General features: G+C 47.4%; 2 protein-coding genes across 3 annotated transcripts; one reads left to right on the top strand and one right to left on the bottom strand.

Annotated features, from left to right (window-relative positions):
• Positions 1-1,544: 1,544 nt before the first annotated feature.
• On the top strand, positions 1,545-86,257 carry ELP3 (elongator acetyltransferase complex subunit 3). Its single transcript, XM_035563682.2, has 15 exons — positions 1,545-1,633; positions 2,631-2,730; positions 4,225-4,363; positions 5,614-5,684; positions 7,924-7,987; positions 9,899-9,967; positions 11,213-11,367; positions 30,204-30,365; positions 33,678-33,804; positions 50,260-50,453; positions 55,552-55,642; positions 59,201-59,266; positions 64,429-64,656; positions 67,004-67,085; positions 85,733-86,257. The coding sequence occupies exons 1-15, from the start codon at positions 1,615-1,617 to the stop codon at positions 85,807-85,809; spliced, it is 1,644 nt and encodes a 547-aa protein (XP_035419575.1). The 5' UTR covers positions 1,545-1,614; the 3' UTR covers positions 85,810-86,257.
• An 8,169-nt stretch (positions 86,258-94,426) lies between these two features.
• On the bottom strand, positions 94,427-103,518 carry LOC118256557 (serine/threonine-protein kinase PDIK1L-like). Of its 2 annotated transcripts, XR_004781263.2 has the most exons (6): positions 103,456-103,518; positions 101,230-101,841; positions 99,940-100,156; positions 98,045-98,295; positions 95,836-95,959; positions 94,742-94,765 (listed from the first exon to the last, which is right to left on the bottom strand). XR_004781263.2 is itself a non-coding variant. In XM_050709730.1 (5 exons), the coding sequence occupies exons 2-4, from the start codon at positions 101,773-101,775 to the stop codon at positions 98,060-98,062; spliced, it is 999 nt and encodes a 332-aa protein (XP_050565687.1). In that variant the 5' UTR covers positions 101,776-101,841; positions 103,456-103,518; the 3' UTR covers positions 94,427-95,959; positions 98,045-98,059. The 2 variants fall into 2 exon arrangements, 1 of the variants encoding a protein (XP_050565687.1); XM_050709730.1 differs by having other exon boundaries at positions 94,427-95,959.
• Positions 103,519-111,710: the final 8,192 nt, after the last annotated feature.

Raw genomic sequence — 111,710 nt, 5'->3', positions numbered from 1 at the left:
CCTGTTCCCTCCTCTCTGCAAAACGTTTTTCTCGCCCAGGCAGCCTCTCCTCTCTGCTCAGCAGCAGGTTCCCCTAACTCACAAAGGGATCCTCCAGAACCTGCTGGCTGAGCAGGAGGCATGGGCAAGGAGACACAGGAGCTGGCAGGCACCAGCGAGGCTCTGGCTAACTGCAAGAACAACAAAAAAAGCAGATAGATAAAGGTTAAGATACCAGGGGGTTAAACTAAAAAAAAGGGAGACTTAGATTAGACGTTAGGAAGACATTCTTTATTGTGAGGTTGGTGAGGCACTGAACAGGCAGCCCCGAGGAGCTGTGGGTGCCCCATCCCTGGCAGTGCCCAAGGCCACGTTGGATGGGATTTCGGCAGCCTGGGCTGGTGGGAGGTGTCCCTGCCTATGGCAGGGGGCTGGAACTATTTGGTCTTTAAGGTCCCTGCCGACCCAAACCATTCTAGGATTCACTGATAGTTCCTCATGCAAGACATAATTCAGCCATGGAAGTCCCTGCCTCAAGAAGTGGCAGATGTTGAAGCTCACATGGGCTCCAGAAGTGACTGGAGGTTCATGGAAGGATCTCGTACGAAATCAGAGCCAGGGGCTGTACCAGCTGGAAGAGGTGCAGGGCTGCCCCACCTTGTCAGCCACAAGCCTGAAGACAGCGGTGCTTGGGAGAGAGCTCCCAGCGGCTCGGAGTTCACTCTGGCACCAGCTCTGGAGGTAACCAAGTGCTGGCCATGTGGGGAGCTCTCCTTGGACTCCATTGGGGGAAATCAACAGGACCTCAAAGGGACAGAAGCATGTGTTTGGGGCCACGAGGCAACACATTCCCCGCTTAATCACAGAATCACAGAATCATTAGGGTTGGAAAAGCCCTCCAAGATCACCTGGTCCAACCACCCCCCTACCACCAATGTCACCCACTAACCCATGTCCCCAAGCACCACGTTCAACCTCTCCTTGAACACCCTCAGGGACGGTGACGCCACCACCTCCCTGGGCAACCCGTCCCAGTGCCTGACTGCTCTTTCTGAGCAGAAATGTCTCCTCATTTCCAACCTGAACCTCCCCTGGCACAACCTGAGGCCATTCCCTCTGTTATCTGTGATCTCGAATGTCTTTTCCAACCCTAAAGATTCCCTAATTCTGCTGCTCCCCTCGTGTTCCACAGGCCTCCTGCCTCCCCCCTGCCCGATCCGCGCCGCCCCTCCTGCTCACAGAGAGACTTGGGGCTTTTCGTCAGACTTGAACATTTTATTTGTTATTGGGATTTCGCTTTTAAATACTTTGCTACCACCTAGCGCCAGAGGGGAGAAGGGCCGGGGGTAGTCAGGGCCTGGCTGCGCTGGGGCAAGCGGGTGTGGTGCGGCTGCCGGGGGCACTGAAATGTCACCAAAACCACTAAAATATCGATAAAAAACAGCAAAGATCAATAAAACTGAGTGAAATGTGACAAAATAAAATAAACTGTGACTAAAAGGCAGGAAAATTTCCATCGAAAAGCAAACGCTTTACGGCAGCGCTGCCGGCCGGGCGACGCTTTCGCGACGGGGCGGCCTCGCTTGGTGGCAGCGGCCGGCGGCTGGGGCCGTGAGGGAGCGGCGGGGCGGCGGCATGGGGCGGCGGCGGGCAGGTACCGGCCGGTGGTGTTGTTGTCGGTGTCGGTGTCGGTGTCGGTATCGGTATCGGTATCGGTATCGGTATCGGTATCGGTATCGGTAACGGTGAGATCGGGCCGCCCGGGGAGCTGCGGGTCGCCCTGGCAGCGCCCAAGGCCAGGCTGGATGGGGCTGGGGGCAGCCTGGGCTCGGGGCAGGGGTCGTGCCCATGGCAGGGGGCTGGGATTTGATGAGATTTAAGGCTTCTTCTAACCCGAAACCGCACCACAATTCTGTGAGCACCTCTCCGGTGCTGTGCCTGGGCTTGGTGAGCTGGCACAGGCTACAGCTGGGTGGGCAAGAGTGTGCTCAGCCAGATCCCCACTGGTGGGTTTTCTGCCCTGTTTGGTGCCTGGTATTTTACTGCAGCAACACTTTCTGGTGTAAAGTGAACTGCACAACCTAAAATAAGCGTGTTTGGGGTCAGATCGCTTAATAGCAATGCTTCTCTTCTCCCAAAGCCGTTGGGGAATAAATATAACGAAAATATCCAGCGTGTACAGCACTAACCCTCGCTGCAGCCCTTAGGGGGGAAGCTTCAAGGAGCTGACTGCTGCGGCAACCCCCTACGTGTGTCTGATGAGGTTATGGGGTTATCTCCTCATCTGGCTGCTCCACCGGCCTCCAGTGGATGCGTCTTGTTCCTTGCCACATGTGCTGGCAGCATCAGATTAGCCTGCTGATGGCGTTTAGCTTCCACTGACTTCTTGTTTGTGGCTGTTGTGCACATCACTTTGATGGAAGACTGTGGAGTTTGCCCTAAAAGCCAAAAAAACACGATGATAGGAGGCAGCGGCTGTTACTTGCTGCCAGTCAGGAGTGATGTGCAGTGGCAAAATGTCCTTTGGAGGGAACAATGCCCTGAAATTGTGGGAAATACTGAAAATGAGGGACAGAGTAGACGCACCTGGATTGTCACAGGCAACAAGAAAGCAGTGGGTATACACGTGGTTTGTTTTGTTCCCCTTTCAGGAGATCTCAGCCATGCAGAACTGATGATGATGACGATAGCTGACATCATAAAACAACTAATTGAGGCTCACGAGCAGGGAAAAGACGTGAATCTGAATAAGTAAGTCACTGGTGGATGACACTGAGGAGCTGCTCCACCAGTGTTGAACATGTCCTGTAGAGTTGGTCATGCTTGGCCTTTAGTATATGTTTTATTTTCATAACCTACTGTCATTTCTCTTGCCATTACCTGATAATGACCATCATAGAATCATCATAGAATGGCTTGGGGTTGGAAGGGACCTCAAAGCCCACCCAGTTCCAACCTCCTGCCATGGGCAGGGACACCTCCCGCTAGATCAGGTTGCCCAAAGCCCCATCCAACCTGGTCTTGAACACCTCCAGGGATGGTGTGAGAAATATCTTTGATTCTCACAATGGGGCATCCACAACCTCTCTGGGCAACCTGTGCCAGTGCCTCACCACCCTCTGAGTGAAGAATTTCCTCCTAATCTCTAATCTAAATTTCTCCTCTTTTAGTTTAAAACCATTCTGCCATGTCCTGTTGTTACCTGATGGAGTAGAGTCCCTTTCCATCTTTTTTATAAGCCCACTTTGAGTACTGAAAGGTTACAATGAGGTCCCCCTGGAGCCTTCTCTTCCCCAGGCTGAACAGCCCCAGCTCTCTCAGCCTTCTCCATAAGAGAGGTGCTCCAGCCCCTTGATCATCTTTGTGGCCTCCTCTGGACCTGCTCTAACAGCGCACTGCTGTCCACCAGAACCCACCGAGTTTCTCTCTGTCCAGGGAGATGACATCGGTCGGTCTGCCCTTGTCGACTGATGCAGTCACTAAAGATGCCAAGATCTGCTAATTGTGGTGATTTGAATTTACCCCTTACTACTTCATTGGCAGCATACAGACTACAAAGTGGTGAAAAGCTCAGGGAAATTTGTCATCGTCTTTTTGTGTTTCCACCTGCGTGGAATTCATCCTGATAGTCCCAAAGCCAATTCTATCAGGGAAAAGAGAGGTTAATTTATAGATAAAGTTTACATCGAACGTTTTTAGCAGCATGCTATGAATGAAGTTGCTGTTTACAGAAACTTTTTTCTTCTTTACCTTTGTGGAATAATAAAAACTGAACTTGTCCCAGCGTATCTCATTTACACGTATAATTGTAAACATTTAGCTGGTGCTGGAAATAATTTATATAAGTGTCTTAGAAATGAACTGAGCTTGAGCCTGCGTATGTAGGAGATTAATCGGATGGAAGTCTTAGGAAAAGACTTAAATCACTGGAAATGGGTGAGACAGCCTCTGGGCACCTCTGACAATGTTTTGGCAAAACCACATTTAGGAGTAAAACATACAGAGACTCAAAACATTGGCAGTTGTTGCTTGTTGACTTTATTTGGAGTTTATTTTCTGTATCTTAAATACCCAGAGCAGCTGTTGCAAGGAATTACTGTATTCAATAAGTTACCTGCAAAGGCAAATGGGGTGAACCCACCTAGATCCCCAACGAGCTGAACCGAAGCGGTGTGATGGAGCTGCTGTGGGAATGGGTACAAAAGTCCGGATGGGGTCATTAATTGGAGGTATTTCTGCTTTCAGGCTGAAAACCAAGACTTCAGCCAAGTATGGGCTCTCGGCGCAGCCACGTCTGGTCGACATCATCGCTGCCGTTCCGCCGCAGTACCGCAAGGTGCTGGTGCCAAAGCTGAAGGCCAAGCCCATAAGGACTGCTAGCGGGGTAAGCACGTCGTCGTTCTCTCCATCCACCACCGTCCTCCCCTGCTCTCATTGATAAATTATTGTGGATTTAATTATTTTCAAAGAGGAGGACATTCATTGTCCAGAAACTTCAATGAGGATGTGCTGCCTGCACTGCCAGGTTCCACGTTGTCTTCTCTGATGTGCCTGCAGGGCTGTTATTTGCAGAGCATTTGGGAGAAGAGAAAGAGGTGTGGAGGTTTTGTCTCAGGGTAGCATATCTAGTTTTTGAATTGCTGTAGAAACACTGCAGCTTAATCTGCAGGCCCTCTTGGTGAACAAAGGTGAAATGTTAGGATTTCACATGTTCCGTGGAAAGGTATTTCAAGCTGAAAAGAATAATACAGGTATAGGTGACATTCAGCTGTGTGTTTTCAAGCTTCTCTACTATATAGATAGCATGCTTAAACCAAAAAAAGCCACCACCCAACCACCAGAAACCAAGATCCCAGAAGTGTTCAGTTTTCATAACTATAAAAAAAAATCGTAATTTTGTTACTTTCCTTTTTTCTGGCTTTAGAATATTTCATTAAACTCTTACTCCAACCGGAATTTCTGAAAACTGGAAATGTGCTTTCCAAGGTGCGAGCCCCGAAGCAGTAAACACTAGAAAATCTTAAGTGTGTGTCTCTTTTCTTCCCCTTGCTCCTGTAAAAGGGGAAGGTAGCATGTTGTGTAGTGCCTACATTTGATGTGTGAAGAGCTGCGTGAGACCAGCCTGGAAAAAAGACTCAGCTAAGGTGGAGGGAGGAAGCTATTTTTATTGTGCTTCTTTTATGTCTTTTTGTTTCTCTTCATCTCCCCCTTTTCATCTTCCAGATGGTGTTCAGGGTGCTTACAGGCACATTCTCACCCTTGCACTGTCTTAGATGTGTGCTAGATGGTCCTGGTGAATACCTGTGTGCCAGTCAGGTGCCAGTCAGCGTGTCTTTTTGGCAGGGTGGTTAATCAGATTCGATATGACACCTGGGTCTTTAAAGCTCACTGCCAGTTTATTCTGAATTGCGAAAATACTCAATAATAGGATTCCTGCTTCTCGATACATTTGTTATCTTCGTTTTCTCAAGAGTTAATGCACAGATATTTGAGGTGGCAGACTAAGCAGAAAGCATCTTTAAATAGTGTCCTGCAGATGCGCATTTTTACATAGCCATCCAAGATGCATTTTATTTTTGTAACTTCAGAAGCAATTACTGTAATTTCTCTCTGCTGTAATTCTGCTTATTTCAGATTGCTGTCGTGGCTGTGATGTGTAAACCACACAGGTGTCCACACATTAACTTTACGGGCAACATATGTGTGTAAGTATGACTCGGGTGACCTAAAAGAGGGCTCTTTTCCAGTATTATTTGTATAATTTTGTATAAATTGCAGGAGCACTGTGTTAGGGACAGACTACTTTTCTGCACAAGTGCTAAGTTGCAGGTTGCCGATACCTGCACATTACATTACAAATTCTACTTGTTTGCAGTTTTTCTTTCAGCAGAAAACCTTCTTCTTTGACAGGTGAAACTTTACTTACCTCAATAATTAGAAACTTTTGTGAATGTAGTAATTAGGAGAATATATTAACGATCAGATACAAGTCGTATTACTGAGATGGTGTGTGCATGTGTTGTGTTTGTGAGAGTAGACTGGGTACATAAGACAGGAGAAGACAATTACAGAAAGGAAGCAGGGCTCAATCTAAAAAGTTTGAAAACTACTGAACTGAAACCCACCTGAGGAGGTGCAGGTGTTGTCTACGAAAGACTTGCTTGGTGTTGGCTCTGCCTGGCTCTGGAACGAAATGAGAGCACAGATGGAAAGCCTCTAGCTGCCAAGAGCTTGCGGTATTAAGGGAATAGCTTCTGAGTTTTTATTTTAATTGGGAAAGCCAAGCTCAGTTTACCTTGAAGTATATTGCTTCGGTTTGCTTTAAGAGTCTGTGCTCCTGAAATCGCATGCTTTTTGTTTTCCCTGAGCGTATCAGCTCATTTATTTAAAAACATTGCTCCTCTTCTCCACCTTGTCACTTCTGAAACGTCAGCGTGTTTCACTACCAGCTGTCCAGCAGAGCGAGCTGGCTCCGTGCTTGTTTTTGGATGAGCAGCTATTGTGTTTGAGATGTTCCAGGTAATTATGTATGTGAAATCTCTTCAATTGGATCGCACAACTTTCGCCAGCCAGTTAATTCGGCCATGGTAATTTGGTAATTAATTTTATAATGGTGACAGATGACTTGGGTTGAGCTTGCAGGGCAGGCGACGAGGAAGCCAATCAATTATGCGGGGAACAAAATGTGTCCTCTGATTTGAGAGAGATGGCATTATCTTAGTCTCTGTGCATTGAAGATCTGCACCGTAACAGTGCGCTGACTGCTCCTTTACCATGTTCAGTGCACGCAGCTCGAGCTGACGGGGCTGCCAACCTCCCCGTGTCAGGTCACGTTTGAACACGCAATGACAGTAGGTTGGCCATTAACCCTCAGAAGAAAGCTGAGGATACTTCGGAATAAATTTGTATTCCGTTAGATCGCTGTCTGCCACATACCAGTCCTCTCCTTGCTACCCGTTGTGCTGGGATAGCTGCAGGTCTGTCCTGCTGTGTCAAAGAATGAGCTCCAAACCAGCCTCTAGGTGCAGGAATTGTCGTTTAACACCAACCTACAGTTAACCAAAGTAAATGGACTGTGTTCTTCTCAAGTAGCCCTAGAATGCTGCTTAAAATGTATTTATTAGCTAGCACGTTCCTAAGTTCAACAGACAAACGTAGATAAGCTTTCTCACCATCGAGATAGTTAAATTCAATAAATACATGGAAAATAAATGCAGATTGTGTGACTGGATGATGTCCATATTTTGTCTTTCCTTGCCAAACAAAAAATATTTTGCATCAGAGACAATTTTTTGGATGGAACTTTTTGAAAAGCGTTGAAAATGTTTATGACTGTAAAATTACTCTTTCTAAAATCTAATTACCAGCATGTAACAATCAGCCCAAAACCGTAGGGCAGCTCCCTACAATAATGCCACGTTCCAGAACTCTGTTCACAGTTTGTTTTGCTTCTGTTTAGTCTTGTCAAGTTGTCTCATGTAGTAAGTTGACAGATCTGAGTTGTTTTTTTGACTTCTTTCTCATTAAAATTAAGCGGTCTGTTTTGCAGTGCTCTGTATACCTAGCCTTTGTACATGCATAGCCTCGCTTCCTCGCAGTGTTAATGGATATCAGAAAACTCTGACCAGTTGTGAGCCAGCTTTAGTCCGGGTAGCATTAAGGTACCACAGTGGTTGAGCCAGTAAGTGCTTCCTTTTGTGGATTTCTCTTTTTGTGCATTTGTATTTGTGGATTTGAGAGCTCTTCAATGCCAGGAGAGCTGCCGATGTGCTGCTGTGGTCAGGTTGGGTGGAATTTGTGTTCCCCTGCCTCTCTGATGAGGGATGGGGTAGTCAGAGCAGTGTGTGCTCAACCTGCACCCTCTTCTATATCCATACCTCGGGCAGATTAATTGTTGCAGTTGCATGAGTTTGATGCCTGTTTTCTGTCTTTTGATATTTGCAGGTACTGCCCAGGTGGGCCTGATTCTGACTTTGAATATTCAACGCAGTCTTACACTGGATATGAGGTATTAATTACTTCTGTCTGCCATAATGCATTGCCTACGCCCTGTAGGATTGGATTCGTCTGCTCTTTGATTCTACAAATTCACCCGTGCTGCAAGAATAAGAAACAAAAGCAGACTTGGCAAACTCTGAGCTCCAAAGCAGCTCAACTACAAGAACGGAAATTCTGCCGAATTTTTGTAGCAGTTGTTTCTTTTTCCTCACCTTGCAGCTGTTCATAGTGTTACACGTGTAATACGCTGTGGAGCAGCCTGTGATTCTGAGCAGGACGAGTGCAGCTCCTGTGCTGTGGCTGCATGACCTGCTGGTGTGGGAACAGCTGTTAATTTGAATTTCCAGCTGTGGAAAGTGATGAGTGAGTAAGAGCAGTTGAAGGTGGCATTGCTGATTCCCAGGGGACGCTGCTGCATGCGCTTTGTTTAAATGAATACTGGCTATGGTTCCTGCAGGAGTTATCAATCTGCGTCAAAATTTTCCTAACTAAACAGTCCAGCAGAAGCATAGATGTCTACTTGTACTCAGGAAGGGCTTCAGGGAAGGGTACAAAGAAGACAGAGCTGTACCCCTCCTCGAGCTGCCCACTGGAAGGATGAGAGGCAACAAGCACGCCTTGGAACATGGAAAATTGTCGCTTACTGTAAGAAAAGAATGTTAAACATGAGGGTCATCAAACACTTCAGTAGGGTTCCAGAGAGGTTTTGGCATCTCAGTCCTTAAAAAGACTCAGATATTGACTGGACAGTGACCTGAGCATCCTGCTCAAACTGGACCTGCTTTAGTCCCGTCCAACCTACAGGAAAAAAGCCCCTTATTTAGTTGTTAGTGCCTCCGATATTACATCCGTGCCCTTAGAATATCCTGGTCTGAGAGTATGTCTCTGCATCTGCAGTGATATCTCACTAAATGTATAGAGCAGAAATAGCTCTCTCTTGTCTGCTGACAGCATAACACAGCAGAAGATCTCACTGTGACTAAGTTATTGTCACTGGTTTTCACAAAAAACTCAGGGCCGTTGCACCGATGTAAAGTAGCAAAATAACGTACAATACATTCTAAGTAAAACATTCAAATTAATCTATCTGGTAAATGGTGAGGTGGCAGCCTTTTCACATGGATTTTGTCTGCGGTGATCCGTTTTTGGTGTCTTGAAATTTGTTTCTGAAACGATAGTGCAAAGCAAGAAAATCCTGTGTATACGTAACTGCCCTGTAATTCATGTTGTTTGGGATATGTTTTATTCATTTGTTTAGTACGAACAGCACGTGGGAGTTGTGCATGATTAAAAGAGTCCTTATCCTTCAGAGCTGTTCATACGACATGAGGAAATACCAAACAAATCCAGGATACACAAGATACTTCAAAATCTTCTCTCTGAGTATTATTAATAGGCTTACATCAGCCAGTAATATAAGAAGTAATTTGGGGTTTTCAAATGAAGGATTACGTTAACTTAAAGAATATTTGAAGTTTAAACTGAGCTCTAGAGGACACTCCTTGGGTAACGTGTGCAACTAAAGAGAAACTAAAATGAAGAGGACAGAAAAAAAATGGTACTTTGAAAAACATTTCACTAGTGATTTTTGCAGTGTTTTTTTCTGAGTCTTCAGAGATTCTTTGCATCCTGTCGTAATGCACTTGAAAAATTGTGTTCTTTTTCTCATATTGCCATCTCAATGGGCTAAAAATGTTGTGGGTTTTTTTGGTTTTTTGTTTTTTTGTTTACAAAATTAAGGAGCCAAATTAAATTTACAATGAGATGGGCTCTCTAGTTGTGAGTTTGAAGACTTCAGGGTTGAGTTCTTATAGAAATGAAGCATCCATTTCAATGCTAAAAGTTGACTTTTGTTCTTTTTGCCTGTCTTTAATTGCGTTAACTTTTTTTTTTTTTTTTTAAATCCCTTTGTGTTTTTTAGCCAACATCCATGAGGGCCATTCGGGCTAGGTATGACCCCTATCTCCAGACAAGACACAGAGTGGAACAGGTACAGTGAGAGGGAATTTGTGATGCAAATACCAATAATGCTTTGAATTGCCTGAACTGGTGAGTGGAAGGGGTTGTGATGAACGGCACCGAGTCCAGCTGGAGGCCAGTCACTCACGGCATGCCCCAGCTTTCACTTCTGGGGATTCTATTAGCAGGAGCATTGCCAGCAGGACGAGGTAGGGGATCCTTCTCTCACCTCAGCCCTGCTGAAGCCACGCGTGCAGAGCCGTGTCCACTTCTGGGCTCCCCAGGAAAAGGCCAGGAGGTTCTGTCTGAACATCAGGAAACGCTCTTCGTGTGAGGGTGACTGAGCACTGACACAGGTTGCCCAGAGAGGCTGGGGAGTCTCCGTCCTTGGAGATACTCGCTGCCTGCCTGGACACAGTGACAAACAAATTGCTTCAGTTGACGCTGCTCTGAGCACAGAGGTTGGACTACGTGACCTCCACAGGTCCCTTCCACCCTCAGTTTTTCCATGATTCTGTAATTCTAAGTTAGCCTGACTTGATCCCCATGGAGGAATTATTTTTAAACCTTTTAATTGTCTAACTGTCATTTCCACTGAATAAATAACAAGTTTTGCAACTCTTAGGAGATGTTATCTTTTCTGAAGGGTACTTAGTTACTGATAGGAGGCCCTATTACAACAAAATTGTAGAGATTTTTGGCAACTGCTAGTTCTTGATAATTGCTTACATTTAGAATTTATTACTGGAATAGTGTCTTTCCTACCAAAATGATTTTTTTTGGTCTTCGCTGGAAAATTAAAAGATGTGATTTCATTCTTACTCCTATTCTGCTTTTACCGGTTTCCTGTCTATCTCCAAACCCAGCGGAAAATTCTCCGTGGATTCAGCGTAGCCCTTTTCTCCCACAAGCTTTTAAGGATGGTTCTGCATGGATTGAAACAGAAGTGAAGAAACTTTTCTTACTGGCCATATCTATGTTAGCTTCAAATTGGAACCTGCGTAACTGCGTTGGCAAGCTGCTGTGCTCAAAGTACTCTGCTTTGTCACGAAAAAATGCACTGGGCGCTGTGTCTGTACTGTGTTCTTGCAGTAGAGAAGTAATCCCTGGGTTTTGGAGGGGGATTATAAGAAATCTGTACAAAAGTATTAATAGTTTGTCATTTATAGAGGATGGGACAACTGAGGAAGGAAACTATTATGGTGTAGGAGTGCCAGGGCTTTCAGGAAGGTCTTTCAGCTCAGTCACTGGTAACTTTTCACTGGCGCTTTTACAGCTGAAGCAGCTGGGCCACAGCGTGGATAAAGTGGAGTTCATCGTGATGGGCGGAACCTTCATGGCCCTGCCTGAAGACTACCGAGATTACTTCATCCGAAACCTTCACGATGCCTTATCGGGTCACACTTCCAATAACGTAGCAGAGGCTGTCAGGTAAGTGCTTTGATTTTCTTTAACGTAATCACTTCAAAATATTCACCAGCTGCTGTTAAGAACAGCAAACGCCGAATATTCTTGTCTCATTTTTTTGAAAGGCAGTGTTTATCCAGTTAAACAGTTTTAGGCACAGAATATTTCTAGCTCAACCTCCGGCATTACCGTGCATACTGCATAGCGCCGTGGTTTTAGGAAATGCTAAGCTTTTCCTAATTTTTTTGGCGTTCGTCTGGACTTCTACCTTTTATGCTTCGTCACCTTGACTTGGAGTTGTGACGAATCCCATTGCCGTGGGATTTATTTCCTTTAGCCGGGAAGGGGAACTGATCCTGGTTTGGAGGAAGGCCAGACGTCAGCTCCCGTAAGGGATGACTCACCCCGAGAGCGTCAGTGCTCAGGAGCTCTGAGCCCCTTGCGGTCTCCAACGCAGTTACCCTTGCAGTATTTCTGGGTGACAGGGAGATGTTCTTCTTCTCCTTGTACAGTTGGTGAGCTGAAAATCAGAGACTCTTGTAGTTACACGTGCTTTGGTTCATTAAAACCGCAACTTTCCAGGTACATTTTGTAGGGGGAAGCTGAGAAGAAAACCTGGACAGATTTGGTATCTTGGAGCTGTTAAAACTAGGTGACCATCCCTCTAACAATTTTAGTTGTCACCTTGTTGTCATAGCTCAGTGCAGTGAATTTTCCTCGATGCCACTGTCGCCCACTAAAGAAAGCAGTTTTAAAGCTGGTTAGGACCAGCCCTTGTCTAGCTTCATGTCTACCATCATATTTTAAAGCTGTAATTTCATTTGGTTTTCCTCTGGAGGGCAGCAAACGCTTCTACTCTCTTTTTTCTTTTTTTTTTTCCCTTGTCATTCGAAGACCAGACAAAAAGTGCAGTGCTGCTCTTTGAGCAACAGTCAAGGCAATAAAAGAGCCAACAAGTCGCAAAAAAAAAATTGCTTTTCTTTTGCTCTAGCACGCCGGTTGTGAGCACTTAAGGACACCCAGCTCGTTCTGGAAGAAGGGTGGAGTTTGCAGGTGTCTGCTCAATTTGGTGCTGCGCTCGTACGGGCGTCAGGTGGTTCAGGACGTGGTTGTTCAGCGTCTTCTGCTGCAGGTGCCTAGCTAATTTTACTGGAGACAAAATTGCTTTTCGAGTAGTCTGTCCCTGGCTCTGCAGATTACCGAGGAAACTAGTTACGACACAGACTGTGTCACCAGGTAATTTTAAAAGCATGCGAAAACTAAGTGACTGAAGTCAGTGTGCTGCCCTGCAAGCACACAAACGGAGCAGTGTGAGAAAACCCGCGCTGACAATGTGTTTTTTTCCAGCAGATAAATAAAGCGATATGTATTTTTAACATAAAATTCATGTTAAATGCTTAGTAAATGGAAGTATGTGGGAGTTATTCATGTTGCATTTTCTAAATATTCCAGAGGCAAGAAAATTGTGTTCGAGATGAATCAGACCTTTTACTTTTTATGCTGCTTGCATAGAGCTGTTGTACTGTGTCACTGCAGTGCTGTTTTGAGATGGTCAATGACACTCGGAAGAAATAAATTCAACTTTGCATGCTTCTCTTTGTACTTGAGGATTCAGCCTTTCTCCCTCGCTACTTCCGTTGACAGAAGCCATGCTACGTGGGGAATATTGACAGTATTTTATTTGTTTTATATTGTACTGTTATTTGTTTTACATCGTACTGCATTTGGCTGTAACCTGTGATCTGGTCTCTCTCCCCCCTTATTTTTAGTGGAACCGTGGCAGCTTTGAGAATTTTCCTTCTCATGAAAATAATTAGTTATCTTTAGATTTTGTACAGCGATCCCCTTCTTCTGGAAAAGGACCTTCAGCCAGAATACTTTTTTTTGAAGCCTTTCTATGCATGTCCCTTGATTAAACCAGTGCAGCATCTATCTGTAAAGGCTTCAGTCCACCTAACTGTGAACCCAGCATTTTCCCCTTAGTCCAGCCATTTCTTTTCTTTGTCCTAAACTTGAGGTCCAGTTCCATGTCAAATGTTGTCTTTCCAGTGGTATTGGTAAGCTGACCTTTACTGTCTAAATTACGCAGCATCAAAGGGCTCCTCCTCTTGACATAATCTGGAATTTTTCTTCATCTTGACCATCTCAACCACTGTAGCTTCTGATCCCAGTTCATCAGGTAAGAGGGATGTGACCCTGTGCAGGTTCCACCAGTACACTACGACTGTGGCCTGCCTTGGAGATATTTACTGTTCCTCACAAAGCCAGCACTGCAAGTCTGCCCGAAGGAGTACGTCCTCAAACTCTGTTGGCTCTTGGACTCCTGCTGATGATCTGAGTTGCTGTCTGGCTTGCTTAGAGGTTTAAAATCTGGCCACGTGGTAGATCACACAGCTGCAAAGCCAGCAGTGCCTGTATGAGGGAAGTGACATAGGACTGGAGCAGTCTGTCTCGGCGAGGTGGGACACTGCTTCCGCCAGCACCTGCAGAATAAATAAACCTGAAACCAGGTCTTTATGGTCAGTGGAGAGAGCAGGATCTTCATGGGGTGGCTGAGAGCATCTAAGCTAGACTGCTGCTTTAAGCTGTTTCTAGGTAAACTGGGGCAGCTAACTTGGAAGGTGTGAAGATCTCCTTTCATACCTGTACTTACAAAGCACTAAGGAGATCCTTTATGAATGAATGGACTTGAAGTGGGTTCAGATTTTTTTTTTAATGGATGCCTGAATAAAGCATGAGTTTCGAAGTGACCCTATTTATGCACGAGAACCGGTCAAGCAAAAATGCGATTTAAAAAAGATAAACAGAGCAACTGCTAGGCTTTCGTGGCAGCTCTGCTGCGAGTGGAGGAAGGAAACAACTTCCCCCAGAAAGTGTTGCTGCTGTTTAATATTTCTGCAGTACCTTCCTATTGAGGTAATAAACACTTCTTAGACTATTCAGACAGAAGTCTTTGCTGGAGGCGCTTTGGTGTGCTTGAGAAAGAAGTTGGCTGATGAATGAGCAAAGAATAGCAGAGCCGGAGGGGATTTTTGTTTTGCAGAGTGTGTGTGACAAGACCAAGAAGTTCTAATGTTTATGTGCCAAGAACACCACTTAGGAGATTTCAGTGCGTTTCTGGATGTCTATCAACACGAGGTTGTGGACTTGGTGATAAGCTTTCCTTCTTTACGAGGGGAGTTGTAGTTACTGCTGAAGAAATGCTATAAAATAGATATTTTTTGTCACTACAGAAATGCATCTTCCTCCCGGGAGTTGTTCCCATCAAGGCAAAGCGTTGACTTGACCACTAATTGCGGCTGCCTTTGCTCTTTTGTGAGGACAAGGAAAGCATGAACCGAGAAGGTGTGAAATGCACATGCAAATCAAAGTGACTTCTCCCCATCGTTTTGCTCCTCTCACCTGACCCGTGAGTCATTGGAGGTGCTGGGCATATTTAACTGCAACAGTGACTCACCACGTAACCCGAGGGCTGAGCACCTCTTCTCCGAGCCAGGAGCTGACTTTTAATTAGTGATTGAGGCCCCACGAGAACTCGCCTGTGTTCAGAAAGGCAAGTGTCAGAGAGGTCTCCCGGGTCGACGCACCCGGGAGCTCCTTGGACTGCACCTTCAGGCCTGCCTTCTCTCAGAATATTTAAAAATGCACAGGAAGTATTTGTAAAATTTTATCACATTGTGTTTATTCTGATGATCGATCATGTCATCGTGTTCTTGACGACAAGGGAAGAAGAGAAAAAAATCGCTGGAGTCTCATGTTCTGCAATTTGAGCATCTCCTCTACCTGGTATTTCTGTAGCAGTGTTTGGGTGTACAGCAGACACGATAACTATTTCCCTGCTAGGTCTGTAATTCAAGGCTCATTTTCCATGTGCATCAGCCTCTGACATGCAGAACTTACAAAACTGTTGGCCGTACTGGATTCCTTGCGGAGAAATTCTCTGGTTCTGTGAAGTGGCAGCTCCTACTGTTGGCCAACACCGTGGGGGCACCTTTCAGCCCAGCCTTGTCGTGGGTTGCTTTGGCCAAGCGTCCTTTTGTGTTTTCCCTCTCAGCTGGGCTGGTGAGCAGGCAGCAGTGCTTGCCTCTGCCACAAATGTTTTCGTTACGAACGAGGAAATTTCCTGTAGGTATCCCAAAAGCCACCTTGACCTTTTGGCGAGCTGTGAGCAGATGGATCCAGCTACTTGAGGGCCTTCTCTGGAAGAGAGGGCACAGGTTTTAAATAACCGCTGTTTGGGGCTGGCTTATTGTGTGCCTAGTTTAAGACCCATTAGCCCATCTGGGGAAAAAAAAAAGAAAACAAGCTCTGGAGGTTTGAGCAGCGCTTGGTTTGATGTGTGGAGCTCCTGATGCATTTTAAAACCCAGCTGGAAGTCACTTGAATGCACCAGATCTGGGCAACCCATGAAGAATGTGTTTTGTTTGGTTATCAGATGATGTGTTTTCTGGAAAGCTCCGTATACTCTTTTCTCAAACCCCCACATTAGGGCTCTTGTATCAGTAATTCTTCTAATAGGAGCTGCAATTTCTCTACAGGAAACAGCGATCGTGCAGGCTGACTGCCGCTGAGCAACTCCTCACTTTGCTTTTCAGTAGTGAAGAGTAAACCTGTCTGTAAAAGGCCACTGTGTCAAAGTCAAAGTCTGTTCAAATTTCCCACTCTTAGGACTCGAGGAGCCTTGGAAGGTGCGGGTTTCTGCAGGTACGTCTTGTCTTACTGCTGCAGCTTACCAGTTCACAGACGTGGTGAAGTGACACAGGGTGACACCCGAGCACGGTGCTCCTGTGCTGCTGCAGCTCACCTCGGGCCAGCGAGATGCAAACACCACTTGTGGGAAATTCTGCTTTACCGGGAATCTTAGGAGAAGAGATTTCAGCACACGTCCTTCCCCTTGGGGTTAGTGCAGGCGACGAAGGTGCTCTCCTGCCGTCCAGGTGGCTCGGCTGACATGCGGTGCTTGCTGCACTAATGTATCTTAATTGCGCTTTCCCAGTACGAATTGTGACTCCGGCAGAAGATGACTGAGGGCTTTGACTCACTGGCTCCAGTGATTCATGCAGGAGCGATTTGGGGAGGTTGCTGTTCTCCTCCATCTACCTTGACCCTCTGCTTGAGGTTAGCGCTTCCAAAACAGGCAGCTAAACACACTTGTCCACCCTTCGGCCGCCCGCGTTCACCCCGTGGCAAATGAATATAATCTGGAGCAGACAGAGAGTCGAGAGGATCTGCTGCTACTTTGGCTGCGGGAGCCCAGCCTGGTAAATTGCCCCGCGACAAATTGCCAAAAATTTGATAGTCGCATCTCACCTCTCGCCTCGCCGTAATGAGAGGGTACCGTGACAGGTAAGCTCTCGCAGCCCGCGCGCAAAGCGCTGTAATTGCCAGCCTAAGCTCCTCTTCGAAGGGGGCTGTGGGCACTTATCCTGATCCGCAGCCCTCCCCCGAGCAGGCAGCAGCTTCTGGCGGAGAGGGAAGCGAATAGCAGGAGGCGGCAGCACTGCAAATTACTGTGGCTTGTATCCATCAGAGCTTGTCTGTCAAATCCCTCGGGGCATCTGACTGGGCAGTGATTTTTCTGTGCCAGGCAGGAGATAACTGGCTGTTGTTTTAGTGCCAGATCGTTTGCGACAGAGATTCTGCCTAAATTTCCTTTTATTCCCCGAGATTTGGAGGCTGGTTCCTAATGTTCTAGAGGGGCGGGCAGATTTTCTTTGTTCCCAGCTTTCAACAGGGCTCTGCAATGGTGCAGAAGCAGCATTTGCCATTAAAACCAATTTTTTTTGCAGCATTTACCCCTAAATGCCTTCAGTATGGATACCATCTTCCCTGCTGGCAGAATTTAAGGAAAATTACCCCAAAGTCAGCTGGCCTTTGTCGGTACCCTGTTACTTTTGCGTTGCTTATTTTCTACCGCAAGACCCAACTTTTAGCTGCTGAGGTGTGCTATTTGGAAGATGCCAAAGTGAAAGTCGTTTCATCAGATTGTATCCTAATCTCGTTAGGAGTAGCTGTTTATCTTTTTCCTCCCCTAGCTACGGAAAGTGATTGCCTGTCCTGTTATCTGTCCTGTTCAGTATTTCCGCAGCGGTTTCATTTGGATGTAAAATATTCAGGTTTGTGACCGAGCGCTGGCTGGGGAAGGTGGATTGAGGAATCCGTACCCACATGTTTCTGCCCACGTGCACCAGGACATCTGGCGTTAGGTGCCTTCGGGTTTTCTAAGGTAGATATCGGTACCAAAAATATTTTTGGCACAGGTGAGGTGGTAGTGTTCATTCATAGCAGGCGTTCAGGCTACACCTAATGGAAACCCGTTTGTAAATGCTGTTGATCTGCATTTTTCCTGCCTGGGTGGAAAGGACGACGGCCCTAGCGGTCGTGACATTGTCAGAGCTAAATAATGAATTTCGGTGCTTTTTTTTTTTTTTGTACATTTTCAGCAAATTACTGCTGAACACCTGCCAAAGGGAATACTTTTCTCATTTTTGCTGCTTCACTGCTGTGCGTGTGTAATTTGGCAGGCATAACAAGTTCTCCGGTGACCTGCGCTAAAATGTTAATGCTAGGATGGGATCTGAGTGGTCGGATGGGATTGGGGACTGGAGACGGAGCTTGATCCACGGCTTGGTCACCTGTGTGAGCAGGAACTTGGTCTGTTTATTACACAGTTCTAGTTCAAGTCACGCTGGTGATCCGAAGGTAATGTCACAAAGAGAAGGTGCATCGTGCGCTAAATAAGCTTTCTGGCTTCATTTCCTAGGGCCTCCCTAGCAGAGGCAGTATCACACCTTCCCGGGCATTACAGAAGCATTGCCTTGGTTGCTGTCGCGTTCCAGTTTTCCAGGTGCGACGAAGATCAGACTTGCTTCGGAGCTCCGTAAGGGAGCGAGATGGTGAGCATCTCTTGGGTCTAGCTTGGGCTTCTGCAGCCTGGAGCTGAACTCAAAAGCAATCCCAAACCGCTGCTCCCATGCCCTGGAGAGGTAACGTGCAGCCTGCACTACCTTTTCTCCTTCTTTTCAGCAGAGATTGCTTTCCAGCCCGAATTAAAATGTGCTGGTAAAATAGTGAGCTGCAGTTTATAGTTCCCTCAGCTGTGCTGTACTTGCCTCATTGATATTGTAAGCTGAGACCCACTGCCTTTCGACAGCGCTAAATTCCCTTAAAAGAAAAGCCATTTTCCAGTAAAACGGCGGTGCAGTATGCATGCAGACAAGTGGCAGGTTTAATTTTCATCCTCTTACGGAAAGATGTCAAGGAGTGGTTTTCCTGGGGCGGTTTTGTGAAGGCAGCACTGAGCAGAGCACAGGCTGTTTGCTTTTGAAATACGCCTTCCTGGGATGTGTTGCAGCTGATGTGCTGTGGGACTCTGAGCCTCCTCGTGGCCCAGCGCTTTGCAAAGGCAAGTACTGAAAAGCGAGGAGCCGGCAGAGCTGGGGGAACTGTAAACTGCAGCTCACTATTTTACCAGCACATTTTAATTCTGGGCCTTGGATTATGGGGTCGCCTGCAAGACCTTCGCCTGGTTTGCCTTCCAGGACGGGCTGTGCGCTGCTTGGGGTTGTTGGGTTTGTAAAGTTGGTGGGAAGCACCCCTGTGGCTTCAGTATCAACTGGCTTGAGCCAGGTTTTGAGGCAGAGTAGCTTTTTGCAAGACGCTTTTGAGGCAAAATAGCTTTTTACTTGTTCCAGTGGTGGTTCCTGCTCCCTTTTCCTCTCCAGGTCTTCTCTTTTTTTCCCCACCTCCTCCTGTCCCAAGCCACCTAAGACGAGCGGTCACCCTTCTTCACCTTTCCTTGCGCGTTCCTTTCCCTTGTTTTATCCTCTGTCTCCTCTCCGCCGTGTTTATCTCAGTGCAAGCCAGGAGTGCCCTTTGCAGGGAGGAGGAGCCGTGGGAGGAATCCAGCAGCTCAAAGCTGAATTACTTCTCCAAAGCATGGAGCTCGATCGCTCCTTAGAAGACCAGTAGCTGTGGGCACCTTGCGCTGCGTTGGAGCCACGACGGTGACAAATGGAGCCCGGGAGATGGCACCGAGAGGTCTCGTAGTCCGTCGCAGCAAGCGCCTTCCCAGACATGTCCTTTTACATGCTCAGAGGAAACAAATGTGTGTACGGGTTGGGTAGCACTCCTTTGAGAGATCATATTGGTGCTTTATGTACGAGGGAGTTAGTTTGGCAAGATAAAGCAGAGCTTTTCGCTGGCAGTTTTGGCTGATGACTGCTTTTTATTAGCTCTGCTTATCATTTTGTTGGTACGATCTCGTTGCTTCCTCAAAGTAGCAATCAAGCTGTTTTCCTTCCTCCAGCTAAATGTTTTCAGAGGGGCGTCAGGTGGGGGCGAGATGAATTTCCTTTAATAGGTTAGATGCAGGAACTACAAAGCAAGGTCTTCGCTGGACACCATCTTTATGCAACAAGAGCTTTTAGGGCATTTAGCTGTCAGACGTCTACGCAGCACCAGAAGCGGTTATTTTCCTCAATAACAGCGAGGAAGTGGTTGTTACTAAGAATATGCAACTTTCCCTAGGCCACAGTGAGTCAATATCAGAACTGAAATTGGAACTAGATTTTTTTTTAATACATATAAGTCTCACCTAGTGCAGCCTTTCTCATCAACTGCGGCGAGAAAAGCTTCAGCTCCGGCTTAGATTTAATAAAAGAGCCTGTCACGTCATTTCTTTCTTAATTTTAGACCTAAGCATTTTTCTCCCCAGTCCCTTTTTAGCCCGTGTCTGTAACCGTGTATTGACTATTCCATGGTAAACTGCCTATATAATTATGACTTGACTGTTGGTCGTATCGATTTGGTCACAGGCATTTAAATTGTTGTTCTTTCAAGTTTCCCTCAACTAAATTGCACCGCAAGGATGTGAGGAGTCAAGGGCAAATCTTGGGCACCTCCTCGTGCAGGTTTTGCTCGTTGGGCTGCATGCGGTGGGCAGACGAGGTGCTGGCTCTTCGGTGTCACTGCTCCGACGTCATCTGTTGCTCCTTGTGTCGACTTCAGTACGCTCGGATAGAAAGGGAAAGGGACGTGGAGTAAAACCTGTCCTGTGCGAGTAGCTGGGATCGATTGCCTGGCAGAGGTGGAATTGAACTAAAGGTCAAATAAAATTGTGCTGGACTCCGCGTAAGGGACAGTTAAAATTGGAGTAAAATCCACTTCTTTTTTGATTACGTATTGCTTGGTGGAGGGATACCAGAAAGGCAAAACTGACCAAAATGGGGTATTAACCAAATGGAGCCTACAGCTGGGCCTTCTGCCTAAATCCTGTGTGGGGCAAGGCCACCGTGCTGCACAGAACTGGTGCTCAGAGCCAAGAGTGGGACTGTATTTAGGGTTTGTCCCTCAGTACTGGGCAGAATCTCCCAAATTACTACAAAGGAATGCATTTGGGTCTTTCTAAAACTTCATAGACTAAAGTGTCTCCGGTTTTCTCTCCTTGTGCTGAGCTTATTTTTTTTCCCAAGCTTTTCTTGTGCACTACAAAGTGGTTTTGAAACCAGCACGGGGCTTGGTGACCCTCACGTGTGGGCATTTTTCTCACTTCGGAAGATAACTGCGTGATTTTGGTAGCATGGGAAAGTATATTATTACTTGTAAACTATTTTCTTTTTTTCAAATAGGAGGGGAGCTGCTGTTTGGCACAGGAAATCTTACCCTGTGGCGAGCCCAGATCTTCATAATGCCTTCAACCTTCTGATACCTGAATCTCTTCTTTTGTAGCTCATTTTGCAGTTCTGTCTTAAGTCTTTCAGGATTCATGGATTCTTTTCTCTGGTTGCCATTTCCAAATGCTATTAATGGTAATCAAAGGAGGCGTAAACGCCGTGCTAGCATCCTGGAAGCAAGGACAGGGGTTTTGGAATAGCTGGTTGAGTGCATGGGTAGCCCACCTGTGGTTTGACCCACGTATGGCTCATTGAACTGTCTGTCTTGGCTGCTGAAATCCAAGCTGGAATGATCAGCATGGCTTGTAGGACTAGTCGCATCTTCTATATATACAGTGTATGTGGTTTTTTACTGGCATTCATATATTACTCTGAAATTCAAAGTGTCTGGCTCATAGTGAAGGGAATTACGTACACTCCTCATTTGATAGATTGGGTATGGGCTTAAGAAGTGGACATTTTACAAGCAAATTACATATTTTCTTCTTGCCAACATCTTGGGAAAAGTTGTGTTTTGCTCTCAGTAAATACCCTGATGTGCTGGACCTCAGTGTCTTTATTAGGATAACGTTTTTTGTTGTCTTTAGCTGCTAAAACAGCAAACCACCTCCTTCTTATGTAGAATGAGAAAGAGGTTCTTGTTTTCTTGGTACAAGTTTTCATCCTAGGGCAGATGGGCTCTTTTCTTCTGGGCCAACGAAACTTCTAGGCTATAGTGGGTGCCTTTGAAGCGTCTGACAAATAGGTGAAACTACCTGGATTTCCAAAAGTGAGCTCTTTCACCAAAGCATCCTAAAAAATTACGGGATAAGACTGAAAGTCTTGCATGCATTAAGGACTGGAGGAAGTTGGGAGAGGGAACAGGTCATCAATTTTCACAACAGAGGGAAGTCATTAGCGGTGCCTCAGAGGAGGCTGTGTTGGAATGTGGTAGGGGGATGCTTAAATAATCTGAAAAGGGTTGCTGACACCATTTATTGTGGTGCTGGATTATGTGGAGCAGTAGCAATGAGCTGCCAGCAGAGAACTGCAGAAGACCTTCACCATGCTGAGTGGGTGGGTGGTGAGGGGCCAGGGGAAAATCAATGCAGAGGAAGAGCAATGTGTGTAAAAATAAGAGTTCTCCTTATTTTCCTACAGGACAGTGAGCTCCAAGTTGGCTGATGGCACCCAGGAAGAAGGCTTTAAAGTTGTAGTAGGTAACGGTGAGAAACCCAGCCTTGATGCTCGGTTTTAGTTACAAGACCAGCTCAGTGTGAGGGATCGTAATGAAGGGAACAGGGAGTGAAATGGGAAATATTGTTATGCTGCTGCATAATTCGGCAATGTCTTCACGGCTTGAACTGTGTTCAGTTCGTTTTAAAAATTAGGGAGGGAGGGAGGAGAATGACACTGTAGAACTGGGGAAAACATCGTAGAGTGGTATCGTAGAGGCTCTATAAAATCCTGAGAGGCATGGAGAAGACCAGGACCAGGTTTGAGAAGGGCGAAGAGCTAGCATAAGGGAGGATGAGATAAGCACTCTCCTTCCCATTTAAGGCTTATTTCAGTGTTTTTTTTCCCCCTAAACCTTTAGCTTTGACAGAGGTAAAGCAGAAGTTGCAGCTTTGCTCCGGGTAGAACCGTGCATCTGCGATTTTTCTTGTTTGAAACATTTCGCTTTAGCATATGCTTATTCGTCCTGGTATTTTCGGTTACAGCTTGCTAATAACTTGTTGCAGGGAAAAAAAAACAAACATTATCTATATTGCTGCTGCCTCCAACTTGATGGATGGGAGCTGGCTTACAAAATCAACCGCCAATGTTAGAAGGTCCTGCTGGGGTTCCTGTTCCTTGTCCCTTTTTTACCTCCTGAGCTAAGAAAAACCTTCCAGGCCCTGCTCGTGTGCCCTCTGAGGGCACGTGGTGGCTTTGGAAATAATTGTGTGTGTATGAAGCCAGCATTGCAAGAGCAGGGCAGCTCTCGTGAGCTGCAGGGAGCCTCCGGCCACCCTCCAGCCTCCCTGCCCAAATGGAGGTCCTTCTCTCCAGCCTCCCTGCCCGGAGCTCCTTCACGCGCTGGTGCTCTGTGAAAGCTGTGAATGGTACAAAAATAAACCACGTAACCCGCCTGCCCTTCCCTCCAGAGCCAGTATCGTTCCCTCCCCTTCGTTAGAGCCGGGCAGTTAATTACTCGGTGCAAACAGCCCTGTTCGGGGTGGGTCTGCAGTGCCTTAACGTAGCTGGGCTGCCTCTGCTCGTGCTGAGCTTTTTCTTCCGAGGGTTTTCTGATGTCAGATCCATTCATTGTGGCTGCAGCTTGGTAAACAAATTAAGAAAGAGAGCAAACCAGTAAGTTCTGGGTTTTTTTCTTCAGAACAGATGCTATTTTAAACACAGACCCTATCCTGGATTTCACACGGGTTACCCAGCAGGAGGGAGCGTGTTTACGTGTGACTTAACTGTTAGTGGCATTTCGGGGGAAAAGAAAGATTTGTTCTCACTTATCTTTTAGCAGGTATAAATACTGTTACTTTATCAAAATCGGGAAGTTATATTTTACCCAATAAATTACTGTATTTTAGGTAAATGTAAGATTTCAGTACCTGAGAGCTGAACCTTGGGGACCTGACGCTGTTAAGAAACCAAAGCAGTCTGTCATACTCGCGGTAGCGATGATAAAGAAAACTCTGAAATGTTGTAATAAAAAGGGAGCTGCAGAAAGCCAAATAACTGGCATTTGAGCTTTCAGAAATACCTGCTCTGGGCAATCATCAAAAATGCAACTTTTGAACCCCGTCTGGTGAGTAAGATGCCACCTGTCCTGTTTACTAGCAGGAAATTGTAGCTGTTGAATTAATTATTGCTAGCTGCGTCTCAGAGAGCGGCGTGGTAATAAAGCGCAGCTAGTAGGGATCGGGAAAAAGGAGGCCATTTATGTAACAGGTGAGGATGTGGTGCAGAAGGTGCTGGTGTGCTTTATTGTCAGCAGGTTCTTCTTCAGAAAGCCGGGGTGTGACTTTTGGCATGATTCCGTATGCGTAGACATCATCGTCTGCCTTGCACACCTGTGGTTTTGGGTTCCTTTTGGGCGATGCTCCTTAAATTCAAGGGCACAAGAAGTGCTTTTTTGGGAAGAAGTCACACTTATTTGAGATGCTGGACATTCGCAGCCACTGTTGCACAACTTCACGGTCATCATTGCTCCAAGCTAAACTTGGAGGCCAGCAGCCTTCTGCTGAGGGCTCCTTTGGTCCCTGATTAAAATTCTTTATTTCCCACCCAGCCCTCCAACACTTTCCTCTTCCCGCAAGGCTCTGAACACCTCTCCTAAGGCAGGATTTCATATTTAATTCTCCTTGGAGCAGGCTGAGGGTAGATGAGCAGCAGTGCTCATCGTTTTCCCTTTCTAGCTGAGCTGGGACTGCCGACTGGGACGTGTAAGAGCTCAGAGCGCCATATTGTGTGGAAATCGCTGCTGCTGGGTAATGCATGAGCAACAATGCTGATCAAGTAATGCGAGCAACATCATTATTTACTCCACCTTAAGAAGGTTTTATCTGGCTTTTGAAGTCACATTGGAATGTCCTGGAGGCACCTTTTGGGGGACTGTTGGGCTGGGTGAGTTGCTCTACATCCCTCCCTTCCTTCCCTGTAACCACGTTCACCTAAAAACTTCTTGCTCTCGGTGATTGTTTCTCTTTGGTGCTGCCCTTCAACTGTTTCAGCTGCTTTTTGTGTCTTTTTCTGCTCTTTTGCCTTTCTGTTTACCTCCTCTTTAGGTAGTCTCCTACTTAGAAATCTGTAAAGCAGATAAATGGTTTAAAGGCATGCGATGACCATGCTGTGTACACAGTGTTAACTCGCTTGATTCTTACAGTTTTTCTTTTCTGAGCTTCCTGGGACAAGGCAAGTCTTCTTGTATTGTCTGGCATCCTGCTGCCGATCCCAGCCAGGGAGTTTGGATGCTGCTGTAGGATGGCTTGTAAGTAATTGATTCTTTGATGTTCGGGTCTCTGAGCTGATGAGACTTTTGTCTCTAGACCAGAGTTGAAATGAGAGAGAGCAGAGGCTTTGTTAAAGGAAGTTTTCTTATGTGCCATCTGTTTTTTCTCTAACTGAGAAGGTACCTGCAAGCCTATGTGAAACTGCTGTGTCTGGTGGAGAGCGAGGTGCTTTTTTGATCTAAAATCCCTGCTTATTTAAGAGGCAGATTCTGATTTGAAGGTCTGTTTTATGTACTGGCTTTCTCTGCAAATTCACTCAATTATTCTCTAATGATTAAAATTAATAGTCTTTCTTGTGCCTCATCTTGATTCAGACAGTTCTGTAATCATGCAGAAAACTGACTTTATACTAGCTATGTCTGTGCTAATTGTAAGGTTTGTTTGGATCTCATTTGCTTCATTTGTATGGCTTAGCATCTCTTTCATTTGTATAATTCATCTCTGTGGTTAGTCTGTTATTAAATTTGCCCCACTGTCATCTTGTGCTTTATACTTATCTTGATTTCTGATTGTTCTTAGAACGTGACAGATTTTGGATTCTTATTTGGGATTCCTCAGCACTGCTGTACTACAGATAAAAAGCAAGAAGTTTGTAGGTGTACCTGTCTGTAGGGAAGGAAGGGAGGGATGTAGAACCACTCACCCAACCCAACAGTCCCCCAAAAGGTGCCTCCAGGACATTCCAACGGGACTTCAAAAGCCAAAGAAATTCTTGAAGGTGGAGCACTAAGACTGTTCCATGGAAGGAGGTGAAATACCATAAGGTGTTTGTTGCTGCTTGAGAAGATAAAATCCATTTCCACCCTCAGATTCTGGAAGAAATCCAGATCACAAACATTTAACACCAGAATGAACCTGCAAACCTGCTTGACTTGTGCATACAAGACCACCGTGGGTGCAATTTTCAGCTCGTTGGGCTCATCTCATTTTTCAGGACTTTCTGTGTTTTACTTCTTTTGGTCTTCAGTTAATAATAGTTTTGTTTGCCTTAGTCATCAGCAAGGTCATCTTAACCTCTTGTGACCAAATATCCTGCAGTCACTCTTTTCAGAGCTATAGCTATCTGCTTTCAGCCTGTCTGCCTGCTTGGATCGCGTCTGTTCCCTCTTAATGTGTGCCTTGGCTAGCGTGCCATTCCTGCAGGATATGTGGCTAGATGTCTGTTATTTTTAAAGATTAAGGAAAGTCAAATCCATCATTTCCATTATCACGATAAGTTACTGGATCCTGTTAGCGAGCTTACGAGGTTTTGGAAAAGTTGAGCGTAACATGCTTAAACTTCTCCAAGAGATTTGGCTTGAGTGAGATATTTTGACGTTAAAATAGAGACTAGAACAACATGTCACTCATTACATTGATTTTCAAAACAGACATTGCAGAAAATTATTGTCATTGACCTGAATGGTTTCTAATAGGATTCTGTTGTTTTTGCCTCTGGGCCTCGTGTTTAATATTTGTGTTAAAATAGTAATTTCTGAGGGTTGGCAGATGCTATCAGTATTGGAGATGGGCAAAGAAGGGATTCATCTGTATTCCATAGTATGTTGTATACGAGCAAGTTGGGTACTTTGTTAAGGGAAAAAAATAAAGCTGTTTTTCTAGGAATGGGGCAGGATTCTATTCCGAGAAGCAGCGAAATATCTAGAAAAGATTGAGGAGTTAAGTCACATTATCATGAGCTTTCTGTATGATTCAGCAGCCAAATTACCCTTGACTGTATAAATAGTGGAAAATTGGATAGGAATAGGCAAATCATATTCCATCTGGATTTAGTACTGGTGTGTCTGCAAAGTTCTGTGGCTGTTTTTGATATCAAAAGCAACAAGAAGAATGCTTAAAAACTGGAGATAGTGCTGAGAAAAGGCCAAAAAAAAAAGCGTATGTTTTAATCCTTGAATTTAATGGTACACAAAACTTCTTCAATGTAGTCTGACACCCTGCTACCTGCAATATGGTGGAGCACAGTTAATTTGGGGGATTTCTGTATGGTGGTATGGGATACCCAGGAGGGATACAAGCAGGCAAGGAGGGCACGAGGAAAGCTTAGCTGGAGCTGAAACTCCAAGGGACTGCAGAGCAACAAGAAGGACTTCACTTCCATAGGTACCTTGTCGGCAAAGGAAGACCAGTGTGGGTCTGCTGCTGGATGAGGCAGGCAGCTCCATCAGGAAAGACCCAGGAAGAGGTAGGCAATAAGCAAAGTCAGTCTTGAAATAGCTAATCTACTGCAAATTGTTACAGAAATCATTGCTTAATAATAAAAACTAAAAAAATGTGACTTGAGATCCACAAATCAGGATTAGATTTCAAAGATATACTTTTTTTAAAAAAAAAAAGCTTTCTCCACTCAAAAAAAATAAGTAAAGTATTAGTCAAGTATATATCAGTTTGTCATTTCTTTTTCTCTGTTGGCTGGTAAACATTTGTCTCAGATCCTGACAGTGTTTTGAAATAAGAAATACTGCCATTCTGGTTTAAAAAAGAAAATCAGTCTCTGTCTCAATGTAAATCCAACACTTACTAGATAACCTCCTAAATAGTATTTTCTGCCTTTTTAAGGCCCCCGAGCTCTCTTTTATAGCTCACTGTTGGCCCTTTCTATGAAAGCCTGGCTGGCAACGGAGGTGTTGGCCATGCATAGGGAAGTGGTGCGCTTAAACGTTAAATACTGGCAGATCTATTTTTCTAAAAATGAAAAAAATATCTTAGTTGTGTAATGCAGCTGTATGCTGCATAATAATAATTGCTACAGTTTTTATGGGTACTGATTGATTACTCCTTCTATCCAACACCAGGTTACATAAATCTAGTAAAGATTTTAATCAATGTCCTCTTCTGGTGCTCTCTGTTTGGCTTCTTAATTCGTAATCTTGCTATTTGTGCCTTCCCTTAGTTTTAGGATTACATTTCAAGTGGAATAGAGCCACTCTTTTTGCAAATGGAAAAAATGATGAACATCCAAACGAGTGTTTCAAGTTCAAAAGTCACAAAAAGGGAGCAGAAAAGTCAAGTTTATTCTCCTCTACTCAGGAAATGATAAAAAATATGTTGCCAGAAGTGCCTTTGGTGGATGGCTGACGATCGCATGCTTCTTTCTCTTTTCCAGTTAGTTGAAGGAAGTTTGTAGTCTTAATTAAACGGGGACCACTTGATTCAAGCTTTTATGTTAATAAAGCAAAGTGTTAGGCTGTGCTCTACCTGTCCACTGCATAAAATAATAAATAAAACATAAAATAAATAATAAAACATAGTTAAGACACATGTCTCTTTCCAGCATTGAATTGCACAAGAGAATTTTGCCAGCCCTCGCACCATACTGAAACCCTGTCGGTGCCCTCAGTAGGTGTTATCATTTTGGGGTCTGCTGGTGTTCGTTAGATTCAGCATTTTATAACTCAGCTATAAATTTGCTCCAGGGGGGGAAATATAATTACTTTTGTCTCCCCTCTGTATTTCCAGCCATGATTGCAGGTGCTTAATACAAGCACGTCCCCTCTGGCACGATGGCTGAGTAATCCGGTGACTTATTTTTTTTTTCCCTTAGCTAAAATTTCTCTCTTTAATTCTTGCAAAACACGGCGTCTTTAAAAGTGAGCATATTTTTAGGCTGATGTTAATGAATCGCACATTGGCAGTGTTTTTCTTGGCACGATAAACAATTGTTCTGTTAGTCTGTCAGATCAGTGAGCCACAAACTCTGAAATGTTTTATGCTTTTTTTTTTAAAAAGATGCTTATTTTGACAGCCATTATTGTCTATCCCCCCCCAATATCTTAGGCTGTATCAGTTTGAATGGAAGTTTTGCCCGTGAGTCTGAATCTACCTGTTTTTTTGCCTTTTTTTTTTCCTCTTTTTGGTCAAATTGGGCCTCCGCCACGCTAAAAGTTAGACTCTCTGGAGCTTTATTTTGACTCAGAAGTCTCCAGCCATCCAGGGCCAGAAATCAGGTGATGAATCCTTATAAACTACCTAATAAAGGACTGAAGTTAGTCATCCTGGTGGCTTTTGGTGTGCAGTGCTTTCAGGTATCAGCGTAACATCTCTCCCTTACTCAAGGTGTCCTCTTTTCAGCAACATTTAATATGAATATCGAGATCTTCATCATTGGGGAGCATTAAAGAGACCGATGCTCTTCTCGGAGGGCAGCCGTTAATCCTGCCCACATCACACTTTGGGAACTATCCAGATTACCTCCGCAGTTTCAAATGGCTTCAGAAGAGGAAGTTTCATTCTTCTTGCTGTAAATCTTCTGCCCTGTGCTGCAGTCCTCTTACACAACCACCATATTCTGCAGGAAAGGTGACTACTGGGTGGGGGGGTATGTGAAATGGTTCTTAAATGGAAATGAATATCATCTCAGCTGGTGGTGTAGGAGTTCGTCTTGATTTATGGTTTCCTGTTGCGAACTTTGGTTCAAGGCAGCTTTGGATTCCTTTTTCTTTTGTTTTACTCCCTCGTAGGTCAATAACTTACCATTTGTTGTCAGTAGAGGATTTTTACACTGGCTGGAACAATTAGTCTCTGGTAGACATCCAGTGATAAATGGGGGAGAGGAGGGAAAAAGGCTACCAGTGAGTTCTGTTTCAGTGTTAGACTCAATGAAGCTGAGAGCCTGCGACTGGCTCAGAAAGGCGATGATTTGTGTAGTTTTTCATGGCTTGTATGTTTTCAGATCATGGCTGGCTCTTGTCCTAATCCCTGCGGTCTATCTGTGTGCTGTAGGAATTGAACAAAAATGTCCCGACTATACCAAAATCTCCCTAACATGAGATCCTCTGTGGTTGTAAGTGGGAACGAGTGCTCAGACCATCCTTGCTCCATCCCCAAAACCAAACCCAATTCTCATCTCCTACTCGGACTTCCCCTTTTGCTCAGGCGATGCTGAGTACCGAAGGCTCACTCTGTTCTGCAAGCATCCACCGAGCTGGTGTTGTTTAAAAACACCCTGCAAGGCTGTACCAAGGTCAGCTCTTTTGTGCACAGCAAACCCCAGCCCTTTACTACCATGTGTATTCATGTGTTGTTTCAGGCGCGTGTTGGAGTAAGGTCGGCAGCCCCCTGGCAGCTGGGATCATCGTTTTTTTAACCTGGACTTTAATTCTGATGGAAACTGCAAAGAACTCACCTGGAAGACATTGGAAACTTCTCTGGTCACCTGCGACAGCTTCACAGTTTTAATAGAGGATGGTTTTTGTTGCAGGTACTCGGAACGAAGCCTGACAAAATGCATCGGGATAACAATAGAGACCCGGCCCGATTACTGCCTGAAGCGGCATCTAAGTGACATGTTGTCCTACGGCTGCACGAGGCTGGAGATCGGAGTGCAGAGCGTGTATGAGGACGTGGCCAGGGACACCAACAGGTGAGAAGAAACTTGCAATGCTCGTGGTATGCTTTTTGAAATGCTCCGGAACAGCAGCCCTGTTTGAACACCCATTTAAGATCAAATATTGAAACATTTGGCTCGTTTCCTTGCTTGTGTGGCCGTATGTCTGTTAAGAAAAAGTAATAAACTGCAGTGGCTTCATGGAATTTGTTGTGGCGTTGTGTAGACCATGTTATAACAAAATGGAGTTATTTGTGATATTTTATTTTAAACACAAGATCTTTTCCTGCATTGTACATTTCTCTTTTTGTTGTTGTTGTTGCTTCATAAATAAATGCAGTATTGTGAAGGAGAAAATGTGCCCGGAGAGAACTTGTAATTCTCATCCTGCATAATTCACAATCTTTAGTCTCGGGCAGATACAATGCAGTGTAATCTATGGGAGGCTCTTTGCCAGCAAACAGCCTGCTCTCTGCACCAGACACCTTATTCTGCTGAGCATGGGAGAGGAGAAATGACGATGGCAAGTACAGGGGGTGAGACACAGTGAGAAACGGCACCTGTTGATGGATTAACCCCAGTCATTCTGTGGTTACAACACGTCTAGGGATGGCAAAATAGGTTCAGAAGAAGCCTGTGATTTATTCCTTGTCATCTTCGACCTGTGGCCAAAAGCACAGCTGTCCTACGTAGGAGAGTGTGCAATACATTGTTCATCCCATCCCTTACAGGCAAGAAAGCTAATCTTTTTCTTTCATTGTACTTCCCTTTTTTTTTTTCTGATAATTCTGATGATATTTTGAAAGAAGTGATTCTTCTCTTGATCATTTTTTCACATCTGACATTTGTACAACTTGCCTTCGTTGTATATTCCAGTCACCGACCAAAGACATTTAATAACCATAATCATAGATAACGACAGAAGCAGTATGGCTCAATAAGCAAAGCACATTTTTGTTAATACCTACCTTAAAGGCAGTAGTGCAAAACTGAAAATGTTGGACATTTTCTTTTAGAGGCTTAAAGTAAGAATCCCAAATGAGTTTCTTCCTGCGGGTTGAGCCGTAGTTTTGCTTGTGCATGGAAGTTCAGGACGTCACTACTATGAAACAGTCAGGCTACTGCACTGGAAAAGCCATTTACTGAGTAGTCCAAGAGCAGACAGCTCGCATTTATAGGTGGTATTTTCCTCCTCTAGATGTCAGAGCTTTCCAAAGGAAAAGATCCATCCTGAGCTAGATCTTACTTTTCGACTAGTTGTATTCACTACTGGTTACTTCTGACACATTGTAAATTTAACAAATCATTTCTTTTCAGCTTTTAAGATCTTTTTTTTTTTTTCACAAGTTCCTTTTAAAAGGTGCCCTATCCTGAAGTGGAACTGTAAAGCTCCACTTAGCGATCGCTGCAGTCATCTTTGGGTTTCCTGCGGTTTGTGTGTTAGATCAGAGCTGGTGCCATAAATCATTCAGAGCCGCATGTCACTTCTGGCTTGTGAATTTGCTAATGAACCCTTGATTTCCTGCTGATGAATCAGAAGAAGAATGAAGTAGTATATTACTGACTATTTCACTCAGAACTAATCCTGTATGGAATTATATTTTTAAATGTTTTTGACATTCTCAAAGCTGCTTGCAGAATTCCTAAAAGGCTTTGCTGCAGGCTCTCACAGCAGAGCCAACACAGGCTGTTGGTTCATATGCCCCACTCCAACATTTCTGAACAATGAATTGGAATACAGTTTTAGAGAAGAGTGATTCAAGTTTTCTTTTTCTTCTGAAATGACCTCATTTTGCTTCTGTTCTCCTACTTTGTGGGGGATGTGTTTTGCTTTAAACTTTTAATATTTTGCTTGTAGCAAAATGTCAGATTACAACCAATTAGGCTAACTGTTTGGAAATTACTTTCTATTATGTTCCATAAGTCATTAGTGAGGTTTCTGAGTGCTTTGGGTGGCTGTGAGGCAGAAAAATATTCAAGAACAGATCTAGGCATCAAATAATCAAGTTATTGATGCAGCTCAGATTCCACTTCTAATAAGAAAATAATTTTTATTTATGAAGCAAGTCTCCCATTTACTCCCCTCAGGCTACTCAAGGTCTTGAGTAATACTGTCCTTGAACAGTCTTGGAAAAACACCATAATACTTCTGAAAAAAAATCATTAATAAAACTGGAGTTGTAAAAATACAGGTAGGGGTTTAACAGAGGAAGGATCTACCCAGTGGAGAGAAAGGAAAAGGTCCTTAAAACAAGGGAAGTGGCTGTTTGCTTTGGTTAACATCAGGTCTCGGCAGAAGGCAGGCGTTTGTGGAGATGCCCAGATGGCATCAATTTTTCATCCAGAAGACTCTCGAGGAGAGGAAGAGCCGCCTGCTGAGCTGATCTGTTGGCAAGGAATTCCAAGAGGCAGGGTGAGCTGGTGGGCGAGCGCCATGGGAAGACGACGGCGGCGGATGCTGACGGGGCAGAAATGGCTGCAAGTGTCAGCCAGCGCCGGGAGAGCCCTCGCAGCTGGGCGACAGCAACAGCAAGGACGTTGTGGGAAGGCTGATCCCGTGTGATGGGCACCTCCCCGGAGCTGCTCACAGTCAGAGAGGTCGCTGTTGCGGAGGCAGAAGAAGGCTCCTGAAGCGTGGAGGATGGAGAGGTTTGCTAGAGGCTGATGAGTGAGGTGTGATTCAGCCTTTGCCCCTGCAGCCCTGCAGGCTCCCACTCTCTCCGAGCTCCTGCAGTGCAAGCCTGAGTTGGTGTGGTTTAATGGCAGGGAAGAACATGAAATCCTTCCCGAGTCCCACTTTGGTCTATGTCTTGGAGGTGTGACACCTCTCAGAACCTGTGAAGAGTTCCTTTTGCTCTAAAGGGAGTACCTGAGGGTTTGGCAAGCCTCTTGCGAGGACGATTTTCTAACTAGCTGGTTCTGCGTAGCCCCCATCCTTCTCCTTTTCTGTTGCTTTTGTTTCTGATTATAGCTTATTCTGATTATACAGAGTCTTCAGTGCAGTGTGTCCTAGCTTGTGCTGTGACATCTCCTTGTGTCATCGCTTTACACGGTATTTCAGCAGCTTTGGAAGTTTCTCAGGCTGGGGTTTGGAAAGCTATACTCTTGGGGTGGTTCACCTGCTGCAGAAACAGCAAACCCGACTGCTTTTAGCCACTAGCTTAGTTTACCTTAATAGCAGCCACGTTCCAAGACTTGGATGGTGATAAACTGATAATAAAACTCATCCCTGCTCATTTCCTGGAAAATAATCTGAATTAAATATATCAAAACATGTCTTTTTCTGTATGACCTGGGTTGCCTCTCTTGGGTGTCTGGGGCTCTAAATCTCTCCTTTTCTCTTCCCAGAGGTCACACCGTGAAGGCTGTGTGCGAGTCGTTTCACTTAGCCAAGGATGCTGGCTTCAAAGTGGTGGCACACATGATGCCCGACTTACCAAACATGGGGCTTGAAAGGGACACGGACCAGTTTGTTGTGAGTATGGCTTAGGATCACCAGGAGTTTCTGGTTCGTTCCAGCTGTTCCATCTCATTCTGCCTCTCTGTCTTAGCTCAGCTATTAGTTAGGAACTGGGCCGGAATTATTTCTTAAGGACAAACAATTTAAAATTCATTTTTGAAGGTGGAGGGTAAGAAAGATTTGTTGAACTACTTCATCCAGAAAATTATATCCTTGCCTCGTGAAAGACTGAGTCACTCAGGTCTCAGTGGAATATAGCTCTTCCAATGCTAACTAGGGCTCTTACTTTTTTCCAAGATGGTTTTCTTTCCTTGGCTTTACAATAGTGCATGTTTCAAAGTTAAAAGCATACTATCTTGAAGGTAATTAATTGCAAAGTAGAGTGCATAGGTGTATGATATAGCATCTCTGTTCTTGGCTCAGCGCTGCTCAATAGCGTTATCAATGATGTGGAAGAAAATATAAAATTATTTCTAGAGAAATTGAAATGAGAAATAAAGAGCAAATGGTAAACATCGTAGGGAATTAACCACTTTACCTGATAATGTGGTAGATTTTTTTTCATGGTCTCATTATTTTAAAGTCCAAGTGGGTTGTCTTTTTAAAATAGTTCAGAAATTGCAGTCACGATGTAGGAATCACAGGTATATTTCTCTGCAAGGTTAGACTGGCTGCTTTCTGGCACTAAAAAACTATCAGTGCAACAGAATGTATTGATTAGAAGTTCAGGCAGGAAACAATGTTTTTTCCTGATGTGCTGCAGACAGACACTTTCAGGAAGAAGCAATCCAGAATGCGGCTGTACCGCACATGGAGGAGGTTCTGAAACCTGTGGTAGGTGCTTTTTGTAAGCGATTTTGTGCAGATTCCTCGAGCACATCATAAACATAGATGGCACTTAGTGAATACTGTGTTCATGTGACAACGTGAGAAGTCTGGGGCAAAGCAATTAGGCGATGCACAGAAAAGGAAGGATGAAGTCAGTGACAGCTGAAAGTGAATTCAACTCAAAATTCATGCCCCAGACTCTGTTGCTCCTGGATTATTTTCTTATAATGCTAGAGGAGATAGAGGGTAGGAGTGGACATCAAATTAGCTGTGTTTTCCTGTAATTACTTGTGCTGCGGGGTATGGCAAAACCCGGCTCAATGCCTAGTGAAGTAGCAGCTGTAGTTCTGGGTTCTTTATGGGCCTGTCATTACTTGGAGTAGTATTGGGCTGGGGAGGATTTATGACGGAAGAACAGCAATACCGACTAAAAGATTTAAAGAGCTATCCTTGGATGAGACCCAGCAAAGGGGACACAGTAATCTCAAGTATTTGCAAGATGTAAAACTGAAGAGAGAGGAATTATTTAAGGCAGAATTTCAAGCTTCTATAGAAAGGATTATTTTATTTACTTATTATTATTCTGTGCTGCTTATCCATGACAAATGGCTAAGGCTTTCCCACAGTAGGATCTGGAGTTGCTCCTCTTTTAGTGCACGAGCACTCTGGAAGTACTCTTCCAGCACTGCTTAACTTCAAGTGATGCTCAACTGCCTGCGATATGTGCAGGCTGCAGGGCTCCCCTGCTTGTCAGGGGAAGGGGAGTGCCCTGCTGGATTTTCTCCATTTATTACTGACAATTGTTGCAGAAATAGAAGATGCAAAAGGCAAAGTCCTCAGAAAGAGGGGACAAGAATGTGGTGAAGAGGCTGGAATTGCAAGGGGGAGTTAAAAAAAAGCTGGGAAAATAGAGGTTAGCATAGAAAAGCAAGAGGAGAAAGCAGAGTAGAGAAGGTCAGCTTGTCTAGAATATCTTTGCAGGACAAGTCTCAGCTTTAGGAGCTGGGAGGACATCAGAGTTGATGGTATGCCAGCTCTGGAACATGGCAGGAAGGAATTTGCACGTTGTTGATTAAGAAATCATTGGTCTTAGAAAAAGAAGGGGTAAGACCAGATCAGAAGTTTGGTGTGAGGGATTGGAATCAGCCAAAAAGCTGGCTGGAGGGCAAGAGAAATGCAAAGCCGTGGAAAAAGAAAACCAGGTGGTAGCTTAGGAGGGGGATTTAAGAATGCAGAGAGGGCGATGGGGTGGCCAGCTCAAGCGACACCTCGTTAATGAGTTCAGAAATTTGAAGCGGGACTCGCAGATCAAATTAAGATTGGATGCCAGCGAGTGTAGAGATGAGGAGCTGGAGGATGAGTAATCAGCGTGGAGGATGAAGCCCTCAAGAAGCAGTGTGAATGCTGCAGAGTGAGGAGGAGAAATAGGACACGGAGAGGCAGGCTGCTGGCGAAGAGGTGCTCGGGCACAGCAACGTGGAGAGGAATTATACCGGTGTTGGTTTAAAGAGAGGAAAGTCTGAGAAGGGAGAGGAGAAGGAACCAAAATGCACGTGTTAGAGAGGTGCACAGGGTCTGCACTCTGAGACCAGCCAGTGCACGAAGAAACGTGCGTGAAAGAGGCAGCTGCGAGGCTGATGGGCAGCTAAGTGATCGCTGTGCCTTTCAGGAGACGGAGCTGCAGGGAATGAGAGTGGAGAGGTTGTGGATCACTGTGACACGTTTCAAGATGGAATGGTAAACAAGAGGCATCCTTTCCATTTCCCTTCCTCCTCAGCCCTTCTCATCCTATCTTAAACGCTTTATAATTTATTTTTAAAAGATGCTTTGTCTTAAATAAGAGAGAGGAGAGGGTGAAAACAGCCGTTTGTTTTGTTTTGTTTTTCCACAGCCCTGCACTGGCAAACGTGATTGAAGTGTACAGCAGATAGCAACTCCTCCTTTCCTGGGGATTCACCTAGAGAGTACACTCTCTGTTTCCTACTCAAAATTTTCTATCATAGTTTTGAGTTGTTGGAAACAACTTACGTGTTGTGCTGTGTAAATGTTAGTCCATGCTGGTAAATATTTAGACACTTCTATTGCATAAAACTAATGTGAGAACAAAGAGAGGAACCAAGAGGAGAGCATCTGTTGTGTTCTCGCAACAGCACCAAGCTGTTCGCGAGGAGGGGTGCTCTTTTACACAGTTTGTGGTTCTTTATTCTCTTAAATCACACAAATATGTATCTTGCTATGAGCTACCTCTGACTTTTTGGGGACAGACACCTGCGCCTCATCAGGGAGCCTTATAGATTTTTGCTTCTCTGGTAGTTCTAAATAAGCTTAGAGAAAAAAAATTGCTGCGATTCTAACTTCCTTTCTAGTCGTGCACTTTTCAGACCAGGGAAGGGTAGGACAAAAAGGAACCCAAATGACTTTAGAAGGAGGTCTAAACACTGCCTCCATTACCAGTTGATAGATTAAATGTGGAGGTTTCTCCTGGGAAGATAATAACTTGCTGATTGTGCTGACTGCATACTAAAAATACTGGGTGCTTCTTCAAATTGAACAGGTAATTATGGTTTCAAGAGTAACATTGCTTCTGTCCCTCATGACCTATTGATTTTGAAGTGTTACCTGCTGCTTCCATCCAGCAGCCACGATGCCCATCGGTTCCTCTTTTGCAAGCATATCTGTGTTTTCAAAGTTTGATGTGAGTATAGCAAATGTACTCCTGGAAAGTGTTTTAATGATTATTCAAAACTGTAATTTATTGATAGGAGTAAGTATATTAGATACATCTTTTATTATATGTACATATTGTCTCTTTGACAGTGAGGGGCAGGTGGCTGCCTTTCTGTCTGTCTTCAGTATAAAGATTACTGCAGCTCCTTTTTTTAACCAGAGTGGATGTACTGGTTCTATGTACCAGTTATGTTGTGCTTCTCCACCCTTCCTTCCCCCAGCATGCCCTTTTTTTCCCATTACTACAGATACTTTTTATAGCCTCGGAGGATTTCCTTTCTCCTTCAGGTCTTTTCACCCCATTCCAAGTACGGGAACACGCTGCAGGAGGGAGCATCCTCGGCTCCCTCCCACCGCCCGTGTCCTCGTGTCAGGTAGTGTGCACGCATGCACACACATGCACTCTGCTGCTTCTAGCTAGCAAACGCAAGCAGAGCCGATAAGACCGCTTTGCAGTGCCTCACGTAGCAGGTGGTCGGAGAAAATAATTAGAATAATAGCTAGAATAAATCAAGGGCTCAGCGGGAATAATGGAATTGTTACCAGAGCAGACACCTCATTCTGTGGAACGCGATAAACACTCAGCTTTGCTGTTGTAGCACGAGAGGGATGAGGTGACTCTAGGGGTAAATGGTTGGGAGGATTCATGAATCACACTTGCCAACGGGGCTACCAAGCAGAACTTTGGATTTAAGCAAAAACTTTAGGAGGCTGAAGAATTCCCAGGATGCTGTTGCTAATTCCTCATTCTGTTTCTGCAGAGTCACTGAGTAGCAATAGTATCATCAACAAGCTGGATCTCTTCTGGTATAAATACTGCTAAGCTAGTAACATTTATTAACGGAGAAGGCATGGCTGTTTGCTCTGTTTTTTAGTGGTCTTTTCCTGTGCATGGTTTACTGTTGTGGTTCATTTTGGTCCTTCAGAAGGGATGTCTGTAAGCCCATCTCAAATGACTTCAAAGACCCTATGTAGATGAAATAAATAGGGGGAACAGAAAAAAGGAAAAGGAACAAGAAGGAGGGCCAGAAGATGAGAAGTTTCAAGTGTGGGAAGGGTCAGAGGAAGTGTCATAGCAAGTCATTGGCAGAACCTTCCTTTACCTTGAGATGATCAGTAGGGAGGTTTTCTGGCCTCATCATTTCCAACTGAAGTCTCATATAAATAAAAAGCTGATGGGAAAAGCATAGGCAGGACCATTTACTAGTCTGTATTGGAGACAAGTATCAGACTAAAGAGATTTGGTTCGATTCATTAGAGCCATTCTTACGGTTTTTAAATAAAATGCCATCGCTGAATTATTTTAGTCTGGTAGAAAATTCCTTTTCTTACACTCATGTGTCAGGCTGTATTTTTTTTTCTCCTGAAGGAATGGCTAAATAAGCGTTTCTCAGAAATAGACTAGTTTTAGTGAAATGCCTGATGCATCCAAGCTTAAGTTAAGCAGAGGGCTACAGCTTTTTTTTGGTGTGTGAACATCAGAGAGAAATATAGTGGTCAAGTAAGGCAACGGGTAATATGACTGTTTCTCTCTGTAATGTATTTGGTGTTGTAAAACTTTAAATACTGTTGTATCACCTTTAGCTGTAAATAAGGAGATAGTTTTCCGGAGGGCTCTCATTTTTATTAAGGAGTTGAAAATCATAATGAAGGTAATTTATTACAGCGCTATCAGGAGCTTTTAATAAATGTAATAAAAGATGCTTAAACTGCTGATCTCCACTGATTTTTGTACTCTTTTGGGAAGACAATTATCTCTGTTTTTAAATATATCTCTGAAATGTTTAGTGGGGTAAATGATTTTCCTTTCAGTTCCTACTAAACGTCTCATTGAAACACTGTTTTTGGCAGGTAGCCAGCATTACCTCTGAAAATTTCTTCTGTTTTTTTTTTTTTTTCCTTCACGGGCACATTTATAGAAACAGATTAGGCAGTGTTTAATGATCAGTCCTTCTGAAACAGTTACTCGAGCTTCTCTTGGAGACTTCCTAAACGTTAGAGCTAAAAAGCTCTTCAGTTCGCAAACAATTATAGTTTCATGAACTGTGGCCAACGCCATGGTAATTTTTTATGTTAATGGGAATCGTGGTAGTAAGGAACGGGCTATTTTTAGAAACTATTTTCACAGATAATTGCACTCATATTTCTGGGGATAAAATGTGTAGATAAAGGCCCGGCTTGTGCCCACTGCTGCAGATGGTCAAATTGCGTGCACAAAGCTTCTCTCCCTTTCCAGTGTCTGTATGGAACCAACTTTTATTTGCTCACTGGGTGTGTTTGCAGCAGCTCTGGGTAGGTTTCCTATAAAGCACATCAGATTTCTCTCTTTGGATATGTGCAATGTGAGAACAAAGTAAAAGTTAGTGCTGCAACCCTCCGTGTGATGATGTGTGGGAAGAGAAGAGCTGAATCAGTTGAACAGTACAGGTAAAACTGGTCCCTTCTCCTCTGCATCACTGGGAATCCATGCGTGACATGGGTAAGGTGTCACAACTTAAACCGGAAAATGCAGAGGGTGAGGATTTCAGTGGTGGTGTGATCGCAGCTACCTTGCATCGTGCTGCCCAGACACGGTACGCGTTGCTGTACCTTTTAGTATCAACATGATGAATTGCAAGGCTGCGTGGAAAAACTGCGTTTTGGATTGCTTGGATTGCTTCCTTTGTCTTTGTGAATTAGTATTTTGTCAGCACATAAAATTTCCTCCGGCATGGCAGCCATAAAAGTTATGCTAATAACCATCGCTATCTTTAAAATAGCTTCCCATTCAGAAAAAGCTTCTGATAAGTGTAAAGGTACAGTTGAGACCCTTTTTCTACCCAAACTAAAAGATCGTTTTGGAACTTAACAATCCCCAGACAACTGTGGGTTGCGTAGGCTCATACGGTTGCTCTATCTATTCAGGTGGTGGTTTTCAAGCCAGCATTCTGAAGTTGTTTTCTGGGCTTCTTTCACTAAGGCCCCTTGCTGCTGAAGTCAATAATGAGCATATGTCTGGGAACATAAAGCCAAATGGAAAAGCAGTACAGGAATAAAAGGATGCGTCTTGGATAGAGTGCAAATTTGCTAGGCATTTAGGCAAACAAAGCATCATTTAGTAAAATATGTATTTTAGCACAGCTCAGCAGCAGCAACTGTATGCTTACTATGAGGGTGGTAAACCGTGATGTCCAAATTAAATCCTCACGGACTTGATTTTTTCTTTTCTTTAAAGCATAATGGAAAAGCGTAATGGTTTTGCTGTGAACATAATAACTGAGAGAAGCTTTTGCAGGGCTGAGTCGGGTGGGAGGGAGCGTGTGGTTGTGTTGATGCTTGTTATGGAGAGGAGAGGTCTGATGAAAGAGGGTTAGATTATCAAAAAAGATTGTAGAGTTGCTGGTCTCAATGATTTTTAGGGTAGAAGACATTCTTTAAAGTGATCTGTGTCGCAAAACTTGTGTTTTAACTTAAAACAATGAAAAATGCTGTATTTCCCATACTTAGCCCTAGGGGAAAGCTGACCCTCCCAGCAACGTAAAGGCCAGAGTCCTGTGCTCGGTAAAAGTGAAGGTGAAACTTCACAGCAAATTTATTGAGGTATTCTCATGGGTTTCTCCAGAACTGCGTAATAAATGGAGAGTCACTTGGAGCACCTGCAAGACGGAGCAGATGGGGCTGCTCGGTGCAGTGAGCACAGTCTGGAGAGACTTGTCTGGTGTTCGCGTAGATACTGTGTTCAGGAGTCAAAACCACGCTCCAAGGTCATGCTGCTGATGCCCAAGGCATCTCCCAAATGTGAAATGTCTCTTTCCTTATTGAGTTGTATTGTAGTGGTGCCCGGGACTGTCATACGCTAGGATCTCCTTGCAGAAAGTGACTATCCGACAGTGTTAGACAGGAGGCAACATGTAGATCCGAACAGTCCAGGGATACATAAAGACCAGGGAAGGTATGGGATGGCAGGCAGGCACGTTCCCTCTTCGGCCAGCAGCAGCAATTTCCTAGAATTAGGGTATTTATGAAACTGAAGTGCGTAGCATTGGTAAATAACTCACTGAAGACAACATCTCATCTGTGGACTAAATGCTCCTGTAAATTAGGTCACCTCCACTACGATTGTTGTGTTGCACCCCGAGAGTGGTCTGGTTATGTTTAATGCTTTCTTTCTGAAGCTGAATAGTGTGAGGATTAGCTTGTGTTAGACACCTGTGGAAAAGTTCCCTTTGGCACATGGACTTCATGGTTTGGATGCTGTCAGGGAAGGGTGGAGGAATAACAGCTTTTGCACCTTGAAGGGTGAATTACAAGATCTTTCATGGTGTTTTCTCTGGACATTAACAGGCCAATCCACTTTTCTTATTTGGCATTCAAAGGCTATGTATGAGGCATTCTGGAAGAACCTGATATGAGCATGTAGATTATTCTGTTAAGTGGCAACCAATAAATACGTTCTCGTTAACTTGAGCTGTTGTAATAGTTCAGTATGAGACATCAGGGTCCTTTGTGATGTGCTCCTGATAAACTTCTTTAGTATTGTGAGCCTGTACCTTCAGGAATTTAAAGACTAGAGAAATGAACATGAAACAAACTTTTCTGTTCCACCTACTATATGCTACTGTGCTACAACGTGCCCTGATGTGCTGTTTTTCTTCACATTAATATATACTGCTGTTGAAGAAATTTGCAGGCAGATGGGCTAAAAAACGGTGTTAATAATAGTCACAGAACTGACCCTTTTGTGGCCGAAATGTTGGGTTTTATGGCACTGTTTTCTTGGCTTAGTAGTTTCCAAAATCATATTTTATGTACTCTGGTGAAATTTGACAGCTTCAATATGTCAGGAACTGAAAAGATTTTTATTACATAGCTGTCAATAGCCAGGAAAATTACAACGTTCACCTGGAAAATGGCCTTTGCCCCCTTGATTGCAGAATGCTTTACAGCTACTTTCTGGAGGGCTGGAAGTTGGGATCACCTGCTTTAGAAACTTTTTGTCCCATGGTCACATCTGTAGGAGATCTGTCATGATTTTGTCATGAGTGTAGACGTAAAGCAGAAATGAGTTGCTCTCTCTTTGCTTTAAGCCTGCCTTTGAATGAATTTTATAGAGATTCATGATACCATATATATTGTAGCATACACATTTCAGAGGAGCCTAATTAAAAATGTTGCCACCTTGTAGTGTGTTTGCATCAGACATCACTGACGCAACAACAGGATTTACTAATTGCAGCGTAGAGTCGCTTCCCCCAAAAAACTCTTTGTGCTCTTTGAGGGTAGATAACGCTCCTCTTCCTCACAGGCCTCAGAAATAATGTTATATTTGGCATGAGTGATTTCAGCATACCATCTTCATATAAATGCAAGGCACCTTTGGAAATTCCCAAGGGTCTATTACAGAAATATTTCAATTGCATTTTAATTATAGGTATTTAAAATAAATGCCAGTTAAAGATACCTTGAAGAGTGGGTGTGCACAGTCAGCAGAGCAAGCTCCAGCTTGCCAAAGGTGAAATACTAGAGAGCTTGCTTTTCCCTTTCATAGCGGGCTCATCTGCCCTATTCCCACTGAATGTTTTGCATTGTGTTTGTGCTCATTTTGCATGGAAGGCACGTACAGAATTAGGGAATGGTTGAGGCCGGAGGCACGTGTGGGTCCTCTCATCCCACCCCTGCTCCAACAGGACCACCCAGAGCAGGGTGACCAGCACCAGGTCCAGGTGGCTTTGGGAGATCACAGGATCCCAGGATGGCCCAGGTTGGAAGGGAGCTCTGGAGATAGTCTGGTCCAACCCCTCTGCTTAGCAGGGTCACCCCGAGCACTTTGCACAGGATGGCATCCAGGCGGATTTTTTGATGTCTCCAGAGAAGGAGACTCCACAACCTCTCTGGGCAGCCTGTCCCAGTGCTCTGTCACCTCACAGCACACAAGTGCCCCCTCATATGCAGATGGAACCTCCTAGGCTTCATTTTTTTTTGCCTGTTGCCTGTTGTCCTGTAGCTGGGCACAATGAGAAGAGTCTGGTTCCATCCTCTTGACAGCCTCCCCTCAGATATTTAGACCCATTGATGAGGTCTCCCTTTGGTCTTCTCTTCTCCAGGCTAACCAGGCCCAGCTCTCTCAGCCTGTCCTCGTGCTACAGCTGCTCCAGGCCCCTCATCATCTTCGTAGCCCTCCTTTGGACTCACTCCAGTAGCTCCATGTCCCTCTGGTACTGGGGAGCCCACAGCTGGACACAATACTCGAGGTGTAGCCTTGCCAGGGCTGAGTAGAGGGGCAGGATCACCTCCCTTGACCTGCTGGCAACGCTCTTCCAAATGCACCCCGGGATACTGTTGGTTTTCTTGGCCACAAGGGCACATTGCTGGCTCATGTTCACCTTGGTGTCCAAACAAACCCTGGGGGGCATCAGGCCTGGCACTGCAGCCGGTCGAGGGAAAGGATTGTCCCACTCTGCTCTGCCTGCTGCTGCCTCACCTCGAGCACTGGGAGCGGTTTTGGGTGGTACAATATCAGAAGGACTTAAAACTACTAGAGGGTGTCCAAAGGAGGGCTACAAAGATGGTGAAGGGTCTGGAGGTGAAGGTGTGTGTGAGGAGCAGCTGAGGCGCCTTGGTTTGTTCAGCCCAGAGCAGAGCAGGCTGAGGGGAGGCCTCATGGCGGCCTGCAGCTCCCTCACGAGGGGAGCGGAGGGGCAGGCGCTGAGCTCTGCTCTCTGGGGACAGCGACAGGACCCGAGGGAACGGCATGGAGCTGGGACAGGGGAGGGTCAGGCTGGGTGTGAGGGAAAGGTTCTGCACCCAGAGGTGGTCGGGCACTGGGACAGGCTGCCCAGGGCAGTGGTCACAGCACTGAGCAGCCGGAGTTCAAGAAGTGTCTGGACGATGCTCTCAGACATAGGGTCTGGTTTTTGGGGGGTGTTGTGTGGAGCCAAGTGATCCTCTGGTGGAAGGTGTCCCTGCCCTTGGCAGGAGGATGGAACTAGATGATCTCTAAGGCCATTTGAAACCCAAACCATTCTATGATATGATCCTTTTGGGTCCTTTTCAACTCAGGATATTCTGTGATCCTATGATCACAGCGTATAACACACATGCATTCGTAAAATGCATTACAGTAATCATGATTTTTTTCACCATTCTGTCACTGTGTGGTAAACTGTATCCAAAAATGTCTAATTTATCAGAATTCTGTCTACAGAAAGGTGGTGTCGAGAGTAGCTGCAAAGTAGCATCTTATTATTTCCTGGTAACTTCTTAACAGGACGACAAAGGTCACACAATTGACAGATATTGATGTTAAGTGACTTTAAAATGACTATGTCTTGGTTCGCTGTTGGCACTGCATTTCCCTGCTTCCCAGGTGACATCTGGTAGCTGACAATGTATGTAATCGCAGGCTGTACCAAAGTGCAGTAAAAAGGCATTACAGTCTCTACTTCTCGGTCAGTAGGCCATTGTAAGTATCAGTGAATGCAGATCCTATCATTACATTTTAATTAGACCAGCATTTACAAGAAAGAGGGGGAAAATGCAAATTTCAAGTTAAAATGGAGCCACATTTTTGAGCCACAAGCTTCTATTAATGCATATAATTAAACTACTAAGTGATTGTTCACTCCCTGTAGAGTTGGAAGTGTCACTCAACGCAGTAGCTTTCAAGTGTTACCACTGTTAATAGTTATAAATAATACAGCTGATGGAGATAAGGAATGCTGTGATATGGAGAGTTAAGATACCATTCATTTTAATGCAGTCGGACGTGAATTTAATCATCTGTCTAATGCAGGGACTACAATAAAGGAACCAATTCAAGTTTATGGAATCAGGTTGAGAGGCACCTCATTTCTAGTGGACAGTCATTAAAAGCTAGGTTTTGGTGACCTTTATTTTTAACAAAACCTGACATTTTTGTAAAACGCATAACATAAATTGCTTCGCTTATCCTATAACTGATATCTCCTACAACAGTCGAACATCTTGAGAGCAGGAAGATTAAAGATGGCAACTGAATCTCTGTTTGGTAAGAAGATGAAATGGAATCCAATAAAAACAGTCTCTTTTTGGAGCGAGGGGAAGAACTACAGCTTTTGGGTCTCTTCAAAACATTTCTGTTTTTTTTTTTGTGCTTAGAGTGGTCAGTAAAATCAGATGAAAATGGAAAGATGAAATTTTTAATATTGGCTGATGTGTGCTATGGCCAAACTTGAAAATGGGACCAAACCACTGTGTAGTCTCATTATGATTCCAAATGATTGTGACCTTTCTGTTGCGACTGAACAGATAGATGGTTGACTGACAGATTTATAATTCAAAAAGGTTGTTGCAAACACATAAGAAAGTGAAATATTTGAGCTCAGGACTTCACCTCCAGATTCCATCTCATATTCTGAGCTTTTTTTTGGTTCACATTAGTGTTATGTTGACTTTTGATTTTTAACTAATGTCTATTTTGTTGGACAACAATTACAGTGTCATGCAATTTATAAGACTCAAAGCAATTGATGGGAGTTGAACAAAAGGATTCCATCATGCACTTTGATACGTCTGCCTTGATGGAAAAATCATCGGCTTCTTGGCATCTAAATGACTAACTTTACACCCGTCGGACCCTGATTATTCATAGTGGCAGTGAGTTTGTGAGGTGGTGGATGAATGGATCCTGCAGACGCCATTAGCTTTAATAACAGGGAACTGCTACAACAAAGGCATATGCTAGTAAAATCAATTACTATTCTCATAAAACATTTGAGCAGCTAACTTGTATAACCTTGTAGCCTGAATGTGTGCTGATGGGATCTTATTAAGATTCATTGTTTGTAGTTCGTAGAGCAGCTGTTCCTACAAGTAAAGTATGTTTAATGGAGCTCAGGTGAAGCAAAAAAAATTGTGAATTCCAGGTTTTTCTGGTTACTCAATATACTATTTGCTGTGAAAGAGTACTCAACTTTTCTCTCCTACCACATAAATTGGCCAAGGTTATGACACACATTATTTTAGGGTATAAAAATGCTCATGTTTATGAACCTCCAGATCATTAAAAGCTTTGACTGACCTGAATTTATATATATGTATTTATTATTATTAAACCACCATGACAATCCTTTACATCCTGTCCATCATCTACGTACACAAATTTAAAATTTTACTCCAGCATCCATCTTTATTATACAAGAAGTGTTAAGTGCTACTTGGATTACAGTCTTTAGCTAGAGGGGAGAGAACTGGAAGTTCAAAGAAAATTGGTTTAGTAGCTTTGAAGTTGTGTGTGTTTCCATTTAGAATATTCATGTGTGTGAGAGTACTACGCCGCGTCCTCAAGTGATTCAAAAAGACTGGAAATGTGTAGGGATCCTTTCTCTCCAGGTCGTCGTTAGCCTCTTGCATCACGGGGCATTAGCAGAAGTGGATTTAAGTCTTGATCGAGTGCCTGCCTAGACCTGATGGAAAGCCTCCTATTGACTCCAGAGGTGCTTTGGATGGTGGTCTCTGAACAGATGCTGCACAAGGGATTAAATTTGTTTTGGCAGTAAGCTGTTCTGAGCATTTTTATCAGTTGAAGACACCTTTTAAGGTGTCTAATTAAAAAAAGGAAAGGCTACAGTTACTACTAAAGCTTCGAATGTGTTGGCATTTTATAGCTCCTTTTGTTTCATGAGAGACTCAATCAAAACTGTTTACAAATGGGAAAAGGTTAAGCCTTTAAACATTGGGATTTACGGAAACTCTTTAAAGTTTACCACTGAAAAAAGGGGTTCTGGAAGAAAGGAGATGCTGCTTTGTTGTATTTTTGAAATTATTTCAAAAAATAATTATTATTAATTAAACTTGAGGAATATTTTAAGAAATTATTTAAGAAATAAATATGAAACTTTGCTTTTTTAATGCCAGTGCTACTGAAATATGACGTAGCACTATCAGCTGGCTTTATATATTGACAGAAAATACGCAGTATGGAGGAAGTGGCAAAATTCATGATGGGATTAGAAACCTTAACTTTTGACCTTGCCTTTGACTGCTGGATGTTTTTAACCTTAGCACTGTGTTGATGCGTTCGCCTTTAATCTGCAATGTAAATCAGGGAGTGTTTTAAATATTCTGCCTGATGAATCATAGATGCTTTTGCATTCAGCTCAGTATTGTTGCGAATATTAATACATTGCCTATCTGGAAGCTTTTTTCCTTGCTGGAGTGGCTTATTTACCTTTCTGTATCTCATTGTGGAAGCGTCATTGCTTTCTTACCATAATGTCTTTCTCTTCTTCAGCTCTACTTGGCCATATAACTCCTCTCGTTAGAGCAGTCACTTCTTACAAGATTGTCTCATTCCTTTTTTCACAGTTGCTTTCTTTTACATTAGAGCTCCTCTAACCACCCACAGAAGGGGGGAGGCTGTCCTTTTGGGTTGGTCCAGGACAATGCTTTTCCAACTTATTTTTCTGACCCCTAACATGCCGTATGATTTTGGATAACACCTGCTTCAGCTGGCTGCTTTGAAAATGAGCCTGGTGAATTTTATTTTTTTTCCCTCTTTGTGTCTTGAGGGTCGGATGCACACTGGGGCTGGCACAAAAGAAGTGAGGAGAGTGGTTGGCCAAGGGCACACACGTCTGCCTTCCCTCTCAGCCACCAGGATGGTATTTATGATACTTATGATTTAGGATATTTATGATTTATGGTGTTTATGGTTTATGATATTTATGATTTACCTGCAAAGTCAAACTGAACCCTTGGGGCAAGGGGGAGGACGAACCCTTCTGAGGGGTGCTCTGAGCAGACACAACACCTGGGGGCAGATCCTGCTTCCACCACTTCACCTCTGCTGCTCGGTAGGCTGCTCCGTAACCCAGTCCAATGCCGAAACAAAAGTATTCTCCCCAAAATGCGTTCTCCCACATCGGTGAGTCATCCTGGCCAGGGGTCTGTGGGAACTGGAGCTGGCAGGAGGCGTGGGCAGGGCAGGGAGCCATCGCGTCCGCTGCCTGGGGAGCGCGAGCCAGCCCCGAGTGCCTCCAAGTATTCATTTACGTCCTCGCCTCGGAGATGATGGTGATGGTGATGATTTCACGGAGCTGGCAAAATGAGTGTTTTTCCTCTCCCGGTGGTGATACGAGGCTCATGATGAACAGGGGAGTTGTACAGAGTGCACAAACAGCTGGGAAAAGGAGAAGACCAACCTTTTTTGCCTCTTTTGTACCCACACGCACTCCAGCGTGAGCGCCGTGATGCTAGGGTCCAGTCATCGCTTTCTGTCTGTGTTTGGCTTGTTCCTCTACAAACCACTCACTTCACAAGTAGCACAGCTTAGTGAGACACACACAAGGTACCTTGTTCCCTCTGGGGTGCTTTGTGGCCTTGTGTCTTGGGCACTCTTTGAGGAGAAATGCAGGATTTGACAGATTTTTAGTTTTGCAGCAGCAGTGCGGACCTGATCCACGGTGTGTATCTTGTTTTGTGTCTCAGGCTGCTTCCTCTCCGCTCTCTCTGTTCAGATGCATACAATGGCTCAGGAGGCCGCTCTGCCTGAAAAAGGTTTTTTGACCACTTTCTTTTTTACAGATGTATTCACCCTGATGTGTTTTGCTCTGGAGCCGCCCAGCAGGAGCAGCGGTGTGGGCGTGCAGGACAGAGGCTGCTGGAGCTGGCCGGGGCTTCGGCAGGGCGCCTGCTTGAGATGGCCCAGGCTGATGTGGTCCTGCTGCTCCTCTCACCACGCTCCCTTCCTCCCATCCTTGTGCTGGATCTCGCACGCATTCGAGCCCGTGCAGATCCATTTTGGTGCGCTCAAGCCAGCAGCAAACCATTTGCCGTTTCTTTAAGCAGTTAAAGGATGGGTTTGTGCAGCAACAAAGCCGCTCGGCGCTGCCGGCGCGGGGAGGTCCTGCTCCCATCAGGCTGCTAATGGCACTTTATTCCGGCGTCAGGGCTTGCAGGAGCGCTCCAGGAGCTGGTTTAACACACAGCAGCGGCAGGAAACCTAGCGAAGCCGCAGAGTGGGGCCGGGCCACGTGAATGCATCGAAGCACTAAAGCAAAGTGCTGGGGAGCACCAAAGCTGGCACAGCAACTGGTGGGACCGCAATAGCCGGCCGTTAACTCAGCTTAATAAACTTGAGGTTTTTTTATTACAAGAACACTATGCTGGAGAGGGATCAAGCTGTAGATTTCAAGTGTTCAGTGGTCTAATCCGATATTATATTTAGCCTGGAGATGCAGTTAGAAGGACTGTACCATCACTTAAGTCACTTTAATGGCTGTTCGGTTCAGGGTGCCTTACATGTTGTTTTTTTAATATATTATTATTGTTATTAGTAAATTATTTTAATTGTCATTACTGAAATTTAATCTGAAAAAAAACCACCGTGATGGATGTGTAGTGCGAGCTAGCGTTGTTCAGTTTGCAGCTCTCCACTGGGATTTATTCGCAGAAGTTAGCAGGAGATCCAGCATGTCCTCCCGCTCTCCAGGATTGTTCAGAACCTCATTGTGGAATAAATCTGTTTTTCTTCATTGCTATTCAAATGATGTGTCCCAGACACATTGATTAATCTCTAAATGTGGTCTGCTGAGATTGAAGATAAGTACGCTCATTTCTATTGTTCTAATTCTGAGCAGAGTCTGTTACAATAAATGGAGCAGTATCTATTGAATTCATGCTGAAAGGTAGCAGCTACGCACGGATTTGATTGGTAGCATTGTCATGTGGATTTTTTTTCTTTATCGGCTTTCTCTTTAAGTCTGTAATATACTTTTATTTCTAAAAACGCCATGAACTGATAAATACTGAAAATTCGGTGTAAGCCAGTCATTCCTAAGCCACACTTACAATTGTGTTTTACAGAACCTGTCTTGAAATTAGTTTTGTTAGGGCATTGAAACCTCAGGAGATCTAGTTTGTTTCTCTCTGACTCACATTTTTGTTCCACTTTTGCAGGAGTTTTTTGAGAATCCTGCTTTTCGCCCGGACGGCATGAAGCTCTATCCAACGCTAGTGATCCGTGGCACTGGTCTGTACGAGCTGTGGAAGACTGGAAGATACAAGAGCTACCCCCCTAGCACTCTTGTGGATCTGGTGGCCAGAATCTTGGCTCTCGTCCCACCGTGGACACGTGTGTACCGTGTTCAGAGGTAATTTTCTGTGGTGGGCTTTGGGTATTGATTTATTGCACTTGGAGGGATTCTTGCTTTAATTACAGCAAGATCTGACTCAGCCTGTTACTATTTTTCAGTCGCAATCATTAATGCACTAAAGATTTTTAAACTGCCTCCTATCTATTCATAATGGGAGAGGCCAAGTAGAACGAGAAACCATTTGAATTGAACTGCCTCTCTAATACACCCAGAAACTTTGGGATTTCTGGAGGCCCCATTTTCACTGCCAGCATAGGATGTGGCACACGCAGTACTCTAATGATAGTGATGGATAATTGCCTCTTGGCTGTGGGCGAAGTTTCCTATATTTATTACAGGAGCTACGAGGCTTTTTTTCTTCCTGTTGCTCTAAAGACTTCCTGTCTTTCCCCATGGGCATTGCAGGGTTTTCATAAGTGTATTATGGTAGTGCTGCTATTTCCATTCAGAAACCTCCCTTCCTGGGGCGATAAGTAATACTTGCCCTAGCATTGTGTTTTCAGTGTGGGGTCCTTCTTGGATTATTTTTTCTGCTGTTATCTTCTACGTGTCTGATAGTAGGAAGGGAGGCTGTAGCACACTTACCTATTTTTGCATGTGCAGACACTACTCAGTTGGCTTCCAGCTACACGAGCCAGAAACAGTGCCAGTGCCTAGCTCTAGAGTGCAGTATGAGAAAGCCTTGTGCTTTACACCTCACCTGGATGGACTTCTGTAGGGCACTTGATTTTTGTGCCCGTTTGGAAATGTATTATGGAGCAGGGATAAGTGGAAAAACGAGGCAGAGAAGAAAGTTGCTGAAGGCAAGAAATACTGGGTAGCCTTGACAAAGTATGGATGCAGCCTTATCAGTGGAATTTCTCAAACATCCATTTAAAAAAACAGTCTTGCTCAAAATTGTATTTATTTACACTAATACAAAAAGTAATAGGGCACTGAGGAAGCCTTGTGGATGGTGCAAAGCATCGCTGAAAGAGAGGATGCACAAGCAGGATCTGGTGGAGTTGAAGCTGGAGTAATAACAAGATGAGATGCAGTTCAGGCAAGTTTGAGATCAAGCTCTGAGGAGGTTGTGCTGCAAACTGGGAGACTGCCATGTGAAAATAGCAGAGGAGGAAATGTTTCCACTGCCTTGGTCCATAATATAAATAAGCCACTGGTGAAAGTAGCTGTGAAAAGCATTTTTTTCCAAGATAACTTTTTAGAGACAGAGGTATTAATGGAGACTTTGGTAAGCTCTTATCTGGAATAATCCCCATCTTCAAGAAAATGAACTGTGGAAGTATGTGCACAGGCGCATCAGTCTTCTTTTTGAAGGATAGAGGTGGACAGAAAATCTCTGCAAGTTTATGAGAGAGGGAAAGTAACCTTCTAAGAAATGGGAAGATTGATTTGGGCACGGAACGAAATGGGAAATAGCCTCGGATAAAGCGACACAGGAAGCTGGAAATTTTCTGTCAGCCAAAGGAATGAGATTCTGGAGCTTTGCAGAGTTACCGAAGAGGAGGAGAAGAAAGTAAGAAGATAGTAAAACTTGATTAGGCTGATGAATGTGAGCACATTGCAGCACTCTGTGGTAACATGGTTTCAGGGACCAGGAGATCCTTCCTGCAGATCTCTGCTACTGCAAGAGACTTGTGGCTGTAGCTCTGAGAAGAAGGTTGTGATGCTGATTAAGGAGGCAAAACACGTCTTAGAGGAAATATCTACTTGATATTCCCCCAGGCTTTTCACATCATTTGTCGAAGCATTATTAAAAGCAAAACTCCTGTCTTTTCCCTCTGTATGCTCTTCTCCCTCTTCCTGATGGATTCTGGTACAGACGTAGTGGCCCATTTGTTGGTGATGCTCTTACCACAGGTTGTATCTGAAACAAATGGCATTATTCTCAGAGGAAAGCAGAAGTCTGCAGGTCATCTCCTGAAGAACATGGGCCTGGCAAAGGGTTTGCTTGGTGTGCTGGTTTCCCAGAGCCTGATGACGGGTTTCTTCTGTCGGCGGCAGCAGCCCCCGTCCAGCTGTCATCCAGCTGTCAGTTATTATGTTCCAGTGGAATAGCTGTTTTCTTGCTGACTGCCTCAATGTTATCTGAAACTTGTTCTTGGTGATTACAGATTTTTACACCTCCAGTGCAAAGTCCAAAAGCTATTACTTTGATCTAAATTGCTTTCGGGGTCATTGTGTGACTGTGCAGCAGAATAATGAACAAAGCCAGATTTCTGAAGGATTCATGGCCTCTTCCCAGCATTGCTTCGCTGAGGATAGCGACCGTTTCCAGCTCCCCATTGCAGCCCCCTGCAACATTCCCTTTCCACCTCCCTCCTGTCTGCTTCCCCAGCTCCTCCCTCCTTCACCTCTTGCATTTCAGGCTCTATTTCTGCCATCCTTCCAGTTTCAGCTTGCCTTCCTGGAAGGCAGCTTGTGCTGAGCTCCCTGCACGCTGCCTGGCTGTTTGGTACGTGCATTGGATTTTGTACCAAGCACCACCAGAAAAAGGCTGAGCCATCCATCCCCTTCCTTATTAAGACCACCGTGTGAGATCTCTGGTCCCTAGTAGCAGGTTTTCAGGAAACACAAGGGACTTGATACTCTCGTGGTCTGCCGCATGTTCAAAATACTCAATTTAACGACCTGGGGGAGCACAGGAGAGGCGTCCCTGGCAAAACACCGCGGAAGGATTGAGATGCTAATGGCTGGTTGGAGGGGAATAATTCTTTGTGGTTACTTCGTAACTCTGGAGATGCTTATTGCTGTATTTGTCCTGAATGTTTGTGAACCTGAGCATTCGACAAACAGAAGATGAAATAGGTCCCATTGAAGCTTCTGGCAAATTGCACATGAACTATAGTAAGGTCAGGATTTAATCCCCCGTATCCCTCAACTTAGTTAGCATTTTAACAACTCCTGAAATCAGTACATTGCTGTCTGGTGGGTGTTCAAAACAGGCCATTAATGTGTACACTAGTGATGCACACAGGGTATTTGTTTAAATACTCTGCCCTCATTTGAAGTGCAGCTAGAGAAGCTATTTCTTGCTTGCTTTTTATTAAAAAGCTTATTTTTCACATTTATATTTCAATTTAATTTGTTGCCTAGCAGGGAGATGAGAGAGGCTCAAGTTAGTGTATCTTGTAATCTTTCATTTATTTACAGTAGATTATCTGCTCTTTCGTAGCTGACTCTGGAGTTAGCTAAAGACTTGGTACTGGAAGATGTTAGGCTGTTTTATCTACGTCCCTCTAGGAGAAATACATACAGTCTGACTTTTTTGGAGTTGTTCCATAATTAGAAAAAAGGCGTTTTAGTTAGATTATCACTGTAGATCTAACATGCCCTGGTGAAAACGCTGTTCTCCTCTAGTGTGTCCTTTAGTCACAATGTGAAGTGCTCATTTCCTCTAATTGAAGCTCTTTGAAGTATGTTGTGTTGGTTCTACAGCGTCGTATTTACTCAAAGAAATCCGCAGAATAAATGAACTGGTTGGCTAATTGTATTTCGCCTCAACATTTTGGCACGCGAGGGTAAGAGGCGCGGAATTTTGCTTGGATCTTTTGGCTTCTGGAGAAAGAAGAGCAAGGAAAACAGGGTGGGGAAGTAAAACACAAGCCTTATGCTGGAGAAAGTTTTACTGGAATTGGTGGTGTGTGATGCTGAAATGGGAAGAGGATGGTGGAGTCTGAAGCACTTGTTTCATTCTTTACAGTAAAAGAAAACTCCTTTTCTTGCCCCCTTGCCAGTGTCTCAGATTTCTGTAAGGCAACAGCAGCACAAGGATCAAGTCTTTAGGACCCTTGAAGACCTTTCTCTTTTATACAGCTGCTGCCAAACCCAGCAGTTGTTCATGGTGGCCGTGATGCGAATGCAAGTCCTCAAGGAACCGAATAGATCAATTAATACATTTTAAGAGGTCATCAGACAGCTGCTAGATGGTGATGACTTTCAGTCACTACTGAACCAAGATGGATTAAGCTAATTACATTACCAGTTCCCTGAACCATCTCATTCTCTGTATGTTTTTGTGATACTCTGTGCTTTACTCTTTTGGATGTTTGTGTAGACAAAGGAGAAGTACTCACCAAGGAATGTCTACATATTAAGACCAACCTATTTTACAACATGCTGAGTGTCTTTCACACTTGTATAGCCCTTGTTTCTTTGTAGAGGATCTGAGGGATTTTGAATTTTCCAGTAGAGCACTTGGGTTGGTGTGTTATCAGAAGGGCCAGGGTGGAGTTTGAGCAGGAGGAGGGAGGAGAAGCATTTGGAACCGCATTAAAGAGAAGGTGTGTGTGGTTGGGATGTCCTTCTAATCGTCATGCTTCTTTTTCAGCTTGGTCTGGGTGCATAAATCCTTCCTTCTCTAGGGATGGTCTCCTGCTTTCCTGACGTCAAGTGGGACAAACTACTGTGGAAGGCAGTGGAGAGGGCAAATTTGGTCTTCCTTTCAAATTCAATTTTAGTACCTGCCTTGGAGAGCTGAATGAGGGCGTCTTGCCATTCGCAGACTCACTGATTCATATTCCCACAGGAAGACCCTCGATTTTCTGGCAGGGCTTTGCTGCAAACCATCGGCTAAACAAGACTTTCTCACTTTTAAACAGCAAGCTTCCCAACGTAAAAACATTGTCATTCTGACAAATTTTCCCCGACGTGCATTCAGCTCAGACCCAGCAGAAAGGTGTGCTCTGGTTCCCAACCCGTGGTCTCCAGCAGCAGGGACCATGAAGAACGTCTGACACAGAGTCCTAGGCTAGGCACAGCCTGGGCTGGGTGATCCTTTTTTCAGTTTTCCAAGAGAAGAACTGAGAGCAAAATTGTAGCTTATTTCTCAGGGTTGTAAAAGCCTACTTTCGTCTTCGGTCTTTTTTTTACTAAAATGAACTCTATTGCTTTTTCCCTTCATTTTCCTCCTGCTTTTAGTTGATTTTTGCCTGTGTTATTTCTTGTTCAACCAAATACTTGAAACAAAGGTAATTCAGGTACGTTCTGTGGTCAGCTATTTGGGATCATGGCCTAGGTGACCATAATGGTACTTTCTGGTTTATCGCCTGCTAATGCAGTTGTTTGAGGTTTTTCTTTTTCCTTTAATACGCAGAGATATTCCGATGCCACTAGTGAGCTCCGGAGTGGAGCACGGGAACCTGAGAGAGCTTGCCTTGGCCAGGATGAAAGATCTTGGGACACAGGTAAAATATTTGTCACTTGGTGTTGAGGGAGAGCTGCTTGATAATTTCACACAAAGTAGCAGATCCTTTTTGAGAAGAAAGTAGTGACCAGAATATGATATGATGATATCTTGGAAAAACTCTTTTTGTTTGACACATTTTGTTGGTTTTTAGTCTAGAATTTGCCCCCGTTCCTGAAGGTACTTGATAAATATTTTCTGATATTCAGGTTTTTAATGGAACAAAACCTTTTAAACCAGAGAGAAGGCAGGAGTGTTTATTTTTAATTTATGCTATTAGAAATTCTTCTTCCTTTCTCTTTCCCACGCATGCACTTACTTGACTAACAATTGGAAGAAAAGCTCTTAGGCTGAGGCCAGACAAGTCTTCAAAGAGAGATTTCAGCACAGACAAATGAGACTTGATATTCTTGATATTTCTAAGGTCAAATAAAAAATATGAGCAGGAGTGGAGAGGAGAGGAGGGAGGAAGTGCAATTATACTTGAAGTCAGAGGCAGGTATGCGTACCCAGCCGTGATGCTCCTCAGGAGGTCACTGTGGCAGTCAATGTTGGCTGTGCCCCATACAGTCTGCTCAGCCACAGTTTGAAGATCCTGCAGCCTCTGGTGAAGTTATGCCTGGGTTCTGCCTTTCTTGGGACTGGGACACCCAGCTCCATAGACAAAACATCACACAAACCCCACTCTCCTTCACACAGTTCCTTTAGGGCTTTAATTGCTTTGGTGTCCTGGTGCAGAGGCAGATCCTCACCACGATTGTTCCATACATGTGTATTGTGATTTAGTGCTCCCTCCCTCTAGCTCACCTTTCCTTAAAGAGGTTTTAAGGTGTTACTGCATCCAGCAGGATGGGAAAGAGGCCGGCGTGAAGCAACCCAGACTATAGTGAGAGCCTTGGTGTACTAGGAGGGATGCGAAAGCCAAATCCAGATGTGTGGCTGCGTGTGCTTCTGGATGAGTTAGATTTTGTTTTATTCTAATTGGGGCACAGGGGATGAGAGGGGAAGGCTTTGGAAAAAAAGAAAGAAAACAGAAGTAAAGGAATGGTTTGAGGCAGTACAGTAATTACAGCTTTTGCAGATGTACACAAGCTAACCTTTAATCTCTTTGCTTAAATACCAAGGATACCGAAGAAGCAATAATAAAGGTTTCATCTGCTGTGCTGTGTATTGTGTACCTGTAGCCCCACATAAACTCACGCTGCTGAACTATGTTGTTGGTGTTTAACATGGATTGTTCTCTAGGCTACGTGTAGCTCCCTACTGCCTTTGCCATCTCACTTGGATCTGGCAGTTGTGGTGCAAAAGATCAGCAAATAAACTCCAGACTGTCTTCCTTCCAGCTGGGCATTCTCTACCAACTTAATCTTTCCTAAGCTGATGCCCTGCACTTTCTCCTTAAATCATTCCTTCCAGACTCTCTCCGGTAGCAAGCCAGGATTTGGCAGACAGCTTTTCTGGCCGCAAAAGCTTCCATCCCTCCTGCTGGCTTTTCACTTCAAAACCAGGCAGGGGGGACAACCTCTGCGCTGCAGCTAAGCCTTTTCAATTGAGCTCTTTAGGGCTAATAGTGAACTCTGGTTTTGATGCTAAAACCACTTCACTTGATCTGAACCTGATCAAGACCAGCTGGAGAAACGGGGATACCTGATCCATGGCGGTCAGGGCTGAGCCCAGTAACTGAGCTGAACCATTAAAGGGCTTGTCAAGCTGGCAGTCATCGCTGTTGGAAGACCCAAATCTGTAAAAAATTGCTGCTGTGCAGATGATTATAGATTTTAATGTAGTGAGGCAGAAACACTGCAGCTGGTGGAATGAGGAACCAGGCAGTCTGCTGCAATATAGCTTGAAATACAAGGTACTGGTGTGATTTCCTTGTGTCAGAGGAGGAAACTAGAAATGTGCTTTGTCCTTTTTTCTCTTAGCTTGGAAAAGGAGAGACGGCCAAGATGAGGAAGGGACTTGCAGGAATCATATATATATGCTCAGTAAAGATCAGCCAGCTGTGGCAGTTCTGGCTTATCCTGTCTTTGCAGAATGTCTCGGTGCAGAGTTTTTGAGGGCTGGGGATCAGGCGCGCCAACACAGCCACTGGTGTTTGCGATTGCTGGAAAGAAATTATTCCTGAGCAGCCTTGTTGGAGGCACAGGATGCTGGCCTTTGTGCTTGCCAGCCACTGGCTGCAACTGGAGACATGCAAATGATAGATTGGGACACAGAATTTAAAGCCATCATCCAAGAATACATCGTCCTTTCTCAGGTCTGCGGCTCTTAATGAAGAGAGGGAAGTGCCCTGCTTTTTACCGCGCTGTTTGGGTAGTCAAACAATTGTAAAACAAAGAAGAGTTTGCTCTAGAGTCATGGCACTACAGTGAATCCCAGTTTTGGCATAGCCCACTGTAACAAACAAACAAAAAACACTTTTTCCTGCTATTTGTGAGATTGTTGTTCTATATTGATAATGGTATTTAAAAGGATGGAGAAGAGCACAGGGCATAAGATAGAGCTGTGCTTGTTGTGGACGTTCCGAGTTACTGTGTGAATTGGATTTTGACACCTTCTTTTCCTGTCTAAAAGTCTGGCTTTTGGAAACATACAGACAGGTAGGTGTTGTTGCTGATGGAGCAATTACAGCCCGTTGGTGAAGGCTGTCTTCCTTCCCTCCAAGTACAGCAGTGAGCAACTGAAACTCAGCTGCTTGGGGTAAAAGCGTTGTGGCTGTGCTTGGCTGACAAAAGTTGTATTAACCTTTGCATTGGACTTGACAGTAGGCCTGCTAAGACGTGAATTCACACAGTCTCTGCACTAGGAGTGCTAGGAGTATCACAACTGTTCACTAACACGAATCACTGCCAAATTGCTCAACTTCCATTGGTTTTGCTGATAAGCGCAAAAGGTTATGTGAGCTATAACCCATCTCTTCAGCACTGAGCGTGGAGCTTTGTCTCCTCCCCTGTGTGACTTCTAAAAGGGAGGGAAGATCTTTTTTGGCTGTCTGTTTTCTACTTTCTCCTGGACCCAAGCCTCTGTGGAGGCCAGATCAGCGTTAGCTTTACTTTCTTATATTTGAGTAGGTCTTCTGCAACAGTTCTTGTGCGATTGTTTAGAAGCAAGAAAAGGGTTGCTGAAAATCATAAACTGACTAGTTAAGGACTCTGGTGCCTTGGCATAGATTTTGCCTGTTAGATCTTTCAAGTGTAGGGTGAAAATGGATTATGCCAAAGTCTTTCTCTGCTTTTCTTTTATGGATGCTGACTTTCCCTCCAGACCCTGCTGTTTGTGAATCAAAGGGTACTTTTCCTCACGAACCATAATGGTTGCTTAGGGAATTGATTTTTACCAGCATGTCTTCCCATTTAGTACAAAGACCTCTTTCCAACATATATCAGGGATGGACTGGTAAGCATTTATATATTGAAGCCTACCCGTTTGAAATTCAACCTCGCAACTTCATGCTATGTCAGCTTAGTTTTGAACCCAACGGTTGGCTGGAAATCCATGTGTTTCAGATCCTAATATTTTTCTCCCTTGTATTTTTTCTCTCCCTTTCTTTTCCAAGTGTCGTGATGTAAGGACAAGAGAGGTTGGAATTCAAGAAATTCACCATAAAGTGAGACCGTATCAGGTAGGATTTGTCTGCTTTATAAGAGCTTGCTTCAGACACAATTTGTTACATGCATTTAATATGGAGGTTTGGGGATCCATTTGTTGAACATCCAGCCCTGCAGTTTGCCTTTGAAGCTGGATCCAGTTTTCCATTTATTTTCGCAGCAGCTTTGGATGTCTTCTGTTTGACTGCAGTCACATGTTGGAATTTATGGGCCACCATGTTCAACGAACTGACTACAGTCACCAGTTATTTGAGTATTTGCACTGCTGTAAAAAAATAAGCAATTCTTTTTACCACTTCTCAACCTTCCCTTCTCTCCCCGCCCTCATTAAAAAAAATGGATTTGGAAAATAGCAAAACCACAGTATGTGCATGCTGAACAGGAATGAATATTTAGCAAGGTGAATTTACAGCCTTTTGTGTGAATGTGTATGTTTGTATAGGCAAACAGAGCATGTATAAATCCACTTCTGCACATCTATCTGTATATATTAATGTCAGCAGGTCCATTGAGCATATAACACATGGTGTATTCTTCCTTCCTGAAATAGTTCACAAAAAGATTGCCGTGCTTATTTTATAGAAAGGAAAAGATACACTGCTGAACTTCAAAAATTCAGGTCAGGAAACTGATCCTCCATCTCACTCCAGTTACAAGAAGGGATCGATTCTTCCAGAGAGTGGCCAGGACGTCCATGGCCATGTTGGGACCAAGGAGATGAGCTTTCTAACATCACATCGTGTAGGATCCATCTTAGTATGCACGTATGCTGTGCCATATAAATGACACCCTGGAAGTATTCTCTTCCTGTTCCTTTGCTGACAGCAAGGAGAGACTGCAGTGATTATAGAGTTTGTCCATCGCATATTTGTCTCTTCTTTCAAACATGAATTCTTTGTGCCAGACAGCAAGTACTGCCTCTCTCAAGTAGAAAGCTGTCAGAATGACACACTGTGCAGTGGGCACATACCCACTTTCTAAATGTGACTGACTAAATTGGGACTAATCTATGTGTCAACACCGAGATTCCTAGCAGAGGTCCTCTCACTTGCATTTTGGAAGCTCTGCTGAGTATTTAGGCGTCAAAGAGGCTCCAAGTTAGGTGCCAGAAGTAGCATGAATATTCTCCGAGCTTAGTATCTGAAAGGTGTTCTCACTTTGCAAATCAGAGATTACTGGGAGCCATATTCTATTTTTCTCCTGCCATTATGTAGAGTCAGCTGGAGTGGAATATTTCCCATCTTGCTGACTGCATAACAGAAATCCAGCATGGAAATCTATAATGATCCCAAATAAATTATCTTGTTCTTAGTAGGTTTGTGCTGAGGCTGTACAGACTCATTTGTACATAGGCCATGCAGCCTTTCTGCTCTTTCCCCGTTTCCTAATCTGTGGTCATTTCACAAAATATCTTCCAAAGATGTCTGTTGTCAGCAGTGCTAATCTAATTTAAATTGTAAATTTCTAGAGTAGTTAGCAAATAGCTTATCACAGGGTTTTCAAAGCAACATTATGTTGAATATTCCCTTTGTTAAACTCATCTGTCTGAGTGGCAGGAGGATGTCATTATGTAGTCTTAGCAAAATTTATCATGACAGCAACCAAGAGAAAAATTCAGAAAATGGTATAATTTTTCATGAGCTTTAGACTAATGACAAGGTATGATGTTTTTCTCGGCTTTGTAAATAAACAACACATTCTCTTGATAAGAGAGACTATCATGTCAGATGTAAAATAAATTAATCGTTTCCTATAATTAATTACACTTTATGCAACTTCTTTCTGTTCAGGATCAGTAGGCTGTATGTATTTCTATAATGGTGATGGTGTGTCTGCTTTTAAAAGTCTTTAAAAAAAATCAATTTGAAGTAGATTACTTGCCTGTAGCTGGTTATTTACAGAGCTGTCTCTAAGCTCCCTTTTCAATTAGTAGCATTTCTCCATTGCAGCGGAAGGTATTCGCTTGCTCTCAGGATGGTTAAAGATGTATAGTGCTACGTAATAGCCTTAAAAATGCTCTGGTGGATTGTTGCTGTAAAGAGAGGTTGGACTGACAGTTTTTGAAAGGCAAGGGGCAATGACAGCTCTGTTACAATTTCTGCTTTAACACTAATATAGGTTCATATCTGTAAGAAGCTGCTGTTTCTGCAAAACAGGATTTTTTGTATCAAGTTAATGATCTCAGTGTAGAGCCTTAGCGAGGGTAAGGCAGACTTTAAAGCAGGGAGTAGCTGCTTTAGGTCAAGTGTAATCTGCACCTAGGTTTTCCCTTTATTTGTCAAAGTAAGTTTAAGACAGACTGTACCAGCCATTTAATAGGTCTGCATATCGACATGGTCACCCACCCTAATGAGAATTATTCTTCCCCAGCACACGGGGTGGTTTAGATGAGGGGCTGACATAGGGAATTGCAGCGTGCAGCATGTGGCTGTGCACCGCCCGACCAGGAGGTGAGCAGGGCTGGCTTTTGCCAAATTTCTACCAATATCCCAGAAGGAGAAGGCTTTGCGCATCTCATGAGTCGCTGCAAACCCTTTAAGGGGATTTTTTTATCCTAGGCCCCTCTGTTATGCCCAGTGGGGAATACAAAAGACTTGATCCAAGACTTTTCTGAGCAGATGAGGTTGTCCGCTACGTGCTTATGATGCTATTAAAATACAAATAGTATAAAGCTGCCTGGTGAAGGTTCCTGCAGTCTTACTTCATCTGTCTACCAGTGCCTTTTGGATTGGATAATGGCATAACTTCTAGACCTACTGGAGAACAAGCAATGGAGCCACGTTTACTAGTTTTTGTTTTGTTTTTGTCCTCAGGAGAACTCAGAAGTCCTCAAATCTCGCCGCTTTGAACTCTCAGTATAGCAGTGTGTAATAACATTGTGTTTTTTAAATTAGCATTAAGCTTTAACCTAACTGCTTGTCTGCAGTGGGTTCCCCATATGACACTAACAGCCCGATCTGGGTATTTCAGAAAATCTCATGCTCTCTTATTTTCCTGTACATTTCCATTTTACTCGTGGTGTTATGTACACAGGAGTAGATCTGGATCAGCCTGCGCCAGCCGTCCTTAGCAAGCTGGAGTGAAGCTGTGCTCCCAGAGAATTTGGCACATTGGCAGACATCTGTTTGGGCACTTACCCCGTGAGCTGTACGTCAGTGCTGAAATGAGCCCTGCTTCTGTAGTCAGTAAGGGATTTAATTGTGAGCTGTGTTCACCCAGGCTTCGTCATGGAGTAGAGCAGGCAGGCGACAGAATCCCTTATGGCTTTTCTGTAAACAAATCTTTAATTCATGGTTTTCTGGGTATTAGAGGATTTGCAGAAAAAAAAATACAGATGTCATTTGCTTGAGTCTCTATAGTAGTACTGGGAAGAGCATGGCAAGGGATCAATCTTGTATTGTGCCACAGGAAAGGTTGGATACACCAGTGCCACGTTTGTGCACAGAGCATCCACTCCTGTTGGCCATTCACATTTGAGTTCCTAAAGTTAAAGGAGTCTTTCAAAGTTGTGGAGTTACGTCTACACCATGGTTTTAGTTTAGCTCAGGGGTAGGCGTTTGAAATAAATACTCTGATCATCAGTCCCTAACTTCAAAACCATCAGGAAACACAAAAGCTTGATTGCTTTCAGATTAATTTAGAAGGTGCCTTCCAGGAGCACACCTAATGTACATGAGACATTAATGGGTGCCTAGTTCCTGGGGTGAGCCTAGAACTGAAAACCCCCAAACATGTTGTGTGTGGGCATCAGGTCCTCAATACCACAAGCTAAGCAAGGGCTGCTGCCGCTCATCTGTTGAGCCAGGCAATGTGGGAAATAAGTTTGGTCTGCTTAGCAGCTGGTTGTTGCACATGGGCAAGGAAGTCCCTGCAGCAAGGATGGGTCGCTGTTCCAGCCACACCAGATCAATTCAGGGCACAAATAGAGTGACTCACGTCGCCAGAGATGTGACTTTCTTATCATCAGCAACAGGATACGTCAAATTAACTCAGTGCTAACTCTGCTACAAATAAACGCAACTACCGTTTGATCAGGTCTCGTGTTGCCATGAGGAAGTTTGATTTTGTGTAGTTTTCTGGGTCCTGGGGCAGCTCCTTGGTGATGGTAGGTCATGATAACATGAAAAAGACATTTTTCCTTCTTTCTGCTTTCTTCTCCGTCAGTTACTTTTTATAGCTTCTAGGTGCTCTGCAGAACCAATTTCTTCTACCCAAGCATGATCTTGATTGTATTCCCCACAGTCAGCTCTCACTTTGCTTTTCCCTTCCAGTTGTTGTGATCTTCAGAACCGCCTTTATGTAGATCGTTAGCAAAAACTGGATTTGAGGCAAGTGGTGTGTTGTTACTGGTCAGTTCTCAGGGTACCTGTCGGGATGGGTTCGGTGTCTCCGGTACAATCTAAATGAGTAAACAGGCACATCCTGCTGATTCTGTAAAGCACACATAATTTGTGATGTGTTGCAAAGATTTCTGGAACTCAACAGACACTCAACCAACTGTTTCAGATCGACTCTTGTTGCAGTTTGCTCGTGTAGGTATATCCAGGGTGTTTGCTGGGAAAAAAAACAGCTGATAATTAGTAAAGTTGACTGCTGCTTAGAAAACCCATGCTCTGTAGACAACTCAAGCTTTTTCTTGTGCAAATCAGTAAAGACATGGCCCTAAATGCAGGTTTAGTGAAGGCAGATGCAAAACCACTCATTCTACATTAGCTAAGTTGCTATTGGAACTGAATTTCAATTACAGCATGTCCCTTGGTTAGTCGAAAGAGTTGCTGCCCCCGTTGATCTTGCAGTAATTATGAAAAGTAACTTAAGAATCACAGTTTTAGGTTGCTGACTTACAAACTGGCAGCCACGTGGGTTACCAGCCCTTCTGGAAGCATGCAAATAGACATAGAAGACTAGTTCTGTCCCATTGTCAAAAATGTTTCTGTTAAAGTGGTCCGTGTTCTTATCTTTAATGATTGCAGGAGTATCAGTTCTTATCCAGTACTGCTAAAATCCATCTAGAATTAAATTGGCCTTTAAGAAAGCACTTCATGTTTTCTCTGAATCATAATAGTTTATGGATCCATGAAATTGGTTTCGGTCTGTTCAACATGTTGCTTAAATATATTTAATTTTTTTTCTCTTTTCCTCTTTGTATTCTTCACTGCTTCTTCTCTTCGACCAGATTGAGTTGGTTAGAAGAGATTATGTGGCTAATGGTGGCTGGGAGACCTTCCTGTCCTATGAAGACCCAGAGCAAGATATTCTCGTTGGCCTTCTACGACTGCGGAAGTGTTCAGAGGAGTCCTTCAGACCCGAGCTGAAAGGAGGTGTTTCCATCGTCCGGGAGCTGCACGTGTATGGGAGCGTGGTCCCAGTGAGCAGCCGGGATCCTTCAAAATTTCAGCACCAGGTACCTCAGGCCATCTTTATTTTTCGTCTGTGCTTCTTTTTTGCACCCCACCCCTCCCAGTATAATTAGAGAAGAATTTAATTTCATCTCTGAGATTCATTCTTTGTTTGGAATACAGTCAACTGCAGTAAAAAAACAGAATTGAATCTAAGCTCCTTCTTGCATTTCTTGTGCTGAAATCCTGCTGTTTCTGAGTTTTTGCTAGTGTGATAGTGTTTAGGCAGTCACTACTGCTCTGAGACAAAAAAAAAAGCATGGCTGAATGCTATCTGCGTTACTCATGCCCATACAATACGAGAGCTCATTACCTGCTGCTAATTTGGCTTTCAAGTGCTAAGCAGCTCTGGTTCTGAGGTATCTTTCCTGTGATATCCTGTACTGTATGTACATCAGACTTCACTGCAAACTGAGTAAGAGCAAAACAAAGGGATACATCCATTGTGTCTTTTTATTTCCTCCTAAAATGGATCTTGTTCAATAGATGAATTTCACTTCTGAAATCTAAAGTAATTACAGATGGGAAGGCGAGATTTTTTTGGTCCTTCCCAGTGTTCCTTCAAGGGAACATTTACTGAACGAGAGAATATTTATCTTAAAATGCAAAGAATGGAGTGGAAAGCTGTGTTTCTAATTCCTTGCAGTGAGTTGTATGAAAATTGCACATTATCCTTCTGCTGCATGTAACATGCTGTGGCTTGCGGTGAGCAAAAATATGAATTAAATTTTGCCCTGGTAGATTTTGAACCTTTCAACTGAGCTTTTAAAAAAGCAATCAGTTTGTCCTCGGTGCCAGAACTGCTCAGGGCTGATGTTTTAAATTAACTTCCTTGTATTTATTAATCTTTCCCTGAGTATATGTGTTAAGATGCGGTTTTGTTGGACGCTGATGACGTATAGCCATAATGCAGTGGCTGTTTTAAAAATAATAATAAAGGAGCAGTGAATTTATCCACTGCAAAACAGCTAACATTTCAAAATTTTGGAAGGAAAGAGTGGTCGTCAAAAAGTATTAAAAAAATAAAAAGTAAAAAAATCAATTGGAAGTGGCCAACTGCAAACCTTAAAATAGGCTGGAAATTGAAATTTCATGGCATATGACGCACTGATGTTCATTCAGAATTGTCAGTGTTCAAGAGGTTAAGCAGAAAACGTTTTTTGCTGTTGCGGGGACAATTTCTGATTAGAAGAACATTTTAGAATGAAGATTTCCGTGTGTTATTTAAAAATGCCTGTAAGTGTTAAGTGTTTTTAGAATTAAATCACATCCACTTCGGTTTCAACACAGCCTGAGTCTGTACATCGTGTCAGGAAAAGAGATGAACAAAGAGCCAAGGATAGTTCCTGCATCCTAATGTTAGAAGTGAATTAATCCAATCAATTATTGCCAGATATATAGGACAACTAAGTTGTTAAATAGAGTGGAAAGGCTCTTCCCTTGTTTTGAAGCATTATTTTGATTCCAGTAGCACCCCTGCTGTGCAAGATTTCCAAACATAAATAGAGGTGTGGATCTGGTCCAGAATATTAACGTGATCTTCTGCAATTCTTTTTGCTTTGATATCTTTTATTTCACAAGCTGAGCCTGGTAGGTGTCCCACGAGCTCTGGAGAGCGGTGTGGGTCTGCAGGAGGCACGCAGGTGACTTGATGCAGGCCTTGACGCTCAGACAAGCCTGGTGGCCACTGCGTGCTTCAGTTCTTCAGCCTGAAATGGGCACAGTAACAGCTCCTGGCTCCCAGAGGGGCAGTGGAAATGAAGATTGTGAGGCGCTAAGGCAACAGTTATATCAGAAAAGCTAACAGCAGCTCTAGGCACATCCACTACAACCGATGTCCCTGGCCAGAATTGCAATTTGACAGTATAGGCACCTGCATCCAGTGCCTGTGCTCCATATTTAATCCCTAGCATTAAGCCAGGTCCAGCAAGGCAGCCATCCAGATGGATGGCTGTGTTTGGGCTTGGTAATTTCAGCAGGATAGACTTTGCAGCACGAGGAGTCATGGGATGCGTACCAAGTTGACTTACCTTCACTGCGTTTAACTTCATTCTGTTTCTGCCACTGAGAAGCTGTCAGGCACTAGAGCTGCATATGGATAATCTCATGTTCTGAAGAAGAAAGAACCAAAAACTGGGAAAGCTGCACGGTAAAGTTCAGTGTTAGTACACCTCTGTGCAGGACTCTTCCCAAGCCGCTGTACTTTGCCCTCTCCTGCAATAAGATTCTGGTCATTCCTGTGCCTGAACATACATCTGTTGGAAATGTACTAATGCTTACATTCTGACCTTGCTTATACTTTTCTATTGTTACAGAACTTATATTTTCTTCCTGTTATTTCTCCTGTTACAGGGATTTGGTATGTTGCTCATGGAGGAGGCGGAAAGAATAGCCAAGGAGGAGCATGGGTCATGGAAAATTGCTGTAATTTCAGGTACCTTTGCTTTATCCTTTTTTTTTTTTCATCTTAATCTGAAAATAAACCCACTACAGCTAGCACCACTGCTGTGAACATTCATCGTATTAGCTTGAAAATGAGCATCAGCAGATGCTTCTTAGTAATGGAGTCAAATTCCATCATAGCTTTGTCCAGTACAATACTATTATCGTAAGCAGCATACCAGAGGACGCGCTGCAGGGATCCATCCTGCTCTTAGTGCCGAAGGAGACAGACTGCGTGACCATGGGTGGCTTCCTCCTCCGAAGGCTGCTATTTCTGAACTCGCTGATTTGGCCCCGTCACAGGTTGTTATTGCTGAGGGCTGCTTTCCAGAGTTTGCGAGGATAGAAAATTGCCAGGCTCCATTTTCGAGCCTTTCTGCAAGTACCGTCATTAGGGTGGACAGATGTGCTTTTAGGATACATTAAGCATTATCATGAAGAAGCGAGCTGTATAAGAAAGAGCTGCAGCCCTTTCTCCTGTTTCATTTTCAAGGCATTGTGACTAAAAAGAGTGGCATCAGCTCATAGTGTGTGCGCGCGTGTGCGTGTGAAGTCAAGGTCAGAACTACCTTTGTGCATTAATTTATTCCTATATTAGCAGTTACGGTAGTTACAGAAAGCTTTTACAGGCATATATGTTCTATAACAGAGGAAGCTGGTAAATTGTATGGGGAGAGAAACTCTTATTGGCCTAAGATTCATTTGTGCTGTGGGACTTGACAAGAAGAGCTGTAACTTAGGCCTTTTAAAAAAACAATAATCCTCTCCCTCCCCACCAAAAACCACTGAAAAGCAGCAAACCACAGATCTGATCCAAGCTGCCGAGTGCTGAAGCGAACAGCCTGTGTGTGTGTTTCCAGCTGTGTCATGTCACGGGGTGTAGGATAGCTGAAGTGAGCTGTCTCAACAAGTACTTGTGACAAGGGCCAGAGCCTGAGTGAGGACAATGCGCAGGCAGTAGCCAGATGCTTCAAGATAATTCTGTGTTCTCTAGATTCCCTGTTCCTTCTTTTCTTAAGACACAGGCCGGTCGTGTTTCCCTATGGCTGCTGCACAGGAGTCAGTTTGAAAATTTGAAATGGGAATTTCATTTGGTTAAGAAATGTCCGTACCAGGTAGCTCCTCAAGTGGAAATGTTGTTTTTTTGTTTTTTGTTTTTTTTTTTGCCAGTAACGTCTTGGTTTGGGATTCATGGAGAGAGGCAGCCACAATCTCTCTGTGATGAAGAACATTTAGTTCATCAAGAACAGAAAACACATAGCAATTGCTAAAAAATGATCTGTTGAAGCATTCACGTTACTAATTTTAGCTGTATTTTAGCAATCTGATATGAAGAATGTAGTCTTTGCATTGAAATGCAGTGCAAGAAGTCTGTCTTGCTGTGTGCACAATTTGTGTCATCTTACTAAGGCCTTGTCTGTGATTTTTAATATTTTTTTTTCCTGGACTGCAAAGTACGATACGGTACAATTTGTCTCTATAACAGAATACTACTGCATCTGCAAAGAACAGAAGTTTTCCAGCTGTTTCCTTGGAGATGGTTTCACTTGAATTTCGGTTCTCCTGTAACTTTTATCTGAAATACAAATGCAGACAGAAGTTCTTTCTGCATCGGAGGATGAACTTGTTTTTGCTGCTTTTGGTTTCGGAATAGATTTTAAATCTGAGAAGCCATTGAGAGGTTAGGTCTCCAACATACTGCAAAATTTTCACTACTGTCTAGAGAGAAGCCTGGAAGGGAAATCTGCTTTCAAGATGTCTCTCGCAGGGCTCCCTATCTCATTAGTACTACATGTTTTTATTAATGCTTTGTTGCAGTGTTTTCTTTAAGTGTCCTTTCTTCAACAGTATTTTCCAGTCTGGCATTCAAGGGCTACATCAGTACTAGTTAATTAAATAGTGCCAGAACATCCAAACTGCCTCTTCAGGGAATGGTCCCCGATGCATGCTGATGCATGCTCTCTGCCAGAGAACTGTGTGGGTCAGTGCTAGTCCTTCTGGACCAAAACCTTCCCGAGGCTCTGCTGGTAAAGTAACAGAAGTGAATGGCTGAGTTTCTGTACTCTGACAATTATTATTTTGCAAATTAGAAATACTTTTCTCCTCTCTTTCATTTCTTCCAAAAGAAATGCGTGAGGTTTTCAGGTAAGGCTTTACAAAGGATTGTGATTATTGGCTACAGGTTAGGGCTCATCTCTAAGATTCAGGTTCAGCTCTGGTTAGAAATCAGCAGCAGTCATCATCTGCGACTGTTCCCTACCCTGGCTTCTCCTACTGATTAATTTAGGGCAGCACGTTTCCTTGGGCCCCCGAGCGGCAGGGTGTCCCCTGGTGCCCTGCTGCTGCCAGGGAGCCTTGCTCTGCTCTGCCCATCACTGAAGATGTTTTCCTCTCTCCACGCCAGGAGTCATGCAGCTGCTCTGGGGTCTGCTCACCCTGTAGAGAAGGAATCGGGGAGCCAGGTATGTCCAGAGGGCTCCAGGAGTCTCTGGCAGGTTCTTTGCCACAGCCTTGGACTGAAGCGTGGCTTGAAGTTACCTCGGAAATGCATTTAGTTCAAGGCAGGTTAAGGTCAGTTCAGATGAAAGTATTGATGTACAACATCCAAAACAAGCAGTGCTGTCACAATTGTTACGAAAAACAGGAAAGAAATAAAAAAAAAAGCATGGCTAATCTGTTTTTAGCGAGGTTACAGCAGCAACATCTCTCTCCTGTCCAGGTGGTTTGCTGCCCTTCCTGATGAAGGCGGCAGCCAACACTTCCTGACATCTCGGGCTGTGGCCATTAGAGCTAGGAAACCACTTGCTAGGAAACCTCTCTCCGTGGAGGAGCGTGTTAGCCGCCAGAGCCAATTTTCTTTTGTCCAGGCACCCCAGAGGACTTCAGTCACAATCTTTTCCCCTCTGACTCCGCTTCCTTCCCACGTGTAACCCAGTCAATGCTCTTAATTAAACAGTATTTCGCTTCCCTGCAAGCTCGCATGTCCCCTTCGCTGGGTCAGGCGTCGTGTCTTGCACTTTCCCATTTCTTGCTTCCACGAGGGCAAAAATTCCTTCCCCCTCAGCAGTGAGTCAGTGGCGTATTTCACCGTGTTCACATTTTTATATTCTGTATCAGGCAGTACTGTAAAATCACTTGATACAAACATGTAAATGGGAGACAAGTGAGTAAGTCATGATTGCCTCCTGATTAAGATCGCTAGGACCATAATAATCAGCTTGGGGTGACTGATCCCAGCATCTTTCTCCTATGCATGCTGCAGCAGTCAGGAATCCACAATCACAAGGCTGTGAATAGAAATTAAACTAATACCACCTGTTTTCTGTAGTCTCCACGAGAGATAAAATCGTTCATTATAGTCGGTGACTCATCTCCCAGTCTGTTGGTGCTGCTCGAGCACACTGTCTCATGTGTTTAAGGAAACTGTGCCTTTGCCTTTTGCAGTTACGGAGGTTCAGAACTTTCTAAAAGTAAATCTGATGCATCATACCGGTGTCAAATTCACCTGCAAGGGAAAGCGTTAAGGGGAGAGAAACTGAGCTGGCACAGAAATCAGAGGTAAAGTTTCAGGGCACATTCGATGGTACTCTGAAGTATCTTGATTTGCTCATGTAAATAGCCTTTTGGTCACCTTCGAAGTAATAAATTACTCGAGTAATCAGTGCCTCAGAGTTCATATTGGATGTTGATTCATGGGCTGCCTCGGAGATTGCCAACTGGCAAGGTGTACTCAGGAGACCATAGGACGAGGCTCTGAAGTGCTGCGAGGATTGATGGGGATTGCTAGGGCTCCCCGGAGTTTTACTTCCATTGCTGGTTGGATATTTTTAGAAACGCCAATCTTATTAGCTATTAATAAGAGAAGAAGTGGCCCAAGATAAGTGGAAATACGGGGATGTTAATGAATTGCCTCTGTGATGTTTGTCTGCTTTAGATTGATGGCCTTTGAAAAAAAAAATTAATTAGGTGGCTTTGGGAGAAGCCAAGGATAAACCCGTGCTAGTGGGTTGGTGCTATGGAATAGCTACTGTGTACAATCCCCTAGTTCTTAACGAACTTCACTTTTGCAGGTTTAAGAATGTAACAGCATTGAAAATAGGCTTGATACTGTCTTAACTGGGATTTTGGTACGGGCATGAACAGGAATACTGCTGTTCTTAAGCAAGGACACTGCTGCAAAAAACAGCATTCTGAAAGCATGTTTTGGAAGGAAGCTTTTATATTTTTATAAATTTATATACAAGTATATAGTTTCATAAAATATATAGTCGTGTGGCCTTACTTCTGTATAATACACACCAGAGACTTTAGTCTGGCTTGCATCTGTCCCAGGTTCCCACTTCCTAAAACACGTTCAGCTATCTTCATTCGTTAAGGCTTTGTGTATATGGACATTCCACAGTCTCCAGGCAGTGCTGCACTGAGATACCTTGTTGTTTTTCTGTTTAAGTTTTGAAAATCCGGTCAATTCAGAGGAGTGTATCCGTCTGACCGTTCCGTGCATGCTTTCCTTGCTAGCGTGTGCTCCATCGTGTTTTTTCCTGTCTTCATCTGCAGGAGCTTTCCTTAGAGTGGGCCGAGGAAGAACCAGTAAGACAAACATGACACAGGGGTTGAATGTATGGGGATACCTTTTGTGCTCCCTCCATCCTCAGCAACTCTTTCTCCAACCTCAACCCAAACAATCCCCTAGTTTATAAAACCCAAACAACCGGGGAAAAAATACCCACAAATTGTGAGGCTGGCTTAGGCAGGAAGTATTTAGAGATCAGAGTCATGAGGAAATGGAGGTGACTTCCATGCAAGCGACTTGTAATACGCAGCGGTATAAATAGACTTGAATCAGAACTGTGAGCAATTGCAGTTTTTAGGGATTTAAAAATAAATATAGTTTTCTTTCTTAGGAATCTTCCTCTCTGACCGCCAGTGTTCTCACACTGCCCACAAGTGGTAATCCTCCTTTTCAAGCCTGCACAGGGGTTAAGGGCTTAAAGCTTGTTTTTAGCCAAGGCTTTGGGTTTGGAATTCGTCAAGTCGTGGGTTTCATCTTTTGTCGTGTTTACAACCCAAATTTTGATGCAGGTTCGCAGTCCACCTTTTCAACCGCTGCTTCAGCCAAGAATTACTTCTGGCTTAAGGCAGACTTATCTCCAGCGCACTTTGCCCACTTCTGGAGGCTGGTACAGAAGCAGTAACTCTGCTCCCTGGTTTACGGGTTTCACCCTGTAGGCTGGGGAGCATCCTGCATCTCATCAGCTGCGCTCGCCCTAAGCAGAGCAGGGTGAGGACCTCTCCCTGTGCCAGGAGCTGAGGTGCTCGTGAAGCAGTTAGCAGATTTTCCTTTTCAAGCACATACAAACCAGGACTGTGCAAATGAACGCCATCAGTTCCTGCGCTCCTTCAGAGTACATTAGTTTGTACTCCTAGCAAAAAAATGTCAGTGTTTCCCAGCAGACTCTTTCCACAGTATTTTGTTCTTGCTGTTCTTGGGGTAAACAGGTTCAGCTGAACCTGCCTCCTCAAAATCTGTCTCTTTGCTCTTGGAGATGTTTAATCTACAAGCAGACAAGGCAAAAGATGCAGCAGGATTTAAAAGGATCGCCTTTACAACAGTATGTAAAACCATGCAAGGTTACTCTCAAACAAAGGAAAATCTGAGGTCCCCTGCATCAGGCACCCAGGAGTCATCGCAGGCAATGAACCGGGGAATGATGCACAAAGCAAGCTCGGCTGTACAGCAGCTGCCTCGTGGAGTATCTAGTTAAATATCACTTCATTTGAAGAGGGCCGGTGGGAGAACTGCATTTAATTGACTATAGAATCAATGACAAATGCACTAGGAGTGCATTTGCAAGGCAAGACGAGCATTTGCGAGCCAGGTTAGGACGGGCAGTTTGGATTCTGGCACTACATGGGGAAATTCGGGTACCGATGGCATGGGAAACAAGAAAAGCCCTGGATATTCTCCCTTCGTGTTTTACATGATGCTGTGGTGATACCTCTGGTACTGCCAACGTGCAGATTCTCCGAATGCTCTTTTCAAAGCTTGCCTCCTGGATGCTGGTGACTGCAGTCTCAGCCCTGGGTGTTTGACCAAACAAACCAGAATTAAACATTTGCAACAACGGGGCGGTTTGGGGGCCTGCTTGGCAGGGTTTCTGTGCAGAGCCAGCAGCGTGCTCTCTGCTCCTTAGTGGTAGGGAGGAGGTGCCCCCCACCACCTAAATCAAAGAGCAAAGTAAAAAAGCAAGCAGCTTGTTTATCATGAAGTCGTTGCTCATTTAAGGTAATTTTCTGCATGAGTGGTGCCTTTCTACTCTTCTGATGTGAGTAGTATATTAGTATGCAGGCTTGGGTAGCTGAATGGTAGACCCTGGAGGCATCACTCTATTATTCAGAGCTCTGGGGAGGTCTGATCTGAAATGTCTGTTTTTCCATTTTCCAGCATTTGTAATTGCATGTGTGTTTTCTTTGCCTCTTGTTGTTTTTTTGTTGTTGGTGGTGGTGGTGTGTGGTTTTTTGTGTGTTTTTTGCTTTTTGTGTGTTTTTTTTTTTGTTTTGTTTTTGCTTCTACTTGTACCTGCTTGGAATTTGCATCTTTTTCCCCTTTAATAAAGCCCCCCCAAAACCTAAATTACACTAAAACAATTTTAAACACGTTCCTCCTCTGATATCCACATGTCTTTAGGTGCTGAAAATGTGGAGGAAAAAAAAAAAAAAACAACCTTGGTGTTTGAGACCGGTGGATGGGCCAGTAAGCTTGTTGAATTTGTAACTGCTTCTTCGTTTTTGGCAATAACTAGGTGCTCGAGTTCTGCATTCAGCATTTTCTCTCCTTTTGGAAGGATGATGCTGCTCCAGTCCCTTCTGGGGACTTCTGGGGACCATTCAAGCGGCGGACAGGTATCTGTTTATTTAGGGTGGGATTTTGGAGAGCTCGATGTGCATCTCCCATTTTGCAGCCCATAGGTCTTGGCACTTGCTTTTGGGAGTCAGTGAGGAGCAGTTGCATGCAGTGACTCAACCAGTACGTTTTTTTTTTTTTTGTCAGAAGCTGCACAGCGTTCAGAGGATGATTTAGAGCAAACAAATGAGCTCTGTGCTTGTTACCCGTGTTCCTCCCAGCCTGCGGCATAAGCGCAGCGCAGCCCTCGTACCTGTTGTTCTTTGATCCAACTTGCAACGTCTTTGCTCCAGACTCTGCCTCCGTCAGGACATGAGTGTGCTGCAGCGGGGCAGATCAATATGTCATTTCTGACACTGCCGATGCTGGGTGTCTGGGGAGGGGAGTAAAGATCGGGTGAGCGTACAGACGTCGTCTTGCTCTCCAGCCGCGTGTTGCTCAAGGACTTCTAAAGTCAGAGAGAGTGCCTTTGTATCCGATAGCCTCGAGGGACTTGCTGCCTTGCCAGTCTGTCTGCCTGCAACAACTGATAAACTTCTCTCCCCATCCCTTTCCGCGAGCTTTCTAGTGTTGGTTGTAATGCCTCGCTGGCTTACCTTGAGCTTGGGAGAAGTCATCCTTCAGCCTAAGTAACGGTGGGTGAAGGGCAGCCCTCTTTAAAACCTTTCCCGTTGTCTCCCTGAGTATTCCTGTTACCGTTATTTTGACTTTGCTGCTCGGCATCCCATAACTAGCCCCATCTGACCCTCGTCGTGTAGCAAGTACTTCAGGCAGTCGTACGGGGATGCACACACTAGTGACCCAAGGTAAGATAGCTGGGCCTGTGTTTTTCACTGTAGTGCTTTGGTTTCAGGAAAGTCATGTGTTTAAAGAATTACACTTTCTTTAAAACAGCACCAGTGATGAGCATGTGAACGTAGTATATAACGTTTTTAAATATTGGAAGTCCAGAGTCCTCCCCCCAAGATGACAGAAGCATAAAGCTCCTGCCTTGATGTACTTACACAAATTCCTCCATTATGGAGCCTTTGTTTTTCCTCTAAGCATCGACTTGATTGTTCTGTTGTCATCCTCTCATTTTGGTGGCTGGCTTTTGCAGTAATGATGACCAGAGAGATTGAAGCCAGTGCTTGCCAATTACTTGAAGCATCTGAAAAATAAAATTTCAAGACTGAGACCTTCCTCTTCAGTGTGCGATAGTTACACATGATACTGAAAAACATGTAGCAGGAATGTTTCCCTACTTCCTTTTCAAATAACAGTTGTGAACTTAAATAATGTGGATGCAGGTGCAGCTCTGGGGAAGTTCCCATCCCAAATGTTTCTGTTCTTCTAACGCATGTGTCGTTCACTTCAGCCATCTAGGAAATCTGGACAGACACTATCAGCAGCAGGTCTACAGAGACAGAAGGGTGAACATGGGTGAACGTGGCAGCGCAGCGATGGCAGCAGCACACACACACACACACTCAAGCTCCCTCCCAAGGACTTAATGCCCCTGGAATGGCCCAGCGCCCTGGCAGATACCTGAGCTGCTCTGGCCAGCCGGTGCCAACACACAGTTTAGCAATAAATGAGCACGAGACATCCATGCGTCACAGCTTGCCCGTGCCCAGGCAGCCTGGCTTTACGCTACGCTCCCCTGGCTCCGAGCACGATCTGGGCTGTTATGCTTTGCTAGCTCCTTGCCAAGTCCTTAATCGCATGCTTCTCTTTGTGAGAAGGGTTGGGGCTGTGCCAAACCAACATCCTGTCCTGGCACCGAAATGCCTTGCTTTGACTCTGGGTGTAATATTGATGTGTGGGGTTTTTTTGTTTTGTTTTAAAGGATGTGTCCCCTCCTGCCTCAAGGATAGCCACTGATTGTACACGTACATTTCCAATGGTATCGTCTCAAAACACTGGTTGTACTGTCCGGCACTGCCTCTCTGTGCCCTTCACATATTTACACACAACTTCTCTGTGTGACAGCCACTTTCCTCTAAGCTTTACAGCACTGGCATGTGCAGAGCCCTATCGGCACCGGGTATATTTCAGCACAAGCAGCTCCCTCCACCTGTACTTACTGTGGAGACAGCAGAGATCAGCAGGTTTAGTACCAGTGGCATCTAACAGTGACAGTACTTGGCTTTTTTGTTTTACCTCTGTAATCCAAGTTTTACGTACCAAGTCAAGGTGGGGCTGTGACTGAGGACTCCTTTTATTCACAGCAAAGGAACTGAAGGTATCCAGCCGCCGAGTAGCTGTCTCTACCTCTATCTACCCGTCTTAAATCGGCTGCCAAAAGGAGACAGACAGCAACTTTATGCTGCCATGTCATCCTTAACGGGTTGGTGTTTCACTCACTGTCCTTGAAGAGCACGCTGCTCGCAGCAGGTGAGCTGGCTCCCTGCTTTAGTGAATCTGAAAGCGGAGGTGCCCTAGGTGAGACTGCTGGTGACTCCAAGGGCAAGGGCCGGGAATGAGCGGACAAAGTATTTACGTGTTGTAAAGACTGTAAATTACTTTTCAAACAGTAAAAGCCAGCTCTATAAATACAGTGCTCTTGCACGGAAGAGCTTTTTCAACTGCAGTATCTGCTGTGACGTCTGTCAGCATTATCTGTTTATGCTGGCATCGGAAAAGCAGGCTAGCTTGGCTTGTACCAACAGGATTGTCTCCTTATCTCTGTGCAGAAGATGCTTGTTCGGGAGGGGTGGGGGATGAGATTGAATTCCCCTATCGCAGGTGCTCGCCCTGTTAAAACCAAACGCACAGAGGTCCTTTAATAAGCACCCTTTCCTTTTTTCCTTTGAAGTGCAGGCATTTTGTCACCTGTGCCTACACCATCTCCGGTTGCCTTGAAACGCACCTCATTGATAATTTACTCCGAGACTGGAGAGGTGGCTGGAACAGCAGCCAAATCCGCGCCGGCACGCCTCATCTTCTGAAGCAGTAGTTTAATGTCTCCCTGCAGCGAGATTTCGCTGTAGCCTCGCTCCAGCCCCGTGACGTAGCAGCCTTATCGCGGCGGTGTGGAGGTCTGGCACCGCCGCCGTTCCACCCCCCCCCCCCCCCCCCCCGCCGCTGTAAGCTAATTACTATGCGGCAAGATGATCAGTTTTCCCCCAGACCAGGTTTCTATTTGTGTTCTGTCAAGTAGAAAATTAACGTGGACGCAGGCCAGGAATGCTTCACGCCTGAGTGCGCGGAGGGTGAAGGTGGCGACGGGAAGGCAGGCTGGATTTCTGAATGGCGGGTGTGGAGGATCAGGTGATGTCAAGCGTCGCCGGCCTGCTTCGTTAGCTGCATCAGCAGAGGAGCCGAGGAGCTGGGGAAGAGCTGGAGAAAAACGCTCGCAGCCCTCACGAGCCGCCCATCCCCGTGTGCTTTGTTCAGAACAAAGCCAAATGAGCAGTGTTTCTGCAGAGCAGGTAAGGGGTGATGTCTGCACAGTTGTAAGCGAGAGGCTAGGTAGCCTGTGTTCATTCATTAGCTGCCACGCTGGAGCCTTTTAAGCACCTCCTCGCACTGCAGAGGTACAAATGTATTAATTGAGTGACTCTGTCCACTTGTGGTGCTCCTGGGCTCCACAACACACAAACTTTTAGGAATCGTCTCGGGAATTTGCAAGAGGGGCGATAAAGCAAACACAGGCAGCAATGAGGTTAAATCCTGATGGATTTTTCCCTGCCTGGTCATTCTCACTTCTTGTTAATCAGTAGCAGTATATTTTGGAGTGTCTCGATGCATTTATTAAAGGTGTGCGGGGCAATAACCTTCAGGCAGAGCCACCTGAACTGCTGAATGTGCCTGTCACTTATGGGAACACATTGCAGGGATTCCTGAGAGGTGTGGGGAGCCTTTCTGCTCTCTTCTTTCTGCTCTTTTCTCTCCCTCCTTTTGCTCACCAGAGGTCATTAACATCTGATTGAGCTCTTCAGCTCTAGATCTGTGGAAACCTTTTCAGTTGCTCCTCGATACAGACATTGTGTTTGTACCGTTAATGGTCTCCCCCCGGTTGTGATGAGCAAGAGAGAGAGCTGAGAAGCAAAGGCTGATTTCAGACCCCACCTTCCTGCACTGGGCGGCTGCTGAAACTTGTTTCCGAAGCTGTGTATTGCGTGGGGAGAGCTTCCTTGGAGAGCTGCTATGGGATGAGGTGGGTGCTCAGGTATGCCAGTTTAATAACTGGTAGGCTAGCTCTCGAGATTGCTGAGTGTTTCTTCCTTGGTGCTTAAAATCTCATAGGCCATAGGAGAGAAAATTGATCATGAATTCCTCTGATGCCTGGTGAGTCATCCTAAATCCCCAGTCTCTCAGTAATACTTTACCAGATGGGTTGAATATTTCAGCAACTGTCTCTGGAAGAAGCCTCAAGACATTACGTAGCCTGTGCATCTAAAATCTCACAAACCTTTAACTTGACAAATTTGGGGGTTAGTAGCAGAAACGTTTCGCTCTCCCTGTCTCTCTCAATGCCCGGTGGCCACACCAGTGGCAGCACTTCGTTAAAGTGAAAAAGACGTTATTGTATTAGGTCTTAAATATTTCATTTTGTTTGGGGTAGAGTCGGAAGATCTGTGAGCTCTGGCTTCGTCTGTCCCAGTTAAAGGCTTTCCCTCTCCCGACCGGGGCTGCTTTCAGTGCAGCTGGGTTGGGGCAGGCCGGTGTAGTCATTAATGAAATATTGCTTCTGTAATAAGGAGATCAATGAGATGGAATCTCACCATCTGGAAGCTCTGGGATGGTTCTTAACTGATTTCTAAACGGCAAGTCTGCAAGTAGAACCAGGGCACCTCCTGTGTGCTGAACGGCACCCCGGAAGTTGAATGCTGCAAAACCAGTTCTTTAATGCTACCATTGGATTTATTACTTATTGTATTATTGGTGACAGTCTTGGGTTTGAGACTTGGCTTTAAGAACAAATCAGCCCAAATGATCAATTTGTTAATAATCTAAGGCTTTTGCTGTGGTTTTCCTTGTACATTTACCCACAGATAGTTCTTCAGTGCGACAGGATGAGAGCAATGGGGTGTATCTTCTTTGCTTTAGTAAAACTTCATAAGCAGCTCACTAAATCATTCCGTCAAGGTACTGAGATACCTTTCCAGAGCAGGGCTGGTGCATCTGTGTCTCACAAAGCACTCGGGCCTACGAGGCTGTGGTCAGACTTTGCTGGCGCCCACGAGACTCCTGCTGGCACTTCCAGCCTCCTACCTCGTCACTGCAGGAGCTGGATGAGGGGATGCTGCCTTTTGTGCGGGAGATGTAAAAGAAGAAAAGAGTTTTTCAAATTAGCCAGGTCATAGACTAGGCCAAGCCATCATAGATTTAAATCGGATTAAATTAAATTAAAGGTGTACAAAGAGCAGGTTGCAAAGGAGGGAATAAAGGTTTCCCTTGGTGTTACTTAGAGGTGAGTTTTCCATCAATTTTATTTATCAAGCAGAAGCCGAGCACAAGTTGGAGGAGGGATCAACATTATCAGAAAGGGACGGCATCTCTTTGCATTCGCATCAAGCCCCCAGTGTTGGTTCTAACGTGGATTTTCAGAGCAGGGACTGGATTTGGCTGCGGGGACACTCGGGGATATGCGGGGCTTTCCGCTGGTGGGTCACGGCTTCAGAAATAATCCAATCTCAAATATGAAAGCTATCGGTGTTTTGTAGCAGAGAGGTGAGTTGGTGAGCTGATGAAGAGAGATGCAGGCTTCAAAATGCTTTTTATCACTGCCTTGATTTGTGATTTCAGACAAATTACCCAGCTGCCTGGGATCTTGGCTCTTCTTCTGGGACGTGGTGATGACAGTACCTCCCTGCTAGACAGAGGTGTTGTGAAAATAGTAATTTAAAATTGCTGGCAAGCAATCTGTGCAGGAAGAAAGCACAACTTTCATTTGACAGAAGAAAATAGAGGCTTTCAGGTGCGGATCTTGCTTCCAGGTTCAAAAAATGGCAACGCGCAAACTAAACACAGGTTAGGCACAATTGCTGCCGGTGCCTTTGGTGCTGTTAATCAGCCAGCCCTTACAAGAGCAAGGCTTGTGAAGCCCTTCACACACGGTGGTATTAAGAGTCGTGTAAGTACATAAAGATATATCTAAATCACAGCTCTAACTGCGACGCTAATTAGCTCTTTGTGGTTGCTGCAGCAGGAGGAGGTCACGAAATACTGAACTCTCCCATGCCTGCCTTCAGTCCCTCCAGAGACGGCTGAAACATGGGAAGAGTGGCTCTGTTAGAGCTCTAACATGCTTAGAGATGCAAAATGCTTTAAAATATTAAAAATGGTTTCAAGTGCTCAATTTTTAAAGCTGATGTGTACTTTCAATGATCTTCTTTTTTAAAAAAATAATATTATATTCCTCTTTTCCATTTGCATTTCCTGGATTATATTTTCTGATGACTGCCAGAGTGTGCGTAGCCCTCAACAATTCTCAACAGAATCCGTTGTTTTAAAAGAAAAGTGAGCATGTCTGTGCTTCCTCTCCATGCTATTTGGAAAATTGAGAGTATCACATTTGTGAGACACTGGGTAACGTTTCCAAAAGCCCTTACTTTTATATTTTAATCTCCCAGTATCTTTAGGAACTTTGGGGAAATAAGGTGACGATTATCCAATCTAAAAAAGAAATCTTTGCTGCAGGGATTGATGTAAGGATTGTTCGTTGGTTTCTTAAATTAATAATGTTCTTTCTGATTGCTCTGAAACGCTCGGGTTTCCTCAGCAATGTTAATAATGGTGGTTTTTTTTCCCATTTCCTGGGTGCTGATAAGGCATTCTGGTTATCTGAAATCCTTCGCCTTTTCCCCGTTGTTACCATTCTCGGCAGTTGGTTGCTAGCGATTCACATGAAGCAGCCTTGTGTTTTCCCTGAAGATAAAATCCAGCATTGTGAAAACTGTAAATGCCAAAGCAAACTAATCAGAGGTCGGGGATGGATATTCTGCGCATTCTTAACTCATGTATCATTTTGGAAATGCGATGTGGGTTTTTTTTAGTTAGCGTCCAGTACACAATAGACAAGAAAAAGTTCTTTCTTCTCATCTTTCCCTGCCACTCTTAAGTATTTCAACCCATGGTTTTGACCCTTCCTCATTTAAGCAGGTCCTACCAACTTGAAGAAGTCTCTTTGCCCAAGCTCTGGGTGCTCTGAGTGGCTGCCAAGTGCCATTAAATGTCAGCTTTGCTTTGAAGTCCTGCATGGAGGACTTTGAACAGCAGTGGATTTCACAACGAGGCATTTTTCTTTCGGCCAGCCAAGTTTCTTCTTGGACTTGGTGGAGGTCAAGGCAAGAAGCATAAAGAAAAACCTAAAACTTCTCTTTTACTAGCAGCCCAGAGTCTCCACCAACACTCATGGGGAAAAAGACGGTTGTGTTTGCTCGCTTGCCGCTGACATCATGCTCCAAGTCACCCGACCCCAAGTCTTGAGAGCTCCAAAATGTGAGCTTTGTGATCCATGAAAGATGGCCTTTGAATGCTCCTAGCGCTTTGGCAGCAGCAGTCCGATCACGGGAGATGTGCTTGGAGACCAAGGAGACCCTCCCAGCACTTTAGTTCCCTCTGCTCTTTTAGCTGTGTTGAAAACTCAGATCCTTCTGGGCTGTCCTGTGGCTTCCAAGCCCCCAGCCCAGCTCCGTGCAGCCGCTGTGTTTTTTGCTGATGTCCCTGTGAGTACTGTGCGTGCATGGAAGCATTGGTCTCTTCCTCCTCTGTGCCGTTTGGCAACCACAAAAATGACATCCCGGCTGTGGCAGAATCACTGCCTGGCTTCAGATTCACTGCTGGTTCTGGCAAAGTTCATGGTGCTTCGAGTGTAGGGTCTCCCTCTCCTGTGCTAACCACGAATCCCTCTCTCAGCACCCTTGGAGGACGATCCTACTCGACAGATCCTACAGGTGATGCGGGTGCCCGCACAGCGAGCCCAGAGCTCCCTCTTCCCAAGGCAAAGCACCGAGCCAGGTAGTTTAGTCCCACAAAATTTGGAAGAGGTTTCGCTCTCGGCAGAATTGCGGTCGGCACGCTAATGGTTGGTGGCAATTTGGGAAGTTCGGCCGATTCAGGTTTGCTGCCTTGTGCTGCCCAGTGACTGCTTCTAAGAAATGTTCAGAGGGGGAAGGAAGCCGTGAGCTGTTTTCGCACCGACTGCGCTGCTTCGGGAAGGATTTCGGTTGCTGCCAAAAGATGTGGAGGCCTGCGTGGAGACAATCCTCTCGTGTGCCTCAGTAAGTCTCTGCTATGGAAATTTTATGAACTATTAGGAGCTCTTTAATGATCCTGAAAACAGTCTCATTTTCACTTAGTTCTGTGACCAGTGAGCCATGGGGAAGGAAGCTTTGAGGATGCTCGGCCTCTGCTGCTGCACTGCAACATTTCTGTGTGGCAGAGTTGAGTCAGAAGAGTGTATTTATGGGCTCTGCACAGAAAAGGGCACGGGCAGGGGGGCTGCACGTGGGCCATGAAAGCTGATTTCCACCGTCCTCCTCCTGGGCCAGAGGAGTGTTTAACCCTGGCACAGCGGTCACCTTTCTCCATCCCCTAACACAGGCGAGCTTTTTTTTTTTATTTATTAAATTTTGCGGTGTAAATGTTATGGTAACAAGCCAGGCTCGGAGGTTTTTATCAGTAGGCTGCGCCGTTATTCAGACGCTACCAAAAGAAGAGAACAAAAGGCTATGAAACGAAGCGGCAGCCCTTGCCAGGGGATGTGTCACTGGAAGATTGCAGCGAGGGACGCTTCCAAAACACCTCAGCTGGCCCCGAGCTGTGGGTTTCTGTCCAGGTCGGTGTGCCGAGAGCCCCAGCCCCTCTCCCAGCCACCGACGGTGCTTGGAAGTGGTTGTTTGAAACCTCTGCTGGCTTCAGGCTCTACTCGACCACGTAGTTTGATGTGGAATATTTAAAACCCCATTTTAAAAACCTAGAATGAGAGATGCAACTAATCCTGGCTTAGAAGGTCAGACAGCTTCTTGGGACAGCTTCTGGCCTTTCTCTTCCATTCTCGTGTGATATTTCTTTTGTGATACATCTGGGATGATGCCTCTTCTGTCCCGTGAGTGCAGGTGCAACTTTGAGTGGGATGCGTGCTGCCCTGGATCCCGCTGGCCCACCCTGTGTAGGTGAGCCCTAAATCAGAGCAGCAAGGATTTGGGAAGAGACGGGTGCCTTCCTTTCCAGCATGCTTCATGGATAAGTACCGTGTGTGCGTTAGGCATTGCGGACTGCTTCTCCAGCCCTTAGCTTTAGTGTGACTTGTGAGCAGCCGAAATGGCACGTAGTTTTAATACCTGTGATTTTCTTAACTTTTCTTACGTTGATATTCTCCCGAGCAGAAGCCAGCAGCATAGTCCTGCTCCTTTGTCTGTCGTTTGGGCTTTGCATTCATACGAAGTTGAGATAATTTCACAACGGAGATGATTTATCGGCAGTTATTAGTGCCCCACGGATCTTTTTCTCCATGTAGCGGTGCCTACTGGGTTTTACTTCTCTGGTGGATGAAGAAGGCAGAGTGGTTTCTGGCTGCCAGCCTGCTTTTAATTCCACGTTTCAACACCCTGTTTCTCTTCCAGTTGTGTCACGTTGATCGCAAAATGTCCTTTGTCCGTAGCGCCTGTGATTTCCTGATACACTTTGACTACAAAGAAATGCCTTCGTGTGAATGGCATCCTGGTGGATCTTGCAGGCTGGGTTGGTTAGCCTTTGGGTTCAGAGCTGAAGCGAATCCTTTGCTCGTCCTCCCGTGCTGCGCATGGGTTTGTTTCACGGACACCTTGCTGCGTTTCAGCGCGGTTCCTTTCAGAGGAAGCTAAGCTCCAAGCTGGAGATGTGCAGCAAGGCGGCCGTGCTGTGCCTTTGCCTCAGACCTCGGCGTGGGCACCTCTTTCCTCCTCTCCGCAGAAGACATTGCTGCTGAAGGACGGTAATTGTGCGAGAAGTTGCGCCGCGAGCACGGCTGGGATGACGACGGAGGTGCCTTGCGGGGCAGCACCGCGTGGGACCCCAGGGGCACGGGGCCGGCCGACTGCATCATCCGTCTTGTTAATGGCTTGAACCCATCGCCCTCAAATGAGAAGAAGCTGGGACTTAACTAGCGCCTCTTAATAGCTGCGAGATTAATGGAGGCAGCACACAGTGCTCCGATGCAACCTCCTCGGCTGCCTTCTTTTAAAATCCACACATCTCCCGAGATCTTGGGGAAAAAAAGGGGAATTTTAAATAACTCTAATCAAGGTGGGTTTAAGACCATCACCTCCAATTGTTCTTTAGCTTCAAGAGGACTCTTCTTCGGCTTAAATTTCGCTAATCCTTTTATCTGAGTCGTGCCATTGGTGGGGTGGCTCTGCTGTTTTACTGCCAAAATCTGCGTGTCATCTCCCAGCATCTCTGCTAACCCAGAGGATTTTTAGGCAAAATACTGATAAAGGGGATGGTTTGCTGCGGGTCAGAGATCCCGACTCCCCTGGGTAGGGATCAGGAGGAGGGAGTGGAAGGGTTGCAGCGGGCTGGTGTTTCTCCTTGCCTTGAGGCTCGTTCTGAAGCCAAGTGAATTCGGATCCCTTCAGCTTAAGCCAGAATGAGGGGAGACGAGGATGTTTCACGTGTCTCTTCCCATGCCGAAGTTAACGTAACGCTTCTCTAGGATGTTGGCTGGGCATTTACCTGGAGCTGGGGCACTTAAGCAGCTCGGTAGCTACTGCAGCGTGCACTCAGGAAGCACCTTGGGGCTCCTTTCCCCGAGTCTGCCAAAAAGGCAGAGGCTGAAGCTGCTGGAGAGGGAGCAGCGTAGGGTCCGAGAGGGTCACCAGCTGCACCAGGTCACCACCTGGCGGAGATGGCAGCCGATTCCTGGAGAGCTGCTTCCAAGTGCCACAGCTTCCAGGAACCGGCCGGAGGGGTGAGATCAGAGGAACGAGGGGCTGCTTTTCTCGTAGAGCTGCGTCCTGGCTGTCCTCCTGTCCCTGCCCACCAGCTGCGCTCACAACGGTGCCGCAATGCCAAATCCTTCCTCCCTCCTCCTCCTCCTCCCGATGACTAATGTCTGCATCTGTGAGTAATTAGATAAGGTGAGGGGGAAGGCTGCTCTAATGGACCTGTCCTGCTGCAGGGCGCTGCGGGGAAGGCAGCTGTTTGTGGGGCCGGGCTCACCCCGAGCTGCGCCGCTGCGGGGCCTCATTAAGAGAGGAAGGCGAGGGAAGAGGCCGTCTGAGAAGGGAGGCATTCGGAGGCTGCCTTTTCAACGAGGAAATTGGATTGTGGCGGCGGGGCCCACTCGTCTATCTGAAGTGGAGCTGAGCTCATTTCTGAGAGCGATTGGACAGAGTTCGCCGGGCTTTAGAGCCCTTCAGTTCCTGGTAATGGTGCCTGCAGCTGGGCTGCTTCCTCTCGAGAGCCCGTCTTTGGTTTCTGCTGTACCTGGGGTGCTCCGAACTCCTGGCTCTCAAACATGTCTCACTGTTGTTTTCTTCCTCTTTCCCTTGCAGCTCGCAGACTTTCTCAGGACAGAGGACAGGGTGCGTGATTCAGGGTAGAAAGAACAGCTACGTTACCATCATTTTCTCCCTCAAAAACCAGCATTTTCAGTCCAGGTGCTAATGAGCAAATATCCCTACCCTGGCACAGCAGCCAGGGAGGTTGAAGCAGACAGCTCCTTTTGGCACCATCCCTCCACAGAAGTGACTTCCCTGTCTGGCCCTGGCTTCTCAAACTGCTTTGTTACCACCCTGAATCAAAACTTTTTGTCCTTCTTGCAGGTGTTGGCACAAGGAACTACTACAGGAAGATCGGCTACGAGCTGGAAGGGCCGTACATGGTGAAAAGGCTGGACTGAGCCCCGGGAGGCCCTCACCCTCCAGCTGCTGGGAGGAGAGAGGACAACACCAGACTCATCCTGGGAGGAAAGCTCACGGTGCTGGATTGAAGCTGAAAACCAAAGCCTGCCAGCTGCAAAGGACTTGCTTATGCCAGAGCCCACGGCAGCAAATGGGGCGTCTCCCCTGGGGCACACAGTTCTCCTGAGAGCTGCCCCTGCCCCAGGAGAGGTGATGGGCATGACATGTGTCTTGTTACCCACAAAAGCCTGCCGGATAGCCGGGGCTGGCTCTGAGGCATTGCAATACAGGACTGAAGCACAGGTGAACTGAAAGCTCTGAATTTGGGGGCCCTGTCAGGCAGCCTAGTGTGAAAAATGTCCATTGTTTCTCTGATGCTATCTTTTGGGCTTTTAACGTGCGTTGAAATTGCGTTCAAAACGAATGAATTCCTTCTCTTTGCATATCATTTCTGCTGCCTTGGCTGCTTTCTGTCCATCCCGAGACATGCGCATTGATCCTTGTATGGTGGGAGGCCACTGAGGATTGGAAGCCAGTACAGTCCTTGCTAGTGGTAGGATTTGGGACTAAAATGTAACCCAAACCTCTACGGAGACACACAGTCGCACCTCCGAGGTCTCCAGGCCAACCTCCCTCAAAGCAGGCTCGATTAGCTGAGGTTGCTCAGGGCTCTGTCCGGCCAACGCTTGGATATCTCCATGGTGGAGAGCCCACACCATCCCGGTCCCTGTTTCAATATTTGACCACCTCTAGTGTGAAAAAGCTTTATCCTAATACCAACCACCCCGGTGCCCTCCACTAGGCTCAATCCAGTTTAATCTTCATTTTCTCCACCCAGTCTTCTATTTCTCTGTCCCGTAGCTCACAGATTTGGCCACAAGGTGCCATCTGCCAGTGGTGCCAGAGGCCTTGCCAAGGTCAAGGTGTACAACATCAGCTGTCCTTGTCCCCACTGCTGTCACCTCGCTGCTGAAGGCAGTCAGGCTGCTCAGGCACAATTTGCCCGTGAGGAATTCCCAAGGGCTGCTCCCGGCTGTTCCCCTCCTTTCTGGAAAGGGCTTTGGGGAGCATTTGGGCCCTAACTTTCCCCAGGACGGGATTCATTCAGCTGGAAAATACAGGGATGTTAAAGCTTCCTTGCACAAATGGGGCGAGGTGTGAGCGAGCTGTGCCCTGGGGGAAGAGCTCAACACCTTCCTCACCTCCTCCCAGCCCTTTGGTGGGCGAGGAGGGTGCAGGGCGGGTGGGTGTCCAGTGTCATGAGCAAGTCCAGGTTTCAAAAAGCATGGTGGTGCTGCCTGCTTGGTTATACCAAATCCATGGGAGCCACGAAGCAGAAAGGCGCCGCCGCAGCAGCCGGCACGCTCAGAAAGCAGCGGCCGAGCTCTGAACTCCTCCGCTGCTTCCTCGTAGCACTTCAATCAAAAATGGGGTAGAAACGCGGAGCAGCGGCTTGTAGAGGACTTGACATTTGGGGAGTAAATATAACAAATGACTCTGCCAGGAGCCTTCTGGAAACTTCGCAAATAACGAGCCTTCGGCCACACGTGATTAACTCGGAGCAGCTCCGCGAGGAAAGCTCGGGCGGGCGCGGCACGGCGCCGGGCAGTAAATGTGCTTCTGCCACCGTGATCTATTGCTGCTCCCGCACGGCGGCTGCCGGGGTCAGCGGCGAGCACCACGCTGACGTCTGCTGACGCACGGGCTGCGAAGGCGGCGGGCGGCTGGGCAGCGCGTCCCTTCGGGGGGGAGCTGAGACACCTGGCAATAAAGGTTTAATTATCGAGGGGAAGCTCCTGTGCCCTGCCTTTGAAGGGCTGGAGGGTGGAAACCTTGTTGGGACCCAAATCCTGCGCGTGGCTGAGCCTCGCGCCCTCTACGGATGGCTTGGTTTAAAGAGGGGAGGCGGAGGCTGTTGCTTCTGGAGGTGTTGAACTGCTTTTTCTTCCTCCGAGCCACTGGTAAATGGGGCATGTTAAGCTTCTGCTTCTAAAAGCAGAGATGAAAATGGATGTGCTGCAAAGGGACGCGATCGCTGTGCAGCATCGTTGAGGTGCTCCGCAGAATTTGGGTGTTCTGGTACCAAATTATGACTCACGATGATGCTTTCAGCCCTGCCAGCCCCGCTCTCAGGTACTGGCCAGAAAAACTCAACGCTTCCACATGTCTGAAAGCTTGGCCCTCTGGCAAAACCAGGAAATACCGGATACATTTATTTAAGGCGGAGGCTTTTTGGGCTTGCTAGCTGATTTATCAAGAAATAAAATCTTTTTTCTGACTCTTATATTTAGCTTTCCTGTTCTTTCTGTGGCGCTTTCGTGCTGCACTGGCTCAGCTTTGCGCACAGCTGGCACGCTGGGCTGGTCTGCAGAGGCTGGGGTTGGTTTCTCCATGCGATGAATCGATGCGACCGGGTGAGATGAACGCAGCCGAACGAGCAGTGCCTTTGTGCTTCAGCCTGAGCTTTTTCTTCTGCTGGGCAGGGGGAGTTCCTCCAAATCCCGCTCCTGGTGCGTGCCCTGCTTGCAACCACCCTGAGCTTTGGGGGGGGCTGATGCCCTGTGTTGCTGCTTCGTGCGTCTGCCTGGGCTCGAAAATACGCTGGGACGTGTCCACTGCCTGCAGGGAGCCGGCCCTGTTAGCAGGTGCCTTCGGATGTGCGAGGTCTCAGCGGGTTCGAGCAGAGCTCATGTGCTCTGCGGTGCCTGGACACGAGCCCGGGCACGGCCGCTGCCTGCCCTGCACGCCGCAGGCTGGCGGGGGGGGGGGGGGGGGGGGGGCGAAGCAAAACCACGCTTCCCGCTGCCGCTGCGATGGGCTGACAGCGTTCCTGGGCTTGAAGCACACCGGGAACAACCAGTAATAAATCCGTGATGGCCGGGAGGGCTTCACACAGCTCTAGCTGCAAAAACGGAAGGAGCAGAGGCAGAGTGAGAACCTGTGGGAGGAAAGGGGCCGCTCAGAGCCTTGCTGTGCTGATGCTTGAAGCGCTGTGGCCGCCTCTTGAGCTGCACTTAATTAATGCTGGGTGGGCCGAGGGGCAGCGTACGGGATCTGGTACCCAAATAACAAACTGGGGGGGGGGGGGGGGGGGGTTCAACAGGCTCCCGGAGGGGCTGTGGGCGCACAGCATCGACCGTGTACAGCAGGCACAGCTCAGCTGTACCCAGCGCTGCTCTTTGCACCGGGGCTTGTACGGCACAGCCATGGTCTTGCTCATTGCCAGGCCAGTCCCTGCTCGCTGTTTCGCCGTGTCACCTCTGCTGCCTTGTAACAGATTTCACACGGGCAGGTGACGTGCAGACATCTGAGCTCCAGGAGCCGGGGCTGAGGCTGGGCAAGTTGGGCTGGCTTGTTCGCGGCCGGGCTGCTGGTCCTCGGGGCCAGGAGGCGGCTCAGCCACAAGGAAGTTGTTTTCTAGTTGTCCGCCTATTTATTATTTGCAACACTCCGACAGTCGGGGATATCACACAGGTTTGGTTTTCCTTCGTTAAAACAACACCCCTGTCAGAGCAGGCACCTCCTCCTTACCGAGCTGTGCTGTAGGAAGTCGGCTAATTGCGTTTGGCAACTAATTGCCAAAGGCAGCGCTGCTCTGAATGCCAGGAGCAGCTCGTGCTTCGCTCGCCTGGCTCGGGCAGCACGGCATTTCAGCGTGTTGCGTTTCTCCTGGGCTATCTTTTTGCGATGCTGATGTTCCTCAGCGCTGGCTGCAACGGGGGAACAGGCTCAGGTGCAGCAGGAGCAGCAATAACCAGCTCGGGGCAGGAGCACCAGGGCGCGCGCCCCGCTTCCATTGCCGTGCTTTTACGTTTGCTGATGTGAAAAGCAGCCCTGCCAGGTTCAATACTTCTCTTGCTTCTATTTATACACCTCTTCCTTGTTGCTTTCAAATCCTCTTCTGCCCCTGCCTCGGCAGCGATTAGCGAGAGCCTGCTAAGTGCACCCACTGCTCCCACTGTGCGCTCGGGGCTGCAGAGCAGCTCCTGCTCTCCCCGGCTGCGGGGAGCCGCTCTTCGCCCGGGATTGCTGCTGCCAGAGGCAGGGGGAGCCCTGCTGGGGCCAGGGGGTGCCTCTGGCTGCTGCTTCCAAGGCTTCCTCCTTCCCCAGGGGACCACGGGGGCTTTTGCCCTTGTTTCTTGCCACCGCTGCCGTGCATCCCAGCGGTGCTTGGCTGCTGGGGGAGGGCTTGGGGCTGCTGCCCACGTCACACAGGTGTCCACAGGTGCTCACCCCAAGAAGAAAGCACGTTCTGTGCCCGGGTAAAGCGTGCCGTGAGCCCGTTGCTGAAGGACGCCGCTGCACCCGGTGCTTGCCCCTGCTGCGAGCGAGCAGCGTGGAGGCAGGCAGGGACGTGCCTGCGCTCCTCGGGCAGGTCTGAGCCCTCGGTTTTCTTCCCTGCATCACCGCCGCACCGAGGGGTCCTGCGTCCATCCGGCCTGACGCTGCTCCGGTGCTCAGCCCAAGCCTGCGGGACCCGGCGGGCATCGCTCTGCTTGCACGGCTCTGCGGCTAAAAAAGAAAAGAGATGCTCCAGCACCTGCACAGCCCCCTGCCCTACAGAAACCCACGAGTGGCCACGTGCAGCAGGCTTGCTCGCTGCTCGCTGGCTGCCCTGGTGCAGTACCTGCGCTGTCTGCCTGCGGCTTCGCCGGCTGAAGTGGGTCCTGCTCCCAGCTACGTGGGTGAGCGCCCAGCTCAAACAAAATGAACGAGCTGGCCACGATTCAACCTTTTCATAGAGAAAAAGCTGTTCCCAGGAGCCACGGGGTCTGATGCGCTGATGGCTTTTGGCAGAGCGTTGAGCGGCTCGGGACGGGAAATCCGCCGTGAAGGGCCAGCTCCAGGGGAAGGGCGTCTGGCTGCAGCCCGAGCAACCACAGCAGGGAGCTGGGGATTTAAGGGCAGCTGGGGGATGCCACCCCAAAATCGAGGTGTTAAAGCCTGATGAAGCGTCGCTTGCAGGAGCTGAGTCATAAAACAAGAGGCCGCTGAGTCTGCGATGAACGCAGTACGGGCAGGAGTGGCCGAGCTGCTCTGCTGACATTGCTGTTGGGGGCGATTTGTACAGCGACGTTTGGAAGGGATGAATTTAGCAGAACAAATGTTGTTCAGCTGGGGGGGAAACAAAGAATCTCCATTTTCAGACTCTGGTTGGCACCTCCTGTGTCCAGCTGGTAACTCAATGCCGCGGTTAGCTTTCCGAAACCCCGGCAGCTCTAACCAATATCAAAAAGTGAACTGGAAAAAAGAGAGAAATAAGGGAAAAAAAAAAATACACTAACCAGAAATACCTGAAGATACCAGGTAGCCTCTCTGGTGCCTGCAAAGCCTCGTGCCCCAGAAGCTCGCTGGGTGGCTGGGCTGTGCAGGTGCCCAAGGACCGAGCCCCTCCTGCCAGCTCGGGTTTTTTGTTTGCCTTCTTCGCTCGTGTCCGTGGTGCAGCAGCAGCGGGGGCGGCCTCCTGCCTGCAGGGCAATAAGCCGGCACGCCGGGGGCTCGGGGAGTCTGCAAGAAAAGGAGAAAATTAAATCAAGAGAAGCAGGAGCCAGAAAGGAGCCCGAGTTAAAAAAAAAAACACAGCAGTCGTGATCAGGCTGTGCTCATCGGCCTTGGTTAATGAGAATAAGGAGAGAGTGGTTTGGAAAAAAAAAAGAACGAAGGCAAGGTGAAACAGCAGCACTCAAACCTTTGGGCTCCTTGCTGGGCCTTTGCCCTGTGAAAGGAGAGGTCTGACATCGATTTATGGGTGCTGTCACCTCCCCTGCCCCGTCTCAGCCAGGGGCACGAGTTTGTTCAGGCCCTTTGTGGCTCTGTGGGGTTTCATTCCCCAAGCCCCCTTCCAAAGACCACCAGCCTCTGCACTGACCCCCCCCCCGGAGCTGCTTCGGTGGGTTTAAACTCTTGCGGCACCACAGCTGCCTTTATAATTTTTTTCCCCCTATTTCAGTCTGTTAAAAATTGTGGGGGAAAAGTCGAACGCAGTGGTTTTGGCCTCGATCTTTCATGTAAGCAAAAAGCTGAGGCTCCTCAGTGCCAGGCTGACAGCTGAATTCAGCTGGGGCTTGTCTGCAGCAGACATTGGTGGGAAGTAAACGGAAAAGATTTTTTTTTTTTTCTTTTTTAACCTGAAGTCAGTGTGTACAAATTCCTCTGTGGGTGCCTATTTGCCTTAGGGAGCATCTCCAAACCAGTCTGCAGTCATCAGCCTGCCTGTGGTAAGGCTCCATCCGCGATGCTTTCCCCCAGAACTTGTGCAAATCAAGTTCCACCCTTAGCAGCTCTCCCCTCCCCTAGCACCAGGATTTCAAACTCCTGCCTCATTGCAGGTAGTAGTGCTGGGAATTTGTTTCCCGTTAGTATATTTTAAGTAAAGCCTGATGCTGTTTGGCTTGGCAAGTTCCCTGGGTCTCTAGGATTAGGGGAGCCTGTAAAAACAAGGTGGCAAGGCCACGAGACCAGGGGCTTGATCCCAGGAGAGCGCAGGGGGAGCTGTGCCCTCAGTTATATGGGGCTGGGACTCTCAGCTCAGCTTGGACGAGATGAAAAAGCCAGGATCGAAGCGGCTTTCTCCAAAACTTAACAGCCAAATGTTTGGAGGGGCTGCAAGACGGACAAGAGCGATGGGTTTTTGGGTACTGCACCTGTGTCCTGCTGCCACTGTGGAGCACGTGGTGGGACCACGGCCCCTCTCGCAGGGCAGGCCGGGGGCTTTTCCCTCTTTTCCTTCCAGGCACTGCTCGGCAGGGTGAATAACGCCGGCAGAGCGCACGTTGTTTCCATTTAAAAACAATTTAATCTAAATTCTCTGATCCTGCGGCTCCGCGAGAATAAAGGCGAGCCAAGGAAGCCTTACCGGGCGCGAACCTCTGCTTCCGACTTCAAAAAGCCTCGGCAAAAAATCAATTAAGGGCGTATGAAGAATCTTGAAAGAACAACAGGGACTGACAGCTCGAGCCGTACAAGCTCGTTACCTTCTCAGAGCCGAACTCTTTATGATGCTCCCGCACGCTGTCAGCCGGGGCACGTGGGTGTCTTCACACGTTGCCTGCACAGGAACCTGGCACGGGGAAGAGATCTCCTGCTTCTGCTGCGTGGCGAGACGTGCTGGGCCCTGTGATTAACGGAGGGTTCTGCTGATGAATGAGTCGGAGACAGTGCTTAATTTTGGAGACAGATAGACCAGCATTAACTGACTTCATCCTGACCGGGGCCGTAGCAAGTATTCAATTCTACCCTTGATAAATTCTGCCCCCGGCTATCTCGCGTCTCTGTGAGCGATGTTATTTCTGTCCCACTGAAAAAAAAAAAAAGTTAACTAGTCTGAAGCATCCTTAATCCAAAGCAATCAATTTCAGTGCCTGCCTCCGATGGACAAACGGCATTTGGAGGCGATTCTAACGAGCTGCTCGGATGCACGCACGGCTCGGCGCGGGGAGAGAACAATGAGGAACAACTTGCACATTTTTCCCAGTCACAGCAGAAGGGCGAAGCTCCACGCTCGCTAGCTGGTGAAATAGGAGGCTGAATCACAGAGCCGCGTTGCTCTCCCTTCTTCCATCGTTTCAGGAGATTGGGACCACAGGTAATTAATGGCGTGGCGCATCCTTAGTCACTGAGGTTCGTGCTCTGACCCGGAGGAGCACCAAAGCCCAGGGAGCAGGGTGCTGAGGCACCCGATTTCAGCCCTGCCGCCCAGCGACGCACTCAACAGCGCTGCTCTCGGCCTGAGCACACCACAGTCACTCACTGCCGCCGTCACGGGCCTTTCTTGCCACCAGAGCAGCAGCTTTAACCAAGAGCCAGCTACTTTACCCCAGCGCAGGAATTCCTAGGGGCTGGTGCTTTAGGAAAGCAGCCCTGCTGCTCCGCCCGATGCCTTGGACCTAAAGAGCCAGGAGGATGAAAAGCTGTAGGAGCAGGGCACCTCAGCCCCAGCAGCAGCTGAGTTTAGGAAGTCCCTGAACGAAAACTTGCCCTAAATCACAGGCCAGTAGCCACTCACAGATTTATCTTCTAAAAAACTTCAGTGACTGGAGCCCTCTTACACACCTGCCGCCAGCAGGGCGTTCAGCAGCCCAGTCGGGCACCGTGCCACATCTCCACAACCCACACATCCCCCAGCTCCCGTAGCACCAGGAGGGAGGACCAGGAATCCAACGAACAGGAATTCATCATCTCCATAACAAACAAGCTCCCAGCCCCCATTTCCAGTTGTAGATCTTTGTCCAACTCTTCTGCAGCCTTCCCTTCTTCTCTACCAAAATATTGTTACAATGAGAGCTGTACCCAGCTTTTGACCCCGGAGGATCCCACGGATTCCTTCCCTCTTCCATTTTATCCTGCTCCTTCCCTGGTGCAGACATTACGTGCACCCTTTAGATCACTTTTGAATCCTGAGCTTGTTTTCCGAGAGCTACAGCCAGCAGCTCCGGGATTCTCCCCCGCCTTCCCGAAGCAGTCAGTTAAATTAGAGGTTGTCATCGCAGAAATTCATTTACCAATTCAGCCGGTACTAGACTAAGACTTACTGAATTATCGTACCTAGAATCACATATGGCACTTAAAAAAAAAAAAAGCAGATGCTAAGTATTACTGCACTCTGATGCATTAGTAAGAAAAAACCAAACATTTTATTAATTTATAAAGCACGGAGATTCGAGGGGTGTGCAGAGAGCTGAAAACAGCAGCAGCTGTGAGGATACACTGCTAGACAGCAAAATACGAGAAAAGAAGAGTAAACACCCATTTGTGTGCCCCACGTTAGTCCATGTGCTGTGAGGGCGTGCAGACCCATCGGTATTCCAGAAAAATGGAGCTGGTCTCGAGTAAAAACACTCCTGTAGGGCCGGCAGCATCGGCCTGCTCTGAGAGCAGATGGCAGGGCAGACAAGGGAGTTGGAGCAGCTACGGGATTAGGAGGAGATGAAGAAACCGTACTTCAGAGGGGCAGCTCTGCGAAGCAGAACAACAAAGGTAGAGCTCAGTTGCTGCTTGTTTGAGCAGGACGACCAAAGACTGAATTTTACAGCCCGGGGAGCAGGTGAGGAAGTGTTGCACCTCCCCCTGGAAGGCCAGGGGAGCCCCTGGATGAAGACAGCGCAGGAAGAAAGATGCTGTCCCTGAATCTAGCTCATATCGCGCTGCTTAAGAACCAGCCTTCTTGGAGTAGGACAGGGTGGGAAAAACATAGTCAGCCAAGGTCTTCCGTGTGGCAAAGGAGCTCCCTAAGTTATCTTTTTTTGGCAGTTTATTCCTCTCCTATAGAAGGAAGCTCTCCCTGTAGGGCACTATTTCACCCCTGCGCATCAGAAGGGCGTCGGAGGAAGCTTTCAGGAGCTCCCGGCTTCTTAAGAAAAGCAGGGATCAGGAGTAGTTTGCAGATACATAAAAATATCTCTCAAACAGGGCACAAATTAGACTCCCCGTTTACCTGCCAAGATTCCAGTTCAGTCCTTCTCGTTTCCCTTGTGAGAACAGCTGGCACAAGCAGCTAGCACAGCAGGAAGCACGATCCCTTAAGCTACTTTAAGTGTTAGTGACGCATACGTTCTAATCAAGAGTTGGCATCTTTAACATTCTTTGTATTTATTTTAAGAAAGCATTTTAGTTAATCTAAGCAAGAATATTCAAAAGCTACTGGGAGGAAAATACATTTTTTGTTTCTGTTAAAACTTTGCAGAACAGACACCGAACGCTCTGCCAGTTCACTCCGCAGCCATCACTTAGTTACGTGGCCCAGCAACACGGAGCGAAGAATTAACACAAAAAGCTCCAAGTAAACCTGGTAAAGACAACTCCTGCCTTCCGCGCCAAGGACACACAACGGAAAGCAGGTTCAGAAACTCCTGTGCGGCCGTGCCAAACAGTTCAAGGCGTTCCAGCCAAGCTCTGACCTACCTAGTGGCTGCATAAAAGAACACAAGTACAAAAAAGCACGGGGGGGTTGCACAAAAATAAAATATTTGTCGTTCTCTTAAAATTACTGTACAAATAAATAAAGTTATCGTCCGTTTAAATACAACCGTTTGGGAAAACTGGAAGCCTGCAAGGTTCGTGTCTCGTTCTTTCCTGATCCAGCCACTCCTTGCGAAAGAAATCAGTCGTTCACCGCCTGCGAGGCCCCCAGACCGTGGTGGGACACAGCACCTACGAAAGAAACATGATGAAGTTACAAAATAATACGCTTGGCAAGGGCACTGACCATACCACAGGTCCCCATATCCACTGTTTATGGGAAAAGGTGTGCCTTGTTTGGTTCAAGAGGTTTTTTTCCTGAAGGTCTTGCACTGTGAGAAACCCTACCCCGGTTCTGGGCTACTCCTGATTTTAGATTAGGAAACGATGTGGAAAGGATATGAAACGGGTCTGTTTTCTGGGCTGGAGCACCCACAAATCGGTGCCTCAACGTTTCCAACGGCTTGCGAACGGCGCCGTGTGGCATGGAGCGCCGTGCCACTGCACCGGCCCAGAATGCATGCCCCAAGAAGGCACGGCAGGTATTCACATCACACCCTACCTAACAGGAAAATACGATAAATTAAAAGTTTCGAGGCAGACCGATGGGGCTTTTTTCAGGGCAGTCCGTACTCCCCGGCTGTGCCGCCCTTTTTTCTGCGAGCCTGTTTCCCATTAAGGGATCATCGTAAAAACGGAAAATCAGAGGAAAATGAAGAGTACTAAACCTGACGCCGCGCCGTTACAACCTTTTTACTTTGTTCTTTCAAGCTCCTGTAGAACAAACCACTTCGGGGGCTGGCCTGCCAACTAGTGGCACTGCTGCTATCACAGCGTGCCAGCCTCGGGACGGGGCCCCCAGAACTGCAGAGCGTAGCGGGCTGCTGCTCGAGTAGCTGTCGGTGACAAAACCGACGTTCCTGGCTAAGGAGCGTTGGCTCGTCCACTGAGGTTTCAGGAAACGTTTGACGCAGCACCGCTCGAGAAAGTATTAGACAAACAGGAGAAGACTGCAATTAGTAAAGAGGAAGACGTACGGCAGCTAACCTGGCCCAAGGGAAAACTGAAGTGGGTAATTTGGAAACGAAGACACCGGAGCAGAGCTTTATCAAGATGGGCACTGGGAACAGGCTTGCTTAATTAAATGTTTTCACTAACATCCGATGAGCAATTAGGAGCGCACCAAAGCTGAGGTGTTACGATTACAAGAAAGGATGAAGATAGTTAGGGTCGTTCACCTTCGAACTGACAGGAGAGGAGCCTGGGTAACAGAAAACAGAAGGTTACGCGTCTGCAAACAAAAGTTTTTACTGTAACCCAGATGTTATTATTTGAAAGGACTCAGGTCAAGAAGGGCCTTAGGATACAAAGTAATTAGAAGAGGAATAAGCGATACAGGTGTGAAAGAGGAGAGGTGATTCTGGGATACATCAGGAGGAAGACTTCCAGGCTAGTTCATAAATACTAGTGCTTTACAAGGACCTAAGAGACTTCATGGCTACGATGCATGCAACAAATTCAACCCCACGATGCCCATGACAGCAGAAAACAGGAGCTGAAAATCCTGGAAACTCCCTTCTGCGAGTCCATGTCTTTGCTGTTAACTGCTCAAAGACATGAAATCCAACAGAACGTCTTGGATTTTATACGGGGCAATCAAACCTCTGTCCGTGTAGAGACTAGAGGTCACCAAAAACTCAGAAGGATTGGGAATTTTGTTTGTTTATTTGTTTGTTTTTTTAAAAAGCGGGCATGAAAGCGAGTCAGTGTTGCTGCGAGGCTGGATCGAGGCCTTTGTGTTAACGAGCCCAGGGCAGGAAAACATAAAAAGCACCTAAACATACCCAAGGTGCACGCCTACAGACATACAGCAACTTCACCCACCTTGGGTTTTATTTCGTTAGCAAATACATTACAAAAGGGACAAACACAGCACAGGTAAGCGCTGGAGTGGATGCCAGAAGTCTGCCCTCATTTATGGAAGCAGTTGAGATTTCGGACAAAGGACAGGCAGATCGAGGAGCAACACGGCCAATTCCCTTATCGCGCACCGTTAAAGAGACAGAGGTTTCTTTGTCAGAGGTAATTCACCCAGATTTCCCACGCATTTAATTTAACGAGGTGGTTCCTTCCCATCTGACTGCATCCTTCTGGTGCTAAGCGTTCAGAACTGCCCCGGGTCACGTTCGATTTTAGAGGGCTTTGGCCAGCAGGTCAGCAACTAAAAACCCCGTGAGCCCACACGGGGACCGAGAGGGGCCCGGCACAGACACTAACCTGAGCGCCCTTGGTCTACGAGAGCGAGCGCTGGCGCTTCTTGCCGTAGGAGATTTGCCTGATGCGGGCTTCCAGCTGGAAGGCATCCAGCCGTTCCTTGGGGTTAAAAGCCAGCATGTCGTGCAGGAGCTCGCAGAGATCGGCCGGCATGGACTTCTTGTTCTTCAGAGGGATTTGCAGCTTCATGTTGGGGTTCTCCAGCAGCGCCTCGCCCAGAGGAATAAGCTCCTTGCCTTGGCAGATGTAAGTTCCTGAACACAGGGTAGAAGGAGTCGGCTTAAGCAAGGGGAAAAAATCTACGCAAAAGACTGCCACGTGAAGCAGGGAGAGGCAATCCGGAGGACAAAACATCTGAAAGATCACCAGGAAGATCACTGCTTAGGAGGCCAGGTCAAATACTGAAATGAACCTCCTCCATCTGATCCTGGCTCACCCCGACAGCAGGCCTGGAAGCTCTCGAAGGGGGAAGGAAGGGACTGAGCTTGGCTCGGGCGACTTGAAAGAGTTAAACACAAACCCTATTTGCTCAGCAAGTCAAACAATTTCCAGTTAAAATGACAGCACACGCCATTTGCCGCTCGCCAACTTCTCCTCGGCGAGATTAAGGAAGGGAAATGTAAATTTACTCCCGGTCATCTAAATAATTTCACCGCTTGTTGAAAAATGATTAACCGGCTTCCCAAACAGACAGTAAAAACAGCTTTGCTCGCTCGGGCTGCTCTGCCCCTGCGCCAGGCGAAGAATAAATGTTTCAAAGGCAGTGACCTGTCTGCGTGGGGAAAAGGTTGGCCACGCAAACTCCTTATCTCGAGTTGGCGGGCGGCTATTTTAATGAGATCTGTTCATGCTTTGGTCTCAGCTGCAACCGTTTGCTTGCTTTTGTAGGCAGGAGCTAACACGTTTATCAACGTTTGGCATTTTAAAGAGAAATAAATAATACGATTAGAACCCAGCCTACTTTAAAAAAAAAATAATTAAAGGGGTAGCGCAAAAGCTTATCAAAGCCCCTGTGTGGAAATCCCTTTTAAGTTTAAAATTTAAACGTTTAGGAGACAGACAGGTGCTCTGTGATCTCAGAGCCGGGGTAGATGCCTGCAATTATTATGCTAATCTGCATGACCGGCATTCTCTGCTCTCGAGATGGATTTTCCCACCGCAATATACTTTTCCGAAATCGTTTAGCACCACTTATTCCAAGCGCGCGTGTACGTGGGGGGGGGGTTTGGAGGAAGGGGGCGGACAGAGCAGGCCATCGGGCGAGTCATCCCTCGGAGAGTTTGCATCTCGAAACGAGGAAACTCAGCCAGGGCGCGGCGAAGCTGACCTAAACGTCCTTGCCAAGTTTGTAGCTTGGCTCCTTGGAACATCCTTCCAGCGCTGCCGTCCCCTGGACGTGCCAAGTCAAGGGTAGAAGCAAATTCCTAAACCCAGTTCCAGGCAGGGCAGGTTTGGGTTTCGGGAGCATTAGAAGCGCTCCTGAGCGAACGGCAGCCCACAGATAGGGAATGCTCCGAGAAGACGGACGCCTCACTAAGAGCTTTCTGTCTTAAAACTCCTTGGTGCCCACCAGGGCCAACCCCGCTCTGAGCAGAGTTCCTTGCGGGTAAGGAAAGCCTGGCAGCAAAGAAGCCAAAAGCGATCTTTCCCGTGACCTTTAAACCCCACAAAGTATTTTTGGGATTAAAAAAACCAACAACAGCCACACACATTCACTGGCAGAAGAACGATCTTCTGAACATCACAATTTGCGGACGTAAGAAGTGTTCCTTCTGCCTTACTGATACGTTTTGAGGTCCTAGAAACCCTACGCGAACAGCAGCCACTCTAGGAGAAATTCGTGCTAGAGAGAAGGGATTTCGCTCTGCGCTTTTGGGGCAAAAAGCCCCAGTCCTCACCGAGCAGCTCCTTCTCGGTGTCCCCGTCCCGGAAGGTGATCCGCTCGACCATAGCCCAGAAAATGATCCCGAGGGCAAAGATGTCAGCCTTGGCCGTGTAGTGCCCTTCCCACACTTCCGGAGCCATGTAGAAGTTGGAGCCGCAGGCGGAGGAGAAGCGGTGCTGGTTCACGTTCCCCTTCCCCTGACACACCTTGCTGAGGCCAAAATCTGCCACCTGCAAAGACGAAGATGAGAAGGAAAACGAGCTCTTGGCGGACACCAAATTCCCAAGGACATTTACAAGCAGCAGCCCGACAAACTCCGGTCGGAAATCCCCCAGGGAACCAACAGCTGTCGGGTGGCGCCCCTCGTGGAACAGAGCTACCGTGTCCTGTCATTTAGGTGCCCGTTCCTCGCCCCTTCCCCGACGTTTGCTCCCCTCCCTAGGGAGGGGGAACCAAATATCTGGTTGCTCTGTGTGTGAAGTTCATTCTGACCAAATCTGACCGGGCACAAAGGTACCTGGAGCGACAGCTGAGGTAGGAGTGGCTCTTACTGCCCCACGGGGGGGGTGCACCGAAGCTCCGGCCTTGCTGTTATCGTCCAGTGATGAAGAGGGCATTGATTTAAGCGTCCCTCGATGGCTCTCCGGGTCCAAGCACGAAAATCCCTATTGTTCTGAGTGGCCAAGACATGAATTATCTGCGAGGCACCGAGCTACAAAATTACGGCCAGCCACGGAAACTCTTGGGACTGCGGGTTCAGGAGGAAGCTGGCTCCCAGCTTTGCAGCTGCTTCTCAGGGCAACATGGCCGAATTTCATTCCGGTGCTTCCAGAAACGCAGCTGGCTCACCTCTACCTCAATCGGGCACCACCTCACACGAAGCCCAAGCATTCCCCACCTCCCCTTAAGCTGAGAATTGTGTGCTTGAGGCGGTGATACTGGAAGCGTTAGCTGCTGTAACAGGACTGTGCGTTCTTAAGGTTCGAGGGAAGAGGAAATATCGCCTCGTCTTTGGCTGACCTCTCCGATTATCTAGCGCGCAGAAGCTCGACAACCCTGAGCTGCAGCTCTCCGCAGGATGAGCGGGGGACGAAGGCCTTGAGAGATACAAGCCATCGTGAGCTCCACTTCCTTCCAAGGCTCCTAAAACCCAGCCCACAGCGGACATCAGACGTTCTCGACGCCCTTATCACGAGCTACGAGCAGAGCTTGTCACAAAACTTACCAAGAGGCCACTCCCAAAGACGGAACGTGCGAGCGTGTGGACGACAAGCTGGTCTGGGCAGAGTTTTTATCCCCTTACCTTCACTATGGGGCTGCCACGCCTGTGGGAGATCAAAATGTTGTCGGCCTTCAGGTCCCTGTGCACGATCTGGTTCCTGTGGAGGAAGGCCACGGCGCTGCTGAGCTGCCGCATGAAGCTGTTGTTGAGCTGGGCGTCGGGGCTGCGGGACAGCAGGTACTCGTTCATGTTGCCGCCGTCGCAGAACTCCATGACGAACCAGAGGAAGCAGGCGGCCTTGGGATCCATGCACCTCCGGCCCTTCAGGCAGGTCTCGATCAGCAGCAGGTGGCTGTCGGACTTCCTGAGGCGATGGCTGATGGGCTGGAAGGCCTGCCCGTTCTGCAGGACGCACTCCTCCAGCTGGATCACGTTTTCGTGCTGCCGCTGGATGCTTTGCAGGGCCCAGAACTCCTGCAAAGCCAGCTCCACGTTCTCGGGCACGTTGCAGTGCATCCTTTTCACGGCCACTTTGCTTCTGGTCTTATTAAGGACGGCCTCGTAAACCACCCCGTAGCTCCCTCGGCCCACTTCTCGAACAATGCTGTACTTGGCTTCCGTCGCCATCTCCCGCTTCGGCAACCGGCGAATCAGGGGAAAACACCCGGAGTCATGACAATCCGCAGCAAAACCCTGGAAAAAAAAAAGAGGATGAAAAGCTCAAAACCTCGCAGCTCACCAACTGCCGAGTGCGAATGCTTCCAGGGGCATCATTACGGGATGTAGTTGCACGAGGAGGGCCAGAGCAGGGCTCTGAGAGGAAGCCCATATCCATGGTAACTGGGAGGTGTTATCGGGTACAATCCTGCCCGCACAGCGGGGTGCAGCAGCACGGGGAGCGGCATCGATTTGTCCGCGGCAGCCCGAGCTCTGTGAAAAAAGGAAAAGGGCCAGGCGGACACGTTCGCCGAGCGGGGCAGGAAAGGGAGGAGGAGACCTGCTGGGGAGCAGCCGAGCTCGCTTGAGCAGAATTGACTTTTAAAGAAGCAAAGCGAGACAGAAACGCCGGTTTGGCACGAGTTCTCGCAGCCCTGTTTTCCCCCCCGTGTAACCGTACCGATCCACTGAGGGATGGAACATCTCCCTGCGCTTTGCCAACCGGTTTCCTACCAGCTGTGCTCTGGTCCCAGATCCCAAACCCTTCACGTTCCCACCCTTTTAGCTCCCCTCTGTCCCAGAGCTGCCTCCCCGTGCACCTGCGCAGGTCAAACCCACCCCAGCTCCCTCCGTACCCCTACTCCTTTCCCAAAACTTCCATTTTCTCATCCAATTCCCCCCACACCCCCCAGCCCAACCCCTGAGCTTCCCCCAGACCCCCCCTCCCCAGCCCAGCCACAGCCCCCCCAGCTCCATGGGCACCAGCCCTGCTCCTTCCCCACCCCGGGCCCCTCACCCCCTGCCTCTCCCCTCAGGGTGCTTCCCTACCCCAGGCCCTTCCCCTCCCCAGCCCCTACTTCTCCCCTCAGGCCTCTTCCCCTTCTCAGGCCCTCTCAGGCCTTTCCCCACTCCAGGACCCTTCCCCCCCTCAGGTCTCCCCCAGGCCCTTCCCCCTCCTCAGGCCCCCTCAAGCCCTCCCCCCCCAGACCCCTTCCCCTCCCCAGCCCCTGCTTCTCCCCTCAGGCCCCTTCAGGCCTTTCCCCACCCCAGGCCCCTTCCCCTCCTTAGGCCCTTCCCCACCTCAGCCTCTGCTTCTCCCCTCAGCCCCCCTCAGGCCCTCCCCCACCTCAGGACTCCCCCAGGCCCTTCCCCCTTCAGCCCTGTGCCCTCCTCAGACCCCTTCAAGCCCTCACCCCCCAGTCCCCTTCCCCTCCCCAGCCCCTGCTTCTCCCCGCAGGCCCCCTCACAGCCCCTGCCTCTCCCCTCAGAGCCCTTCCCCACCTCAGGGCTCCCCCAGACCCTTCCCCCCTCAGCCCTTTGCCCACCTCAGGCCCCCTCAAGCCTTTTCCTCCCCAGCCCCTGCCACTCCCCTCAGGCCCCCTCAGCCCGTTTCTCCCCTCAGGCCCCCTCACAGCCCCTGTTTCTCCCCTCAGGGTCCTTCCCCCCCTCAGGCCCTTCCCCACCCCAGGCCCTTCCCCTCCCCAGACCCTTCCCCACCTCAGCCCCTGCTTCTCCCCTCAGCCCCCTTCTCCCCTCAGGCCCCCCTCAGCTCCCTTCCCCCCCTCAAGTCCCCTCAGACCCCTTCCCCTCCTCAGCCCCCCTCAGGGCCCTTCCCCACCTCAGGGCCCCCCCCGCCCCTCCCCCCCTCACCGCTCCGCTCCAGCCGCTCGCCCCCGGCCCCGCCGCCGTCACAATTCCCGCCGCCGTCCCCCGGCCCCGCCCACCGGCCGCCCCCGGCCAATCAGAAAGGAGAAGGCGCGCCCCCGCCAATCAAGAGTCTGCGACCGCCTGCCCGGCCGCCCGCCGCGACCAATCGGCGAGCGGCTCGCTTTCCACGGCTCAAACTGGCCGGGCGGGGAGATGTGCGCATGCGTGGTGGGAGGGAGGCGGGAAGAACTACAAATCCCAGCAGGCTCTGCGGCAATGGACGGGCAGCCGCTAGGGACAAAATTCTGCAAAACGCGTGGGGAGGGCGAGGAGGGGGTCTTGGGGCTGAGTTTTGGGGGTGCCCACAGGGACCCGACCCCCTCAGCACCCCAAAAGTCAGAAAGCTGAGAAATAAAACATCAAAAAAGAGGGGAAAAGGGCGGAGTGCCCACCGCTGAGCATCCTTTGGGGGGCACACTGCTTTTGGGGGACGCCATGATGGAGTCAATTTTGGGGAACCCCCACTGATGGCACCACATTTTGGGGACCCCTCACTGATGGAGTCGCTTTTTGGGGGACCCCACTGATGGCACCAATTTTTGGGGGCCCCCACTGATAGAACCAATTTTGGAGGGACCCCACTGACAGAGCCAATTTTAGGGACCCCACTGATGGCACCGCATTTAGGGCACCCCACTGATGACACCACATTTTGGGGACCCCCTGATGGAGCCACTTTTTGGGGACCCCCCCCCAGCACCCCACCGGCCAACCTTTCCCTCAGCCATTCAGCATGAGGGCTGGTTGTGCCGAACCCCATCCCCTATCCCCATCTACAGCACCTTTTGGTGGTAAAAAAAAAAAAAATCACTTTTTGGGTGCATTTACACATTTCTCATCCTCCCCGGTGTCACAACAAGCACAGGGAAACACCCGAACCCGTGAGAGGTTCAGCAGGCCGTCGGGCTGTGGGGTTTTGGCTTCAAACCCCACAGGACGGGGTGGTCACGGGAGCGAGCGCCTCCCCCCCAGATCCCACAAAACCTCCCTCTAAATAAATAAATTAATGAAGATTTATCAAAACGGGAGCCCAGCAGCGGGATCGCCGAGGGCCGGGCCCAACCAGGGCAGTTCGGACCCTATTAAAAGGCGCTGCACATCCCGGTGACTCAGAGCCTTTACGTGCGAAGGCGACGGTGATGTGGCAGTTTTTCTCTTGGAAAGCACGGTGATGTGACAGGATTTGGGTTTTTTTTTTTTTTGGTATTTTGGGGCCAGGCCCCTCCGGAGGGTGCTGGGAGGTGCAGGGGGAGCGGTGGGTGCTGGGTGGGACCAGAGATTTCGTGGATGCCGAGCGGTGAAATCCCTTATGGTTGGTTTTCTTTCTTGACTGGAAAACCCGTTTCATTAAACTTTAGGGTTTTCCTCCCCGGAGTGAGCCCGGGTGGAGGAATTTGGGGTTGTGCCAGTTGTCCGGATCCGTGCTGGTGTTTTGTGGTCAGAGCTGCCCTCTGCTCTCACGTGGTGTTGTCTGCACCTCGAAATCCTGATCCTGACCCCAAATCCTGGTCCTGCCCCCAAATCCTGATTGTGCTCCAAAATCCTGACGCTGCCCCAAAATCCTGATCTTGCCCCCAAATCCTGATCCTGCCCTGAAACTGCGATCCTGTCCCCAAATCCTGGTCCTGCCCCCAAATCCTGATTGTGCTCCAAAATCCTGACACTGCCCCAAAATCCTGACCTTGCCCCCAAATCCTGATCCTGCCCTGAAACTGCGATCCTGTCCCCAAATCCCGATCCTGCCCCAAAATCCCGATCCTGCCCCAAAATCCCAATCCTGCCTCAAACCCCGGTCCTGCCCCCAAAACCCAATCCTGCCCCCAAATCCCAATCCTAACCCAAAATCCCAATCCTGCCTCAAAATCCTGATCCTGCCCTGAAATCCCAGTCCTGTCCCCAAATCCCAGTCCTGCTCTAAAATCCTGATCCTGCCCCAAAATGCCATCCTGCTCCCAAATCCTGACCCTGCCCTGAAACCCAGATTCTGGCCCCAAAACCCAGTCATGCTCCCAAATCCCAATCTTGCCCTGAAACCCTACAGAGGGAGGGATTAATTCCTTCCCCCCCAGGCAAGGCTGCTCGGTCACAGCCAGCCCAGCGAGTGTCCCCACATGGGGACAATATAGGGGGTGCAAGGCAAGAAAAATATCCCCGTATAGAGCCTAAAACCCTTTTTTTTTTTCACCCCATAACAGCACAGAGCAGTAGGGACCGGGTATGGGGGATTTGGGGCTGTTTGGTGGATGGAAAATGGGTGGGAAATGAGCGTCCCGTGTCCGTTGGGGACTGTGGGGTGCCCAGACGTTCCTTGGGGATGATTTATTTTGTGGGACAGAGCTTGGGGTCGGGGGACAAACAGGGAGATGCCTTTGACACCCCCGCCCCCAGTATTTGGGTGCTGGCCCCAGTGGTGGAGCAGAAACCCGGCAATTTGGGGCTGTTTGGGTGGGTTTTGGACCCCAAGAGCATGTCCATGTGTATTTATGGATGTGGCCCCCACACCCACCGCAGCACCCCCCCAAAATTTCCCCTACAAAACTCCCCCTGCAATGAAGCGCTGGTAGGGATTTGCCTAAATCTAGGAGCTTTTCCCCAAAAAAGTCAGCGCTGAGGGGTGGTTTGGGGGATGGGTAAACAGGGGGCAATTTTATTTTGAATAAAGCAGGAATTTGGGACGAGGTGGCACAAATCCTGACCCCCATGCCCTGTGGGATTAGGGCAGAGCCCGGGGGGATTGGGGTGGGTGCAGTGGGAAGGGTCGTGGTGGTGACACAGCGAGGTTTTGGGGTAAAATCCCCTCGGATGGTAAATGGAAGGGTGTTTAGGGGAAAGGCATCGCTCCTTTTTGTTCTTTGCAGGGGGTTGAGACCCCAAAAGCAGCACTGGGAGAGGGATGGGGGCTGCACGTCGATGTGCAAGCAGAGCGGGTTTTGGGGTATTGTGGGGTGGGGGGGGTGTTTCTGACCCCTGCCTTGGTCAGGAAGGTTTGGGGAGGTGGGATGAGACCTCCTGCGGGGGGTCCCCAACCGGGGCGACCCCAAAGCATCTGCCTGGAAGGGGGCTGTCCCCGCGTCCCCATCACAGCCCCCCTTTTGGAGCAGGATTGAGATTTTTGGGGCAGGGTTGGGATTTTTGGGGTAGGATCAGGATTTGGGGGCAGGATCAGGATTTGGGGGCAGAATCAGGATTTCAGGGCAGGGTCGGGATTTTGGGTCAGGGTCAGGATTTGGTGCCAGGATCAGGATTTGGGGGCAGGCTTGGGATTTGGAGGCAGGATCAGGATTTGGGGGCAGGGTCAGGATTTGGGGGCAGGATCAGGATTTAGGGGCAGGATCAGGATTTGGGGACAGGATTGGCTTTTGGGGTCAGGATCGCAGTTTTGGGGCAGGATCAGGATTTGGGGGCAGGATCAGGATTTAGGGGCAGGATCAGGATTTGGGGACAGGATTGGCTTTTGGGGTCAGGATCGCAGTTTTGGGGCAGGATCAGGATTTGGGGGCAGGATGGGATTGGGGGGCAGGATCAGGATTTTGGAGCGATCGCTCCCGCACATGGCCCCCACTGTGGTTAAGGGTTTTTGACAGCAGGGGGGCTACGGGGGGGATGCAACGGGGTCAGGATCCGGCCCTCGGGGCCGTGCGAGTCCCGAGGGGGAATGGTGCTGGTCCCCATGGGGTCTGGAGAGCCTTCGTCATGCTCATCCTCACCCTGGTGGGTGTATTTTGGAACCCCCCTCGTCCCCAAAATGTCCCTGTCAGGGGTAAGTCAGCAGCAGGGGAGCGTGGTCACCGCTGGCACTGATCAGCGCCAGCTCGGGGGCAATGAAGCCCCCAGATCCCAGTCCTGACCCCAAACCCCAATCCTGCCCTTTGAGATCCTGATCCTGCCCCCTAATCACGATCCTGACCCCGCCCCCTAATCACGATCCTGACCCCAAATACCATTCAACCCTGATCTTACCCCCAAATCCCGATCCTGCCCTGAAACCCCGATCCTGACCCCAAAACCCGATCCTGACCCCAAAACCCAATCCCGACCCCAAATCCCAATCTCAAATCCCAGTCTCTCAAACCCTCCCCGTGCCCCCCCCTCGCGCCGGACCCCATTTGCTTTGTGTCCTCTTTACAAAAAGGATCGCCGCCTTTTGGGGTCCTCCCACCCCGTCCTGCTGGGGCTGCTCTTTTCCCCCAGCGACCCCAAAAGATGGAAACCGCAAAAATCCTCTCCTTATTCTGCAAAGGGGGTGAATCCTCCCCAAATCCCAACCCAGTTCCCTTTCTCACGGGGTTTAGGGTGCTGGACTTGGAAATGCCGCAAACCGGGCATCGCTCCTGCCTGGCGCGCTGCCCCCAGCTGCCAATCACCCCGGGTTAATTACCGGGACCTCAATTATCCCCCCCTGGTTAATTACCGGGACCTCAGACAACGTCACACGATTCGCGGAAAACCAACGTGCCCCTAATGGCAAACCGAGGCAACCCGAGTGCTGGAGGAAAGCCTGAGCGGTGGAAATATTAAAAAAAATAAATAAATCAGCTTTTATTTTTCCTTTTTCCCCACCTCCAGCCCAGGAATCTCTTCGCCCCACGGCTCCCCAGGGGCGGCGCCACCACTTTTTTGGGGGATTTTTATGGATTTTTGGGGGGTTTTGACGCCCGCCCGGGCGCGCGCGGAGCCGAGGTGTCGGGCAGGACGCGAAACGTGCTCGCTCGGCAGGCGAAGCAAAAACAAAAGGAGCCGTGTCGCTCCGACAGCCAGCCGACTTCCCGGGGAGTTGTTTCGGGGAATTTCCGAGCCACGATCTCAGCGGTGCTGCAGATTTTGGGATTGGGACGTTGGGGGCAGCGAGGGATGCTCGGGGCAGCGAGGGATTCTCAGGGCCGTGAAGGATGCTCGGGGCCATGAAGGATGCTCGGGGTGGCGAAGGATTTTTGGGGTGGCGAAGGATTTTTGGGGTGGTGAAGGATTTTTGGGGTGGTGAAGGATTTTTGGGGTGGTGAAGGATTTTTGGGGTGGTGAAGGAAGCTCGGAGATCCGAGCGGGGTGATTTGGGATGTCACCTGGCTGGGCAAATTGGGGCGATGCTGCTTTGTGTAGGAAAGGTCCAGAGGTGGCCGTGTCCCCGAGGTGGCAGCGCGGGGACTCACATCATTGGGGAAGGACCCGACGGAGCGTGCGCCCCCGTGGCTCAGCCCTATTTTCGGGCAGGGCCGGGGGTCCCCTCCCTTTCCAGCGCCTCCCGATGAAAAGTTTTTTTAATTTTCCCCCTTCGGCTGCCAAGCCAGGAATCGATTATTCACGGCCGCCCGCCCGCGGTCGATGCCCGTCGCGCTCATTAAGCCGTGCCGGAGCGACGAGGTCCAGGAACCCTCCGACCCCCCCTGGGGCTGTTTTGGGGTCGGGGGGAGCCCCGTCCCCAGCCTGGGGCTGCACCGGTGGAGGTTCGGAGGGTCCCTGGTGGAAATGTGGTGTCTTTAACCCGTTCTGCCCTAAATGAGGTTGAGGGGGGGGGGGGATGGAGGTGGGTGCCCCCCAATGCCCAGGGCATGCTCCGGGTGCTGGATTTGGGGAGCTGGATGCCCCTACAGCCCCCTGGGGCATTCCAAAGCCGAGCCCCCTCCCCCCAGCCCCATAACCCCTGCATCCTCCTGGTCCCCAGGGTGCTTGGGGGCACCATGCCCTGGTTCAGGCTGCGAGGCACAAATCCAGCACCTCTCTGCGGGTCCTTTACAGGGGGGTGCCCCCCCTATGCCCCCCATCCCCTCCCAGACGGGGATTTGGGGGGCCGACACCGCCACGCACACCCCTTATCCCCTCCAGCACCCCCAAAATCCCACCGCGACGCCGGAGGACACCTCGCTGGGACGATGGGGACGGGGTTTGTCGGCCACGGAGGGATGGGGACAGCAAAGTGTGTGTGTGTGGGGGGGGGGGGGTGGGACACAAATCCCTGGCCCCCAGCTGCCGGGTGCCGTCTCAGCCGGCAGCCCCCGGGGGTGGGCTCAGCAGCGCACGTGTTCGGAGGACGGGGAGGGAGGTGTGGGGCCGGGTGTGCACACCGTCTATATATACCACCGTGGCACCGGCGCCGGAGGAGTCACGGAGCAGAGGAGCCGGCGGCTGACAGCACACCCGCAGGTAGGAGATCTCCTTCGGTTTGCATCCTACTTGGGGGGGTGGGTGGGGGGGTGGAATTTTTCTTCGTTTTCGTGTTTTGTTTTTTTTTTTTTTTTTTTTTTTTAAGTCCGTTTTTTTCAGGCTTCGATGCGTTTGGGAGATGTTCCTCTCCCCGCCAAGGGTTAAAGAGAAATATCTGCCTGTAAAGGGAAATATCTCGGCTTGCACGAGCAGCCCCTCTGTGCCGCGCTCGGCCGGGCGAGCACCTGCCAAAAAAAAGTTTCACCTTCCCCAAAATTGCCCCTTTTTGGACCCAAGCCGCCGAGGGATGCAACAGGAGCCGGCGCGAAGCCGCGGGCGCGGCAGGTGAGAGGCGAAGGGGTTTTGGGGCTCGCCCGCTGGATTTAACCAAAATCCCCCCGTCTTTGTGCCTCCGTCCCCGACGGCCTGCGGGGAGAAGCAGCGGAGCCTCCACACCGCAGATTTCCCCTCGTGGTGTTTCTGCCCCCCTTTTTTTTTTAATATCCAGGACAAAAGGGGAAGGGAACTTCGCAACTTGGGCACCGCGGGATGCGCCGGAGGACGCCTGGCTTGGCAGGCACCTTTCCCCCTCCAACAGAGCACAAAAGGGAAGAAAATGGTTTTTTTTGATGTTCCTTTTATTTATTTTTTTTTTCCCCTCGCAGTCCCCAAGTGAATGGCTGAGGAGCGGGGATGGACAGGGGGAGAAATTCTCTCCCTGGGCTTTTTACCTCTCGGCAGCCTCTCGCGGTCTGTCGCTGCCCCATCTGTGTTTATCGCCTCGCCGCAGCGTGTGCAATTTGGGCCAATTATGGCCAATTACCTGATCGAGGGGCTCAACAAAAGGAAGAGCTCATTTTTCTGCCGAGCTCCGAGGAAGCTGGGGGGGGGCTGCAGCCCCGACCCCCCCCCCCCCGGCTTCCCCCAGCATCTCCCCGAGCCCCCAACCCCTTCGCCGCTCGCCCGGCCGCCGGCACAAAGGTTTTCGGGCGCCCTCGCAGGAGCCGTAGCATCGTGCTCCCCTTGGCTTCTCCTTTTTTTTTTTTTTCTTTATTTTCTGATGGCAACTTTGCATTTTTTTTAATGCTGGAGGAGCGGGAGGGGAAGCGTTTTAGCTGGTGCCGGTGGGGGACACTGTTGGACAATATTGCGCTGCTCGGCTGGAGGCGGCCGGACCCCTTCCATGTGGCTCCTGCCCGGCCGCCTCTCCCTGCCTGCCGGGTCAGGCCTTGCTTTGGGTTGGAAGAGCGGGGATTAGGAGAAAATAAAATAATAAAAAAAAAACCTTAGGGCCAGCTCAGCTCCAGGCATGGAGCTTGTCCCCATACAGCAGGACTGATCCTGATCCCAAAGCACCGCCGCATTTACACCTGCGGATGCGTCGGCGATGCTGGCAGCAGTGTGCCGGGACCATCCCCGGCGTTAGGATTTCCCCGGGGAAGAGGACGCAACATCACCCCGAGCAGCCCCATTTCGGCTGATTTTCAGCCCAAAAGCTCCGCGCCGCCCATGTTCCCGCTCGGCCGAAACCCAATCATAGCAAATCGAATGAAGGCGAGCGCGGCGCGGCCGGCACCTGCTTCCCCTTCCTCCTCTCCTCGCGGGTTATTGATGTCCCACCGGCTCCGTCCCGTCCGCTGCCCCCCGAAATTAATCCCTCTAAACATCTGCACCTCCCGCGTCCTCCCACCCGGAGCCATAAATAAGAGCCGGCCGCCTTGATGGATAGCCAGACCCTGCTGTTATCAGGACTGCAGGCTGCATTTCCAGCAAATCTCTCTTTTTTTTCTTTGCCCTAATACCAATATTAATGAGGGTAAGTCAACTACGGACGAGGAGCCCCCGGGGCTGCCGTAGCGGCGGGGCTCACCGCAACGTCTCGGAGGATGCCACATCCCTCCAGCCCCGAAAAAACATCCAGGCACAATTTGTGTGTGCCCAGGAGCTCTTCTGATGGGCTGATTGCGTTTTGGGGTTTGGCTGAGCACTGGTGCATGGTACAGGAGGTTTATTTTCTTTATTTATTTTCTTTATTTTTGGGGCTCGCACCCTTCCCGCTC

Source organism: Cygnus atratus, chromosome 3, assembly GCF_013377495.2.
Source record: "Cygnus atratus isolate AKBS03 ecotype Queensland, Australia chromosome 3, CAtr_DNAZoo_HiC_assembly, whole genome shotgun sequence".
In the NCBI taxonomy this organism is placed as follows: domain Eukaryota; kingdom Metazoa; phylum Chordata; class Aves; order Anseriformes; family Anatidae; genus Cygnus; species Cygnus atratus.
Note: the sequence above shows the minus strand (reverse complement) of the source record. Positions and strands in the feature narration are given on the sequence as shown.

Coding starts and splice junctions, on each gene's coding strand:
- ELP3 (XM_035563682.2), top strand. Junction 5,685..7,923: donor TTTACGGGCAACATATGTGT/GTAAGTATGACT, acceptor TGATATTTGCAG/GTACTGCCCAGGTGGGCCTG. Junction 9,968..11,212: donor CAAGACACAGAGTGGAACAG/GTACAGTGAGAG, acceptor GCGCTTTTACAG/CTGAAGCAGCTGGGCCACAG.
- LOC118256557 (XM_050709730.1), bottom strand. CDS start 101,775: ATGGCGACGGAAGCCAAGTACAGCATTGTTCGAGAAGTGGGCCGAGGG. Junction 100,157..101,229: donor GTGGCAGCCCCATAGTGAAG/GTAAGGGGATAA, acceptor TCGTCTTTGCAG/GTGGCAGATTTTGGCCTCAG. Junction 98,296..99,939: donor CACCGAGAAGGAGCTGCTCG/GTGAGGACTGGG, acceptor CCCTGTGTTCAG/GAACTTACATCTGCCAAGGC.